The sequence below is a fragment of the Rhodnius prolixus genome, unplaced genomic scaffold (assembly GCF_049639745.1).
Source record: "Rhodnius prolixus isolate KJV_2025 unplaced genomic scaffold, Rpr scaffold_8, whole genome shotgun sequence".
Taxonomy (NCBI): domain Eukaryota; kingdom Metazoa; phylum Arthropoda; class Insecta; order Hemiptera; family Reduviidae; genus Rhodnius; species Rhodnius prolixus.
This window is the reverse complement of record NW_027411593.1, coordinates 34,167,282-34,311,460: the sequence shown is the minus strand read 5'-3', so window position 1 is coordinate 34,311,460 and position 144,179 is coordinate 34,167,282. Positions and strand designations below refer to the sequence as shown.

At 34.3% G+C, this 144,179-nt stretch overlaps 1 protein-coding gene and 1 long non-coding RNA gene across 2 annotated transcripts; both read left to right on the top strand.

The window, feature by feature from the left end:
• The first annotated feature begins 18,196 nt into the window (after nt 1–18,196).
• LOC141451279 (uncharacterized) lies at nt 18,197–20,000 on the top strand. Its single transcript, XR_012456657.1, has 2 exons — nt 18,197–18,349; nt 19,681–20,000. It is a non-coding gene; the product is annotated as an uncharacterized lncRNA (long non-coding RNA).
• A 34,811-nt stretch (nt 20,001–54,811) lies between these two features.
• Ptx1 (pituitary homeobox homolog Ptx1) lies at nt 54,812–139,967 on the top strand. The gene is made up of 5 exons (XM_074122542.1): nt 54,812–55,317; nt 63,393–63,712; nt 94,273–94,368; nt 105,170–105,423; nt 135,764–139,967. The coding sequence occupies exons 2-5, from the start codon at nt 63,505–63,507 to the stop codon at nt 136,229–136,231; spliced, it is 1,026 nt and encodes a 341-aa protein (XP_073978643.1). The 5' UTR covers nt 54,812–55,317; nt 63,393–63,504; the 3' UTR covers nt 136,232–139,967.
• Nucleotides 139,968–144,179: the final 4,212 nt, after the last annotated feature.

Below are 144,179 nucleotides of genomic sequence, written 5' to 3'. Positions count from 1 at the left end.
ATTACACTCATTCCGTTTAATTCATTAATTAAAGTTTTACTATCCTTTTTGCATTATATTTTGGTAATTAATAATTATTTTGATGTATCATTATACCTGAAAAGAGGGCCCTCTTGTAGAGATTGTAATGCTAAAGCTAGGCCCATTGAGCACCCAGCTTTCATTTTATACAACCATTGCATAAGTAATGTCAGGATTGTGACAGTTTTAGTTTTTTACGACCTTTAGCTCCTCTTCTTCTGGAAAGAAAATGATTAATAAATGATGAAAGTTTAGCCCGGAGGATAGCTTACCGAATTCCCATTTGTAAATCTTAGTTTCAAATCCAGCTGCCTTACATATCAAGTAAACGTTGAGGGTGTTGATTTCTGGTGAGCATCTACAAGAAGTTTTCCAGGAAATAGCTGCTTCTGTACTTTCAGCTAATCAAGAAGTATGAAGTGAGGGTGAAACAAGACCATTCCTTTTTATATTCAAAATAAAACGATTACTAGAATTCAAAGACTGTTGCAATTTTTAGATTCAGCTCTGCAGTTAATTCCAAGGAACAGTAGTCAAGGTGAGGAAATAACTAAAGCTGCGACCATCTTGTTTTGCTTAAGTGAAATGGCCAGAATGTTTTTATTATATTTTAGTTGTTACAAACGTTTTTGAAATGTTGTTAGAAATGTTACAAACATGGAAAATTATTTGTTATTGTTAATGAGAGGCTTATCACAGATTTTTTGTAAAATCTGTTAAAAATTTACAATATTATTTAAAATAAAAAATAAAAATAGTAAAAAATTATTTACTTTTTGAGAGAAATGAATGTTACCATATGGGATTAATGGGAGTTCTTGACTAATAACCCTAGTGCAGCGAGTGGTTAATATCACAAATGTGAAATTCCCTGGGGAATATCTAGTAATTATTATTTTTGAATGGTGATTGTTGTCAAGTTGTATTAGTGATCCAATATTTCTATCTTTCTCACTTTTCAGTTGCAGGAATTAAATCCACAAAGAGCAAATAATATTGCTAACTGCTCAGGTTACACACTATGCAACCTGATATGTGTAGTCTTTTTTGTAATTTACTGCAGAATACATTGCATTTAGAATGAAATTAGAAGGCCGCTTTTTTTCATCAATTATTGATTAAATAATTATTTTTTAAAATTTAAATAAATAAATGGAAATAAACAATTTTCTCTTTCAACATTAAGAAAGTCATTAAAAAATTTTCTTCAGTAATGTTTGTTAAAATTTGGACGTTTTCAAGCAAACTATACATTTAGGTGATGATAGATTTTATTTTTTCAAAGACCGTCTACAGTTCAATGTCCTCTTGAGTGTTATTCTCAGAGAACGAACACTATCTAGGATTCGGCAGTATACTGAAGGATGTTGATGTAATAGGAGTAATAAAATAATAGATTAGTTAAAGTTTATAGTTCTGTATACTCAATTAGAGATCTTGGTTTCGAATCCAGCTGCTGGTTCTTTGTTTTTCAATTCCTAGGATCTTCTTACAGTTCACATACCGCTGATGGGCAATGTAGTCTGAAACGACTGAACACTATCCAAAAGGACGGCAATGCACCAAAAAAAAAAAGGCTTTGCACGTTTAAAGATGTTTCAGGAACTTTCTCGGAAAATGGAGGTTTCCTCGCAGAAATTTAAGACCAAAAGATAAAGGCAAAATGCTATAAGGAAAGACCCTAATATCAAGAATGATGTGCGCAAAAACCACAAACATTTTAGCGCCATTGTTGTATTTTTGTACCAACAAAAAGTTTCCATCAACAAAACTTGGTTATTAAAGTGAAGATTAACTAAAGACGGTACACCTTATAGCAAATATCAATCGCTTCCAGTTCCTGATACGGTTGGATAAATCGATCATTTTGACGAATAGTTGTACCCTTGACAACCAACCTGACATAATAATTGCGCATTAGAGAAGAGATTAGAGCGATTCTCATAGATATAGCTCTTCCAGATACCACAATCTGTTCGCAAAGAAGCATTTAGGGAAGAACAGTTTTGAGAGTATGGCGATGATATTAAGGAAATGATCAAGACGAAGTCGATACCTAGCTCCTACTGTACCGTCAACCACTGAGGTGATAGGAAAGGTCTTCTAGCTTGAAAACACAATTGAAAAACAAAAATAAAGGCTGTTAGACCTTTTAGGCGAGTTATGAATGTGCTTGCTTTCAAAACCGAACCTCATTAGTTAAGCATAAAATTGTATTATTATAATTAAAGTTAAATTACTTAATGAAGAGCTGTTAGTTTGTAGATCAGTTCATAGATGGACTTTAAAAAAATTAGTGACACGTTATCTTAATCCCAAAGTTCTGACTGAAGAAATTTTCTCCTGACTCCGAACGTTTGTCTTATTTAATTTTTATCAACGTTAAGCAGTTTGAAACGTACATTACACTGAAATTAATCTTACCTTAACCCTTCTCCGAGAAACGACCTAAAACAATGATAGAACACAAAGTTTTTATGTGTTTTTGAGGAAGCTGGACGGAGGTCTCGTAAACGTTTATTTACGGTAGAAACTTGAATAATAAATCTACATTATTTTGCCATACTCTCTCGTGTGGTCGGTGAATGTAAAAAACAAAGATAAAAAAGGTCCCCTTGAGATATATTGAAATCTTTCAGGGATCAATATGTAAACAATAATTGTAAACTGATTTTCAAGTTGGTTAGAAAAATCGAGTTTCCAATTAAAGAAGAGGATTTATTTGCTGTAGAAAGGAGGACCAAACCGGAAACAAGTAATACATTTCGGTAGGAATGACGTCACCACAATAGGAAATGGACTGCTTCTTTCTTTGTTTTTCTCGTTCTGCATACTTACAAATCCTTCAGTAAATATTGCTCGCTCTTATATTCCTGTGTAATTGAAAACGATAGGAAATCAACAAAAAAAAAAGAAAGAAAGAAAAAAGTAAAGGAAGAAAGATACAAATGGGAAAAAGGTCTCCCAACAGGAAAACTTACCATCGAACCAGTGAGTCATTGGACAGTTCCCTCAGCAGGGTGAGAAAGCGGTAACCATGGAGATTAAGGTTTGTTTCTATTGTTTTAACACTTCCTCAAATAGAAAGAATTTTCAAAATGAGAGAGAACTCACAATCGTAATTGTGTAAATAAGTAGGATTTACACCAGAAGAGAAATCAATTTAAAATAGTAAATAAACTTTTTGTTTGCACTCGTTATATCCACTTTTTATTCTTGCCTCTCACCTCAAGCAAAAGAAAGTATTGTGGCGAAGTCAAATTTGATAAATTGAAAGTATTAATTTGTAAGTGGTAGGTGTAAAAAAACGACGGTTATGTTTGGTGCATTTCAGTGAACTGAAAAAAGCAGTCGTTTTATTAAAATTTACTACCCTTAAGTTCATATATTTATGTACGATTGCATAAGGCATCTTTTTGAGTTTAGTGCGCATAGGCTGGTGAGCACTCTTGGTGCACAACATTTTGAAGTCTGGAGGCCAACAGAAGTGTTGATAAAGGACCACTATGCCGCATCATCTAATGTCTTGTATAAGCCTATCCTCCGCTGTATTTTACATTTCTTATCCAAGAAGAAGGCGACCCTTTATGTATATTTTAGCTTTGGCCTCAAAACTAGTGCCAAAACAAGTAGAAATCTAGACGAACTGGAAGCCAATTCGGTATTTTTCCATTGCATTTTACCTTCCATTTTCCAAATGAAGGCGACCCTTTGTGTATATTTCAGCTTTGGCCTGTAAACTAGATAACAGAGACAAAACAAGTAGAAATCTAGACGAACTGGACCCCAATTCGGTGTTTTTCCATTGCATTTTACCTTCCATTTTCCAAATGAAGACGTCCCTTTATGTATATTTCAGCTTTGGCCTTTAAACTACATAACAGAGACAGAACAAATAGAAATCTAGACGAACTGGAAGCCAATTCGGTGTTTTTCCGTTGTATTTTACATTTCATTTCCTAAAAGAAGGCTACCCTTTATGTATATTTCAGCTTATGCCTGAAAACTAGATAACAGAGACAAAACAAGTGGAAATCTGGACGAACTGGACCCCAATTCGTTATTTTCCCGTTCTATTTTATATTTCAGTTTCATTTAGAGACGAATAATAGACTGAGCGAGGTCTGTGAAAGACTTCTTAACTATTTAAACAGTATTTTGATTGCAGAGATGTCTTGAGAAACCAAAATGGCTAGCAAGAAGTCTAATCACAAATCTGAGAAACAAAGAGGATATTTGATTGCGTGGATAACCAAACGAACCTAATAAAGATGAATGATACAGGCGACTACGTGTCATTTACCTTCGAAATTTCAATGATATTGTAACGTATGTTATTATAATATAATGCTTTGTAATGCGTAGATCGTCCGACTTAATCATTTATTTACCTAATCATTTCGTTTTAAGAATAAAAATGTAACCAAATATTTTGAAGTATGATTTAATACCATATCCTAGTTAGCGAATACTGGATTCTAACGCGGAGATCAAGTTTCGGTAATGAGAACTTTAATTCGAATCAATGATTGTTGCTTTTAATTGATATTTAATTTTTTTTTATTAAATACTTAATTAATTTGGGTTTTTATTGCAATCGAGTGTGACTAAAAAATATCGGAAACAAGCTTTTCTTTTAACAGTTTTACAGTTGTAATCCCTATTTTTATAAACAGCTTACAAATGCAAATGGGTAGCAATGCCCTCTAAATATCAATCTGACCCTTGTAACGTTCCCCAATAGCTTATATACTAAAGCTTCCTCAACAGTCTCACCCTAATAGTTAAGCAGCATTCGGTTGTGTTTAAATATGTGATTCAATGTTTAATTTTTTTATAAAAAAAAAAAGGGGGGGATACTTAATCAAAGATCTGCAGCTCAAAAGGGGGAATTCATGGTATCATTTCTGGAGTTGTTTCTAAAATTTATTCATTCCTTTTATATTGGGAATTTTGCAATCAAATCACTCAGTTTTAGAAAACAGTACCAATTAAGCATCGAAAAAAAGCTTAGGATTCTAACATTTAAAAACCCATTTACTGTCATCTGCGGTCCAAAAACATGCGCAATGGTTGAATACGGCGCTTCTAATATTTTCGGAATTTTTAGTTCTACAGGACAATTCCTTTTGTTGGAAAGAAATCGCGTTGCTGGCTTACAGATGGATTCGAGATACAGAAAATAATGCATAATTTCTGAAGATTAGTAACCAAGTTTTGAGCTATAAAAGTAAGGAACACACTGACTTTTGTCAAACTGGAATTAACTTTATTAAATTATAAATAATTTCTCTGAAAAGGATTTTTTAAAATTTAGTTTAAATCTAAAACTCAACAGTGAATCTAATAGCAAATTTAATATTGAATATTTGCGTTGAATTATATTTATACTGTAATGTTATTTCAAGCAATAGTTGTAAGGGTTAAAGAAATTTGCAATGCAATTAGTTTGTTGGGAGGCAGCCGCTGTGGCTAGGCAGAGTAGAGAAGAACCCCCCCGCACACAGAATTATATTAACAGATTACTGATAAGGCTTAGTGCTGGGCCCAGACGGATTAACATTGAGATGGAGAAGCAAAGCACAACTTCTATTCGCTCCGTCTCTGGACTCCTATCGCTCCTCCCCAAGCCCGAGGGTGATACCTTCTTCCAAAGCAGAGGGAGCTTCTATTATTGTTGTTGTTGTTTAGGAGACCATTTTAATTAGAGTTTGGACAGACTGTTCGCCAGCGCTTCTAATAATATGTGAAAGTGATGCCGTTATTTAAGGGAACTGGGAGCCGTTTAAAGAAAATCCTTTTCAAACGTTAGATTATATTCTGTTCCTTCAACTTTGCTAGATCATCCTTGTAAAAACTTACAAATAATTCTTTTTTGGATACCTTTGAGTGTTTTGAGATGATAACTAATAATTAAATAATTATTTTCCTATTTATTTATTTATTTCAAATTTACAGCTTCAAGAAAAACATGTTGCAACATGACTTAAAAGGATTATCAACCATTTCCATTCCCTAATTACATGTTTTGTTTATTAAAAATCGTCAAGGAAATGGCCAGGCCAGCGCCGTTTTAGTCGACGAATAGAGTTGTTTAAGGGATAAAAAAGAATGATGATGAAGAATTAGATGTTTTTGGTGACCAGAAAGGTGAGAATTATTTATATGTAGCGAATAGAGATAACACCATTGTTGAACGGTAATTTTAAGTAGTGGAGTTCTATTGAATGCAGTAGTCATACGCCGAAAAATATTTACTGTAAATATCAAATACTTATTTGTTAAAATGCATGGCTGATTCTCGTAGACGGAGTTCACAAGTCTACATCGTTAAAAGAGTGCGTAAATTTTGAAACTATTTCACTAACAAAAATTGAAATCTGCTTCACTAACTCATCCATTTCACCACGATTTTCTGTTGCACAAAACTAATATTTTGTTTGGAGAAAAAACCCAGGAAATACATGTTCTAACAGGAAATAATTATATGAGATGAACACAAATAAAAAGTATGTTTCCGAGTTGTGAAAAGCAAAATCTCGAAAAATAAATCGCAGTCAGTTGATTAAACTTGGTAATTCGTTTGATCCTATCACCGCTTCTGATAATTCTGGTATTGAATGTATGCGATTTCTTAGATATCTCAATTTTGAGTGGTTCTGCCCGTGATCAGAAGGGGTACAATAGATTTTTGTTGGTTGCAATGCATTAAAATTCCATGATCGAAGATTGTTGCAGAGGGAAACTTGTTTAGTTAAATGGGGAATATTCATTTGTGTTAAATGATCTTTACTTTATTGATTCTCAAGGTAATAATGGCAAGATATGGGTATGAGTAAAAACTTGACGATCTGTCACTAATTCGTATAATATACTTCTCTCCTGGTTCACTCCTACAACTAGTGCGTACACCCATATTGAACTGTCATCTTTTGACAAGGTGAAAGTTCTGTTCGGGCCATTAGAGCTTGAAATAAGTTTCAGTGTATCTGGACATAGCAGGCGAGAAATATTTCGTTCATTCAACCATGCACTCCCATAGGACATGGTGCAATCTCTCCCACACTCGTGCAGGACGCGTGCACACTCGTACCTACGCGACGTTCCCAATGTAGGCCAATATTCTAAAGTTTTTTTTTTTTATCTGTTGGAAACTCTACAGAGAAACTGAGTGTGTGCTCTCATAAGAAATAACTTTTTTGGCTTTCCGTTATCTGATAAAACTCGCAATAATTTATGTCAAACATAAATTAATTTAAAAAATAAATAAATAAACTGATATGAAACACACATGAAATTTTCTTAAAGCAATTCTCATAGTTTCATTAATAATTCCTTCAAAGTAATGGTTTCATGCCTTCAGAGGAGCTTTCATAGTTTCATGCCACCATTTATGTCAAAAATGTTCAGTTATCTGTCACCGTTTATGTCAAAAATATTCACTTGATAACCAGCAAAGCGCATTTCAAAATATTCAAAGAGAAAATTATTTGTCCACAAGAAACTAAAACTTCATTTTCTTTTATCAACTTCCAAAATTTAACTGTGAGTTATTTCTTCTTTCAACACTAAGTAGAAAAAAAGAGACTGGAAAGTAAAGCTATGGTTGACCTGTAAAATGCACTAAACGTTGATTTTTATTATTACTTTTTTAAATTCGCATTCCTTCACAGTGCGTACTACGTTCTCTTGTTATAGACACTGCCCACCAACGACGGGCAGAGAGCTGCAAAAATCTGTATGGCATCCCAGTTGAACAAGAGCCCTGAATTAGCGCATTATCCTTGAGCTCATCTCGCCCCTTGAAGTTCAGTTCCTCAATTACTGGTTCTGAGCAAATGACAATTTATATAGAGATAATTGAACGTACTAATTACGTTTAACAGGAATGAAATAGCCGATCAACTGACCAGGAATGAAGCTAACACTCCTTTCATCGGCCCAGAGCCTGTCCTGGGGATTTCCAAGGGTTCGGTTCGTGCGGCTGTCAGAGATTAGATCTAGAGGGAGCACGAACAGAACTGGGTGATGTGTCCTGGGGTTAAACAAATAGCAAGACTATTACGCCTCGGCTGTGTAAGCTTAAGAGTAAAAGAGACCCTGTGTTTGGGTAGAAATCATTGCAGGCCTATTCACGAGGCACGGTAGGTTCAGGAAGCATCTGTCCAAAGTTGGGGCTTATTAGCTCGGAACCTTTGTGCAGACTGTATCAGGATGTGGAGAGAACGGCTTCTCACTTGGTGTTCGATTGCAATAGAGTGGTTGCGTTATGAAACCTACCTTTGTATCTTTGAAACCAAAGGAGATGGTAGCGCAAAAAGAACTAGTAGGGAAAGTCCTCAACCTCTTCAGGAGAGGAGGGTTCGTATACTAGATCCAAAAAGGGGAAGGCACAATAAGCCTCTTGTGGCTGCGGTGCCGTGGGACGAAGGTCCCGTCCCGTTTTCTAATTCTAATTCTACTTATTCTACTAATTCTATTTCTGTGAAGACAATTGGGAATATCTGACTATTTAACCGGGATGTAGATTAGATTAGCTTGAAAAAGACCTAAATATAGCTGAATTTATCACCATAAGTTAAAAATCAGCTACCAATGAGTACAAAAACAGCTACACAATTTTCTCAGATTTCTTCTTGACTTTTAAAGTACTGTTTTACACCAGAAATCAGTAGAAAGAGTATCGAGTTGATTCACAGATAGATACTTTTTTTATAAAATGATGTTCTTACATTAGGACAGTAAGGTTAGAAGTTTACGAAACAAATCGTTAATTGTAAAGTAAAAAACGCTAAGTCTTTGTGAGATATTGTTTAAAACATTTTACAATCGCTTTGCGCAACAAAATGGGAGATGCCCAAATATGTCTGGTTGTTACAAACACACATATAGGCACAGATGCTAGTCAGCCATAATGTTATATCGTTTCATAAGTCAAAGGATGTACGAATTAATTAGTGATTTCATAGTCGAAGTAGTCGATAACAGTGGAGTAACTTTCGACAATAAATAATAAGTGATTAAGACGTAAAATGGTGCCAATTCATTGTAATAATTGGACTCAGAATGGCAATCGCCTTTGAATCAATCCCGATATTCTAGAGAAAAGCTGAATTTTATTCTGCAGAGTCTTTTGGACATTGAACTTATAGTCCTCATAGTGTCCTATGGATTTCTTTCTCAGGGGCGCATCTTTTTAGAAGTATGGATTTCCTACGCATAATAGAAAATTAAATATAAGAAAATTTTTGGATCGTAAGATAATTTTTCAACCGAATGTATGAGGTTTGCAGTGTTGCAGGTTTTTTTTTTATTTTTTACAAAGTAAATCCCACAAACCCTCCGGCACAGTCCGACGGTCCTCTCGAGAGACACCATTGCTTTAACACGGATGGTTAGGTTGTTGACAATTAAAAATTGGGAAAACCCCTTTCAAAGCTGGTGAGACTAAAAAAAAAAAGAAGATAAATAAAAAAGAGAAATTTATAGTCCTTTGCAGGGATGGACCAATTAAGTGATGTCAGTCTAAATTTAATCTTGAGGCTCAAGCTGTCCTGAAAGTAAAGTTGGCCAGCCAGTCAGATAAGTGGACACTTTCCATTCTATATACACATAATTGTAAAGCTTAGTGTCCACCTGCTATGATCTAGTAATAATAAAAAAAAACCCTCTCCTTTGTGCCGCCATATTGCCGATTAATCTCTTATATTTCTCTCTATTATGAAATACTGTCTGTATTCGAACATTTCGATATCACCTTCTCAACGAAGAACGAGAAGCAAGATTTAGCGTTCAACCATAAATGATGGACAAGTTAAATGGCTTTTTATGCCGGGCCCTTTAATTAATTTAGGAAATCTAATGGAAATTGACAAGGGTTGATTGAAGAAAGGTTTGGGTTTAGGGCGGTTAAAACCTTTTTACTAAATGGGACTCTAGATTAAATTGTTGGCACAGGATTATACTCGCATTAAAATCCTCATGATAATTTAAATTAATCCTATTAAATTCCCAATTATATATTTACAGATATAAACGTTTGGAAGAAATATAAAAAGGGCAAATAACTTGATTTTTTCTCTTTCTATTCTCAGGCGAATAGTTCTGAAAGACTAATTAAATCTATCAATCGATTTATAGATAATTTTGTCCTGGGTCAGCTGGGCTGCAAAGATCTATTCAAATCCTGCATGGAAGGTACTTTTTAACTAGATGAAAAATTGAAATTTTTATCATTTTCAGCTTAAATAGTAACAAGCGAAGTTATTTTATCTGGTTAGGCTGCAGCCGTGAGTGACTCTCCAAATGATAATCGACAAACAAATAACATTTTGCATTGGTCTCGTAAAAATACATTTTGGAATTTAGAAAATATTTTCCAAATTTTCCCGTCATGCTTCAAAGGATAGCTGTATTCGTAAATAGTTGAATATTTTTGATTTCCATGTTTTCCTCGTAAAGGGAAACTGAATGGAAAAAAAGGAGATTCTATTATTCAAAGTAATTCAATTAGAATGAATTGGAAATTCCGATTTGGCTGAAACCGTTAAACTTGTACCACAAAAATGTACAAACAAAAAATGTTACTCATTAAAAAAAACCAAAAGAATTCAAAAAATGAAATTAACAAAGCTGTTAGGTTCTTATTTCAAAAATGATTTGGTATCTTCTAAGACAGCTGGAGTACCCAAAAAAAGTTTAGAGAAACAAGTATTTGTGTGGCTAAAAAACTGAAAAGTAGCAGAATGTTCAAACTTAGAATTACGTTTTGTAAATTAGTTCAATGGAATTGCGATTTATTGATACGATTTTTCAGTTTTTCACAATTATTCAAAAAATGGCTTCAACAATTTTATTTTAATTATTTAATCACTAATGTTCTTAATTAACATATTTAATTGAACTATTGTCCCAAGAATTTGTGAGGTTTTCATTGACTTAAAAAACTATCTTACTTCTAATTGATTAACTATCTGATTAACCGCTGGTTACAATCAATATTCAAATTAACAATTTTTTAAAAAAAGGACCCATTTATGACGCCACGTCAGTAACATCTTTGGTTTCAACTCTGTGTATAAATTAAGTGACATTTAAGGCATTTCTAGAATTTCAAATATTAAGGGAATCGGAAAGCTTAAAAGTGCCATTTTCTGAATTTTGATTGCTCTAAAAATTTCATTAAATGTTTGTATTGCTTTTTTTGGTAGTTGGAGCAATAGTCTTCCTCATTACCATTTACAACTCTATTCTCAGAACTACTTACTACCCTATACTCTAGAAATTTTCTACAGTTCGAATGATACCTAAGCCCAACAAACCGACCCAACTACCTTCTTCTTATCGACCTATAAGCTTACTGCCTCTCTTGGGCAAAATATTCGAGAGACTTCTGTAACCACGCCTCCACGAAATTATAGAATCTCTCGGAATTATACCGGACCATCAGTTTGGGTTCAGAAGCTGTCACTCGACGATCCAGCAGGCCCATCGTGTTGTAGACACCATCGCTACTTTACTCGAGCGAAAACAATACTGCGCTGGAGTATTCCTCGATGTATCGCAATCCTTCGACCGAGTCTGGCACGAAGATCTACTATGGAAACTCAAACGCATCCTTCCTAGCACTTATTACCTCATACTCAGTTCTTATCTCTCTGACAGATTCTTTCAAGTTCTTCAAGGCACTACTCACTCTTCCATCTATCCTGTCCTTGCTGGTGTACCACAGAGAAGTGTCTTAGCTCCTCTACTTTACACAATCTAATACTGCCGACTTACCTTCTAACCTTAATACCTCTATTTACACCTTCGCTGACGACACTGCCATTCTCTCCACACACTCTGACCCTATCCTCGTAGTACGCTCACTACAGTCCCACCTTCACTCAATAGAACCTTGGTTAGAAAACTGACGTATAAAAATTCACCCAACTAAGTCTAAATACATAGTCTTCACACTCAAACGACAAACTCCACCACCTGTCTTCTTACATCATACAACTATCCCACCAGCCGACCATGTGCGGTACCTTGGAATGTACCTAGACAAGAGACTTACCTGGAACCCCCATACGAGACTTAAACGTACCGAACTAAACAAGCGATACAAACTTCTAGCCAGACTACTCGACAAACGCTCAAAACTCTCACTACAGAACAAACGGCGACTCTATACAGCTCTTCTCACACCAATATGGACTTACAGACTCGAACTTTACAGAACAGCTAAAAAAACAAACATCAATAGACTGCAAACACTCCAATTAAAAATACTCCGCCGCATAGTAGACGCTCCATTCTATGTTAGTAACCACACAATCCATACAGATCTCCAAATTCCATTCATCTCCGAACTTGCCAAAATTCGATATAAAAATTTTCATCAATAACTCTCATTTCATTCCAACCCTTTAGCTGCAAACTTGTCTTCAACTACGCTACCCTCCAATCCTCGAAGACGGCTGAGGCGCCGTTGGCCCCGTGACCAACTGGGTGACTAATGGCGGCCATCACTGGATGGCATTAAAGAGATAAAATAAAAATGTTTGTATTAAAAATCAACCAATTATATTTAAAACATTTTAGTGGAAGTAGATTTAATTTGAAAACACTGGTTTATCTCAAAAACTCAGAGAGCATCAACACTCAACACTTGCTTTTTTTTTATGAAAATTCTGTTTCCAAAAGTGGTTAAAAAGTCATTCATTCTCTTACTGGAATTAAGAGAAAGAAGCAATAATTAATGAAAAACACCGGCCATTAAAGAAATAAAAGGAAAAAAAAGAAGAAGTGCCTTTTAGAAGAACTTATAAATACAACAGTTAGAGGATTGGTGCAGGGCCATGAATAGTGGCGATCAAGGCTAATAAAATGTTCACAACCTAAATAACCGTGACAGGGTAATCCCCAGGGTGATAGTGCTAGCCAGTTTTACTTGGACGTTCCGCACGCCAAGCGAGAGGCGGCAACGACTATAGAGACGATAGTTTAATGTGCCGGCGGCCGCCAACGGGGGTGGCATTGAGGCAGACAGCCCTCTAGTTCTCCCCCCTTGGAACTGCAATACAACCTCTACCCACACCCACGCATATACCCACTAATCCGAATGTTATTAGAAGTCCTGGTGACTGGTGCTACAACAATACACGTCACTGCCCTAGATTGATCACAACCGCTCGCTCCCAGTCTACCTACATAAGTCCCTATAAGATGTAAATGGTTTTCTCCGGGCCTCCCTTTACCATTGTGTATACATTTCCATTCATAATATTACTACTAACTATGGTACTGCTAGTAAGACCAGTCACTGGTAATTAAATAAAATTTAATTCTAACTCCCCCATCTGTGTATGTATATTATTTCTAAATCATGCATCAAGTCAGAGAGAGCAGACGGCCACAATGGGCACCTGTTCGCCATCGGTTATCGCATTAAGGCGGCTTATTAAAATAATAAACGTCTATACAAGTCACATACCTCGACTTTTTAACCAAGAACTTTGTTTCAGTAAAGTCAAATTTGTGTGAAGTGAATTACCGGCATTTGTTGGCCAAATATTCTTCTAATATTATTAGGTTTAATCCAATTGGTGCAAGACGCTCATAAATTACGAGTTCTTCATTTTTAATTTGGATGCGCATTATTCGCCTCTCTGTTGGACACGAACATGGATAGTTCTGTTTAGGGATAAATGAGGCGGCTCATTTCCTTTGAATACAAAGCGTATTCACTTTGAATTCTTTTTTATTTTATTCATTTTGAGAGAAATTAGTAAGTATTCATTTTCCTAAGAGAATTTAATCCACTAAATTATGTTACTTAAGCGCAATGAATATATTTTAAGTTTTTTAAAAATTTGCAGGTAACTGATAGATAGAGGTAGATAGAAAACATACTTTATTATCATATTTACAAAAAATAAAAATTAAACTTTTGAAATGTATGAATACTGACATGAATAACAATCGTAGGTCAGGATATTGTGGCTAACATTTCAAAGGAAAAACATTTTCAAAGCTTATAATGCTACAAATAAATAGATAAATAAATACAAATCTTTTCAATTAAAGAAATAGGAATCGGGTTCTAAAGGAAAGAACTAGTTAATAATAATAATAATAATAATAATATAAGGAGGGAAGGGATTAGCTATGAGGTTAGCATACTGGACTCCCACGCGGAGGTCCCGGGTTCGAATCCAGCAGCTGACCCTTAGATTTTTTCTTCCTAGGAGCTTCTTACAGCTCACTGTCCGGTGATGGACAGTGTTGTCTGTAACGAGAGAACACTGTCCGGAGGCCGGCAGTGCACTGGAAAAAGCTCCGGGCGCTAATAACCTCAGCTGTTGATGCGCCAAAAAAAAAAAAAAAAAAAAAAAAAAAAAAAAATAATAATATAAGGGAAGGGATTAGCTATGAGGTTAGCATACTGGACTCCCACGCGGAGGTCCCGGGTTCGAATCCAGCAGCTGACCCTTAGATTTTCTCTTCCTAGGAGCTTCTTACAGCTCACTGTCCGGTGATGGACAGTGTTGTCTGTAACGAGAGAACACTGTCTGGAGGCCGGCAGTGCACTGGAAAAGCTCCGGGCGCTAATAACCTCAGCTGTTGATGCGCCAAAAAAATAATAATAATAATATTCAAAGCTATATCCAAGACACGGGTTGGTAATAATATTTAATAATTGAAATTTGCCTCTAAAAACATTCTATATGCCATAGATTCTTTAATATAGACAATTAATGCCAACCAATTAGAGTCATACAACAGCAGAATCATTTCACTTTCCTTTAGAATAGAATAGAATAGAAAAGAAATTTATTATTCTAGGACAATTGTCCCCTAAGGTACAAATAGAGGTACAAATAGAGGCTTTAATAGTTTGGCCTGTGATTAAACAGAAAATAAATAAATAAATAAGTATTTACAAAAAGTTAAAATAAAAATAACAGCAGAAATTAAGGAAATAAATTAAAACAATTAGAATTTCGGAGGAAGCTGAATAGAAAGGAGATAACTGAATAGACGGAATTTAAAGATAGATAGGGTAGGAGCATGGCGGACAGATGATTTCAAGGAGTTCCAGATTGCAAGGAGTATTAGGAAGGATTTGTCAAAGGATGAGGTACGGTGAGAGGGAATATAGAGATCGGATGAGCGAGATCTGGTATTACGGGAATATATTGAGGATTTAAACTTAAGGAGTTGAAAAATAAGTTTAAGGTCATCTCGTCAAAGAATTTCCTTCTTATAAAACTTAACATTCTACAATGACCGAGAAAATGAAATACATCTCCATTGAAGTACATTTACAGGAACTGTTTTCCGAGTAATCTCGAAAAATCTGTGTGAACTAGTACTTCCAGTTCAGTTTCATCGCTAAGTACCAGTTAGGTTCACCATAGAAATTACAAAATCTACTAGGAATTCCTAGGTTTCTATTGACAATCACAGCCACAGAAATTTTTATAGATTCTGGAGGCTTAAAAACTAATGCAAACTGGTTATATCGTGATAAGTTCGTAGTACTACTTTTATTAGATGTAAAGGAAATTATTAAAAATATAATTAAGTAATATTTCCTGCGTTTCATTAATTTTTTCTTCCTTTTATTTGTATATCCGTTACCAGAAATATAGATTAAACCTTACTAACGTTCTGAGTTTGTTCCAAACTAGCAAAGCTAGATGTTTCTAATACATAAGTCCCAACACGAACAAGCTGAGACGGCCCTCAAGGGTCCGTCCTTCTTTTCCATCTTGCTCCCACCTTACACATTTTCCACTTTTCCTTGTAGTTTCCTGTTTTATGTTATACCCACTATGTTTCCCTTTTATGTGTACCATTGTTTGTTTTTCCAAAGTATTTCTTTCTACATCTTCAAGAGACTTTTCCCATTCTTCTACTACCAACAACAACAACAAGCATCTTACCGTGTTAACATTTTCTCAATCATTGTCTCATACTTTTCTTCTTTTACTATCTGAGGAGTCGTATGCAAGTTTTACTATTCTAGTCTTCTTATTAAGGCTCGTAAATAAAACAGAGATCCAATATGTGCTATACATACTCTTGGGAGTTGACTTTTGTTTTGACAAAATTCCATCATTTGGGAATCTAGTTTTGTGTTTACATCGTAAAATATAAATTACTAACTCTGTACAAAAGCTCACTGTTTCTACCTAAAGGAAACTGAATTTAGTTTTCTATTTTTAATTAAAAAAAAAATTGTAATTTGACACTTATTTTGTGTTTTAGCACTGAACGAAACAAATTTAATGAAAGTTACTCTTTTATAAAAACAAGAAAAGATGATGGTTCAAACTAAGCGCACATTATTATTTTAATTTTGGCATTTCTTTCTAGGCTTACTTGGGTATTCACTTAAAGAAAATCTTTAGAATTGCTTCCACTATCTCGTGAAAAATGAAAAAACTATCTTACCAATAGAATACCAGTTTTGTGTTTCGATTTCCATTCACAAGAATTCTTTTATAATCCTCTACACTTTTAAATTTGACATTAGGTGGAAGTTTAAATTCTCTACACAAAACTGATACTGTTATCTATGATGAGGGATGAAATCCAAAATCTTCAGAAATTTTGGTAACAAGGTTGCTATGTAGGATAAAATCTTTGTATGTTTTACAACAGTAGGGAACTAGAACTTGATTTTTTTGCTGACAAATCTGCACAATCTCAGTACTCTGAAGATTGTTTTTACCACTGACTTTACCAAGTACCATGGTTTGGCAACAAGTTAATCAGAAGAAGATCGTGGTTAACACTATAGTTGGGTAAACAACTTTAACTTGATTTGGCCATAATTTGATGCGAACGCATTAAGGGCAATAGACAAAGATATAATTTAACTTAGTTCACAAAGAAAATGAACAAAAATTGGGTGTCCAAGGAAGCTGTAGTACGAGGGCGTAGAGAAGGCTGATCTTTTCAGAGGCATTTTAGAAGGAAAATGTAAGGTCAGAATGGCCCTTTAAGAGGAATGGCAGTGTGACTTGTGCTGAAAGGAAGTGTTATGAAATAACACCAGAAATATATAAAAGTAAAGTAATCGCCTATTTTTTCAGGCGGGGCTTAACGTCCAACTACCAATTAGGTGTCATGGACGGAGGCGACTAGCAAACATACTTTACTGTAAATTTCTTTTATTAACCATTAAATAAAATCCAAGGCCTAAAGACCGGGAATCGAACCCAGTACCACAATACATATTAGCTTCGCAGGTCTCGCCTCTAACCGCTCGGCTACCGTGGCGCCTACCAGAAATATATATGTTTTGAAGGATCCTCTGTAACTTGATCCCAGTAAGTTAGAATAATATCAAGTGGAATTCGGTATGTGGAAATTTTAAACTTTTAGATGAGATTTTTTTTTTTAGTTCCATGAGCTTTAAACCACAAGCTACTTTGTCTAGTTCCCTTCTAAAGCCGTTCGCTATTCACCCCCGCTTTAATTTTCCCTTTAAACAAACCTTTTATGTTTCAAGACTCATTATAGTAACAGTAATGGTAATCACAATATAAATGAATTAATCGATAGACAACCAGTTTGTCATCAGAGAAAGGAGTCAAATGTATATAATAGATACAATGCCAGCACCGAGAAAAGAGGGTTTGCTCCCTTCCCTGAATGGGAGATTCAGTGAACCAGAACATATGGGACAACAGATGCACTCCACGACAAATAACCATTCAATAAGGACCTTATGATACCCATAACGAAATAAATAACATTTCACCACTATTGCATTTTAATCAGACTTATATCCTTTTTGTTTGTTTCTCTTGGAGAAGTTAGGGCAGATTTTCTAGTGATTCACGGAAAATATATACGTATATCTAACTAACCTTCTTCCAGAGTATCTTTTTAAAGAAATCTAAGACTCAGATTAAACGAGCCCTCAGCGTAGGAAATTGAAAAAAAAAGAGTAAATTGAAAATGTCCACAGGAAATATTGCGTAATATTATAAAAAGAATGGATCAACAATTAAAGAGTGAACAATAATTGTTTTGCAATACCTGAATGTAAACTTTTAATGTTTTCCTCTAAAACAAAAGGAACTAAAACACCAAATTATTATTAAATTTAGCCGTTGAAGGTTATTAACCTAAATAATAATAATAAAAAAAAACTAAGACGACATTGAGACAACCACGTTTATGTTCCAGAAACGTGACTAGTCTCAGATTATCCTCACATTTTGTTTAAATAATAATTTTATATAAAAACTGTAAATCACCGGATTACTGGACATCATTCAACCGTTATTCAATGAGATACGAAGACATGAAGCGCACAATCGTAGTAAGTGTTTCTGCAATTTTTTCATTCATCATTAATTTTTATTGTTCATGTTTAAAGAAGGCACTGGGTATACACCGCTTTATATTTTGTAATTTAACGTAAGTTCAATAATATGCAGTGATCCAATAAAAACATTAACAAATTTTCATAGACAATGGGGTTAGTAAAACATTTAAAATCACGACGTCACTATCAAAAGAAAAACTAAATTCAATCTCGCACTAAATTTAGTTTAAAATTTTAGTCATCGGTAATAAATTTATAAGATAAGCAGTCACAGTTTTGGTTTTTTTATAACAAAGTCACAGGAAAGAAGTCACAATTTAATTGAAGTAACCGCTAGAAAAAGAAAACACAAAATGCAACAAAATTTTGGCTAAGTAACGATGACATTAGATGAAAAAGATTCCAAATGCGGGTACTCAAATTACTTTCTTTTATCCCAATTAGCGTAATACAATTTTTTTGAAATTTACACGAAAAAATAATCGCCTGAAAACACAAAATTTATACCGTAAAGTGACATTTCCATTCGTCCAATTTTAAATTTTTTTGTTCCCCATTAATGTTAAAAAGGTAATGTGGTCACACATTATACTTAAAAAAAAATATTTAAAACGTGCTAATTCCCACCTTTCGAGAGTATTTCTCTTATTTACTTACTTATTAGATTATTTTTGAGGACGCACATTGTAAAATAAAGCTAAAAAATTCTGGGTGAAAATATCAAGAAAGTAATAGGAATTCGAATAGTAGGAACAGAACAAAAAGTGAAAGAAAGGTCAGTGGAGAAACGCAGTGTTCTGTTCTATTGTTCTTGTTCTGTTCTTAATATTGTCCTGTTTCGTATCTTTTTTCCTGTTCAATTTTTTCTTTGACTATTTTTACCGTGACTTTTTAGTCAACTTCCCAAGCGTGGAAAGAGAAGCAATTGCCTTAAGCATTTGTTTAACGAATTTACGTGTGTAATTTTAGAAAATATTTATCACCTTTTCATTATTTAGCTGTAGTAAGATGTACTACAAACATATTTTGAAATTATAATTACTTCTTATGGAGTTCCTCTTGCGCACAATGTTTGAATGAATACTTCTTTTATTTAATTTTGTTATTTAGAAGATTAACATTTGAATGAATTTGATAGTAACAAAGTCTATTTATCGATATTTCTACAAACTTACAGCCATCTTTAATGTAAAATCGTCTTATTGAAGTTAAGTTGTAATATATGTATATTCTTATTGCGAAGACTTAGTACTCGTATAACAGTCTTGATGCATTAAGTAGTCTTGAATTGAATACATTATAACAGTTGACCCTTCTCATTTCAGGTTTTATTACTGACTGCAGTAGCTTTGAAGTCAATCTGCATCTTGGTAAACTGCATGTTTCCAGGTGTGCAAGCACAATATGGAAACCCGTATAGAAGTGTACCAAACAATCGCTATCTACCGGGACAAGCTCCTGTAACTCCAGCGCCATCATTCCGAGATGTTTTGAGACAATATATGTCGTATCCTGGAAACGCTAATGCCCCGCCCACTTTTTATTGAAAATTGTGAATAAATAAAATTCAGTGTAATTATAGTACAAGAAAAAGTTTTAATGATATGCTAAGTATTTTTAAATAAATTTAGTTTTTCATAAAAAAGTTTCTGTTCATTTACTTTTTCTTTTTTTTTGCTTTGAAAAAAGTTTAAAGACAAAATGATTTGTATCCAATGGGATAGATGGCTGTCCTGAAGGTTCTACTTTCTTGGGAGTTTCCATCAAAGTTGGTGCCAGAATGTTCCTGTAGTCTGAGAAAACCGCTGTTCCGGACTTGAGTAATCCCAAAACATATTTAATTTCTGAGAAAAATCAAACAGTTTTTAGTACCAAACCAAATTTTTTCTTGTATTCAGCCCCCAACAACGAAAATTATGTTTATGTTCTTTTATTTTCTCATACCTAATAGTTTGTACGACAATCACGTAGATTTCTAGAAAACCAAAAACATTTTAAATTCCTCTGAGTTACGAAATAGTTGTTTATTAAATTAGTCTTAGTTACTTTTCCCCCTTTTTTCAATACAAATTAAAAATAATAAGGAAAGGATGTTTATTAGGAAGGAAAAACATATTTATGGACATTATTCAATTAGATTAGGAGCATTAACGTTCTAAAAAGGAACAACCTCCTCATCATCTTATTATTTTTAAACTCAGTTTTCAGATATCAGTTGGTTCCTCGATTCCTAAAAGAAGTAAAATTGTGAGAATTGTGTAGAATTAAAAATTAGAAAAATACGTTGATGAGTACTCTGTCTATGTTGATTAATTTTAATTTAGAACAATGCAAATGGAATAAAATTAAACAGGTGATTAATAATCTGTAACAGTAAGGGCTGACTTATAACTATTGGATGAAAAAGTAAAATAATCGCTGTAAACTTTCTCCAATTAGCATTTGCTTTATTTTTTTTTTGTAGTATAATGAGAATTGTGCAGTAATTAAAGCATTTCGTAACAATGAATAGATTTACTTTAAAAAAAAAAGAATACTTGGGCCATTATTTTAGCAATTAATGGCCGAGATAATAATGTACTGCAATAAACGTCAACAAATAGCCTTCCCATTCGCTACTGTTTTGTAACTTGAATTGTATTATTTTCCGGCACATAGATTCTGACTTGGGAAACCCTACCAGCAAACCCGGTTTGTACCACCCACCCCTTGGGTCTAATAATCTAATGACTGTTACACCCATTTCTGAATACAGTGGGTGTACATATTTGAAAGCAGACTGGAAATTGCAAAGGAAAACAAGCAGAAGGGTAAACCTTCTTTCAGGGTAATTGTTCTTTTTTTTTTTTTATTTAAAGTAGCTTGTGCAAACTCAATTCCTGTAAAGTATGCTGACAAAATAGTTGAACTCTCCGTGAGTTAGCTGTCGATCCTTACAAGGTTTGCTTTTTCAACGGATCTAGAGTTTTGGAGGAAGACGTTGGGTCTAAAAAGTGAAATCTAGATTTTAAAACAAAACTATAATAAAATATGAAATTAGAAGATAAGTCACAGAATTAGAATCTTAGTTCTTGGTCTACGATTAGGTAATCATTTGTAAAGTCGCTCAGAGATTCATCAACGATATTTAGGAACTCAACAAACCTCTTTTGAACTCTGCCATTCAGAGCAGATTTAAAAACAACAGATGGAAATGCTGTTCCGATTAGAGTTCCAGTTCTTGAAATTTCTAATATTAACAAGTTGAAACTTTAGATTGTGTATCTCTCAGCAATCTAGAAGAATGCAAGAATGTTTAAAGGTCCTCCATACATCACATACTTGAAGAAAACTGATCAGGAGTTACTACGGTAATAAATTGTTGTTCATTATTTTTGGTGACTGATTCATAGTTTCAATGGGATTGAAAAAATAAATGCCATTTCAGTCTGTATAAAAATTTATTTTGCCGAGCTTTCGACCTAGGGACTAGGTCATCTTCAGGGCTAGTTTAGAAAGTAATACTATTACATTGCAGTAGTTGGTGTGTCTTCTGTCTTGTCATTTCATCAGTCCATGAACAGATATAAGCCCTGAGGATGACCTACTCCCTAGGTCGAAAGCTAAGCAAAATCCCTTTTAATATTTTTAATCTTTTCCCCTTTCATCCATCTTGTTTCTAATTTTATTCCTTCCAGACCAACCTGAGTTTTTATCGTGGCCTGCGATGATCGTTTTTCTTCTAAGAGTTAAAAGTTTGAGTTTCGCTTCGCGTTGCGATAGAGTTTAGAAAGGAAACTTTAAGTGATCAATTTTAACAGAGAATTGTTTTAAACAGAAATGATAAGAGACAGTTACATTTAGAAAACAAAAGAAGGAATTAGGAATCTTTGGCAATTAATCAGTTTTCAAAAGCCTTATCGATCTGCTATTCTTAAACAATCTTATTGGTTTGATGATATTTTCCTGAACGATTCCTAAGTAGTTATCAGTAAAAATAATAAATGAATATAATTTTTGATTATAAAAAATTGATTATATTATACGAATATAATAATTATTTAACTAAAAATAATATAGTACCAAATTATAGTTGTACAGTTTTGGTCCAAGGGAAACGGAATGTAAGAATTTTATCTTTAAGTGAAAACTGGTACTAAAGATTTTCTCGTTAACTAATTAAACGTTTAGAAGAACCATAGTTCAGGCCATTACCCCTTTTCTAGAAAGAGGGTTGAACCAACCTATATCTAGATAGTTTCTAGAAAGGGCTGTACTCAGTCTTGATAAAGGGTTCACTGGTATGGGGATAGAAACAGGACGTATTTTGGTAGAGTAAAAGGGGATGTTAGGATGTAGTAAGGATGTTTGTCTGGAATTTAAGGGAATGGTGAGGGAAGAATGGTTGAGTTAAAAACCGTTCCTTCCCTTTTGTCCATTAATGAAATTAATTGGGTGTAATTTATATAAGAGAACAGAAGGCGGCCGCCATATTGTAGCCTGCAGGATCTCCAGTAACTCTCTGAGGGAAAGGATGGCAAATGAAAAAGGGAGAGAGGGTAGCTGCAAGCAGCCGAAATTAATTAAAGACTTGTAATTTGTAGGCAACGTTAGAGTCCGGCACAGCTTCTAAAGGTCTTCTGTAGCATGAAATATGTAAATTAGAGATACCAAAATACCCGCAAAAGGTTAATTAATTGCCAGACGCATAGGTTAACCCATGAACCTAATATTCTAGGAAGATAGAGTGGTAAGAAATTCTGTAAGGCTTTAATAATAAAACATAGGCTAACTAATGAGAAAGATGGGCTAAAAAAAAGAGAGATAAACATTATTAAATCAAGATTGCTTAAAATAAACACATTTTCAAAGTTACAATCCATCGCAACATACCGTTTAAAACTGACAATCTTTTCAAGGATTTCCGTCTATCTAAAAGATACAATCATGAAAAGATCTTTACTTCCTCTTACTTCTGTACCGGAAGGATTAGGATTCTTAATTATTAGTAAAAAATATTACAATACAAAATTAATAATTCGCTACCTAAGGTTTATGGGATTCGGTTCCAAATCGTTTTCCATAGATTCCGGCGCTTCAAAAAGATGCGCGTTTCACACTTGGCTGTTTAAACAAGTATAAGTAGAACAAATATTAAGTGGTTGTTTTGGGAAGAATTGAAACATTGAACGTTTCGGATTCTCTGACCTTAGCTAATTGGAGATTTCACTTTGACCATCCTTTCCTGCACTTTTGACTATTTTTATCTTATGAAATGTACACATATTAACTATACTTTCGTGTAACAGTTCTAAAATTGACTTCAAAGAGATTTTTGGAACTGCCACGACGTTGCCTTGTAAAAAAAATATCACTTCTGTTCAATTTACAGTCCTTCTCCTAGGTTCTTTACTCTGCAAACTTCTTTTTCTTGATAGAAGCTACAGACCACTTTCTGTAAAACCTCGCAAGCTAACTGCGCAGCAAGACTACAACCGTCTTTCCAGAAAAACTTTGCTCACAAGGATCTTTAAGCTCAGTTTCAAATTGAATATTCAAATTTATTACGTTTGTAGTATTTACTGCTTGGAATCTGCAAGAGGTTGGAAATTCGCTACATTCAAAAAATAAAACAGCAGTATTGTTTTGGCTTCCCTCTTTCTCAAAATCCATGTAGAGCGAAAGCCTGTTATTTTTGGTTCATCAAATCTGGAAACAGTCATTCTTCTGACTTTGGACGTATGCCCACAAAGTATGGCAACTTTTCAGAAATGGATACTCCATTTATTATTTTATGGAATAAAGTATTCAATCAATGGTTGATTAGTATTTTATGGAAAAAATAATCTAGTAACTGAAGCACCTAGCTTTGCTCCCCTCCAAACATAAATGAGAGGCGGTACTTACCTGTTGATAAAAAATAAGGGATTATATTGCCGCCATTTATTACCTTTTTTTATCTTTTTTAAAATATCAATATTGCGTAACAACTTTCAGCCATATTGCTCTTATTAACTTTGTTGCCCTCTTATTTGTCGAAATAGACATCTTTTTTTTTTCTTTTTTGTTTCAATTTCTTGTTGTAGAGCCCTCCTAAAATGTTGATAACGTTGTACAAAATGAAGTACAAACTGAGATTTATCACAATAAAACTGGCGCAAGATTAAACCCAAAGTCGCTTGTATGAAGGATGTTTAGTTTTGGCTTCTTGCAGGTTTTTACTTAAATCATTTTTACAGATGAACAGTAATCTGATGAAGATAGACCTTATTTGACTAACTTGTAACAGTTTTCTAGCAAAAGGTCAAATACAAATTCGAAGCGGGTTTATTGCTTCTTAACCAAGTAAACTAACAAAGAAGTTGAAAACAATGTATTGTAATAGACAAACTGTTAAATTCCATAAAAGCTACGATCTGAATGCAAACAAGTACTTTTGTACTTATATTTCCTTAATTCAGTAAGAGATTCGATAATACAGTAGTCCATTCATATAGATATTGTATGCTTATAAAGTGAACAACTATTTCTCTTAGAAAGAAAGTACGCCAGCGATCGAAATCAATGGTAGTCGAATGGAACTAAGTCTAATACTTGAAGAACTAAGTTCAATGCCTGCATGTTCTACTTCTCTGTAGACTGAAAAGAAGGATATGGCCAAGCTTATTCTGCTATTGGCGGTTAGCCAAAGCTGTGAAACGTTTAGCTCTGGACCGTTTCTGGCAAAATTTCTTGATTAGGCATTGATGGAAAAGATCACAACTCACAAAAAAGTTTACCATCAAGAATTTTTTGATGGATTTCTTCTTCTTAATTGAATTTAGTGCAGTTCTTGTTTGTTTTTTTTCTCAACTTGCTGTCGCTTACTCCTCGGAAAAATAACCGTTCGAGAATAAAACAGCCATTGAGGAGCTATCTCTGGATTTTGGGAACCTGATAAGCAATCCACTTCCTATTCCATTTTGTTCTCATTCAGCATCAGTTAAACGCCATTCTTTAAACTCAGCCTGTGTTTTCTCCGCTCAACAGCTTTCCGTTTTTACTTCATCAAACTTGATGACCACCAGTCATTCTTTCTAAAGTTATCTCTGCATTCAAGTTTTGAAATCAACGCAGATCAACATCAAGGATTTCTTCCTTCTCAATTCCTCAAAAGCACGCAGGATATTTTCAGCAGGATATGTTCTTACTTCCTTATGAACTTCTTCATTTTTAAAACATTTAATTACGAGTATTTGGAACGTTTTCTACATCCTAAAACTGTTATTTACACTGAAGTGGCACCTTACAAGAAAGTTTGCCTCTTTTTTAACAAGTGCTATTGATCAAATTCCTGTAGATAAACAAGAAAAAAGTTTTCAAATAAGCGTTGTAGAAAACCAAGAGTACAATTTGTGGAAATATTTTCATCGTTAAGCCATTTTAGAGGCAAGGACCAATTTTCCACTCCAGGTATTCCATAACTCGGGAAATATAACTTTCACCTTAAGACTTTCAGATTTCAGGGAGGGACCACAGAGTCTGTGATTTAATTGCAACCATATTCCCAGTTTAAGACATTTAAGTTTGTATAAATTAAACAATAATTTAGATAATATAAAAAAACTGAATTGTACAGTTTAATCAATTTAATGTACTCTCTCTTCATGTACATACTTATGTATATATACTCGTACATATCAAACTATCTCCATAGTTTACCAATACAATTTGATACATTATAATAAGGTAATAATAATTATAGTTAATTGATTGCGTCACACATCTAATGGAGAACTAATCCAATTTAGATGGGATGCACTTTAGGGTTAATTACTATACTCAAGTAATATTAGTTATAGTAACACATGGTTACAAATGTATTAGTTATGTGCACGGCATACAGCTCAATGTTATTAGTTTATATAATTGTTATAATTCAATTAGTTATGTTATATCCAAATAGTAATTGTTCTTGATTTCAATTCTGTGATGGAAAAAGAATCTTTATTTTTTTACCATAATTTGAATTTTTTTGTAAACATAGAATATGTTCTTAAATATAGTTTGACTTCAAAATCGTAGTGAAACTCTATTTTGAAGGAAAATGTGACGTCTGAACTCCTCCAAAACTACAATACTCTCTATAAGAAAACATTTTGAAAAACTGATAACATTTTTTGTTTTAAAAATAGATCTACTCGTATTTGGTCATTGCCTAGAATATCACAGAAAACGTGAAAAGAATATCCGGTGTACTGATATTCTTCCACGATGGAATTCTGTATTAGAACCGACCAATATCAAGAATGATCCATCAGAGGAGAGCCTTACTTATCCTCTCGCTAAGAACTCCATATGAATAAAGTTGCCTGTATATATATTACAAAGAATGAAATAGTTCTAGATTTGTTTCTATACAAAGGTTAAGGTCAATTTTGGGGGAAAAACTGTAAATCTCTTCAGAAAACTTCCAGTCCAAATTTAGAATTACACTTCATATTTCAAAATATTTTGTACGAATTAATAATAATCATCCTACTCCTCTAAAAGCTCCCGTTTTATGAATTTATTGGCAAAAATTTGCATATAAAAGTTATAGATTCACATGTAAGGAATTAGTAAACCCAAGTTTAGAGACAATATTTGGAGCTCTTGAGAAAATTCAGGAAAATAAAGAAGATAGAATGACTGAATTTTAGTTTCGATCTTTCCACTTTCAGCATTTTTCTCATTAATTTGTGTAAGTTTATTAGGGCCATGTTAGTGGCCTGTGATTGATTAAATTCTACAAAATTCTACTATTATAACAATTATTATTAAAAATAATGGTAAAAAATAATAATAATAATTCACTTTGTTGATTATAGTATACATTCATTAATATTGGAAAAAAGCACATACAGCTTGGCAATCCGTCTGCAAGAAAATAAATGTTATTCAATTATAAAGTAAGAAGAAAAGTAGTAATGACTCTCTCAAAACTAATTCTACGGAAATAAGATTAGAATAATGTAAAAACCTTCAATAATGAGGAAGGAAGAAAGCAATTATTTTACAAAATTAATAAAGTAGAATGGCATCCTGTTGAACAGTCTTGTTTAAAGTTAAGGAAAAAAAAAATAAAGCCACAATAAAAATGACAAAATTACAGTGTACATGTTCATAAACTAAATCCCTAAATTCTTGGATCAATTGGTATCTGCACAACCAAAGAGAGTGCGCATAATTAATAAGATTTAGACAGCAGAGTTTAATAGTTCTCTTAGATTAAGTTAAAGTTCAAGAACGAGCGTCAAGGTGTCGCACACCAAATTCTGCCAAAAAATGAACAATGTCCTTTCTGGCCTCTAGATTTCATAGTAAACATTGCTGTCAACCCAAGGGGTTAAATTCAATTAAAACAGTTCACATCTAATCTTAAAGAGCCAACTTAATTCATTCAAATTAAGTACTGCGAACTGACTTGAAAACGAAATAAGACATGTAATAATAATATAAAGCTCTTATTATTGTCTTATGTACATTATTATCTTAATATTATTAAAATCCTTAACAAAAACTTACAGTTTAAAATGTTAAGTATAAGGGTTGATTAAACGCCAAAAGGTACACAAATCAGCAAGTACCCAACTTCATTAATTCATTAATATTTACGTAATTTTACTGCATTAATATTCATTAATATTTTTTAGAATTTATTAGATGTCACAGACCCATATGCTGGCCATTTTCGTCTACAAAATATATGTTCAAGTAGCACTGTAGATTGACTGTAATATCTAGTTATTTATAATAATCAAACTGTTAATTACAGGTTAAAAAGAAGAACGTTATAAAAAATTAAAAATAACTGTGTGTTATTTGTGCTCACGAATATTTCGGTAAGACGAATTCAAGACAGTAGCCGACTCTACCTTTGTATTTTTCTACTTTAACATGCATGTACGTATATATGATTTATCATAATTATAAGAAAAAAATATTATAAATGAAGTGGCCAGCATAAGGGTCTGTGACATTTAATAAATTCTAAAAAATATTAATGAATATTAATGCAGTAAAATTACGTAAATATTAATGAATTAATGAAGTTGGGTACTTGCTGATTTGTGTACCTTTTGGCGTTTAATCAACCCTTATACTTAACATTTTAAACTGTAAGTTTTTGTTAAGGAGATTTTTGTACCTTTTGGATAGATTTTCCTTTTTGTCTATTTTGCAAAGTTACATATCTGCTTTACAGATTTTTTTAAATTTGGAATAAGCAATTCTATCATTATAACCTGATAAGGTGTTAAGTCGGAACCGTAACTATCACTGGAGAGATCTTTTTAAAGAATGATTATAGTTGCGGTCCCCCAAACCATGCTCAATAACAATTTTTTTTGAAAAAGCGTTTTGAATAACATAGGAAGGTTTTTGTACGTAAATAGCAAAATTAAACTGCGTTTTCAGTACTTCCTTTTAAGAGAAGTAAGAAAAGTAAACTGCGATTGCTGTACTTCTAGGCAAAGAGGCAAAGATTTTTTAATCGAACGACAATTCATTGATTTAAATCGGTTCACTCATTATTAAACGATTGCAGTATTTCCTCTTAGTAGGTGCAAGAGCTTGATGGCACTTCACAGCCAAGTAGAGGAGCTTTAACAACTTATTCGAGCTGAATTTTATCAAAATCGGACTAAGCGTTATAGAAATATTGGTAATAATAGTTTTAGAAAGGGCCTTACTTGGGTGGGGCAAACTCCCCTCTTTATGAGGCACAGCGTTCAGACTTTTAAAGTGCAAATCTGTACAAAATTTCGATTCGAATGACACTTCATTCATGACAATCGCTTCTCGTGTTGATAATTTGAAATGATTGCTATACTTTCCCTTAAAAAGTGTAAGAGCTGATCGCCGCTTTAATGTTACTTAGAGAAGCCCTAACTCTATCTTCCTACCAAATTTATTCAAAATCGGGCCAAGATTTACAGAGTAATTAGTAATAATAATTTTGGAGGGGGCCTTACATAAAGGGGGCTAATTCCTCTCCCATACAGGGCCGAGACCCCCAAAAGGCACATCTACATAAAATTCCGAATCGAATGACACCTCATTTATGAAAATCGGTTCACGCGTTTAGGCGCTACGTTGTTTACAAAAAAGGTAACAACAACAACAACAACAACAACAACAACAACAAGAACAAGAACAAGAACAAGAACATTTTTTGAAAAAGCCGTTTTTGCTCATTTTCGGCAACTTTTTTCTCGAAACCTATAAGATCTGGGTTGTTGCAAAAAAATTACAGTTATAAAGGAGGATTTGCCCTTTATTTTAAAGAAAATTTGGGAATTTTATCTTTTATAGAAAAAGAAAAAAAAATTGTCAAAGTTGGGTGCTTTTCAACGTTCGCTTTTTCGTGCAGTTTTTGATCATCAACCCTTATACAACTGTCCTACCGGACAGTTTTAATTTATGCTGCGTTCGTCCACGATCACAGCATAGATAGAATTATGTTAAGTTCGTAGTTTGTAGTTTGCATGGTCGATTTATTTGAGTAAACTAATGTTTGAAATGTTCATTTCCTGCTTCCGCTCTCATTGGAAACAACTGTTTTCTCATTTAATTTCGTCAGTCTACGGCTTTAAGGAAGAAAAGATTCCGAAATAGGTGTAAGGTTGACGGGTTGTTGGACGAATGGTGGTAGTTGAAGATGGTTAACTTGGCTTGCGACCTGTTCAGTACTTTCATTCGGAACAGACTAGTCTGAGGCCGATTCGCTTGGACTAAAGTTTGGATTTATGACAAGTCTGTGTGAGAATTTTTGTCCCTCTCCCGGCTGTGGTAATTTTTTGGGGGGGTTTTCATACAAAGAGATTGCTCCCTTTCCTCTGACGCAAAATAATATTATTAGTACGCAATGGGTTGCACAGTTATACTCAATATTTAACCCTTTTTGTGTTTTTGTAATATTTCCATCCCATTCAAATTTCTGGCTAAAAAGAATGTAATCTTGACAGGAAGAATGCTGTAGTAATTATTATTGAAGCTAACAACCCGGTAGTTCTTAAAGAAGGATACATCGTAACTGAGGCAGCTGTTTTACTTCCCAGCAATGATCCCTGTTTATGAGACCCCCCCAAAAAAATAATAATAATAAAAATAATTTAGATAAAAATTCGATAATATCGTTAAACAAGTTTGCAGTTTGTTGTTTTAGTGTGTAAGGTAAGTCAACAATACGGGGCAGCAAGTTTCCATTGGCTATCAGGTGTTCCATTAAAACATCATCACTTTATGGCATAGGATAGGTTAAAAAAAAAACAGATTATATTTTTCTGTTTAAAGTGGTCTTATCTATTGTTTTTCCATTGATTACAAATTTAAATATAGATAAACAATGAGGACAATTATTGCGAGAGATTGGTGCAAAATTTAACCACCTGCTCCTTCTCGTTCAATCATTATGGAATGATTGATATGGTTTTCATTAAAAAATTGTATTGTTCAAATCAATGCATTTATTAAATCGATCATAAGATATTATAAAGTAATTTACAACCTGGATGATAAAAGTTTTATTAAGATTGCTGCAGGCACTGCTATCTGTAAAACAGATTAAATTGTACTCCTTGAATCGCAAATAAATACCAGATACTTTTTATACTTTTAATGTATAAATGAAAGAAAATGTACGCATATTTTTATATATTTTTTTCTTTTTAGTCTCTTAACACTGTTACACCTATTTCGGCTTTAGCACGTGTATTTTTTAGGACAGGAGTAAAAATACTGAAGGGTTGGCATCAATAACAATATACCGCAGGGTTGACAAAATCAGATTATCGCTAGAACTTTAAGGGATTCTATTACGAGTAATTGCAATGGATTACTCGTACATTTTGCTTTAACTCCAGTTAATCCAAAAATGTATTTATAAAATAATGTATTTAAAAAATGTATTTTTAAATATAAAAGGGAGCCTCTTTCTTAGCTTGTTCAGCGGTATCTGAGAAAACCCTATAGAAATTTAAATTTTTCTATTGTAACATTCTTTAGCGTGAAGCCGAAATAAAATATTTGTACGCCGACATTGACCAATTATATTAATAATTTAGATATTCCATTTTTTTCTTGGAAATAAAAATATAATTAATTCAACTATCTTTGATAAGAAGCTCCTCCCGCTTCATAACCAAGATGCTATGGTTCCCAAAAGGCAGAGATTAGTTTATGAAATCCCAATTATTTATTCTTCACTAATTTTTGTGCCTAATGATTCGACCTAACGATTATTCAACATAAATTATTTACTAAAACGTAAAATTAAATTGCCAGTAATATGGTACAATTTATTGAGGATAGACTGTCTTCGCGGTCCCAGAACTTTGTGAAAACTTAAATCAACCAGATTCTCTAATTAGAAGTTTAAAGTTAGTGTTAAACGGGGTTTAGAATAATTAATGCTCTAATTCTACCGAAATTAGAAGTTATCTTCAGTAAACTACTTAGTTGGTCTGGTTGAAGTCTTCGGTTCGAAAAGGATGGCCGAGAAACAGATGAAGAAGAGGATCTGAAAGGCTACAAAGTCCTTTGATAAGCCAAATTACTGTTCTGCTCTGAACTATTTTAATATAAAAAAAAAAGTCAATATGAATGAATAAAAAAAAAAATTACCAATGAATCTAATCATAAATATTTCAAATCAAATATTTATTTAATACTTTATCAGTAAAGAGGGACGGCAAGATTATAATTTGGCTGCACAATGACGCTCTTAAAAATAATAAATTTTAATCGTTTAGAATATATTTCATTTAAAGTATAATTAGAAACAATAGTTTGTAATCTGAATGTGATCTACTGGTCTCCAAAGATTCTATCTGAACTCTTGTCTTATTATATCTATAGGTTTTTAAGGCTTTCACGAAAGCTTGCGATTCACTATTCGAGTTAAAATCCACATTCAGACAGTAATAGCTATAAATTAACATCTGAGAGCAAGTTTTGCTCATTTCAAGGCAAATGACCTAGCTCGGATTGTCGAGTCCCAAGTCAAGAATCATTGAACGCAAGATTTTAAGCGCCCAGTAATCAGATTGACACCAAAATTGCAATTACTTAAAATGTGTTGTTTCGTTTAGGAATCACGAGTAAGGAACATTTAATAAAGTTTTGATGAAAGTATAGCCACCTGAAAACCTATTTCATTGAATAGATGTTTCTAGTTCTTGTGATTTACTCTTGAGTGATTAGATCTAGTGCAAACGTCCCTCTACAGCACAATTTAGGTACAATGTGGATCCTTCTCTGATCTAATTACAAGGAACTTTACCGAGTCACTGAAATTTCAACTTTGAAGCAAATAGCTACAGATTAATATACCTACATAAAGATTTATGTGTGTATCAAATTCCGTTAGAATCTGCTCAGATAAAGAACAATCGCATTGGTTTGTTATTAACTTTCTTGGAAATTGGTCAAATGGAGGGATTCAGAGATGACATGGTTTCCTTAAAAAATCCTTTTATTATGGCTTAACCAACTAAGCGTGTCTTAACCATGAATGTACTCGTATTTTTACAAAAAATGAAATCCAAAGCGATCTAAACCTAATCTTTCTTAATTCTAAACTTACAAAAATTTTCCCCCAAAACAGATTTCTATAGTGGAAGTTTTATGGTTTTGTTGTTAACAAAATTAACAAAGAATCAAACAATAAAAAATTATTCCATCTTATGAACAGAACAAGCTTTTACCAGAGTGGATTAGCGACTACCTCAGCGATCTTGGTAACCGTATGCGTTTTCCAGACTAACTCGTATATCGCTTATACAAACAACAACACTCACAGGACATCTGCGGAAGTAGCTAATGAGTGCCATCATAAGCGGTATCAATTAGCGCAGAATTATGACGTATTGGTTGAGTTTGATTTCTGGTTTATTGCAAAAAAAAATATATTCTCAATTCCGTCTGAGAGTCCTGATTGGACAAGCAAAAGACTTTACGCTACGAACTAACACTAGCACTAATAGCGGAAGTTTTACAGCTTCTTTTTCACTCTAATCATTTAATACAAAAATAAGTTGAAGATCCATTTTAGTGAATTTTCTTCCAACTCTGAACTTAAGCAGCTGTATTAATTCTCTTTATTACCATAAAAATGGCAAAATGAAGTAGATAAACTGAAGTCAAATAGGCTTTGAAAGATAATCACTTCTCTAATCAAAAAAGAACAAATTGTCAAATGAAAGTAGTAAAATATTAGTATTTAAAAAGGTTAACTTAATACAATATTTCATTCGCAAACTAAATAAAAAGAAATTCTAATCTAATACAAAACAATTTATTCAAAATACAAATTGTTGTCAAAAGAAAAAACTTTAAATCGGCACGGAAATCCGTGGTCATTCTGAAATTCAGTTTAAATTTTTTACAAATAATTATTTGGTAAAAGATTAGTGAACTTTAAAATAAAACGATATAACATTTTTGGTAGATACGGCAAAAAAAAAAAGAAATGAAATCTGAAAAAATGATAATCTGTTTGACTTATCAGCTTAAATGCCGTGGTGCAACTTAAATTAATTAAATATTTCTTTTGAATAACCCTCAGAATTCAAAGCATGCACTATTTTGTTCTATGTTAGCTCGTTATTTAATTTTTGGGTTATCAACTGCGTATTTTGGTTAGTAAGTTACAAGTGGTCACAAAATAAAATTTACTTATCTTAACAATATCCAATATTTAGGTAGCCTTTGTTCTAACACTACTATTTGCCAAATTACTACGTTACTCTGTCTTAAAAGTAACTACTTAAGCGAATGCTAAGTCAATATTGTTTTTAAATGATATTGTTGACAAATAAATAATCTTTTAAACAACTTCAAAAAATTTGACTCGCGTTTGACAAGTTATATCAATGTTCATGTAAAGAAGTTTACTAAACAAACGAACTTAGTTTCGGACGACTCTTGTCAGTTGTATATAAGCATATCAGTGTCAACAAAAAGCGGCTTGCTTCCTTATGGCTACAGATATCTTTGGTTACCTGATAAAAGTGTACAACTAATCCAGCATTTTATTTATTATACCTTCTATAGAAGTTTGCCGACATATAATCTGTGAAGAAACGTTATGTTCTCTTTCGTTTGTTTTGTTTTTTCTCCCTCTGTTCACAAACTGCGCTTTTATGTTTAAACTTCGAGGAAGTTTTCTCAAATGTGGGTAAACAAAACGTGGAAACAAATTTTGAATGAAAATTGTATCTTCTGTTCCTGACTGAAGAACTTAGTTCTGCTGTGAAATCAGGCTTTAAAAAGTAATTCTATTACCGCTCTTGTGAGTAACCTTCTCAGACTTGTTTGTCCGCCTTTTCATTATCCTGATGGCACCCAGGATAAAGAGAGCATATTGAAATCGTTTCCCTTACTGAAGCAAAGAATTATAATATATATAATTGCATTTATTGTGTGCATGATTATGTTGTCTCTTTTAAAATCTTCATCCTCTGAGAAGACTGGAATATTTGTCCAAGCCCACTCAAATGATCTTGGTCTATGGCGATAGTATCGGCTCTGACTTATCCCATAGATCTTAGAGAGAAAATTCTCGGCAAGGCCATCCTCGTAACCGATTCTATTGCTTATTTTAAGCAGGAAATCTGTCACTTATATTTTCTTATTTGGCTAGAGCACACAGTAAGAGAGAATTGTCTGATTGTGTATCACAATTTATGTTTTGGTGTGAAGCACTCAGTTATTATTCAACCATATTCGTGGTGGTTGCTTGTTTGAAGAGGATAAATAACTCGAAACAGTTTATAGAAATATATATATCTCTAATTGTTAGATATATATTTGATATCAGATATATTTTCAATGAGCAAATTCAAAGAGGTGAAGTTGAGGAATTTTGTAACCATGGACGTTAAAGAAGAATCTTGAAAGAATCTGAATCAATCAGAGCTTTCCGTTACGTTATATTATAGAATAATGTCTTAATAATGAATAAAAAAAATTATGTGAACAAAGAAGGGACTTCAAGCAATCGGCGCTTGTTCTCATTTAGAAAGCGCTATGTTTACATAAGACTACTAAGAAAAGCTAAGCATTTTATCTTTCTGTAATGGTCCTGTATGACCATACTGAAAGAAATTCAAGATATGTTTTAAATTATTCATCAATAAACTAACTAGAAATCAAAAAATAAAATAGCAAAATAATCAATGCCAAAATGTGGATATTCAAAAAGGTATATAAATCACTTATAACCAATATTCAGACATGTTACTGTTCATTTATTCTGACCGTGGAATACCATTATTCATTAGAAAAGCTAGGGAAAATACAGGACTATATTTGATACTGCAAACTTAGCAACACCGTAAATCCAAAAGTTAAGCTTTTACCGCGGCCAGCATCCGGCTTTGGATTTGATCTGGAAAATCAAATCCCTGTTTTGAATCAAATGTTTTCGCAGCTCTCTCTTTTACACACACACTTTCACAGTAAATATATACACATGTGTGCGCGTAGATGACCACGTATATCCTTGTGTGTATGTAGCACAAATCATCCCAGGAATACAATATAACAGAATACAAACATTTATCTGAGCATCGTTATGGACGGAAAAGCCAATTCTGTCACGTACGATGAGGGTACGGACAAAGTTAATTACGTTCCCTTCTCACACGTATCGCTCGATTCTAATATTTCCCGTTTCATTTTGCCACACATTTTCTAGCAAACGGGAAAAAGAGCGAGGGTTACCAACAACGTCAGAGATAATCATATTTTCTGTAGGTTTGTTTTGTAAACTGATACAGGATTTTATAAAACTCACCAAACATAGACTTGCAAACATACACATACATACATTCAAAGATACGACTTCATTTTCGTTTATTTATGTTAACAACAACTCATTATATGATCAGATCAAAAAGCGTAATGTACCCTTTTTTCCAGTAATTACCTAACTGGGTTAACTTATACAAATTTAATAAGGAGATCTCTATGCAAACGACAACGTTTTTATTATGTTATTCATTGCATTGTAACTGAATTTTTAGCCAATCTATTTCACATTCACAAAGCTTAAATTTGTCGCTACTTTTATTAGAGATAATCGCAAGTTAAATAAGATAAAATTGATTTTTATTTTGCGATTGCCTCTGCAAAATAATTAGGGGACACTGTAATTCGTGATGGTGTTCGTCCAAGCTCACATTTCTCAAAAACGGATTCAAATATAGAGTTGGGCTTTTCGGAATGTCATTTTAGGAGAAAACTTAAGATTATAGTTTGCAATGATACCGTAGAAAACAATTTTCCGTGCAAAAGTAAAAATAAAGTTTAAAGAAAATCGTATGGTCTTTCATAACATAGGTATGTGGAAACAGAAAAATCGCATCTCGGAAATTGTAAACGATTTACTAAGTTTGAGCTCCTGTTTAATTTTCATTTTTATGCATTTTCAGTTCAACTCAAATCCCCCTTAAAACAGGCATAACATGAAATCGTATTTCCAGGAAATTGATACTCCACGCCGTTTCTTCGTACTAAGTGGTTTTACTATATCTTTCGACGGAAATCTGATTTTCTCTTATGTTTTACAATAACGGGTCTAGCATATGTAACGACAAGCCCCATGTTGTTCACCGATGATCTAGTACCGGCGATTTCAACCTAGGCACGAGGTCATCATCTTCAGGGTTTATTGTCTATATAACATTTTTACATGGTATTGTTAAGTTGGTGTATCCTCTGTCTTGTCTGCTAAGGAAGTGACTGAAATTAGCATTTATTCTTTCATCCTAATGAAATAATGAATCAGCCACAAAAAAAATAATAATAATAATAATGAACAGTAATAAACATAATGTTTAATTAATTGGAACTATTTTAGAACAAAAAAAGTAAAAAACTGTTATGCAGTTTTTGTATAATATAGTTTTAATAATTAAAAACTAACTAAGAGCTATATAGCCAGCAAAATTTAACTAGCCGCCATGTTGCTCAAAAGAAGAGGGCGTGGTCTATCGGCTAGGTCACCATGAAAGTTCCAGTTTCTGATTGGCTAATCAAACCGCCCATAATTTGCATCATCATCTCTGCATTCCGATTCGCCAATAAGTTAACACAAATTATTTCGAATAAATATATAGTTATGATTTTTTTCTTACTCTTTTTTCTCCCATAGGTATTTGATAAATTATCAGATTATGCTATAAAAATATTTATCAAATGCAATTATATATTATTGGTTTATTTTATTTATGTTTAAGGAAATAAGAAAATTAGTTACATATTTATGGTTTTGTACGAAAAGAAGGAAAAATCTAATGGCTTAGATGTGGGTAGAATGTAGTGGCAGAAGAACCAAATCCGCCAAGTTGTGATGTTAATATGGTCTTTTACTAAAAATTGGCATTGCAAACATTACTGAATAAACATGTAGATAAACAGGTGATTGGTAGATGCTGATTAATATCTAATCCGAACTATTGGAACGATTCGGAGGGTAACTTTATGGGTCCTCTACTAAAATATGTGATGAACTCTATGTTTACCGAAACTAGACCGCTCCACAAGCAAACAATAGTAAACAAACAAATGAAGGCTACTCTTTATTATATTTTGGCCCTGGCCATAAGAGTAGATGACAACGTAAGAAAAAAAAGAAATCTAGACGAACTGGAAGCCAATTCAGTATTTTTCCGTTGTATTTTACCTTCCATTTTCTAAAAGAAGGCGACCCTTTATGTTTGTTTTAGCCTTGGCCTTAAAACTAGATAACAGAGACAAAACAAGTAGAAAACGAGACGAACTGAACCCCAATTCAGTATTTTTCCGTGGTATTTTACCTTACATTTTCCAAAAGAAGGCGACCCTTTATGTTTGTTTTAGCCTTGGCCTTAAAACTAGATAACAGAGACAAAACAAGTAGAAAACTAGACGAACTGGACCCCAATTCGGTATTTTTCCGTGGTATTTTACCTTACATTTTCCAAAAGAAGGCGACCCTTTATGTTTGTTTTAGCCTTGGCCTTAAAACTAGATAACAGAGACAAAACAAGTAGAAAACTAGACGAACTGGACCCCAATTCGGTATTTTTCCGTGGTATTTTACCTTACATTTTCCAAAAGAAGGCGACCCTTTATGTTTGTTTTAGCCTTGGCCTTAAAACTAGATAACAGAGACAAAACAAGTAGAAAACTAGACGAACTGGACCCCAATTCGGTATTTTTCCGTGGTATTTTACCTTACATTTTCCAAAAGAAGTCTACCCTTTATGTTTGTTTTAGCCTTGGCCTTAAAACTAGATAACAGAGACAAAACAAGTAGAAAACTAGACGAACTGGACCCCAATTCGGTATTTTTCCGTGGTATTTTACCTTACATTTTCCAAAAGAAGGCGACCTTTTATGTTTGTTTTAGCCTTGGCCTTAAAACTAGATAACAGAGACAAAACAAGTAGAAAACTAGACGAACTGGACCCCAATTCGGTATTTTTCCGTGGTATTTTACCTTTTCCAAAGAAGGCGACCCTTTATGTTTGTTTTAGCCTTGGCCTTAAAACTAGATAACAGAAACAAAACAAGTAGAAAACTAGACGAACTGGACCCCAATTCGGTATTTTTCCGTGGTATTTTACCTTACATTTTCCAAAAGAAGTCTACCCTTTATGTTTGTTTTAGCCTTGGCCTTAAAACTAGATAACAGAGACAAAACAAGTAGAAAACTAGACGAACTGGACCCCAATTCGGTATTTTTCCGTGGTATTTTACCTTACATTTTCCAAAAGAAGGCGACCCTTTATGTTTGTTTTAGCCTTGGCCTTAAAACTAGATAACAGAGACAAAACAAGTAGAAAACTAGACGAACTGGACCCCAATTCGGTATTTTTCCGTGGTATTTTACCTTTTCCAAAAGAAGGCGACCCTTTATGTTTGTTTTAGCCTTGGCCTTAAAACTAGATAACAGAGACAAAACAAGTAGAAAACTAGACGAACTGGACCCCAATTCGGTATTTTTCCGTGGTATTTTACCTTACATTTTCCAAAAGAAGTCTACCCTTTATGTTTGTTTTAGCCTTGGCCTTAAAACTAGATAACAGAGACAAAACAAGTAGAAAACTAGACGAACTGGACCCCAATTCGGTATTTTTCCGTGGTATTTTACCTTACATTTTCCAAAAGAAGGCGACCCTTTATGTTTGTTTTAGCCTTGGCCTTAAAACTAGATAACAGAGACAAAACAAGTAGAAAACTAGACGAACTGGACCCCAATTCGGTATTTTTCCGTGGTATTTTACCTTTTCCAAAAGAAGGCGACCCTTTATGTTTGTTTTAGCCTTGGCCTTAAAACTAGATAACAGAGACAAAACAAGTAGAAAACTAGACGAACTGGACCCCAATTCGGTATTTTTCCGTGGTATTTTACCTTACATTTTCCAAAAGAAGTCTACCCTTTATGTTTGTTTTAGCCTTGGCCTTAAAACTAGATAACAGAGACAAAACAAGTAGAAAACTAGACGAACTGGACCCCAATTCGGTATTTTTCCGTGGTATTTTACCTTACATTTTCCAAAAGAAGGCGACCCTTTATGTTTGTTTTAGCCTTGGCCTTAAAACTAGATAACAGAGACAAAACAAGTAGAAAACTAGACGAACTGGACCCCAATTCGGTATTTTTCCGTGGTATTTTACCTTACATTTTCCAAAAGAAGTCTACCCTTTATGTTTGTTTCAGCCTTGGCCTTAAAACTAGATAACAGAGACAAAACAAGTAGAAAACTAGACGAACTGGACCCCAATTCGGTATTTTTCCGTGGTATTTTACCTTACATTTTCCAAAAGAAGGCGACCCTTTATGTTTGTTTTAGCCTTGGCCTTAAAACTAGATAACAGAGACAAAACAAGTAGAAAACTAGACGAACTGGACCCCAATTCGGTATTTTTCCGTGGTATTTTACCTTTTCCAAAAGAAGGCGACCCTTTATGTTTGTTTTAGCCTTGGCCTTAAAACTAGATAACAGAAACAAAACAAGTAGAAAACTAGACGAACTGGACCCCAATTCGGTATTTTTCCGTGGTATTTTACCTTACATTTTCCAAAAGAAGGCGACCCTTTATGTTTGTTTTAGCCTTGGCCTTAAAACTACCTAACAGAGACAAAACAAGTAGAAAACGAGACGAACTGGACCCCAATTCGGTATTTTTCCGTGGTATTTTACATTTCATTTCCTAAAAGAAGGCAACTCTTTATGTATACTTAAGCTTTGGCCTTTAAACTAGATAACAGATTCAGAACAAGTAGAAATCTAGACGAACTTGAACCCAATTCGTTATTTTCCAGTTCTATTTTACATTTCAGTTTCATTTAGAGACGAATAATAGATTGAGCGAGGTCTGTGAAAGACTTCTTAACTATTTAAACAGTATTTTGATTGCAGAGATGTCTTGAGAAACCAAAATGGCTAGCTAGAAGTCTAATCACAAAACTGAGAAACAAAGAGGATATTTGATTGCGTCGGTAACCAAACGAACTTGATAAAGAAGAATGATACAGGCGACTACTTGCCATTTGCCAGCGAAATTACAATGATATTGGAACGTATAATAATATAATGCTTAGTAATTTGTAGATGTGTACTCGTCAGACTTAATCATATATTTACCTAATTATTTCGATTTATTAATTATATGTAACCAAATATTTTGAAGTATGATTTAATACCATATCCTAGTTAGCGTGTACTGGATTCCAACGCGGAGATCACGGGTTCGTATCCAGCTGCTGGCCTTTAGATTGTTTCTTCCATACATAAGACATGAGGAGGGACAGTCAAAAGTTTAAATATTGAAAAGCTAAATATTGTTATGCGGCCGGAAGATAGAGGTTAGTGCGTGAAAATGGTGCAAAGTTAATTTCGCTAATTGCACTCTGATTATTATCATTAATTTATTTCATTATTATTATTATTATTATTTATAATAAAGAGTGCAATTCTCCAAAAGATGTGTGAAAGCAATAAGTTATTGTCATGTTATTTTTCCAGTTAAAAAAAAGCCTTACTAACCCATTGTATATTGGCTAAGGTTGCTAAAACACCGGTGTGTGTGTGTGTGTTACTAGGTGACTTTTGTGCAAAGACATTTAAACCCATGGGTTAACCTTTGTAAGCTTTTGGGTTAACAGCTTTCTCAATGGCCCTACCAGTTCTTCCTAAGCTCAGATAAGCTCAATAGGTATTACCATTATGTTCCTATTCAAGCTGGAGTGATTTCTCGGCAAAAGAAACTATAATCCCTAAAAACATAGTACTTACAAGAAGAAGAAGAAGAAGAAGAAGAAGAAGCAGAAAGAAAAGTAGTTAAAAGATCATTTTGGCAAATTTTCGTGAACATATTCTTTAGAATGTGCTGTGATAATTGATATTTAGGCGGCGTTACTGTACGAACAGTTTTAGTCACCCAAAAAGGTAGTAATGGAAAATGCATTTTTTTTAAATGTGAAAAGGAAACACTTTACGAAGCCTGACGCACAGAAATCCTTACGAACCACCTATGAGGCCTATTTGACCTAAATAATACTTTCATAATGCTAAACAATCTTGCATTGTACAAAAAGCTAGATAAGATGGACTGATATGGATAAACGGGTGCGGAATTTCAAGCTCCACAGTCTTTCTTCCCAATCTTTCCAAATCAATCCTTGTTAGAAAGAAATTCTTTTAATCTATTTTTAAAGCGGAAGTTACTACAAAAATTGTAATATTGTTAAACAAATTCCTCTAATTTTAGGTTCAAATAGTTAATACAAATAGTAATATTGGTCAGATTGTTTACATAATTACACGAATAGTCCTCAATAATCACGGCCACTAATCTAGAATCAACACGCCATGTATAATGGCTAATATTGCGTTGTTTAACTATTATTAATAGGGAAGGGATTAGCTATGTGGTTAGCATACTGGACTCCCACGCGGAGGTCCCGGGTTCGAATCCAGCTGCTGACCCTTAGATTTTTTCTTCCTAGGAGCTTCTTACAGCTCACTGTCCGGTGATGGACAGTGTTGTCTGTAAAGAGAGAACACTGTCCGGAGGCCGGCAGTGCACTGGAAAAAGCTCCGGGCGCCAATAACCATAGATGTTGACGCGCCTTAAACCATAAAAAAAAAAAAAAAAAAAAACTATTATTAGTTATGCAATCTAAGTAAACAATAATCACCTTTATTTAGTGTTGTTTCAATTCTATCTACTGCTATTGCAATTATGCATTATTTCGATTATATGAAACTATAACAGGTTTTCATCTGTTCGGTATCAGAGCATTCCAAAGTTGTATTAATTAGATTTGAGAGAGTTTCATATTTACATTAATGTTTAACTAGATCAATAATTTGCTCCAATCTTTGGATTTTCATTAATAGTTTGATGGTTTTACTACTACAAAGGTCCACAAAAATAAAAATAGAATCTATTCTCAAGTTTCTAATCCATTATTTATCTCTGAAAATATAATTATCTCAAAAAAATATTTCAATTTCAATAAATCTACATAATGTGATTGGTGGACTTGTGAAGTTTAAAAATATTTGGCGGTGTTTCGAGAAATAGCAAATAAGTGGAAGATGGATTTATAAAAGGGCAATTTCGGTCTCTAACAATTTCTAAAAACTACTTTTCACCCTAAAGTGAATTCAAAACATCCATATCCTATTATTAATAACATGAAATGGAAAATCTAAACTAATTCAATACTTCTCGTTAGTGGTTATGAGATAGTAATAATTGAACTTTGGGACCCTCTACCATCTTGTACAGCACTTCCCAGATGTGAAACAGCTCATATAGACCCTCCAGAGAAGATCTATAGGGCGCAGTTAGTGTTAGCACTTGGGGATAACCACCTCCAGGTACCAACTTAACGCTTTCTTACAAAGCTCTCTATAGATATTCTGAAAAAGACTCTCGCAAGAGGATTATTCTGAATAGAGAATATTCTCCTCCGATTCCCGGGGTAACATCCGGACCCTTTAATGAAGTTGTAGGAAGCGGTGGAGACAGCATTAGGAAAAAATACCCTGGTGCAATTTAAGTCACCACCTAAAATGATTCCCATGTGTTCTCAAAAAAAGATTCGCCAAATGAATTGAACCCAACTCTTCAGAGAAGATCTAGAAAGTCAGTTTCCAGTTGACATATAAAGCTTCTTAAGGCTGGGATCATAAGTTAGCCCTCAGAGACGCCAAAATCCCTAAAGATCCACTACATTCCAGGTGAACATGTCGGATACTTTCCCAGTTAATTTCTAAGATGAATTTTCTCTGACTAGCGTTACAAATAAAAACTTTAGATCAATCTGTCCAATACAATACTTTTTTTAATGATCTATCTTGTGTGTGTAAAACATTTATAGAATACCGCAGAAACTAGAAATATATTAGTTCACTGAATTTGCACATCCGATTAATCGAATCGAGGGTGACCAAAACCTTATTTTCAGAGCTCCTAGAATCGCCAAAAAAGATCAATTTTTAAATTCTCAGGGTTACTTTTTAGTTTCATCAAGCTGAGACATATCCTCGGATTAAGTTACATCTTCTGTCTGGTATTTCTCATGTTTTGTTCTTTCTACATGAAGCAGAGCGCTCCTCAGATTAATGCGGAGGAATTAGTGCTCTTCAGGGTAATGAGGAGAAGGTTATTCCTCAGGTAACTTGTTCATTGAGCTTCAAAATCTCTCTATCAAGAAATCAGGTGGTGTTAGCGTGGGTACCTAACAGGAGTATCCATGCCAATTCAAGGAAAAGTCTGACAATAATTATACAGAGTGCTGTGGAGTTCTCTGATGACAATAAACAAAAATTATAATGTGATAAAGTACCCTGCGCATCATTGCTTGAGCGAAATGGTTACTTTACTTAAAGCAAATTGGGCGTTTTTACTTTACTTGAAAGGAAAAATAAATAAAGTCAAAAGTGTCCAGGAAAATCTGAATCTGGACAGACTGAATTAAATGTACATATTGCAATAAAACCCAATGAGAGGGGATAAAAAAAGAAATAAAAACCTAAGGAACCTTGAGCCTCGCGCGGAGAAATAAGTTAGTCGCATTGTAAACCTGTCTCTGAAGTTGATATTCCCTCATTTTAAACAAACTACCGATTACATACATAATATACGCTTGCGCGTTCAATAGTACGCCCAATATGGCGGGTAGATCGCGCCCCACCAACTATGGGAGAGTCACTCGTTCATCGTCCTCGCCAGCGTGCTCAACAGAGCGCTGTATGTACACTTTCGATACAAACTATAAACTTCATAGAGTTCGATCTCAAAATTTTGAAAGTCTTAATAATATTTCAAGCATTTATTTGATGCAGTTTAATTATATCTTGTAGTGATTAAAAAATATCGATAAGAAGTATGAACATTTTATTAAATAAAATGGGACTTAACTGAAAAAGAGTAGTTATTGCGCATTCTGTGAGCTACTCTCACAGTTGAAAACCAACTTAATGTAAGTTAAAGGCATGAAAATCAAAGGAAAGCCCTTAAAATATATTTTGATAACAAAATTAACGTGATTTGATTCAATTATTCGGAGTTCCAAGTTATTACCTGTAACGGATTCAACTAATTTTGTAAACACTTAAAAAAATGTATATTCTAGAGTGGCATTTGTGGTTAAACAAGGATGCTTTTAACCGGAAGGTGGCTTAATACAAGGGCCTTTATTCCCTATTCCTAATTGACCTCTGGTAGATACTAGTGAGATGGAGATGGTATCTACGTTGGTAATATTTCCTTCTCTGCTCATATAATATTTTGGATATTTCCGCATTTCTCTGTATGTCTAAGAGATGCTCAATAAATTTAAGGAGATATTTGGAAAGCAATCGGTAATACAGTCACAGGAAAAAGAGGTTCCTATTTTGGCTAGGAAAAATTTCTTACAGTTTGCATAATAAAAGCTTTTTAAAGATAAGAACTTGCCCGAAAATAATTCGCCAGAAACCTCAAAATTTATAAATTGTAGAAATATAAATTGTATAAATTCTATTCTTCATCTTTTTTTGGTGACTGATTCTGTAATCGAAAGGGGAAACAAGTTTATTGCCAATTTCTGAAATTATTTTATTTATTTATTTTTTTTGCCAAGCGTTCGACGATGATTTTAGCTCATCTTCAGGGCTGTGGAACCTTTTTGTTTTTAGAGAAACAGATAGCAATGTTCTAATATTCAAAAATAAATTACAAGAATTATTTACCTTATAATTGTTAGTTGTGGTCCAAAAATGGTAAAAATCGAAGGAAATTAAAATCAAATAGATGCCACCATAAGATCTGATAAGTTTTTGGTTAAAAAACAATCTACCGGAAGTGGAATAATATTTCAGTTTTTTCAAACTTTTTTACTAAAACAGCTCCAACTGTTTTCCTTTTTAACTTTGTATGCTCAGTGCAAAGATAAAAATCTAAAACTGTTTTATCCAAAAGATTTGCCCAGTAAAGCGCTTTCTAAGGCATACTGGTGGATTAAACTTGCCTGTCATTTAAGTGTTGAACAAAACCTCACCACCTGCTTTAGTATTAACAGGAATATTTCAGTAAAATTTCAAATTTTAAGGAAATTGGTGGTGCGGAAAGGGACAATTTAACAAATAAATTACTTGATTATTACCTATTTTTTCTTTTCCTACAAAATATTTTCAAGAGAATTTTGTTATGTAAATTGCAATAAGACAAAATCATGCGAGGGTTCCAAACAAGTTATCAATTTTTTATATTTATTTAACAGATATGAATATTTATAAGGAAAAAAAGAAGTTATTTGTTAAAGAATTGTTTGCTGTATAATAAATAATTTTGTAATAACCAAACATTATGTACCATATTATGTAACCAAATTAAAAGTATTTTTATAATCCATTGAGCTGCTTGAACTTTCAACTTTTAACAATTTAATTTCTGTTTGTAATGGTTATAATTATTATTAAAATAATGCAGATAATGTTGTTTGTTTTCAAGTTATTTATTGACTCAAATTTTATATTTATCTCTTTATTTGTGATAGCGCAAAAATTTTGATCAGGATTTAAAACAGAATTCGGATTGGATATCATTGATTTTTGTTTTTGTTTTGTTTTAATTCAAACCAGTCCCGGATTTCTCATCAACTTGATTAATTGTTCATCCTTAATTTGATAAAATCATCTACATTTGCGCTGAGAACTTGCAGTAGCCAATAGAATTAACTTCCTTCTACGACACTTTCTGTCACAGAATCTATCAAATCCTGTGGCGGGCGCAGAACATTCAAGTGGGAGTGATTCTAATAAGTAGTGGAGCGCTCGAGTTACAGGTGTTGTAAACGGATCTTATGTGGTCAATATAGTTAGCCTATTTACTTTGATATTGACGAAATTATTGAAGGAAAGTCAAAATTGGTATTGATGATTTAATGGCTGTGAACAATACCACCTATCGCATCAATAATATTTGTAGTAAAATTGATCATTTGAAGGGGAGATTAAAGGCAATAAACACTCACCAAATTAATGGCCTAATTAACGGCGTAAATAAATATTTGTTATTTTCAATATGTAGCATATGATTGGGCTAAAATTAGTTGGTCTTCTTTGAGTATACTGATCGACTTGAATATAGATTACAACGATTGGTTGAACAACTGCCAGTTTCACAAAAACAGCAAGAAACAAAAAAACTTATAAAGGTAAGTAAAATTTTCATCGTAACTAATTTTGAAAATAAATTTTTCTTATAAAGCATTTTACCGGAAAAAAGGAAAGCGTTTTAAAGGAAAGTGGTTTAAAGACCTGGAAAACGCTGTCTTTCAATTGTACCATTTCAGAGAATTCTCTAGTTTTGTTGCACTACTTGGAATACCCAATATTAGATGGGGATTAATGTTTCCAAAAGTTGAAGAAAATGCATTTTCAGAAGTGAAAATGTCCTGATTTTGTTTTATAGTATTCTTTAATTGCCTTGAAATCCATTCAAGTGAATTCTGAAACCAATTTTGCTTGAACCTTTTTCTCGTGAAACTAAATTTTAATTTCTAGAAATTGGTGCATTTTACCTCATTAATTTTGCTGTTGCGGATATAATATTATAATATTTATTTATTTGATCCTACATCCTACATCAGCTTCATAAAAATTACAGACACACTTACATAAAATAGAATCCTGGGCAAAGAAGTGGAGGATTAAAATGAATCCACAGAAATGCCAGCATGCAACGTTTACTCTCTGGCGGGGCTCCTGTCCACCTGTCCTCTTCAACAGCAATCCTCTCCCTTATACAGATCTGGTGCGCTACCTTGGACTCTACAAGACTCACGTGGAACCCACACACTAGACTTAAAAGACAAGCAATGACGTGCGAAACTACTGTACAGACTTCTTGGACGACGCTCCAAATTACCCATTGAACTCAAACGATTAATATACAGTACTATCCTCAAACCTTTGTGGACTTACAGTACTAGAGCTGTGGGGTTTAGCCAAACCTACAAACATGCGGACTGTACAGACATTTCAGTCAAAACTCCTCCGACAGATAGCTGACGCTCCTTTCTAACCTCACTCTTCACAACGACCTTAACATCCCCTTCATAGACCAACTAGCCAACACTAAGTATCAAAAATTCCATACTGCTCTCTCGACTAGCTCTAATCCTCTAGTACAGTCTCTCGCCTCCTCTGACATTCCTGACAATCCTCCTCGCCGACTGAATCGCCAGTGGCCCCTCGACTGCCTCGCAGTCTGAAGGCCTAAAAATCATATCCTGTAGAAAGTGCTACCGCTGGGCAGTCTCTTTCCTCCTGCCTTTCACGCCTCTATACTTCAATCTCCCTATTTACTTATTGTATAGTGTATTATACAGATTGTAAATAACAAAATAAATTCAAAATAAAAAATAATTGATTCATAGGACTCACGTACTGTATCAAATACAGATAAATTATGGAGCCGATGTAAAATAGAATCTGTTCACTTACAACTAGGTATAATGGAGTTGTAAAAAAGGGCTGTTGTGAGTTTCATAAAAACTTTTTTCTCTTTCGACGGATATCCGTTTCTTCCATTATGTACTTTTTATATGCTGCTTTAAACATTTAACAGGAAGTTAAAGAACGAAAAATATTCTACAATGATTAAGAAAGGAAATACAAGTAAAATCAGAAGCTTTATTGACGATCTTTATACAACAAAAACTTCTCTGTAAAGGAAGTAATTATGGATTTCCTTTCTTTATAGTTCTTAATTAACACACTTTTATTCCAAAGATGATCGAAAACACTTAGCATTTAGACATTTAATAATTAAATGAATGTTTATATTTAATTATTAGCTTTGGTGATAGTGGAGGACGATGCAGAAACAGAAATCAAAGCTAGAATAGCTACAACTAACTGATGCGATTTCGCCTCAGTGAGTAAGGTGAAGTGAGAGCTGGGCACTGAAAAGGAAGTGGAAAATGATGAACTGAGTGTTTGGGAAATGGAGAATCAACAATAATACGGAACTGTCCCAGTTATTTGTGGAACACAACTTGGAGGTCTTTAAAAAAAAAAAAGAAAAAAAAAGAAGACTGCGATGGTTAGGCCACGTGCACAGAATACCAGAATCTAGAATGAAGTTAGAGAGGCTAGGAACGGAAAACTAAGAAGAACATCGAGCCTAAGATGGAAGGATAACGTGGAGGGCGTTCTCCAGATGAACAGTATGAGAGTATGAAAGAGGGAAGTCGTAGATAGTCTGGGACAGATGTGGACCATTCTTTCTAAAAGAGGAGCAGCTCCAACTAGAGCTGTAGCACCGTCATGTAGCAGTTAAATAGACAACTCTTACAATAGTAAAATAAAAACTATCACATTTTACACAATATTTAGAGATTCAAGTTTGTTTTTCGCAAACACATAATGGCATGCTTAGTTACGTTTTTCGTAATAATAATACCTAAATAACACATTCACATACACGCATATCTGTTTTATTTCTAACGTTTTAGTACAATTATTATTTATGGGTAGATTAAGAACATATTGGAGCTCGGTTAGTTGGAGAATCTTTACAGATTGAAGAAAAGGCAACATTTGGCGCACTTCTTACCTGGCATCATACAGTCTGGTGCACTAAAGCGCAGCAATTTCGAGAATTGGACTCAATTTTCCGAGAAACGTTACAAATTTAAGTGATAGGTAGGTACTATGTAAATCATAGAACAGAAAGGATGTTATTACGGGTTTAGTGTATATAAAAATCCTTACAGTTTGATGATTAAAAATTATGTTAAATGCATTCTAGGCTTCCTGATATGATCATATAAATGTTAATATCATTATATACTTACATAAAAATGTTACCAGGTTAATTCAAGGCTGGTTTGGGACTGTCTGGGTGCCCTGAAGGAAATCAGTGACCACAATAAGGTCTTTCAAGTGTGGGTACCTGGTCATTCAGGATATAAAGGAAACGAAGTGGTAGATTTATTGACCCGGGAAGGCTCTGCGGGACACTTCGTTGGCCCGGAGCCCTATTTTGGGGTCTCCCAAGTGTCTTAAAAGCGCGGCCATTAAACTATGGGTGCAGAATAGGTCTCAGGAGTGGTGGCTTGCCACCACAGGGCAGAGACAGGCGAAGGAGTTTATTAAAGGCTATTTGCTGTTTATTAAAGGCTGACTGCAGATTTAATCCGCTAAGGCCGTGGGGCTATAAGGATAATTGTAGGCCTATTAACCGGCCACTGCACGCTCAGAAAACACATGCATCGCATGGGCCTGGCAGATGATAGCCTCTGTAGGTTCTGTCAGAAGGAAGAGGAGGAAACGGCACTGCACGTGTTGTGTCAATGTGAGGTGCTTATCTGGGCTAAGGATGTTACTTCTTGGGGAGGAAAAACCAAGGGACTGTAAGCTTTGCCCAAGAGTCGCTCTCCCAGCATTAAGAGTCTGATCAAAAGGAAGAGTCTGGAGGGTCAGCTTTAGAGTGAAGGGAGCCACAATAGATCCAAAGGGGTCGCAGGGGCGTAGGCCTTAAAGGCCGCCCTTTTAGAATCTTAGGTTACATAAAAATGTATTTTATTTTTAAAGTGGAAACCCAATTGACGTAAAAACTTTGATATTGAGAAATAAGTTTGCCATTTAATGGTATGAACTTTAGGCCAGATTTGGTAAAAATTTTGCCTCTCAACATTCTTTACAATTCCAGCGCTATATTTCATTGGAGGGGCATTATAAAACAAACAAAAAAATAATCTTTTATAAGGCAGCAAGTTTTGATTTATTTGTACTTCAGACAGGTTTGCTCTTTTTATGAAGAATAAACAGTAGGCGACTACAAAAACTTACTAAACCATGACCTGAGTTAGTAGAGTACTCAGCAATACCTGACCGGGTTACAAAAAAAGAAGAAGAGAGAGCTGGAGGGAGAGAGAAGTTGGTATCAAAAATTAAACAACTAAGGTTGTAAAAGATAGAACAATAAAGGTCGGAGGTGAATGGCCTTTTAACTTTTATAAAGAAATGTTTATCTACTGATTACAATCAGGATTTTTTTTTTTCGTTTTCCAACTTTTTCATGCCTCTCTTTTCCACTGACCTTACTTCAGGTTCAGCAGGCTAATCTTCTTAGGATTATGGTTGAAATCTGTAGACGTAGGGCTCTCTGCAAGTGTTCAACTTAAATTTTAACATATTTGTGTCCTTTTCTTTTTCACACAAATTTAATTTCATCTTGAAAAAAATTCCTCTACTATTGCACATTCCGTACTAATATTGTATTTTGGCTGTTTGATAAAATTCCAAAACAAAACAAGCTAATAATAATGTGGATTTTCAGTAATAATATAATTTAAGGCGTAGCCCGCAAAGCTAAGATTCTATTCCCTGACGACCAAGGTTTTTATTTAATTTGTTTCTTATGTACGATTGCTATCCGCCTCTGTCCACGTCATCTGTTTGGTAGAAGTTAAAGCCCGTTTAAAGAAGTCGTAATTCTTCTTTTTATTTATTTTCTTATGTCTTACTACTTTATTTTTGACTACACTCCATTTGACTTCAAAAGCTTTTTTTTTAATTATTATTATTTTCTTAATTCATTTTTAAGCACTATTCTTAAAATTCTCAACAATTAAAAGTTCCTCTCAGAGAAGTGGGAACTATCGTACTTTGTATGTCTGCAAAAGCCTAAAGAAATTCCACAGAAAAGTAGGTGAAATAGATACGTGTACATAAATGTCTACTTGCGGTTGGCGAATATTACAGTATGAGAACAAAAAATCTGACTTCAGGGGTGGGCAACGTGCGGCCCACAAAACAGCTACACAGAACAGCAAATAATAAAAATTTAAATAATAAAATATGTCAAATTTGATGTTATTAAAGTTCGGTAATTTTCGTTAATACAATTACTGTCTCAGCGTTACAATTAGTGTAATGACTTTTAGTACGCCACTTTTACATCTGACAAAGCGTGTTCTCGACGTGGGAGCTACGGATTTTCGCTTCTTCTCTAGTTGTTTATTTTATGGTGCAACAAACAGTTGATGTATAACTGTGAATTCCATCGAATTATTTTTATTTCGTCCGGCTTTTCAAGTTTTAATAGGAAAAATGATGAAGGAAGATATGAGGTAATTTCATAGAAGTCACTATTGCAGTTTTTATGTTGATTTGTTAATAAATTTCATTATAATTAATTAATAATTTGTATTGTGAATAAATAAAAACAATTAATAAAAAAGAACCAAGAAGAAATTAAAAAAAGAAATATGTATACTGCGGCCCTCGGTAATAAACCAAAAACCTTTTGCGGCCCTTTACAGAAAAAGATTGCCCACCCCTGCGGTTAGATAAACGTTCTGATTCGAACATACATAATGAAATCATACCATCTTGCTTCAGATAAGGTCTGAGTAGCGTCTTGTAGAGCACTATATAGTAGTGATGGGCTATTTGAGCGGACTCGTTCCATTGGAACGAGTCCGATGGTGGAACGAGTTGATTCAAATCCCTATTTTTAAAAAAGTGATTCCGCCCCGCCCCAAAAAATTTAGGCAAATAAAAATGAAAATGAGGCAGCAGAAGGTTTGGAACGATTAAACATAAGAACAAATGTCACGCAATTTATTATATTATTATATCATTAAATGTTAGCTTTCCCAGTTAATAACAAAACTATATTTCTTTAACACACATTGAGTACTATCCCTAATTTCCAATTGCTCTGATAAATATAAAATTAACAACGTAATACAAATATTAACACAAAAATAGGCTAGTCAAATATAAATTAAAGCAATGCAGTTTTGTCATTATCTAGCTTGACCACTAGAAGACTGGAGTTAACTTACTTCAAGAGTATTCAAGGTAGAGAAACGGAAATGGGTAGGAAATTATTCCATAAAAATTCTAACTCTTCAAAATTATAATTACTCATAATATTTATTTACTAAGAATTGAATATCAAGCTTTTAAAATATTATCTTATTGTTTTACAAAAAGAAAAAGCTGTGTGCTTAATCTTAAACTTAGCGCTGGACACTTACTCTCATCTTCATTGGTGTAAGTTTGAACGTGTACATGTCAGCTAGACGGTCAAAGTAAAACTGGGCCAAAATTTATTACCTAACTGGTTTACTTAGTGTAGTATCCCTCCCACTCTATCACCTATTTCACAAACATTCATCGATTAAAAATATTTTTTAGTTAAATATTCGTTTCATTGGAATACAAAAAACATTATAACGCTTTCTTAAGATGATTTGAATTTTTAAAATTTGTTTTTGTCCATTACTCTTATAAAATACGAAGAATTTCAAATAAAATATAATATACAAACACAGAATGATCTAGTGTGCAGGTGGAGTCAGTCGTAGTTACCATGACAACGGAACCGTTAAACGACTCCGGCCCAGCTCTAGCATTTTCATTGGTTAAATCCACTGGAGTTGGTGGAGTCGAATCCGGAGTGATTTAAATCCTTTTGAAACCGGACTCGTTCCATTTTTTCGTTCACTGAATCTAGCCAATAGAAATTGCTGGAGCTGGAACCGGAGTTGTTTAACGGTTCCATTGCTATGGTAACGAGGACTGACTCCACCTGCACACTAGATCATTGTGTTTGTATATTATATTTTATTTGAAATTCTTCGTATTTTATAAGAGTAATGGACAAAAACAAATTTTAAAAATTAAAATCATCTTAAGAAAGCGTTATAATGTTTTTTGTATTCAAATAAAACGAATATTTAACTAAAAATTATTTCCAATCGATGAATGTTTGTGAAATTGGTGATAGAGTGGGAGGGATACTGCAGTAAGTAAACCAATTAGGTAATACTAAATTTTGGCTCAGTGTTACTTTGACTGTCTCACGGTCATGTACACGGTTAAACTTACCCAATGAAGATAAGAATAAGAGTGTCCAGCGCTATGTTAAAGATTAAGCACACAGCTTTTTCTTTTCGTAAGATAATGAGATAATATTTTTAAAGCTTGATATACAAGTCCTAGTAAATAAATATTTCTTTATTTATGAGTAATTATCATTTTGCTTGAAGGGTTAGATTTTTTTTTATGGGAATAATTTCCTACCCATTTCCGTTTCTCTATCTTGGATCCTCTTGAAGCACATTAACTCCAGTCTTCCAGTGGTCAAGCTAGATAATGACTAAACAGCATTGCTTTAATTTTTATAATTGACTAGTCTATTTTTATGTTAATTTTTGTGTTACGTTGTTAATTTTATATTTATCAGTGCAATTGGAAATTAGGGATAGTACTCAATGTGTGTTAAAGAAATATAGTTTTGTTATTAACTGGGAAAGCTAACATTTAATGATATTTTTTAATAAATTGCGTGACAATGTTACTAATGCATAGGGTAAGTACAGAGACCGGAATCGGTGAACGAGTTGTTGGAATCGATTCCAACCCTGGAACTGATTCAAATCCAACGAGTCCAAAGACGGACTCGTTCTGCCCATCACTACTATATAGTCAGGTGAGTCCTACTTAAAGATAGGGGGCCTAACTGTACCAGTTGGGCTAAGCTTCTTGTAGCCTAGTGTTGATGTAGTCTCAGGGTAAGAAGATCTTTGTCAGGATTACGGCTGTGATTGTGCATAATCTCTAGCCTTTATATAGATCTTTTTTTAACGTCTAGTAATTTGTAGACAGGACGGTAATGTTTATTGTTACGCGAAAAAAAATGTGAGTAAACAGTTGTAATAAAAACATATTAAAAAGAAAAGTAGAAGCAGAAAAGGAAGTAAAAAAAATGATAGAAATAAATCTGTAAAAAGATTGAAGTGAAAAAGAATAAAATTGTGGAGTCGCAGAAATGAAGTATGTGGAGAATTGGGAGGGGGCCCAGATCACTTTGTTTACTATTTATCTAAATAAAGAAGAGTTCTCTCCGGGAGAATTTTTTTTGGGGGGGCGACTAGTACTAGTGTAAAAGCGGTGTATGTTATGAAGATGGCGACATTGGCTCCGCCCACCGAGGTGCGCCACCCTCTGGCATGCCAGGCGGCTAGTGGAGTGGGGGTGCACCCACAAATCCAGTCTTGGCCGAGACACCGCCGTTGAAACTACTTCCTGGCCTCCAAGGGGACAACTACGGCAACATACTATAGTTAGCCAGCCAGTATATCGTACACTAGCATCCGCAGAACATACCAGTCGAACAAATCAGTTTCAACTTGAACTCATATACAGATTACACCTGGACAAGAGACAGGAAGGAAGCTGTCCGAGTGAGGAGAGTAACAGACAGCTGTTCTATAAGCTAAGCCGTAAGATATAGTCAGGAGTAGTGAGTGGGAGAGAGAGAGCAAGTACTACCCCGCCGACGGACTAGATCCGGGGTAAGTCCTGCCGGATTAGAGTCAGGATTAGTGGAGGAGGCTCTGCAGGGATAAGGCGCCACTTGCATGCTGGGGGAGTGGCCTTTTCTATCAGGTAGGTTTTGATCTTCACCTGCACAATTGTAAATCTCTCAAGTAAAGTGCTCCTTTCTGTCTATTCGTAATACCTACTTCTACTTGTTTTTCCTTTCACAATGTTTAAGTGATTCCTTTAAACTCAAGTTAAGTCATCATCCATATATCTTTAAACATTAAGTACATCAAATTTCATTCTTCCCACATTTGGTTACAGTTTTCTAAATATTAACCCTCTCGCAGTTTGTTTTTTTTGCTCAAGAAGTGATTCCATAGATTTTATCAAAATACAAAAACAATGAAAATAATTGTTACTCTTATTGACCTCATTATTCCCTCAACTATATTCCACCTACCACAAACAATTAGCGACAATAAGCAAGCATATAATTAGCGAAAACCTAAATAATGGCCCTTAAAGATTTGTAACATCCGTCTTTTTAATGCTGCAACAAAAAATAGCTAACTTCATGTAAAGCTTAAATCATATTTCAGCTCCATAAATGCCTCTCCTCCCCAAACTAAAAATGTTCCATTATTTAAAGCTCTCACTACATTTTTAAAGTTTTCAGTTGTTATTAAATTTGTATTTTTTGTTAAAATACCTACAACTGTCTCTTACCGCATTTAAGAACATATTTTGAAGTCTAAAGAGATTTCTTAAAACTACATTTTTTTTTTTTTAAATTACACGTTTTAATTGTCGCCAATGTTATATTTAAGTGACAATGTTATTAAATTTAGAAATGGAAGTTTATTACTTTCTTTAAAGTAACAATTTGGACAATATTGCCTGAAAAAGTTATTCAAAATGTAATTACATTGTTAGGTATTGAACTTATTAAATTGATTTCTTTCCGAAGTAATATTTCTTTAAATTGTCTTTAGCAATCGTAAACGGAAATGGCAAAAGGTTTTTATAATTTTTCATTTACTCTGTTTAAGAGGAGGTATTCGTTCAGACAGATGTTACATTTTGAGTTTTGTGTTTAGGATAAACGTTTAGAGATAATGTGTGCTCAAAAAAATTTGGGTATTTTAAAAATAAGTTGTCTGTGCAGTTTGTCAGTGAGTGTACGTCAATCCGTAAGTGAGGTTCCATCATGCCCAAAAAAGTAAAATCTTCGTTAGTTCAAAATTTATATATCGATTAGTTTGTTCTATGATACGCGATTGTAAAGTTTTTGATTAACGGGGAAATTCCACTTTTTGGAGTCACTTTCATTTAAAACATCTTTTTCCAGAAAAATAGTTTTTGGTAGAGGTGGTTTGTTTATCTCGGGTAAATTGTACTGAACCATATCGCTGTAGTCCATTTACTTTATTACTTTACTTTAATTTTCTTGACTTCAACAAAACGAAAATTTTATTTCCAATAAAAAATCAAAATAGAATATCTGGATGATTGTAACACATCCTATCCGAGAGCTTAGAGGAAGTTAATAAAATAAGTTTAAGCACCTTATACGAAAAGCAACCAGTGCAAGCTTTAATTCATTGCTTTAGATTAAAACTAATTTCTCAGCTTAGATTTATGAGTTTAATTTTTAATAGACAAATTTACTTTTAAGTTTAAATTCGTTTCAAACTTATGTTATTTTGTAAGCTCTTTGTACATTCAGTCATTAATTAATTTTTACTTTTTTGATTCATGAATTGTATTTCATTATCTCAATTAATCGGCCCAGTTCTCTTCAAAAGTTAATCACTTAAGATAAAATTAATTTAAAAAAAAGAAAGATCAATTCTCAATTGATTGCCATGTTTGAGAGATTCCTGTTTAACTTTCTCTGACTGTAATAAGGAGAAGTATTGCGATCGGTTCAGAATTTTTTTCATCTCAATTTTGAGTATTCTTTTTTTTTTTACCTCTTGAAAAATCTACAAAAAGTTGATACCCACTTCTTAGTGATTAGATATAAAGTGTAGGAGGCATGATTTTTTTTTTTGCCTTTATTTATTTATTTTTATGTGGCAATATATATAAAGGTATTTATTTTTAGATTGATTTTTGTTTTATTATATGTTTTATTGTTTGTTTGAGGGTCAACAATAAATCTTGTTGTTCTAGAGATAACTCGACTCATCGGCTCCGGTGATTTCTTGTTCGCGTCAAAGTCGTTCAGTATTGTAGTCATTTATCTGTTTCAAATGTATAAGTACATGTGATTCAAAACATATACGATAAAGTTCCGTTTTTAATTAAGATTTAGTATCCATTCTTAAATTTGAATAGAGAATTTAGTTTTCAGAATAGTTCGAAATTGTACTTTAGAGAATTAGAGGCTCGGGTTTACAAGTTTTTAGAAGTAAGTAATCTTCCTGTAAAAGATAAAGGTACGCATTTAAATTGTATTTGGATCATTCTTTGCTTTCTCTTGCAACTCGAAAGAAAAAGTATTCTTGAGAAATTCTCCAAAAATGGGGCATAACAGGAACTTATTACTCCTTTTAAATCGAACTAATCGCATCTGGTGCAAAGGTTCTTGCTCATAACCCCCCCCCCCCCCAAAAAAAAACGGATATGAATATACTGAAAGGATTCTTCAATTTGTTCCTCAATTTTCTCGTTGATTGCTGCAGGAATTTTTCTTGAAAATTTGGTAAATTCTGTATACCTTCGTTCTTTGACACTTAAAATTTCCACAAAAATTAAAATGATTTTTTTTTTTTGCACCTCTTTATTACGTAGAATTAGAAAATGGGGAAAAAAATAAAAGAATTGAAATAAGATTCATATTTCCCAGTTTATATCCTGGAAAATCCAGTACCTCAAAATAAGGACAAAAATTTTCACTCGGTTCTAATATTTATTTTACATTTTCTCCAAGTTTTTGTTAAGTACTTGACAGTAAAACTTACAATCCCTTTGTATCCGGTTTCTGGAATAAGATGGTTTCGAGCAGTTTTTTCCCCATTATTTTCATCATTTAAGTTTTATAGTTGCTCAAAATCTTGCTATTATTTTTGGAAATTCTGAAGTAATTATTAAATTTTCCCAATCTTGTTTTAGCTTTTTTTTTTTCGTTTTACTTAATTCTAATAAAAAGGAAGTATCCTTTTGAGTTTTCAAGTAAAAAAACAGGTTTTTTAAAGGAAATTTGACATTTTGTTTTTGTTTAAAAAACATCATTTGAACTGTCAACCGATAAAAATAACAAAGATGAAAAAATCGGCTTATAAAGGAGCTACTCCTGCTGGTTATTTTGAGCATTGTCGGGTCCCCTGGTGGCACCTAAACGATAACTGTTCACATTCAGGTTTTGTGATTTTTCTGTTATGTTTCTCATGCTGACAGAGTACATAACAGACATTCATTGTGGGAGCATAACTCCGAATTGTTTTCCCGTTGAATGCAATGGATTAATATTACAAAAAAAAAAATCCACAAAAGAATAATGTTCTGTTGAAAGATAATTGGCTACTTATCTTTTGAGCTTTCCCTTAAAATTAGTCACATGGGAATATCGACTATTTTGGTTGATAAAGTATAAAATTCAATAACTTACAAAAAACGTTTTGAGAGTTTTGTTGGAAAAGAATGTACACATAAAACAAAATAAGATTTACAGTTTAAGAAAGTTATCAAGTCACTAATCTATCACGGCCATTATTAGCAATTCTCTTCGTCCTAAATTCCTTTAAAGAGTATCCAAACATTTACTGACCTTTACCAGTTCTTTGAACTCAAGTTATACAGCTTAGAAATCCAACCTGCAGCTTCCACTAGACCTTCTTGAAATTAGAAATTAAATGAAATGAGGTCGGAAGACTATTCAGTCGCATTTTTCTTTTGATAGTTTAAATTAGTCGTGACTATTTACGGTGCTCTACCTAGATCTAAAAGAACAACGTCATTAAGGGTTTAGTTTAGCCATTGTGAGTTTTCATTTTGGAGCATCATGCTACCCACCCTGAGACTTTTTTCCTGGATTCTTGGCCGTAATTCTTCTATGTTCCAAACAGATAACAGAAGTACTTCAAAATCTGACAAATTGTCCATACCACCACTACTTAGAACGGTAAAAGAAACTCGTTAGATGTTTTTAAATTGTGTTGAGATCGCGTTGAATGTTAGAACTACTTTGTTTTATTATTCAAGATACTTTTATATAATCCTTATTCCCCATTAATAATCGTCCCTTAAGACACATATTAATACTTCTCAATATTTTTAATGCGTTTTATTTATTAGGGATTATATTTAATATTCTTTTTCCCTCTGGTGCTAAGCGAATCAGCCAATATTTAGTGTCAATTATTTCCTTATTTGCTTATATAAAGAAACTCGCGCTGCTTGTATTCTATCTAATTTACTTCATTTCCTCTCGTTTTATATTTCTTTCAAATTGAATCATAACATCCTTCTTTTGTGTTATTCTTCTTAGTAAGATTATTCCTTTGTAATTTTACTTTGTTTCTAAGTTTCTTATTAAACATTTTATGAATTATTTTATTAATTTATTATTGACCAAAAGCTTTGTTCTTGTTTTAATTGGCTAAAATTCCATGGGTATATAATTCTTGACTTTGCGAATTGGTTTGTCTTGCCTATTTTAATGGTGAAGAGAAGTTTATTCAGATTATATTGAATTATTATAAATGCGAATAAGTTCTAATTCAGTATTTTGTTCATAAATCTAAGTATAATTGCTTCAAATAAATAGTAAATACTGCAGTCATCGCCTTCGCTAAAATTATGCTCAAAACCATTAATTATTTAAAGCAATTACTCAAAATATAATAGAAATATTGTTTATACGATCAAAAAGTAGTATTATGGTTGCAAAACAAAACAATTTTTTGGTGAGCTTAATAATCTGATTAGAACCACTCACATGACTTACCGCAATCATTACGCTAACTGTTTCATTTAAAAGTATAAATTTAATAAATATCGAAATTAGGATAGCAGCTAGATTCTGGAAAAAATCTCATTGCAATATCAGTGGATTCGTTTCAAGAAAAACAAAATATAAAAACTCAAAAAATAATCCTGTGAACCGCTCTTTCGGTTAATCTATTTTCTTCCAACTGGATAGTACTCGATGTTTGAAGAAATTTCTTTAAGGGAAATCACAATTGTGTTAGAAGGGTTTCTAATGATGCTTGAGTCAAACGCAGTTAAAATATACGCACATCAAATATGGAATACCAAGTTCAAGCTTTCTGCGTTTTTGTTTTTTTTAGGTTTTTGAGAAATTCGGTTCAATCACTTATAGACCATGTGCTAAAAACGTTTTTAAAAACTCGATTTGGGTTAATTTGAGTGAGAGAGAGTTCATACCGCGATTAACTACTCGAGCGTTCTTATTTTAGAAGAAGAATGTGAATTCACATTTCATTAGAAAATGAAAACAAGTACATCATCGTTTGTATAAGTTAATAAAGAAAGATTCGCTTATGTTATTAGGTGGGGTTACTCCTGACACTGCTAAAATACGTTTCCGCATTTTTTACGCTCTACGTCCAACTGTGATCTCATTAATCCTCGTCTTTTGCCTTGGCTAACCATCTCCTCATTGGCTGCTTTTTCCAAGTTCTGCAGCCTTCAACTTACTCGTCTACCATCTGGATGACCGTCGGTATTGCCGTCTTTCCTTTTCCTTCATTCATGCTGCGGCCCCAACCAATGCTATCTGCTTACTTTCACCACTGCGACTAGGCTCTTCAGGTCTGCGCTTGTTCTCCTTCTACAGGAGTAACACTGTTCACAGGCCCATACATATTCTTTCTCAGGCGCCACGGTAGCCGAGCGGTTAGAGGCGAGACCTGCGAAGCTAATATGTATTGTGGTACTGGGTTCGATTCCCCGGTCTTAGGCCTTGGATTTTATTTTTAATGGTTAATAAAAGAAGTTTACAGTAAAGTATGTTTGCTAGTCGCCTCCGTCCACGACACCTAATTGGTAGTTGGACGTTAAGCCCCGCCTGAAAAAATAGGCGTTTACTTTACTTACTTTTTTTATTCTTTCTCAGTACCATTATTTTTTTTCCCCTAGGTGCCCCTTCTCTACCACAAAGTGTTACCAAAGGCTTCCAAAAGATTTTCTAGATCTCTGCTTTGAAAAACTTCTAACAAAGATCCGACTATCCGTTGAAGGAAAAGTGTAGGTGTAGGCTTTCCTCTTTATTTATGGAAATTCCTTTTGATTAATCCACTTTTCCCCGTCATGTATCTTTTGCAAGAGTCGAACTGGGGTCCCTTAGTTAAACTTCATCATTCTGAACCATTCTATCAAAATCGCTAATAAATATGTTTTGTCAGTAAAGAGTGGCAATAGAAATTGATTGGCGATCGTAGCATTTAAAACAATATTACCAAACTTACGGTTCGTACCACTAGTTTCTATTGAAGTTTTAGCAAAATTCTTTCGTAGCTTTCCCTCGATAGCCTAGAGCAAAATTCGCAAAAGGAAGTTAGCAAGAAATTATACGAGTGGAGTCCTTGTTTTTTTAGCATCTTCGTACAGACAATTTTAATTTGTGCTTGCAGCGCAGTCTGAATAACCCCTCCGATTTTTCCTAATTATTACTGAATAATTCTCAAATTTGCTTAATCATTTTAAAAAGATCTTCGATTAGTTGAATTAAGTAAGAAATAAAAAAATAATAATAAAAAAACCAGTAAGTTTTTATCTGCTCGATCTGTAGTGCTAGCCAATAAGAAGTTGGTAAAGTAAGGTCGTTTGGACGTGAGGCCAAAGCCACTGGCGTCCAACCTGTCCGCATAAATCTCTTAGTATCTTAACTGCACTCCACATTTCTTATCATCCTACTAAAGGTTCAAGTATTAAACCATTTGAAGGTGGCATTTTCTCCTAAAGTGGACACCTTTATTTTTTCTCTCCTTCTAACGTTCCGTTCCAGATTTATTGTTTTACTGCAATCCATGGATTTATTTTTACAATTCCATGGATGTATTCACAATTAATTCAGTGAAATTACATTCTACTAAATTCCCTCGAATCATACATTACAAGAATGGTATCCCAAGAGTAATTATAACTGGCCACTTGATAGCCCAAATTAAAGAAAATAATGACATCAAATTTTTTGACGATCCATTTTTAAAACTGTTACTTAATGTATAAAAAATAGATAACGGGATGATAGCTTACACCTTCCTTAAAGCAATTTTGTTTAGAATATGTTACAATTAAAAATCGTGTTGTCACGAATCTAAATTTTTAAAGAAATCTTAACCGTAATTTTGAAATGATCGCAAAAAGTGAAATCCATGCAATTTTGTTTCATCGATTTTGACTAAAACTTAGATCGGGCCATGTTTGAGCTTTTCGGTTTTCCATATTTGAGAAATTATTATCACTCCAAAAAATTTAGAGAAAATTAAAAATCATTTATAACAATACTCAGACGATCTCTACCTTGTGAACTCCAGTGAACATCCAGTTTCAAAAAATTGGATCAAAGACAAAGGAGAAGGGAATAGTTTCTGGGAAATTTTACGTATAATAACCGCAAATGTCAGCTTTTACTTGTGATTGTCTCAAGAAAATTTAAGACATGATTCGTTCTTACTGAAAAGTGATTAACATTTCGCTCCATAGATTAAAATAAATTTCAGTGGGTTTAACAGACAGCCCATACCACCGCGAGCAAAAGGGTTCATTGTGGCCCCCCATCACAGGCCTAACTGTAAAATTGGACGTGGGGAACTCTGTGAAGAAAGTGCCAGAAAAGGATGAAAACATGAGTTATTCTTCTTAAGTCGGTTGCTCAGACGATCGAATCCTTCTCACTGGAGACAAAGCACTGTGCCGTATCCTTTTATTTTTCCCTCGGATTTTCACAAAGACTAACCGTTGGCAAGTCTGTGTACTGTGCGTGTGTTTCCTTCAGTGTGTAAGGATCTGTCAGGAAGTGTATACAACCATTCGAATGGCCATTCTGTCTTGTGGCAAAGCATCTTGAACTTAAGAGTTGTAAATAACGATTAACGTTTAGCCTGCCTGTAGCCTACAGGTTCTATATTCTTACATAATCTAATTATCTTAATTATTGATTGTTTCTTCCTTGTAGGCTTCTAATTACCATTACTAATTATTTCTTAAATTTTCTCTTCTTTGCGCAGGTGTGAGCGCGTGTCGAGGTTCCTTTCTGGAGTAATGTGGTGAGGAAAATATCCATAGAAGAACTAAAAATTAAAACTAATTACGAACTACTAAAAAAGGGAATAAAGTGCTATGGAACCTCTCTCTGACTCCAGCTTGTGTTTGCAAGATCTAGTGAGTAGTACCGGCGGAGGGGGTAATGCTGGAGGCAGTGCCGGCCCGCAGGGTGCCGATGCTCCCTCACACATGGACCAACCACTACTGTTGCATCACCATCATCATCATGAGCCACTACCACCGCCTCCTTTACATCATGAACCGCTGGAGAAGCTTAAAAGAGGTAAGAAGGGGGTTTGATTATTCAATATGATGTTTTGCCCGTGATGTTTAACTTGGAAAAAAATTCGTGGCCCTCTTATTTTATCTTTCTGGGTACAAGAAAAATATTGGAGTTAACAGTTGTATAGTGGTTATACTGGATTCGAGAACAGGATTGCCATAATGTTTAAGACTTAAGAGACTCCATAAAAATGTCTTTTGTTGATTTAAAAAGACAACAGCTTAAAAGTGACTCCTCCGAATCCTAATGGAATAATAATTACAATTATTGAGCCATTATAGTTATTATACAATCAAGACTTAACTCTTTTGGGCTAGGTGGGTTAAAAACTGTCCCACCTTCTGATTAGCTTTTTCTGCTTGGTGGGATATATTTTACCACCTCGAAAAGTTGAAGTTATTCATACTTACAGCTTAATAATGTTATTTAAAGTTTTTCATTCAGTTGGCAGTGCTATGCACAAATGGTAAATGCGTAAATAAGTGAAAAAATGTTTATATTTATTATAAACTTGACCGATAGTAAAAAATGGTAGCACCGCATGCTGTTCTATTATTTGGATGCAGCTGTTGTTAATTCATATATTGTTTATAAAAAATTGGGTCAAAACATGGGACTTGAACATTTCAAGGAACAGTGCGCTGAAGGACAGTGTGCTGTACTGTCTGCAAAGTTCCGCTTTGTTTTGGTAAAAAGTAGTGTTTGAATGAACATCATATAAAGCATTAGTTGCATAGTGGTATTATACAATACCAGTGTCCCACACTAAAAAAGGACTATTGAAATGTTATTAAGTTTTTCTTTTCTTTTTTCTTATTTCGAGAGTGATGATTATTTGAGAGGGATGATTACATATGTAAGATAATGGAAATGGATGTTTATTTCCATTTTATTTTATAATAGAAGAAATTTTGTGCAACTGGGGCTTTTATTTTCTTTAAAATCGGGTGCCTCAAAGAGTTAAAAAGCAAGACGGCCAGAGGTAGCCATTCTCGTCGTGCCATAAGTTTTTGCTTTGATTTTTCCTTTGGTGGAATCATGAAGGGCTATCTTGGACTACAGTCACCCCTCACTACTTCGTGGTTCATTTATCGCGGCCTCAGTACATTGTGGATTGTTCAAAAATTCAAAATTGAGGAATTATGGCGCGAAAGTTGTTATAAGAATAAAAGAGTTCTAAAAACATATTCACAGTATGTACACTTTAGTTACATCTACGTATGTTACACTCACTCGTATCATGTTAATATCATTTATACATTATTTTATGTATGTTATTTATACTATTAATATTTTATTTACATGTTTGAAACTATTCTTTAATGTTCTAATGATAATATATGCACTTATTATGGTTTCATATACACTTATTGATATTATACATATACTAAAAATGAGAGGGTGACATTACTTCGCGGTTTTTCACTTATCGCTGCCGGTTCCGGTCCCTATTAACCGCGATAACTGAGCGATGGACTGTAGTTTCTTTCTAATCAGCCACCAAAGTATGCGCTATTGCGAGCGTTTCTTGGGCAATCGTTCCGCTCCAACACTGCCTAATCTTCTGAAGATCCTGTAGTTCTAAAGTAGTAGAGGTACCGTTGAATAAACTCAATGAGTAGTTTTTCAAGTTTGAGCTTCATGAGACTTTTTATTTTTGACTGTTCATGGTGCAGACAATTTTCCTAAAAACCTTAACGAATTTAGGGTTCTGTAGGATAATTTAGGGATTCTATTTAGGGATGTTTATAAAACTACTACTACTACTACATAGCTCTACAGCCCGGGATGGGCCTTGGCTTCCTTAATAATGGCGACTCCAGACATCTCTATTGGCTGTTTTTGTCCTCCATCCTGACACTCCAAGGACTCTCAAGACCTTCTCAACATCATCAAGCCAACGTCTTCGCGGTTGGCCAACTCTCTTCTTCTTGCCTATGACGGTACCACGCAGCAGTCTGCTCGGCATCCTGTCTTCTGGCATTCTTGCAATGTGGCCCCTAACCATTCCAATCGTCGAGCCTTGATGAAACGGACCACATTCTCAGCCCCATATAGAGCATAAAGCTCACAGTTTTTTCTGGGTCTCCATGTGCGAGAAGTCGTGTCGAAAACTGGACCATAAATCCTCCTTAAGTTCTTAAGGTTTATAAAACTAAAAACACGATTGCAATACTTCTTAAGAGTAGCGACTGAATCGGTAGAAAATAAACCAACCGGAAATGCAGATTCTGTTCTCTCTTGTATTCTTATTTTATTTTTGTTCATGTAGAAGGCTTTTTTGTTATATGAAATGTTCACAGGGCTCTGGAGGTTAAATAATATTTATCAGTTCAATAATTTAAATTCTCTTTTTCATCTCTCTATTCTGCATTAAATGAAATTAAAATTGGGTTCGTTTTCTCTCTCCGTCGCTTCCTCACCTCCTCTCACCACAGTCACACACACAACAGAGGAGAACTGGAGTATGAGGAGAAAAGCGATAGCAGTTTGGTAGGGACGTGTGCTATTTTTTTTTTGTTTTAGGGTTGATTGCCCTATCGCTCTTGCTAACTTGCCCAAGTTGACAGACAGCGCGGCCAGCGTACCGGCAAATTGTGCAAGCTGATTGGTTGGTCTTGTCCGGGGGATTAGCTGGAATTAGTCCAGGCCAACAATCCGCGACAACTGAAACAAAAAACAAAAAAAAAATTACTGGTTTAGTATAGAGGCGTTGTGGTAATGTTCCATCAAATTTGTATTAACTTCTTTTTATACACACGATTGAAATTTTAAATTTTTAGAATATTTATTTTAATTTTAAAGACATTTGTGGAAATGAGGAATTTTTTTTAAATTAAACTAATGAGATGGACGCAAATGTTCAAAGCTTAAAGATGTACTTCGGCGTTGAATTCGTTTCTTAGTCTTGGTGTTGAATTTTATCACTAAACCTACCACTCAATTGACCGTTTTTTAAATTTGGTTTAAATTATTGTTTGCATGTGGTGCACATGAGGCAAAAACTTTACGATATTGCCCTTTTCTATGGAACAAAAAATGGGGACGAGCATTCTTCTCAAACACTGTGAGCAGAAAACTATGTGTAGACGGAAATTTTGAGGTTTATTCGAGTGGATTAAAGAAATAATCGTTTACAAACCGATAAATTTTCTTTGATTTCTAAATTTTGGAACAAATTCGTAGAGAACAGTCAAAACTGTTCTAACCAAGAGCATATATCTCTTTCAAGGACATTTGTTCCTAACAAAGTCAAGATGCTGATTTACTCAGTACATGCCAAATAAACCGGACAAATTTGGGTATCAAATCTTGGCTAGCGTTCGATGCAATAAAAGGCTTTCCATTTTTGTGGAAAACGAGAAAGCAGAGAACCTATAGTTCCGCTTGGGAAGTTGGTCGCTTTGAAATTAGCAGAAATGTATACAACTCGTGGAAGAAATATAACCGTGGAAAATCTCGGAGATGGCCTCAACTAATAGTTTTCAATATCCTAGACTTAGGCCCGGGATAAATCCATGGATTTTGTATAAAAAAAAAAAACTACGGGAAGTGAAATTTCAAGGCAAAATTTGTGTTACCATTGCAAAAGCATGACAAATATTAGTACACGAACAAATGGTCGGAAAATAGCCAAATAAGTTACTGCAAAGGCAGTAAGACTAAAAAATGCTGTCTAAACTGTAAATAATATGTATGCGGGAAATTTGCAATTGAGAAGCCTATAGTTCTAAAAATATGTTGCAAAAAAGAGTAAAATCTACGAGATTATTAAGAGATTTGCGGCACTTGATTGGTAGTTGGTCGTAAAGTCCACCTGAAAATAAGCATTACTTTAATTATTAATATAATTTTGTTTTTCTCAAGTTACTTTCTTTCTTGCCCACACACATTCTGCCAGCTTTTCTCTCTTCAATCTGGGAATCATTTAACTGCTTTTCCTCGTATTGAGTTGATTGAATTCCACACTGTGTTCTCTACATTCTAAAACAGCAATTATTCTGCATAAAATTTTCCTATTCTTTAAACTTCAAGTTGTTCGCAATCTATTTTTTTTGAAGTAAACTTTATTTATTCACTTATAATAGAATAAAGCAAATAACTTTCATTTCGGTTTCGTCAAATAATCTTGTACATATAAACAAACTGTAAACATTTATCTGAAACCAGAAAATTGAAATATTCTGCCTGTAAATAGGGCCCCATGTAAAGTAAAACATGAATTAATATAAAACTCCTTCATTTGGATCGCTTCTTAGTTGCTTTACAATTAATTTATCTTTTACAGCATTAATTTAAAAAAAAAACAAGGCCAAAATCAAGAATCGACTTTGTACCACCACAAAACCTCTTTGAGCTCCTTGCCTTTAAACGCTCGGCTATCGGTAATGGCTACGAATGGCCATCTATTTAAACAAATTGACTCCTTTTATATTAAAATTGAAGTATGAAATTCAATTCAAATAAGATAAAAAGTTTTAATAATCCGAAAAAAAAATGTAGTGTCTTTCAGTGCTTCGTTCAAGTTACAAGAGTATTTTTGTGACGGCTAACCTCTTTTCCAGTAGAAATTATTTTGTTTTTATAATGACGTCAAACACACCCATCCGCTCTCATCGCTTCTTTAGAGTAAGTTCTAAGCTTGCCGGTGTATATATATATATACTTTGTTTTCTAGGGCATATTCTCTTAACTAAGTACTCCAAAGATTCAAGTACCAATATCCTTCAACATATGTTCAGAAAAAAGAAATGAAGTTTGTTATAGACCACACAGGTTGACCGCCTTTAATGTAATTCTTAATATTTCTATCTTTGAAAAGCAATAAAAAAATAAAATAAAGTAATAACAGGGCTTTCATTATTTCTTGTATCCAATAAAGAAATAAAAATATCTTGGAAGACGTAGAAGGTAATCGATTCGTTTGAAATTAATGCAGATTACCGGCTCTGTAAGACACGTTACAAAATTATATACTGTTCAAAAATCTATTAATAAACCTAGAAAAAGTGGTTTAGAAGTAAACTAAGAAGAGAAAAGGAAGCATTTTGTTGTGGGTACAAAAGGAAATGGTATTATAAGGGTCAATTTGCCATTGAATTGGATTCTGTGAAAAGGATATAAGCCAGACAATTTGCAAAAACAGATCTTGAAGCTGCGCAAGCATAAGATAAACGAGAAGGTTTTACTAAAAAAAAAAAAGGCTTCGGCTTCGCGAAGAGATGGTCCATTGTGGGTCAAGGCAAGAGGAATGACATTGGATGGACTTCAACGTAGTTGCAAAAAAAAAAAAAAATTAAAGCATCAGATAGTCTGAAACGGTGATATTCGGGCCCTACTTTGTGCTAAAAAGGTATTGAGGTTGAGAATTGACCGAAAAATGGGCTAGAATAGATCAGTAGGAAAAAGTAGAACGAGGAGACCAAGAGCATCCAAGTGCGGTTCACGTAGATGATGAGGAAACACCACCTGGAGGAGCCACAGAAACAAGAGCCTTGGCGGCCATCATGGGTGTTTTAGATAACAAAAAAATGTTACGATGATATCTGAGTATGTCGATTATTAGTTGGCCTATAGACTTGAAACTTCCATCATATTAAAAATTAACCAATAAATAGTTCTGAATGTGGTTAACATAATTTAATTAATTCTTGATGATAACATGAGAAGAGATGATTGGATACATGATGTTACCTACCGATGATATAACAGTGAGATGCGAGATAGGGCTGGATTAGAGATAGTCATCCGACAGTGGGGGCAGTAGTTGTGACGTTCACCACCTGTTGGATCTAATATGGTCGCCTAATGTTCTTCAGTTCACCTATTTTTCTAAGTTAAAAATCCACCCGCTTATTTCCATTAAAATTTTATTACTGTTTATAAATTCAATATGTTGCTCTTGGCGGAAGCGATAGCGTAAAAAAAAAAAAGATGAAAAGAAAATACATAAAAAGAACCAGATGGCTGAATCACACGACTTTCATAATTTTCACAGTTGTAAATGAAAAAAACTTACTTCGGATTTTCAGGAAACTCACGAGTTTTGGTGAGAAATAAGCATTAGCTTTATGCAGCTTGTAATTCCGTGGAATGAGCCAGAAAGTAAGCACTGTACAAAGTATTGTAAAAATATACAGTAAACCCAAAAGTATAACATATATCAGTAGTAACAAAAAACAAAATAGTGATTTTAGTCCAAAACGAAATATAAACTTTAAACTTACTGCGAGTTTTGACTTTTTTAGTCACATTGGGGCAGTTTAATGTAGTGCTAATGGACTTGGTGTTGTAAGTTGGAAATCCCCAGTTCGTATCTCGGGTATAGCTACTTTTTATTATTATTATTATTATTTATTTATTTATTGTTTATAAAGGACTATGTCCTTATAGCAAGGGTTTGGTTACAAAAAATACAAAAATTTCGATATAAATTATACAAAAAAGAAAAATTTTCATCTCTTTAACAAGTCAATTTACACAAAGTATAATACTGGCTCTTAGCTCTTGAAAAATAAAGAAGAAATAATAACAAAAAACTGAAAATACACTTTAATAGGTTGTAATATCAATAACAGTAGGAACTGTAACTTAGATTTAATTATTTTTACTGACATACCAAAATGTTAAATGTGAATATGTTTAAAACGAGATTGTCAAGTGAGAATGAAGCTTCTTAAAAACAGTACTGATGAGATGTAATTATAATATAATGTGATTTGCTATTTTAATATCGGCCACCTGCTATCCCATATTGTGAACTTTAAATTGATGGCTAACTGACTGATAGAAGGGGCATTCAACTAGAATGTGGTCGATGTCTTCTAATACATTTAGCGGACAGAGTTTGGCAATTCAATTGAGGATTAATTTTGTGTTGACACGCAAATTTTATTACAGTTTATTAATTGTAGTAGTCCTGACTTGAGCAAACAATCTGGTGAAATGAAAAGGTATGTCACATGATAAAGAGAACGGTACAGTAACAGAAGTAATACAAAAAAAAAATGTTAAAATACGTATATAGTATGGTAATGTAATGCACTTAAGTTAGTAAAATTTGGTAGTTGAATATTAAGCCCAGCCAGAAAACAAAATATGTAGGAGATTACTTTACTCAAACACCATTTTATGAATATCATTGTTTTTGAGACTCAGTGAATCCCAAAACATAATATCCTTTAATACAAAATTTGATTCTTTCGTAATATTTCCGCTTATTAAGAAAAAATGTAATGGAAGAACTGTACATTATTTTGAAAGTGTACAATAATTGCTGTATTCTTCGAGCCATCATTTCTTTAAAATTTCGCTAAATTTAAAGAAATTAGCTTTGTTCATTTTCCAGATAAAGGGCAAGAAAAGATCGAAGTCTTTGTCGATACAAAATGTTATGTTTCAAGATTGGCTATGTCCTAAGAGTTGTATTGTGCACCATATTCAGCAGCAAAACTTTAAAGAACAATCAATGATTAATAATTTATTTTCAAACATGAGTTGGATCTAGAAATATGAATATCTGGTCCAACTGAATCAGAAAATTTTAAGTGAACTCGAACACTTCCTGTAATCGTAGCTAGAGAAACTAAAAATATTTATGCGTTACGAATTTTTCATGAATCAAAAAATAAAATAAAGAATTTATGTTTAATAAAACCAAAATTTGGCAAATAAAATGTTTGATGTAGTGCACAAAGAATCATTAGCTATTCTCGAATGTGTGAGAGGAAACAGGACAGTTTGTTGCGTGTTATGTTTGTAACAAATAGGGTAACAAGTATGTTTTATAGCTTGAGTAATATCCTCACCACCAGTGTATTTTGATGGACAGCGACGGCTGTTTTTCTCCGGTTTAGGACTAAGGATATTATGTAAAATGTAGGAGAACTGGTTGTAATATATTACACAGAAGTCTAGAAATAGAGAATTCTAGACAAGGGCGTGTTGTCACTTCAACTTGTAAAGCGATATTTTTCCACTTTGGACGATGTGAATCTCTGGTTCTACTTGGGGAAAGAGAAAAGAAATTTAGAATGTAAAAAATTCACCATTTAACTCAAACTGAACTCTACAATGAAAAATTTACTATTGCCGAAGTTAAAACTGAATGTTTTTGCTTCTAAAGCAGAGATTCCCAATCTTTTTTTCCGTCCCGTAACTCTAAAGAAATTTCACTTGAACCTCACACTTCCTGTATATATTTTGCTCAAGAATAAAATAAAACACATGGAGTATATAACAAAGAAAGTGTACTTTCCAAAAAAATAATAATTTCTTTGAAATATGTGCAAGATAATAATATAATAATGAAAAATATTTGAATAATAATAATGGACTTTTCTCGCACTCCCTGGAATCCTCTGTTCTAAAGGTACTCGAAGCTCCTGGTATTATCGGAAAGGCACCGAATTGTTGCTTCATAGAAGCGTAAAAGTTTTACTTAAAGATGGCCTACACACAACGAGTAAACTTTATAGAAGAATAAACCATTTTAGAAATACAAAAAAAAAAATCTCAGATTTTGATTTTACATAGGGGTGTTACCTGCTTCCTACACTAGGATGGTACAGGTGTTAGCCTATGTTGATGATGTGGCTTTAATGGCAAGATCTCAAGCAGAGCTACAGGCGACATTCTTGGAAATGGGAGCAGCGGCTAATGAGTTTGGATTGGAGGTTAACTGTCAGAAAACCAAAAATTTGGTGATGACAAGAAAGAGAAAGATATTTCGGAACCTACGGTTGGGGACATATACCTTTGAAGGAGTAAGGAATTTCAAATATTTGGGTTCAGTGTTAACCTCTAAAAACGATTTAACAGAAGATATTGGCTGGACGAATGGCTGCTGGAAATAGTTGCTTATGGGCTCTTCAAATGGTGTTTAGAAGTAAAAATGTGTCAAGAGCAGTAAAAATAAGGCTTCATAAGGCAGTGCTGAGGCCGATTGCCACCTACTGCACCAGAAACGTGGGTTTTGACCCGAACAGATGAGCAAAGGATACGGTAGGTGGGAAAGGAAAATATTAAGGAGAATATTTGGACCTGCGAGGACAGAGGAAGGCTTCAGAATCAGGACGAACCAGGAGAAGTGGCTGAACTGTTTGGTGAGCCTGATATTGTGTCTTGCATAAAAGCAGGAAGACTGCGATGGTTGGAGCGGAACATACACCGAATGGAGGATATAAGGGCTCCAAAGAGAGCATTGTGCGGACATCCTGGCGGGAGAAGGTCCTGAGGCAGACCAAGGTTGAGATGGCTGAGGGACGTGGAGGGTGATTTGGAGGAGGTCGGCCTGCACAGTTGGAGAACGTTGGAAAGCTGTTGTGGCTGAGGTCCAGGACCTTCATGGGCTGTGATGGCCAGTGAATAGTAGTAGTAGTTACCTGCTTCCAAATCTCCTGAGGAATGGTGGCTTAAAAATTTATAGATCTCTGACTGCAGGAAGAAGCGAGTTAAAGAAGAAGACACGTTAAGGAGATACTATTACATTAATAGTAAAATAATTTCTTATTTATAATTACTGAAGAAAAAGTCAAAATTTTCCACATCATCCATCCTCTTAGACCAGCGGTTCTCAACCTGTGGGTCGCGACCCCGGCGGGGGTCGAACGACCAAAACACAGGGGTCCCCAAAAGCCATCGGAAAATACATATTTCCGATGGCTTTAGCCGCTGAGAAGCCGCGCTACCTTCTGGAACGCACGCCGTTATGGCCGTTAATGTTATTTACTGGAATTAGTAATAAATATTTCTCAATATGTAATTAAATATTGTTTTTGTGATTAATCACTATGTTTAAATTATGTTTGATTTGTAGCAATGAGAATACATAATGCATATCAGGTATCTACATTCCGAATCATAATTGTAGCAAAATTACAGTTATGAAGTAGTCTCCAAAATTATTTTTTGGTTTGGGGTCACCGCAACATGAGGAACCGTATTGCGAGGTCACGGCAGTAGAAAGGTTGAGAACCACTGTCTTAGACGATTAAAACGCAGTGGCCACGCGGTTATCTTCTTTCAATAAAGGGAGTCTTTAATCCTAAAGATTACTTAGGAAGTTATCCTGTAAGGTAATGTAGCGTCAGAATTGCCTGTGTGACTCACCGTGAAACTAAGAGTAATTTTCAAAATAAATAATAATAATCAATATTTTAAAAGAATGGAAGTTCAGTTTCTCCATTATTGTTATTCCTTAACAGAATTTGGTTACGTAATATTTTTAGTAAATTGAAAATAAAGACTTTCTGAAAGTCGTATTTCCTATTGAAGTATTTTAAACCTATTTAATTATGATTTATGCTTAATTAGAAAAAAAATAGGCAAAAAAGTAAAAAAAGAAGGTGAGTAGGGGATAGATTGGCCCGAGAGAAATGGAGAGGTGATATATAGTAGGCGGTGTACACAGTCTGCGGCTGGAACAGGGTGATATAGAGTGTCTACCAGGGTATGGGTCTAGCCGACTGGGCCCTAGGGTCTCGGGTTCATCCTTTAAGCCTTCTCCGGCTTTACCATCCTTCCAACGGCACTAGATCTTTTTCCTTCCTCAACCAAATCCCCTCGTCCAAACCACAGGGCCAAATTAATACAAAACCGTTCTTCTATCTACCCAGTCTTGGCCTCAACTACTTCTTTTATATTTTTACACGGAACTCTACGAAAGCAACTTTTTGCTCTGTCTTTTATTCATATTTTACAACCATTATTTTTTATTCCTGCTGTTAAATAGAAATGTTAGGAAAATACACTTTAGTAGGTAAAAATGGTAAAATATTATTCTACCTATAATTTTAACGATTTCTTTTTTATTTTATTTTATGTTTTTAACCAAACAAGAACTTCCTTAAGGAAGTTTAAATTTGATATTTCTCTTGTTCCCAAAAATTTGTATTATAGTAAGTTATTCAAATTAATTTTTTTTTTTTTTTTTGTTATTTGAAAGGTGCACAACATCTAAGGTCTTTCGCACCTGTTTTCTTATTTCTGATGGACACTATACTGATTATGTTAAACTACTAGTTACCTAACGAAGAAAACCTAACGACAACTGTCCTAACATATAAATAAATCGCACCTATATTGTTTCTATATCTACTTGGGGTGGAGTACTTGATATTCCTCGCACCCCTCACGGATCATAGCCTAAGTAAAACTAATATGTACATTTACTCTGGTTTACACTTACGATTTCGCATTCATACAGACAAACATACCAATAAATACTTACATACTTAAATGCGCTCATACTAATAAATATTCCCAAGCAAATAAATACATACACGCATTAAAAATGGACAATCATATTACACATATACGCACTAAACTAAAATTCGGGTGGAGTACTCAATATTCCTCTCACCCTAAACAGAAACTAAACCTAAACTAACATATTTATACTATTTACACTACATTTTTTCGTACCATTCATACCTTGCCGGGGTGCCAAACCCGACACAGACCCACCCCTCCAGAAGACAGTGGCTCCCAATTATGTACATTTAAAGTACAGGAAAGGCGTCCTGTAGAGAAGAAGTTTGCCACCCCTATCCCGACATTGGCCCCCCGCACTCATCAAATTAATTAATTTGTTCTTTATATATTTCTACACCATCGTTTCTATTTTGACCAAATTTGGCAGATATTTCTCTAAAGACTTGTTGGGCTATCAACAAAATTTCCTTCCCTTAATTGAGAAAAATAGATTATCTTTATTTCGCGTTAATATATACTAATTGCGCATTGGTCGGATGTTTTGCGGTTTATAATACAGTTAATAAACAAAGTAATTGTACGAGATGTTTGAAAAACATCAAGATCCTAGCACACTTAGAACTAATTTGATGCTAATTTTATTGTGTGTAAGTGGGTGATGACCAGACTGTTGTTGGTGTTAGGCTGATATGTCTGTAGGGTGCCAAAATCTCCGATAAGAGAGTACTGATAGTTTTTCATGACGACTTCCAACAAAATGGTATCCAATGATACCAAAATTTACATCCCAGATGAGGATTATGCTTATGCCTATTTCTCTTCCACTTAACTCCTTGTTACTTCATTTCAGGGGCATTTTTCACTTCAAAATTTGAGTAACATGCTACAATATTATGAGTAATTAGGACCTTTTTTTCTCTTGCATTGAACCCTCTAGGTGCCTTCTTATTGTTGAAAGTCAGGAATCTACAAAAGATTGTACTAACAATCATTATAATATCATGTTACAAATGAATTATTTACACTGATAAAAAACATTATTTCGTTATTGTAGAGTCGTATATTCGCGTTTAGATCGTTAAAATTCCCCTGCAAATCTTAAGGAAACAGTAAATTTTAAATCAAAGTATTTAAATAATTTGATAAAGTCAGGAAATTATACCTCGCTGAAATTTGATTCCTTCTTAGTTGGGAACAATTATAAAATTGTTATTAATATGAAACTACTGCCTACCCTGAAATTTTCTGTTTGTAGGATTCTTTAAGAAAGCACTGGACCGGTGATGGCCTGTGTTTGTCTTGTCTTTAACAAAAGAACAATATCTGGAGTCTGGCAGTAAAAAAATTAAATAAATAAATAAAAATAAATTAAATGGGACTTTTGACGCGTCTTGAAAAAAGAGTGTGACTTCCAAGGCAGGAAGATGATGGACGGGGACCATCTTGAAGATTACTCTGCGCTGGAAGACATCCGCAGAGCACCCTTTATTTCGTTTGAACCACATTTTACAGCCATGCTGTATTGGAATGATGCAACATCTTTTTCGGACGGCCAAAAAAAGGCTTGTGACTAGCGTTAAGTTAAAAAGAAAAGGTTCAGTAACCCGAATGCTGAATACGTGGACGGTTCATGAAGGGCCTTAGCTGTTGGAAATAGTGTGACGTGATATAGAGAATCTGGCAAGACATCAACTATGCCAGCTAATTAGAGAGGAAAAAATAATAAAAAAATGAAATCACTGCCTTAAATATGAAGACTTAGAAAGAGAAAGAACATGATTTCAGAAATTTGTTTGAACTTCGCTTTTGGAAGCAGGAGAAATGACAAAGAATAGTTTTGAAAATAAGTCTATTTGAGTTAATCTAAATGCAAGCAGGCTTTAAGAAAGTTGATGAAGTATAATTGCAATTGTAAGTGAAGCTGGGCGCAACAAAAGTGCATTCACTTGAGCAATTATCTGATCTGTAACTGCAGTATCCGGAAGTGACAGTAGACTAGCACTCAGCTACACAGAAGTGTGACATCAGTCTAACTGGACCATGTGATTGTTGGGTAAAACGACGGCACCCACCCAATCGCTTCTCCGGACAGGGTAAAGTCAATAACCCTGGCTCTAGTAATAATAGCAACTTACTGCCCCGCTCTGCCAAACTGTAATGTGGCTGTTATGTGGTAGAATTAGATATTAGATCCCACCCGTGTTCCTATTTCCAAACAAAGATCTATGTTCATTCAGTGTACTGGCCCTTCTTTGTTAAATGTTCACTGGGATTCATTCGATGATGAATAGATAGTTTTTTGTATACTTTTGCTCCTCTGTTATTTTTACTTCAATCTGAAGAAACAAGAAAAACTAGATTTGTTGAAATAAATCAATTTCCTTTTTCTTTCACTTGTTAGTGTTGGCGATGAAATTTGAGTTTTCATCAAGAATTAAGTTGTGAGATCCCTGGAAAAGAAAAGTATCTGACGAGTACACTCGCATGACTTTACCTAAATTCTTGAGATTCTAACTTACGTATTTTCCAACTTTGCATCTTTAACTACAGCTTTAATTCTAATTAATGAATATATAGTTTTCGTGACCGCAAATTGTTAAACTTAGGATGGAAGATTTGCGAGGAATCGGTCAAATAAAACAACTCGTCTTTTTGCCAACGTTTCGACAAATACGAGGGTCGTTTGAAAAGTTCGTGCAAAAATAAAAACTACTTAATTTTTTGGGGTAAACCATTTTCATTTTTCAACATAGTCTCCTTTTAGGCTTATACACTTCGTCCAACGCTGCTCTAGTTTGTTGATCCCTTCCGAATAATAGGATTTGTCCAAGTCTGAAAAATAGCCATTCGTTTCTGCAATCACCTCCTCGTTTGAATAAAATCTTTTTCCCGCCAGCCATTTCTTCATATTAGGGAACAAATAGTAGTCCGAGGGAGCCAAGTCTGGAGAATAGGGGGGATGTGAAACGAGTTGGAACCCTATTTCCATTAATTTTGCGACCACATCTGCTGAGGTGTGAGCTGGTGCGTTGTCGTGATGGAAAAGGACTTTTTTGTGGGCCAATCGTGGGCGTTTTTCCTGCAGCTCGGTTTAAAAACGGTCCAATAACGATGAATAATATGCACCTGTAATAGTTTTACCCTTTTCCAGATAGTCGATGAGGATTATTCCTTGCGAATCCCAAAAGACAGTCGCCATAATCTTTCTGGCCGAAGGAACGGTCTTCGCCTTTTTTGGCGCAGATTCCCCCTTGGTAACCCATTGTTTAGATTGTTCTTTGGTCTCAGGAGTGTAGTGATGTATCCATGTTTCATCCACAGTGACGAAACGACGCTTAAAGTCATGCGGATTCTTCTGGAACAGCTGCAAACCGTCCTTGCAACACTTCACACGATTTCGTTTTTGGTCAAGCGTGAGCAATCGCGGCACCCATCTTGCGGATAGCTTTGTCATGTTTAAATGTTGATGCAAAATATTATGTACCCGTTCACTCGAGATGCCCACAGCACTAGCAATCTCACGCACCTTCACTCTTCTGTCATCCATCACCACATCATGGATTTTATCAATGATTTCTGGAGTAGTAACCTCAACAGGGCGTCCAGAACGTTCAGCGTCACTTGTGCCCATATGGCCACTCCGAAAATTTTGAAACCACTTATAAACTGTTCTAATCGAAGGTGCAGAGTCACCATAATGTTTATCAAGCTTCTCTTTAGTCTCCTGAGGCGTTTTGCCTTTCATAAAGTAGTGTTTAATCAACACACGAAATTCTTTTTCATCCATTTTTTGAAAATCACTCGACTTCCTCGATTCAAACGAATGCCAAACACAAAGAAATAGACCGATCTGGCTGAAACTTGGTGTGTGCTCTTCCAAGAGATGCTACTAACTAAACATAACCTCGATACGCGCCAGTGCTGCTATCTCTATGACTTTGCACGGACTTTTCAAACGACCCTCGTATATTTTCCTCTTCAAGGCCTGGATATTGCAAATACAAAATATTGTATTTTGAAACGTTGGCAAAAAGATGAGTTGTTTTATTTGACCGATTCCTCGCAAATCTTCCATCCTAAATTCTAATTAATATTAATCAGATTATTTATTTATTTATTATTTGCAATCTGGGCCTTGCCCCATACAAAGAAGTTTGGATACAATAGTACAAAAAAGTATACAATAATAATAGCATTAAAATAGTATAACAAAATATGAAATTTGGGACTGTTCTTATTAGATTAGTAAATATTACAAAAAGAAAAAGCTGCTAGTTCGGTAAGGAGAAAAAATTTTATTAATAAAATAAATTGTTTAAATTACTACAGTTAACTGGGATTAATATTTGAAAATGCCAAAGGGAGCACACAAGATAGAGGAAGATTTTGGTACCTTCCGAAAGTTTTTTAAGGATTTAAAGTTTTTTTTTAAGCATTGTGTAGTACATTACTTAAGATTAGATGAGCTTAATACATAACATAAGCTTAATTATATGATTTCTGATTGATGAAGTGATTTAAGAAAGATTCTAACAGGATCTTCTGAAGGATATATCTTTTATCTTCTAAAAAACTTTAAAGCGTTGCCCATATTCAATAGTCAAGACTTAACCAGTTGTAAACAATCATTTCTTCGTGTTATTGTGTATTATTGTATAAAAGTAAGCCAATCAAACAATTAGATTCAATTAAATAATCACATAATTCAATTAACAACATGTAAATCTAAAAATAAACTGAATTAACCCTTTTTAATCCTCAAAAGCTAAAAGGAAAATATGTAAAAAAAAAAAATCTGTTTAAAGTTGGATTTCATTCAAAACTTTAATGTTCCCCGTATGGAGGCGTGTTCGTGTTGAAAGAGCCCAGAAAATACTAACCCAATAAGCCCGGAGCATTACAAATAATACCCGGCAATTATTACAGCTCAAAATGTTTACAACATTTTAGGGCTTAACTTGGATTTCATTTTAATCTATCTTAAACTTTATTAAGGCGATCATATTTATCTTTTTACTGTCTATTATAAATAAATCTTACCGTAAAACGTGTTCACCCAGTTTGTCGTAAAAAATATGTAACTCATTCATAAAAAAGCAAAAAGCTACCGGAGTTTTATATATTTCCATTGGCAAATTATTGCTCGATTGGATTTAATTATTAATTCTGATTTTTCACTCATTTGTTGGTAAAAAGAAAGGCATTACATGAAATTAAGACTTCATTAAGATGTTTGTGTAAACATTAATTTATCTGTTAGTCTGCTTTATCTCTTTTTATGGCACCTCAAGGAATTTTCCGAGCTCACAATAAAAGATTTTTTTAATTTTGCCAAAAATTTATTCAACTTTTCTTCTTTCTATAAATTGCTTAAGAAAGTGAAGTTAATAATTAAAATTTTATGTTTCCTTACTTCTCTTTGAAAGAGAGCATTGATTGCAGATTTTCGCTTTTGATTTTTCCTAGATAGTAGACGTTTTGCAGGTCCTATATGCACTTTTTTCGCATGGCTGCTGGCTTCATTAGCGCCTTTTAATGCACTTGAAACATAAATATATTGATTGTGTTTCATTGAAAAACATTTCATAAATTTACTCTGCCGATTGTCCTTTGCATTCTAGAACAGTTTTTTTTTTAGAACGGCCTTTGCTGATGATGTTGCTATTCTTTTTTCTCATTCAGAACCTATTTCGGCCTCTAAATACCTTCCAGAACACTTGCCCTTAATATAAGAGTGGTACAAAGAAATGGGAGATTAGAGTGAATGAACAAAATGTATTTAAACTTCTTTTACGCTTCACTACTTTTCTTATTCCGGTGTTAAATTACAATATTACATTGCTTGCCAGCTTCTGATGAGACAGAGAACGATATCTTTGGTTTAAATTTGGAGAAACGACTAACTTGGAATTATCACACTAGACTGGAAAGGATGCAGACAGACTAACAGACGATTTTGCTCGCTAACAAGACTACTGGACAAACGATTTAAACTTAAAAAATTCAAACTTACTGTGTAAAAAAACTTTGATGAAACTAATTGGACTGGACTTATGGATCAGAGGTGTGAAATGCCACTTAGCATTTCAATCTTTTTCGAATTCCAATCAATCCTTAGAAAAATCACCATAGCCCATTTACTAGGTCTCCAATAAAACCTTACATTAACCTTCGTGTACCATCTGATAAAATTCCGATGTTATAGATTCCACAACTTCGTAATTTACCTTCAAAATTCTGTTGTACGAGTAGGGGCTTCTTCTTCTTCTTCTTCTTCTTCACCGATTCCAACGCCATGAAGCGATAACAATGGATATCTTTCAAATGCCATTCATTCCATTTTATACTAAGTACGCATTTGCTTATTATAAATTTTACAGTTACAAATCTAAATGGAGAATATTTTTATATTGGGGGAGCTCTGACGTCGTGCTTTCTTGTACAACTCAATGAAGGAGAATACTATTGATGAAGACTGTTTTAACAGAAATGAAAATAACATTCATTGAAACAAGATTTTCTTTTTCCCCTAACTGGACGACAAGAAAAGTTGATGACTGAATATATTTTAAACGCCCCAGACAAAAAAAATGGAAGACAACTCCTTTCAGCTGATGTCAGATCTTCACCAATAAGCGCCGAAATTGGGTGGGTATTTTTGTTTTTACCAATGAAAAATTTCCCTCTGTACACACATTTATCAATTAAGCTTCTCTCTCTTTTTTTTTCTGATTGGTTGTTTTGTGTTGGTGTCGAGTTGTGGTGAGTTATGACGAAGAGTGTTGGTTCTACACTCTGTAGTTATGGGAAACAGTGTTGGACACAGTGGTGGGCCCATATATCGGCTCTGTTCTCCTGATCGCAACTGATGCTGGGAAAAAACTGTGTTGCAACAGGACACATATGGACTTTGAATTACATTTATCATCTCCATGACAATCAATAAGCCAATCTGATATCTGTAACAAAAATCTGCATACATGGTGGGACGTGAAAGGTAGAGTCTGATTGGACAATCAAGTTTTAGCATCCTAATCGGTTTCTCTTTAAATCTCTTCCATAAATAAATATCTATGTAAACAATTATTTATTTCTTTATAATTTTATCAAATTGTGGCATTTTTGAACAAGTAAATTTATTTTCATTTGCTGGACTGTTTTTTTGTGTATGTTCAATTAATGCATCTTGCTTTCTAAAAGTGCGACCAACAAATGCCCTTAGCAGAATTTGGTTTCAAGTTTTCCTTGATTTTCTCCTGCCCATCGAACTATGATCTAAGGGAAAGTACTACCATCATGCAGATCTTAAGTTTCCGCACATATCAAATCAAAATCTAAAACAAAACGAATATTAAAAAAAAAAGTATTAATTTGAAGAGACATTAAATATCGAGGTGCTATTTCAGCCGTGATGGACTAGGTCTTTGTATCCGAGAGGGTTAAAGGAGCCCTGCTAGGTCAAGCTTATCTTATTTGCCTTAAAGTTCTGAGGCCATAAATTTAGTCACACTGTTATCGAACCTTCTGCTAAGGCCGACGAACATTCTAACCTAAGATGACATGTCTCCTCCACCAGTTGGCCCGTCTCCCATTTGTTCGCATCACTACATCCTTATTTATGTTCATTTAATCTCCTGTTTTTTTTACTGAAATCCTCGATTTTAGAATTCTTTTTATTTACTTATTATAACTGACTATAATTTATCGCAATGATAATTCTTTTATTTTATTAATCATAAATTAGGGGCCAGTTTTGTCTGAAATATTATTTTATTAGTTTGTTCAAGCTTTAGGTCCATCATCTGTAGCAGTTTACGTTCAGTGCTTTTTAAAGAGCACTGCTTTGGAGCCGAAGTTACTGTCTAGCAATAAAAATTTCTAAAACCATTCTGCTGTGATCATCATTGGAGAATTTGTTTTCACATTTAGAATTTTTGAACAAAAAAAAAAAAAACAGATTTAGAATCACGTAATTTAATTGTAAGTTCTTGAGGCACACCAACCACTTGAATATGTCTGTAGTGTTAGACTTCCGGAAGAACTAATTCAGTTAATAGACGTTTCACCTTTCTAGATCTTTTTCGGAAGTGGCTTTTACGATTTACTGTTTACTATACCGGGTGTATACGGAGGAGTGGTCGAAACTTCGGGAGGTGATTCAGCAGCTCAAATGCAACAAAAAATATTCTCTTCACTTTGGCCCGATTCTCAATAGTGTCCAAGATATTTGCATTTTTAACTTTTCCGTCGATATTCGCGTTTTTCGCCATAAAAACGGCCGTAACTTTTCTATCCTTAATTTACTCAAATATCAATTTTTACCATTTTAGTAACCATTTTAGTTTAGAACAATTATTATTTTTAAAACGGAAGTAAAAAATAAAGTAGCAATAAAACACAGAAGTGAAAAAGTACAATAGGCAGGTGCCCAGTTAAAATTGCTACAAAAATCGTTCGAACTATTCAAACAAGGAAGTGGGAAAGAATTTTAGCAAAGTTTTAGTTTCTTGACTACAATTGTTTGAGCAACATATTTGAACGACATAATGGAGGTTTTTTTTCATCAAAGTTAATTAATGATAATTCAAAACTAATCAATTTTTGGAGAAGGAACAAAAAGAATATAACCATTTTATTTTTGAATTATTGTTAATTAACTTTGATAAAAAAAACGTCCATTATGTCATTAAAATAAGTTGCAGAAACAATTGTAGTCAACTACTGCGTTTTATTGCTACTTTATTTTTTACTTCCGTTTTATTAAATAATAATTGTGAAAAACTAAAATGGTTACTTTTCTTTTTGTTCCTTCTCCAAAAATTGACATTTGAGTAAATTAGTCAGTTTGCAAAATCCCAGTTTTCTGCATTTACACCCCTCTGTTCGGGGTAGGGTTTTATTAAAAACCAAAAAAATCCATATGATATTGAAGGTCAATAAATGCGCAACTTTTTCTGAAATTATGTGACTCCTTGATTCATTAACCATTGAGAAAATGCAGTTGAAAATTTTAACAAAAATCATCGAGAACGAAATTTTTAGACATTAAAGTAAAAATTTCATTGTTATAAGAATCGTTTTGAGGTTCTGTATTAAGCATATTTATAGGAAATTTAATGCTATTTCGTTTGGAATAAGCAGATTTGTTGTAGGACAAAGGATAGAAATCCTTCCAAATGCATGTGCACCCGGAGACATGAATGTAGTGATGAACGTCGACCATCCATTGATGGAAGCCTGTTAGTTCGCCACGATGGCAGATTTACGCAGCAACCATCCAAGGAGGTCGGCGTTATGTGTTGAGATGGTTGCTACCGTTAGGCGCCACGGTAGCCGAGCGGTTAGAGGCGAGACCTGCAAAGCTAATATGCATTGTGGTACTGGGTTCGATTCCCCGGTCTTAGGCCTTGGATTTTATTTATTGGTTAAAAAAAGAAATTTACAGTAAAGTATGTTTGCTCCGTCCACGACACCTAATTTGGTAGTTGCACGTTAAGCCCCGCCTGAAAAATTAGGCGATTACTTTACTTTTTACTTTTGATCGCTACCGCCGCTTTACTCTGCGCTGTGGATTTGAAGGAAGTGTTGTAGTAGACATGTTGTGGATCCAGAGGGTTGTAATGAAAGGTGTAGATTTGAGTGGAGTTTTGTGTATCGAGATTGGGCTATTTCAGTAACGCGAGGAATGTTGAGATCAGAGTGTATAGTATGATTGGAGAAGTAGAAGGGAGCGTTAACTATTGTTCTCAGGATTTTAGACTGCAAGGTTTGAAGTCGGTTGATGTTCGATTTTTTGCCATTTCCGTAGAGTTGTATCCCGTACGTCTATATTGAGGCAATTAGGGCTGTATATAGTTTTCTTTTGTTCGTCAGGGTCAATTTAGAACGTTTGTTGAATAGTCTTCGTAACATTTTGTTTCTGAGATTGAGGTCAATTCGTTTGAGACGCTTGTAGAGGTTCCATGTTAGTCGTTTGTCAGGGTGTAGTCCGTGATGTAAAATGTGGTAGTTGGATATAAAGCCAACCAGAAAATAAAAAATAGGTATTACATTACTTTTTAACATTGCGCTGCTAGTTTTTATTTTAAAAATAAGTATTTCACAAAAAACTAACATTATTTTGCATCCCTTAAAGATTGCTGAGTCACTCGCAGACAGTTATATCGGCTAAATGATGAAATAATGCTTATTAACCCACCAATATAAACGAATTATTTTATTACCTAACCGACATGGAATCTATGTAGCAGAAAATAGAGTGCGGACAGACGAGAATGAGGCCCATGGGTATAGGAGATTTCTATGGCCAATATTTTTGGGTTTATATCGAGGCACAATTCCTCTCCGCTCTATCCTAAAAAAAGAACCCCTCTCTACGTTATTCAGCAACTATTTCCTGGGGGCCAATCTCAACCTAACTTTACTGCAACGCGTCTAAAAAAAAAAAGAAAAAATGCTTTAAAAAAAATAAAAACGCTAACATTATCATCTGGTTTATATAACTGGGGAACACAAACTTTTTTATTATTATTATTAATATCACGTTGGCAGAAAGTAGCTGTGTTTGGGTTTTGGTGTAGGGAAGGCTGTGGTGTTTTGGGACGGTTTTACAGATGGGTCTTTCCCATGGTAACAAAACAGATGATGCTAATAACCGCGTGATGATGATGCATCGTGTTGCGCGCTGGTGTACACCCACAATGGCACCCACCAAGTTTAGTAGGCTCGACATCCATAGTGTACAAGTGACAAATTACATTGCACCACCAAGGGTGACAGATATTTTACATATACTGCCTCATTTAACCACCTCCGGCCATTCTGTCTCTGTCTCTCTACATATTTATGTATAACACCCCTTCTTCTGTCTTCTATCTTCCTTTTTGTGTCTTTTTTCTTTTCTTTATTCTCTATGTTAAGTGCATCCACTTTCCTACACGATCTACTAAACAAGTGACAAATTATACATACTACGTTTACCTTTTAACAGTGCATTATATTTCTCAATAATGTTTTCTCTTTCTCACATTATTTGCTCAAGAAAAAACATATCCATCAAATCTTCTAGCCTTTGTTAACTATTTTCAGTAAAAACAAGTGCAGAAATCTCACATCTTTTATGCAACTTATTTTACCACATATTTCCACGCATGTATTTTTAAATTGGGCAAGAAAATCGCATAATAACAACACCTAGGAGAAATATTTAATAAGGTACCTTCTCCTTTCAACCTAGGCGCCACGGAAGCCGAGCAGTTAGAGGCGAGACCTGTAAAGCTAATATGTACGTATTGTGTGGAACTGGGTTCAATTCCCGGTCTTAGGCCTTTGATTTTATTTAATGATTAATAAAAAAAATTTACAGTAAATTTTGTTTGCTGGTCGCCTCCATCCACGACACCTAATTGTTAAGTTGGACGTAAAGCTCGCCTGAAAAAATAGGCAATTACTTTACTTTACTTTTTCCCCTTTCAATCGATTTTTTTAATTTTCATTAACTTGGATTTTTTTAAACATACTTAATTAGTACGAATTTTGTGCAACTTCACAGAGAAGTGCTTAACCTAACCAGAACTTCTCTACGAAGCAATATCCTGGAAACTAGAAGAACCTGAAGCTTATTGTGGGATATCAACGAGAAATATGAAGTTTTAAGTTTTGCGATTCTTCTTTTTTCAGTTAAGATGACTACATACGAGGCGTGGCTATTAAATAACGAGACTGATGATGCTACAGAAGAACTATGCATGCGCCAAAACTTAACGACCTACAGCTGTACAGCGTAGAGCCTTCTCTTTTGATTGCAGCGTCTCACGTGCTTGTAGAGAAATCTGTCTGACCGGAACCGTCGTTTGTGTAAGAGGTGTTCGTTTCGTTTTGCTGAAAACATGATACTACACATGTAGTAGAGCAACGAATTGCCGTGAAATTTTACATGAAACTTGGTTAAACCGCTACTGAAACTTATCTTTTATTAAAAGAAGTTTATGGCGATGAGTGTTAATCACGTGCGCGAGTTTTTGAGTAGTTTAAGCGTTTCCAAGATGGTCGAGAAGACGTCAGAGATAATGAACGCCCAGGTAGCCCTTCCACGTACAAAACGGATGAAAATATCGATTATAATTGAATCAACATTACTATCGTGAGGTGCTTGTTCTACTCCTTGAAAGAGTAAGGAAAAAACGACCCGATTTGTGGAAGAACAAGTCACGGGGTTCTCCATCAAGACAACCGGCGCCGGCTCACACTGCATTATCTGTCAAGACGTTTCTAAGTAAGTGCCAAGTACAACATCCCAGTTTTAGGCCATCCGCCTTATTTGCCCCCATGTGACTTTTATCTATTCCCCCAAAGTCAAATCTGCATCAAAAGGATCACGATTTCAGTCCGTTGAAGCTGTGAAAGAAAAAGCGGCACGCGTCATGCAGGAGCATGACAGAAAAAGACTTCCAGCACTGTTTCGAACAATGGTAAATCCGCATGGAGCGTTGTAGGGATAGGGGAGGGGTGTATATTGAAGGTGATAATAACTAAATATGTATAAATTTAAAATAAAATGTTTTATATCAATAGCCTCGTTATTTAATAGCCACACCTCGTACATATGCACTTGTAGATCAATTTGTAAAAACTACAAAACAAATATTGAAGGTCGAAAACTCCGAATAGAAAATCAACAGGATAGCGGATTGCAGAACATTCTCCTACTGGGATAAACTGTGTGATACTAGAGGCTAGAAGAAACGGGAACTACCAAAAAAGTCCATGAAAGAAACAAGCAGAACAAATCCGGCAAAAACAAAGAAGATGTTAGGAGAGGATAGAAGACAAAATGGTGGTTAAACCAGTGAATTGAATAAAGGTGAGTGAGTTAATGGCGGCCCGCATCAACTGGAAACCATAGAAACGCTACCGTCTCATTGACTAGCTCTAACTTTCTTGTTATAACAACCATAATCTCTCGTTTAGGATGCTTTTTTTTCATTCAGCTGCAGTCTTTTTTACACTCTCATTCATTCATACGGCAAACTTGATTCTTTTACGATTATTAATAACTCTTTATTCCATTTAAAAACGTGAAAAAGTGAAAACGAAAGCTGTTTGGATTTTGCTGGTAGGATATCCAACAAACACCGATCGTAAAATTGCTGTTTTATAACAATCAATAAGTTTTTTATTGTTTTTGACATTAAACAGGTTGTTGATGGCGAAGATGGCATTGTTGGCAGATAAATTGGAATGGATCAACTATAACAAAAATAACTACGATAGGAATTCATACTAAGGCTTCCGTGTATGTTAAAGAATATGATCTGCTTATAATTGTACAAGGGGTTATGAAATATTCTGATCCTTGTTGAAATCATTAGCTTTGAAAGTTTCGCTGCTTAAATTGTTAGGAATAAGAACCTGAAATACAAATTTGGGTTTCAATATGCTATTGGATTGAAGAGTAATCTCGTATTTGCCAGTTTACTGTCAAACCTTCTAAATCACATAGATTTCTCAACCTTAGTTTACCTTAAGAAGAATTCCTTTCTTTGTCCGCACTTAACTCGCCAGATACTTGAAACTTGAAGATTTCACATCACAAGACGGAGATTTTTTTTGGTTTATAGAGGTTCGCCACATTATTTGGGCAGGTTTGTTATTGGTTTTGTTTTTTAATTCTTAAGATGAAGTGAGTTTCTCAAGCCAAAATTAACCTCCTTAAACAGTGTTATGTTTGAAAATAGAGGGAACAATGAGCCTCTATTATTATTTATTCATCTATGAGTTGTAATAAGTACGCTATGCGAACCTCTAAAAGTATTTAGATTGTGATTGATTGTGAATGTGTTGGTCAACTAGAGTTAGTCCAGTACGTCAACTATCTCTGTAAGCAAAGGTTTACTGAGTTTTATAGCTGATTGGCTCGCTAGACTGGCATCCTCGCAGAGGTACTTGAGATACGTAAAGAAGTTACTAAATAACCACTTCACTCCTCGAAAAGAGTTATTTTCTGTAAAAATATGTAACTTATGGATGAGATTTTGTGAATTTTCGTCTCTCTCTTTTATAAATTCAACAGCTAGGAAAAAACCTTCATTTTAGATATATCAGATGTATTTACTCGACTTTCTCTGATACTTTTAATTTACTTAAAATTCAATACTTTCAAACTCTAAATTGTTTACTAAAAATTAACATTATATTTAGTAACAGGAATGTTGACTGCAACAAACTGCAATGCTTCTCACTCACAAATATTGGACAAAAAAGAAAGGCCCCATTTACACAGAAAGTTTTATTAGAATCTCTACCTTTAGAGATAAGGTATATTCGAATAATAAGTTAGATGTGTACAACTTAAAATACGAACATTTATTGAGCGAATTAAGTGTTAACACTTCCTTCGACTTGATAAAGGTACCGGAAAAGATGAGAACTGCGGCCTTCGAAGATTACATTTCTTCCCATTATCCGGGCTCATATCGTTTATTTACAGATGGGTCCAAAATCAATAATAAAGTCGGAAGTGCTGTGTATGATCCGGTTCGGAACTATTTTACGATAATTAAATTAGAAGATGAGGCGTCCATCTATACAGCGGAGCTAATTGCTATTTTGACGGCTTTAAAATATATTTATTCGTTGTCGGAGAAAAAATATACCATTATTAGTGACAGCCAGAGTGCGTTGTGTAAATTATCACATATACACAACCAGTCTGCAGGAATGAATCACATTATCGCAGAGATTGTAGAAACTATTGCCATTTTTAAAGAGAAGGGAGTCTGCATTAATTTTTTGTGGGTAAGGGGTCATTGTGGTATAAAAGAGAATGAAATTGTTGATACACTTGCAAAGGAAGCCACCAATAGTGGGGAAATGGCTAATTATAAATTACCACACACCGATATCAAGGGTATAATTGCAAAAGCAGCACTACAAAAATGGCAGACAGATTACAATAATGGTGATAAAGGTAGATTCTATAAAACTATGGCAGATCAGTTACCTAGACAACCATGGTTTAAGGGAACCGTCACTAATAAATGGGTTGTTACGACAATAAGCAGGCTGAGAGCGAACCACGCGGTGTGCGGATCGTATCTACACAGGATCAACAAAAGGTCCTCTCCTCTTTGCGTAGATTGCAATGAGGAGGAAGATTTCAAACATGTAATAATGATATGTCCACGTTATGTGGTAGAAAGGAAACGAATGTTTGACGATATATACAGGTATTTAGATGCACCATTTCGCTACGAAGACATTATATTCTCCACCAACAGTTATGTGCTTAAGTCGATAGCAGAGCTAGCAATGAAATATGAATGTATTTAGAAGCTATAGCCGAATTAGAATGAATGGAACAAAATGCTTAGAGAAGGATTACGTGATTTTAATTTTGGTTAAGCGAGAAGGATGGCAGGAGCACAGAGTGCTGCTCCATCCATTAGCAGTAGTTTATGTAAATAGCGGTATATAGTAGAATGATGAATGTGTGAAGCGAATGTATTTGTAGGTAAGAATGGAGAGTGAGTGATATTCTAGTGATAAGCACCTAGACGATGCTGGCTGTATGGCGGAAGCCAATGCCAAAAAAAGAAAACAAAAAAAAAAACTGCAATGCTTGAAAGTGCAGTGCGATTCTAATTTCTGCACAATGTTCAATCAGAATCATACATGTTACTGGTGAACTTTATTAGATGTCTTCAGACTAGAAGTACAAATTTACAGAATAGTTATTTTTACAATTTTGTCAGAGACTTTTTTTTTTTTTGAAAAAAATGTTTGACTCCTACTTGTTAGAAGTTTGTAATCGTGTCAAATTTCAATATCGTGTTTTCAAAGACAAAAAAAAAACGCTAAATCGGATCCAGAGGATTTTAAAACACTTATTACAGGTTAAAACTCCGTTTTGAAAATTTGGCAAGATGATATTTTTCTTAGTAAGAGTAATTAAACAATAAAAAAATTAAAAATCAGGATCTTGGCAACATCGAGGAGTGTTCAGTTTTCGTTTTGCGTTTCAAAACCGGAAATTAGAGTCAAATATACCATTAGCTACTTCTATATTATTGAAAGTCAGGTCCTTGCTTTGTGTGTGTGGTTCAGCAAGTGCGCGTGTCCTGCAGGAACTTGTAAGAGAATTCTTCCAGCTTAATATATGACTTTCAGATTGTACGTCTCCTGTTACTTCATTCTCTCACAAATTTGTTAAAATAATTTATACTTTGTGAACAGGCTAATATAGGAGAGGAAGTGGGCCATACTTAGTCGGCACATTTAACAAAGTAAACTTGGGTAGTAGCAAAAAGATTGACAAATCACTTGACATATGACTTGTTTTTGTGTGTGAATAAGTGTATAAGTGGCGGTGTTTGCGAGTAAAGTGTATAGTAACAACATGGAGTGGCCAGCAAGCAGGTCACCTACTGTTCTGCCAAGTATCGAAGGGTGTTTAGAACATGGGCCCCTCTCTATGACTTGGTGTCGACAAAGTATCAGGTGACCCGGGTCACACAACTGTTGTGTTTGGTCCCCTGTCGTTTCTCTTTCTTTCATCTCCAATACGCACGTGGGCATACACTAGGAAGGGAAAAAAAATGTAATTTTTATTGAAATGTAATTGTTTTATTTTATATAGGAAAGTTATACTAATATTCCAATAGGATGAAAAAATAATTGCCATTTCAGTCGTGTTACATTTATTCTGCCGAGCTTTCGACCTAGGGTTGGTGTATCTTTTGAAAACAGACACGAACAATTTAAACAACATATACGCAAAACTACAAAATACTTGACAATTGGCAACACTGACTTTCACACAACCTAACACATATCACACACAGACCGATCACACTCAGTCTATGAACAGACAAGACAGAAGACACACCAATCCTGTAATGTAAAAATATTACTTTGTAAACTAGGTAAATAATTTTTGTAAATCTCGTTACATTATACATATTCATTTTAACAGAATCATTGTTAACAATCTGTAAAAATATGTTCCACAGTCCTGAAGATGACCTTAGTCCTTAAGTCGAAAGCTCGGCAGAATAAATGTATCACGACTGAAATGGCAATTATTTTTTCATCCTATTGAAAGTATGAATCAGTCACCAAAAATAATGAACAACTAATATTCTAAGTATGTACTGCGCAATTTTTTGTACTGTAGCTGTCCACGTCAATATCACATCTTAATAAGCGAAGATTTCTTGAAGTGCAGATGTGAGATCCTTTAAATTGATACATGGCCGGCTTCGAAAAGTGATCTGATGCGGCTAGATTGTGGCTTTATGCAAAGGGAGGCATCAGCTCTACTGTCGGCCATCGATCAATATTCTTATAAACAACATGTCTGAGCTGTAAATCCTTCCATATAGAAACAATCCAATTACCTCTGGACTTGAACCGATATCCACCGGTTTGCAAGTCTTCGCGCTACCGAATTTGATAATAATACCTTTCCTTTACTGGAGCAAACCTTTAACGAACTTAAAAATTGAAAGAACTTTCTGCTTATATTTAGCTTGTGTATACTAAGTTTAATCTTCGAAACGACTTCTGAAGGAGAGTCTACCTAGAAGATCTTACTATAATGATAAAGATATTTTCTTATTTTGTGTACCTGAAGTCGCTTTCTAACGAAGAAAAACATTTAGACTTCACTAATAAACAAGCCAGAAATAAAGAAATGGACAAGATCTCATGGTGAAAGAATCCTGTAATCGATATTTAATTGCTAAGCAAAGTCACTATTACTTTTCACGTCAAAAATAAGCTAAACATTTTAATAAACTTTCCGTTGGACATCTAAGAGATTTTGCTTTTACTACTGAAGATTGTCATTTACATTTTGAAAACCTTTATTATACCTACGAATGTTGTAAACTCATTGCGCCTATAATTAAGTTTGATTGGAATAAAACTGTTAAAAATAAGTACAACTATGCCCATTTTCAGGCTAGCTTTATTACCAACTACCGAACAGATGACGTGGATGGAGGCTGATCGCTGCACACTATTGTTTACACGTATAGTGATCTTAAATAAAATTCAAGACCAAGACTGTTAATCGAACCTAGTTCTTAGCCTGGGTCTCTAACTACTCAGCTACTGACGGCACCTGATTTGAATGATACTAATCAGAAAAAAATAAATTATCATGGCAGTGTTTTCTAACACGCGTTTGAGGTAAAACACCCGCCGCTTCTACTTGTCATGAAGTCTACCTTTCAAAAATTATATATGGTAAATTTTGAGGATACAGTTACAGTAAATATTCAAACTATAATCAGTACTTTGCGAATCAGCTGATGAGCTAGGGTTGCACATGGCTTTATTTGGTTCGTAAACAAGATGTTATCAAGACTCTGCATTGACAAACACTTTTAACAATCTTGCGCTGTAGTATTATTTAGTATAACAGTGTTCAAGAATGAGAGAAAAAAGAGATAGTGAACACATTAAAGAGACCGCCAGAGCCATTGTTATCAGATTATTGTGATATCTAAACAAGAACCAAGAAGTAGTTAGGGTAGGACAGCCACAACAGTTTCAGAGTGTGTGGAACATGCGATGTAAATATTGGAGGTACACATGTACATAGTAGTGGAGGACATGAAGATCTCGTGTCTATTTACATTGTGATAGCTCTGCAGCCCACTTTCTTATTTACCATTCCTCTGGTTCGGACCTTTTAACATTTGAAACTACAAGCAGTCTAGCATTGAATTACATAAAAACTAGATATTCTAACTTAAAGACATTCTATTGTAAACATTTAAATAATTCTTCCAATTTCAATTGTTTTAATGAATATTAAAAAATCAATTAATTAATTTTTTAAGTGGTTTTCTTCGCCTATCATACAATAAGCAAAGTGGTTCACACCAAATGGAGAATCGACGAGGCTAATTTGTTGCTAATCTAAGCCATCTTTCGGAGATTCATGCATCGATTGTTTTAAGATAAAACACCGTACTATCGTGTCTTCTGTTAGCACATTAGAGCAATATCAAAAACACATGCCACCCACACATTACCCAGCGAGAGAAGGGAGGTAGGAGAAAGGAGATGGAGAAAACAATGGGTAAAGTAACACTTTTTTTGGATCTGAAGGGACCTCAAAAAGTGAATTTTTGTAGATAACTCAAAATAGAAAATCACGATTACTGTACTCCTTGTGAAGGTTAAGGGAAGGTAAAAACTAAAATTGCAATTTAGGGCATAATTTCGCTGGACTCCATTTCGCTAACCATTGGCTTTACAAACTAAGTATCTATCAAAATTAGTTTATTCATTATTTAAATTTAAAATGCATAATTTATTTTTTTATTTGTTCACAGTGTGGGCGGAACCTACCGACTACAGAGATACGAACATGGATCAGACACAACTTAGCTTTCAACCGCCTAGAAATAGAAATAGGGATAGAAAAACAGGTAATAACATCAAATGGTTTTGATTAATATAAATAGATTGGGCAGATTCGATAGGTGAAGATTCATTTTAATAATTTAAACTTATTTATGGAAGTACAATACTAATTATGTTAGATTGATAATCACATTGAAACAGTTAGTTGATCGGAGCAGGGGAGAAATGTTAACAAAAACCTCTCCACTTTGATCCGTTAGTGAGGAGAATAATTTAATGAATAGCGTACTGCAATGGATTCGCCAAGAGATTTTAGATTTGCTCTTGTTTACTGGCAAGAAATTCAATATCTCAGTTTAATCAGAAATAGTCCGTTGTTGTACGTAATACCATGAAGATGGAAAATTAGTTGTTAGCGAGTAAGTTTGTGCCAAAGCGAAGGTTATTTTAGGTTATTTGAAGTTTGGAGAGGTTAGGATTTTGAAGTGTAACTCCAAGGCTTGGTTAGGCTGGATAAGTGATTTATATGTTTGGATAGATTATAGTCATATAATCTCTCTTCAATCTTTCATGTGTAAGTAGAGCTCTTAATTTATAGTACTTCGAATTTTATGGTATTTCACTGGTAAGTAGGTGATAGAACAGAATGTTCTTCTTTAGTGTGCTACTTTTAAGGGAAACTTCGACGTTGTTGTCATTCCCTCCCTCGAGAACTTCTCAAAAATCAACGTACATGAGAATCATAAAAAGCGATAAGCAGTTTTGAGTGTAACAGGTACAACTAAACGAAATTTAAAGTAAATAGTTTTTTCCCCCTTATCCCGCGACAAAGGCGTTAAGCCATTTTCTGTCTTGCAGCCCCAATATCTTTCATATGGCGTATTCATGCCCTGTAGTGCCAGGCACTCGTTCAAATGGTCAAAAATCATTGAACCGTCATTGCACAATGGGCAAATCGGCGAGTCCCTAATACCTAATTTTGTGGAGGTAATCGTCCCCTATAGTTCCTCGGAAGAGCACGAAAGACTCTTATCTTGGGGATGCCGACAGATATCTTGTCCTCTAGCAGTGTTGCCCACTGCTTTCCAGCGGCCATGCTCCTGTATTCCTCGTGTAATTTCCCCTTTTATGTGGTTACCTGTAACTCTTCTAGCCGATGCGTAACACATTGCGTGGTCGGGCTGATCACATTGACTTCCCTGTTTCGCAAGGTTATCGGCTTCTGCTCGTTCCCTGGTAATCCACAATGTGCCGGAATCCACTGGAAAGCTAGGTGCTTCCCTTCTATAAGTATTTTTTCAATCATTTCCTGGCACGCTCTTACATCAGCGGAAACTCCACTCTGAGCTCTGTTACGGCTATTACCGCTGCTTGAGAGTCACTAAGAAAGACTACTTGGTCCAATTTCCTTTCAACCACGTATCTTAGACCTATCAGGATAGCCCGAATCTCCCCTTTCGAAATTTGATGCCCACGTTCCAACAGGTTCTGAGAACTGGAAATAGTTCGCTCGTCTAAAATGGAGAAAAAACTTTTTTTTGAATTAAATGTAGAATGCAACTTAATTATCACATTTTGCAGTAAAATTAATAATTTAACTTGAGCTAAATGAGAATGGCTGCTATTTGGATTGTAAGAGTAGTAAAGAGGGTTTAGTGTATGTCATGTGCGGCCTGGCTGTGGTATAGACCAGGTGTGTTGACAGTAACTCAGCCTGGACACAAATAGAGCTGCCAGCCGTCCTTAAGCCCTCGGATTACCGGCCACCTCCAGGACCATCTCATTTTCTTCTCCTCCTCCTTCCTCGTTTCCTTTACTGTCCCACACACCACAGACTTCTCACTCTTTGGCACCTAATATATATATATATATATATATATATATATACACTTTTTTGCTTCTTTCTGGTGACGGATTTATTATAGTTGCACCGAGTGTGTGGCAACCCTGCTGTCTGGGATCTACTTCCTCTTGCTTCCAGCCTACTCTTCCCGTTGCTCTTAATACCACAGCTTTCAACATTTCCTAAACACCTCTTATCTTGATTATCTAATTATTCATTCTAATTTTACTTTCCCTTTCAACTATTTTGATTGTCACTTTAAAAAAAAAAAAAAAAAAAATTAAGTTTGAGGTCACCTGTGTCCAAAAATACTTGGTCTGTAAATTAAATAATGAGACTGATTCTTTAAAATGAATTTTTACAATTCTATATTGTCACCTTCAAAATAACTTCCTTCTGAAGCCACTCAGCGCTGGAGACGTTTCTTCCACTCCTCGAACTCCGATACTGGAATAGCCTTCAGCTGGTCGGTTACAGCCGTTTAAATGTTTTCTACTATCCCAAAATGAGTTCCCTTAGAGGTGATTTTTCAACTTCGGGAAGAGAAAAAAAGTCACAAGGACTCAAGTCAGGCGAATAAGAGGGCTGAGGAGCCACAGGAATGTTTTTACTGGCCAAAAACTCTGGTTTATTGAAATTGCTGTGTGACAAGGAGCATTATATCGTGATGCAACACCCACTTGTTCTTGATGTTTGGTCTCACACGAATGACCCTTTTTCGAAGTTTTTCCAAGAACCTCTCGGTAAAAGTGTTGATTGACCGTTTGACCTTGAGGTAGAAACTCTTTGTGGTTCTTACACACATTTTACAGACCTCGTAACTTCAATTTGTAATTATTTTGGTAGCCCATAACTTTTACATTTCCGACAGAAAATTGAGTTCTCGCTCTAGTGCTTATTTTTCTACTAAGGCTTCTTTAGTTCATAGTTATTTCTTTTTTCCAATGTATCTATTCTAACCCTGCGATTGTAGAAGGCTTCAACCACTTTCCTGCCGCAAATTTCTTTAGACGTGACAATAGTTGGTAGTCGATGCTAGGGGGACTGATTGGTGAAATGGGTATTCTGTGCCAATAATTCGTTATACAGGTCCCATAGGTTCCCTTATGCCAAAGCCCATTTGGGTCAGGTTCATTCTCTTGTTAAAAGATTTTTTTATTTTGAAATCTACTCTCATTACGAATTATTTTCATCTTGTCCAAAAGACTTGCGTAGTGTTCGCAAGAATGTTATTGTTTTACTTTTAGCAAAGTAATTGTAATTATTTCATGTATTTAATTTAAAGTGGTTTGACAATATGCAAATAATGCCAAATAAGTAATACATGAAGAATTGGAGCAATATAAATCCTGTCTGAACAAAATTAAAATTATAAAAATAAAGCAAAACAGCTTCTTAAAAGAATGTAGGGAATTAGAAGCTGGTAAATGGAACCTTTAATTACAAAATAATAATAATAATAATAATAGTAATAATAATAATAATAAAAATATCTATAAATGAAACTTTTTGTTTAATCATTTATTTAGTTACAATCAACGCATTTTGCGTCATAAGCAACAAGGGTAACAATAAATAACATTCACACATATCAGAGTGGAGAAGTTACCCAGCGGTAACACTCCAATAACATTCTAAATTCTACTGACTCTCTTCATCAGGGAGGAGATCGCGAGGCCACTGCCTTTTAAGACGTCTGGGGAAGTGTTGTCTGGAAATGTTCTTGAAGATAGATGTTGTACCAGTGGATTGTGATGTTTTTGAACGTTGAGATAGAATTTCCTGTATCCTGTTTTTGCAACTTGTGTGACGAAAGAAATGTTCAAGTCTGTGTGAATGATTTGATTGGTGACGTAGAAAGGAGCGTTTACTATAGAGCGAAGAATTTTAGACAGCTAGAACTGGATCCTTGGCAGATTTGAGCGTTTGGTTGAACCACCACAGTTCGATGCCATAAGCCCAGACTGGCTTTAATATACTTACATATATATATATATCTTTTGTTGTCCAGAGTGAGTTTTGATCTGTTGTCGAGTAGTCTTTTCTATTGTCAGAAGCGTCTGTTGAGTTCTGTTCTCTTAAGTCGAGTATGAGGGTAAAAATGAAAATCTAAATATGAAAAGAGATTAATCCCTCTTTTATCATAAATTTGAGCGTTGTAACTAATAAAACAAAATCTCTTTTGTATCTCAGAAAAAGTTGCAAGACATATCCGACAGGTGAAACCAATTTCGTCATTTTTGAAGCAGAGCCACAAGTTTCTTTGGATTGCTGTTGGTTTCATCCACAGTAGTTATAAAAAGCTGAAAGAAAAGAAAAATATTCCATAGACCGAGTTGCCCATTGACGTATGTAATTGCAATTTTATAATCAACTTAACAAAGTGAAGGACTTTTTCAAACTGTCCAAACTTCTAACTAAATCCAGAAATAGAAGGAAAACACTTTTCTAAAAGTGTGCTTCCTACATCTTCCAGACAGAAACTTGAAGGTTTTTTCGAAATTCTGTCTATGAAAATTGATTTTATGGAGGGCTCCTGTTGCGTTCCACTTTGTCCAAAACTCCTCCTGTTGTAGTGCACTTATAGTAAAGCTAAATATCTTTTCTATTCTTATGAAATTGGAGGCAAATCTTGGAAATTGTAATAAGTAAAAGTAAAAGACATGTTATAGTCAATGGTTAACATCCTTTTTCGAGTTCAGAAACCTCAAAACATAAAAATATTCTCTTTTCGGCAGCAGAGAACAGAGAAGTTCTCTAACAGTCATCTGTGGAAGAATATAGAGAAGTGGAAAAAGCAACACTAGTTTGTTAACCTGTTGTCACTCGTATCTCGTTATCTGTTCGTTATTTGTTATATAATTCTTATTGACAAAGTGTCGTAAAGTTATGCAATTATCATGTTGTATTCTTTAATATTTGAGCAATGTTGCCAGAATTACTGGAATCAAATTAAATATAATTATGCAAATCTCTAAGAAACATTGGAAATGCACTCATTTTTTCTTTTTAATTTTTCTCACAATTTTTTTGAATTTAAAGTAAAGTAATCGCCTATTTTTTCATACGGGGCTTAACGTCCAACTAGGTGTCGTGGACGGAGGCGACTAGAAAACGTACTTTACTATTTCTCATTTAACCATTAAATAAAATCCAAGGCCAAGACCGGGAATTGAACCCAGCACCACAATGCATATTAGCTTTGCAGGTCTCTTTTGTTTGAATTTATTTATTTAAGAAGTTTTAACTGGTTTTGTTTGGTCTTTAAAAATGCAGATTTGTCGATAAGTAGGCTACTAAGATTATGTAATTTTTTAACCCTGATGTTCCCGCTTCGACAAATATGTTTTCATCAAGTAATGTAAGACAAAAAACTACTCTTTCTCCAATTCTCAAGATTTACTAAGGAATTTGAGGGAATTAAAAGTATTAGGAAATCTTTTCTTAAATCTTCTCAAGCCAATGAGATTAGATCTTTTTCTAGTGTACAAAATAAATTTCCTATTAACTAGTCTACTAAAGTATTATTTCCATTAATTTCAAATCAGATGTTGAAAACCTTTCTACATTTACAGCAATCGTATTTCTCTTTAAAGTGAACTTAAATATTATCCTTAACTGTACATAATAACTGTTACATTACTTTTTATTTTTAATGTATGAAATTAACCGCAGATAAATCTGTTCAAAGAATCTGCACCGGTTACATAGTTCAATATTCTCCACCTTACAGCAATAATCGGTACCCGAAACATAAAGATATTATGAACAAATTGTCCCAAAATTGCTTCTTGTGGCCGTTGTCTATAAAAATCTACTTATCATAATTTAAGGCCTGCCGATTCACTGACCAGTTGAATGCCTTTTACTTAGGTCAGCTTTGCGTCTAACTAAAGATTAGGGGGAAATGTACTTTATTATAAATTAACTTTCGTACCGTTTAATTAAGTCGTAAGAATTTGAATTCAGTACACAAACCAGAATAAACGCAGTAAAAGAAGATTTTTTGAATATTCACGCTAGGTTTCACTGTGAATACAAAATATAAAGTGCAATACACGATAAAACATGTATTTGAGCTTAATTAGTAAATGTACTGAGCTTGACTGATACACGGTACTTAGTTTGAAAGTAGGAGAAAGCAGAATAAAACTACTTAGTAGTGAGGGAGAGATTCAGTCAAAGTAAGCCGGTCATATCTGTCAATGTCATTGGCGGTTCTCTTACTACAGAGATATCTCTGTAACAGATGCACCCGAGATACTGCCAGTTGCCACGAAATATCCTAACTATTATATCTTCCTACATTATGTCTTCTTTATCATTGAATATGTATCTTACATTTTATATTTTAAGAATTAAGGGAATAAAAATTTTTGCGTTAAATCTCTTTTCTTCACTTGCTTCTTGCTTAGTTTAATGAAAATCTTGAAATTTTATTTTTTGTTGCAAGAGTTCAAGGTTTTGCCAAGGATATTCTTCTAGCCTAGTGCCGACCGGGTATTTTAGGAAATAAGGAGATGGTTAGGTTGGCGTAATTATGCTCTTCTTGTCTCTAATAACTTGTGCTCTACCTGCAGTTTGCTTTTCTGTCTAGCTTCCAAGAATGGACCAGTTTATAGCATTCATCGTGTAGTATATTCTTGATGAGTTATCGGTAATGCTAAATGCTGATTGGGTTACCGGGCACAGGCTGGCAGTATGTTCATTTCGTTTTTTTCATGGAGACCTGGATGAATCGCATATTGTTTATTAAAGACATCTTTACAAACTAGACATAGTTTGGACTACTTACATATTTTTATTAAAAAGTGTTTAATTAATTTTTATTGCTTTTTAAAAAAGGAGTACATTTGCTATTAATACCTGAATTATTCTAATTTAACGTTTAATATACAGGGTGTTCATTTTAAGACGGCTCAAATGCATTTCATGCTTAAACGGTTGTTCTGAGCAAAAAATGGTAGAGGAAAAATTTGTTGCTCGTCACTTCTAATTTCAGAATATGTGACTTGATTTTAGATTCCTGCCCGCATACGCGGCTGACGCGCGACCAAAAGTGAGGGTTTGCAGTTGACCCCCATTTTCATTTACACAGTTTTAAAGAGTATAAAACGTTATGAAAGAAACCGGAAATCGCTATTCGATATCTTTAAAATTAAAGGTGCTAGGCCATTTCAAAATCTGGTATTTTTAATCATATTTCAATTATTTTAACTTGTTATCAAAGAGAAAGAAGAGCACGCGATAGGTCATTTTTATGTATTTTTTCATCCCCTTTCTACTAAAAATATTGCCAAGGCCGTAAAGATAGTATTTTTCTGAATATCGTGAAATAAGTCGTTTTCCGAGTGATTTTTCTAAGAAAAATCAAATGTTAAGAGCTTTAGATGTTCTTAAGCATACATAAAATGGCTAAAAATTAATTTTACGTCTGTTACAAACAAGAAGGTTTAATAATTATTTAGTAATTTTGGGGGAGTTGCGTTTAATTACCAAAAAAATTGGAAACCTCCTGCCACATATTTAAGTGATCAATATCTTTCATGTAAAGGATCAAACTTATTCCTTAATTTATCAAATAATGCACTTTACTCAACTTGTGAAGCATGTAGTGTGTCTTCAATGGTGCCTCCTCAGATACAGAGAGCAGTTGATAACCTCCTGGCTAACCTATCTTGCGAGCCAGATTCAAGATTTCAATGCCAACTCCTTAAAATATTGATGTTAATGGTAATCTCTTGCTGAGAGATGGATAAAGGGAATCATCCCTAAAACATCTGAGGGAAGGATGCATTTGGCGCTAGAAAGAAAAATATCTGAAACTACTGTTCCCATAACTTCACACCACTTCCTGAGCCCTCTCCAAGGCGTGGAACGATCCAAGTCGAAGTATAGAAGCAGTGACTGTATTGTAAAGAAGACTCCGAAGCACTGGGCACGACTCTCAGTGTTATAGCCTTTCCTAGTTGACGAAAAAATATAAAATAAAATATTAATAACCCGTTTCCTCAGCCTCTTTTCCTAGAAAGAACAAAGGACTCCTCAAATCGTGAAGGAACGTCTATTAGTACTATGCAAGCTAGAATTGTTCTGTACTACGAGGGTCGTTTGAAAAGTCCGTGCAAAGTCAGAGAGATAGCACCACTGGCGCGTATCGAGGTTATGTTTAGTTAGTAGCATCTATTGGAAGAACACACACCAAGTTTCAGCCAGATCGGTCTATTTCTTTGTGTTTGGCATTCGTTTGAATCGAGGAAGTCGAGTGATTTTCAAACAATGGACAAAAAAGAATTTCGTGTGTTGATTAAACACTACTTTATGAAAGGCAAAACGCCTCAGGAGACTAAAGAGAAGCTTGATAAACATTATGGTGACTCTGCACCTTCGATTAGAACAGTTTATAAGTGGTTTCAAAATTTTCGGAGTGGCCATATGGGCACAAGTGACGCTGAACGTTCTGGACGCCCTGTTGAGGTTACTACTCCAGAAATCATTGATAAAATCCATGATATGGTGATGGATGACAGAAGAGTGAAGGTGCGTGAGATTGCTAGTGCTGTGGGTATCTCGAATGAACGGGTACATAATATTTTGCATCAACATTTGGACATGACAAAGCTATCCGCAAGATGGGTGCCGCGATTGCTCACGCTTGACCAAAAACGAAATCGTGTGAAGTGTTGCAAGGACGGTTTGCAGCTGTTCCAGAAGAATCCGCAGGACTTTAAGCGTCGTTTCGTCACTGTGGATGAAACATGGATACATCACTACACTCCTGAGACCAAAGAACAATCTAAACAATGGGTTACCAAGGGGGAATCTGCGCCAAAAAAGGCGAAGACCGTTCCTTCGGCCGGAAAGATTATGGCGACTGTCTTTTGGGATTCGCAAGGAATAATCCTCATCGACTATCTGGAAAAGTGTAAAACTATTACAGGTGCATATTATTCATCGTTATTGGACCGTTTGAAAACCGAGCTGCAAGAAAAACGCCCACGATTGGCCCACAAAAAAGTCCTTTTCCATCACGACAACGCACCAGCTCACACCTCAGCAGTTGTGGTCGCAAAATTAATGGAAATAGGGTTCCAACTCGTTTCACATCCCCCCTATTCTCCAGACTTGGCTCCCTCGGACTACTATTTGTTCCCCAATATGAAGAAATGGCTGGCGGGAAAAAGATTTTATTCAAACGAGGAGGTGATTGCAGAAACGAATGGCTATTTTTCAGACTTGGACAAATCCTATTATTCGGAAGGGATCAACAAACTAGAGCAGCGTTGGACGAAGTGTATAAGCCTAAATGGAGACTATGTTGAAAAATAAAAAAGGTTTACCCCAAAAAATTAAGTAGTTTTTATTTTTGCACGGACTTTTCAAACGACCCTCGTATATAGTATTATCATCTGTATTATCTTTTTACAAATTTAGAATTAGCCCCATTTAGGTTAATTGAAGGCAAATATATACAATTTCAGAGGGTTAGGCCAATTTCTTCAAAACTACGATTTATTTTTAATTTTTTTATAATAATTGGAAGCAAAAAGTGATTATTTTCCATAAAATTCCTTTGTAAGAATTGATTCATACCCTTAACCTCAAATTATCAATTACATTTTCTTTCATTCCATCATTATATGAATCAAACCCAGTTTCGGAAATCGATCACGCGATCAAAAACAATCGGATAGCAATAATATACAAAAAAGAATGTGACTAATATGTGTATATTTGTGGCCAAATAGTAACGGAGACAAGTTGAGTTTTTTACTAACATATTAACACTACACAATGAGCTGATAAGATATCATGTAAATATTTGCTATCTATTATCGAACTTAGTTATAAGCCGCACCTTTTATTCTTATATATATATGCCTTTATAATAATTATGTTTAATTATTTATTCGTATTAGTCAGCCCTTAAGGACATGAATTAAGGACAATGAATGATTTGTTCGGAAGAGATTGACTGGTATTCAGCCTTTTAAATTATATTATTTGGTTTGAAGTAGACATAAAAGCCAAAATTAGAACTGATTATGATGCATAAAACAAATTAAGTTAGAAGGAAAGACGAACTGCTAAATCTATCTGCTTTAGCAAGAGTTTGAATTAGACAGATGGTTTTATTACATCTGTTGTAAACAGCGCCTTAAATTTACTGCACTTTTTACATTATTAATATCGTTAACCATTACAATTTAGATCAAACCCTTACCAAAACTTTTCTAGCCACTGAAATTAATGAATAAGGTACCTAAGCAAAGAGATTACGTCGCGGAATAGCAAACTAGAGATCCCAGCTTCAAATCAAGGCGTGCTGTCCCTCAGATTTCCTAGATGCTTCTTCTACAGGTAACTTCACGGTAATGGAACTAGCAGCGACAGAACAATATCTGAAAGTGTTTACTTCAGTTGGTCAAAAAGACTGCGAAAGGAGTTTTTTTTCTTGGTCTGGTAGCTGTGTTGAATCGTGAATAGATCGCTCTCTGCTAAACTTAAAATTTCAGTGGTTTATTGTTGTGATTAGTGTGCTGTGAAATTTTACTAAGTTGATTATATTTGTGACATTGTCATTTGTGGAGTCCTTGAAGAGAAATAAAGTAAGATAGAAGTTCATGTAAAGAGTTGCTGTGAGTAGTTATTGTGACGTGTAAAGGGTACAGCTGAGAAAGATAAGACTAGAGTTCAAGAGTTATTGTTATTGTTTTTGTACTTCCGTAAACGTTTTAAGTATAATTCTTATTATTAATATATAATAATACTTAAAATATTATAAATAATATCACTATTCACTTTAAATTATTTATCGTCTCCTAAATTTTTTAAATAAATTATCTTCATGAGGTCTTTATGATCGAAATTAGCTGTCACTTAACCATTCTTTACGTAATTTCAAAATAAAATCAAAATAGTTTAGTAAACTTTGTTTAATTTATTTAATGACTTTGTTTTTTATTGATAATAAATACTACGCGAAGCCTAATTGTAACAGCTTATTGAATTTTATGTTACAGTATGGGGAGTGACCGGAGGACGAGTAGACGTAGGAGGTATAAAAACGGAAGATGGTGAAAGTGAAGGTAAAGAAGGAGGTTCAGGAATGGGTGGTAAAAATAAAGGGGGTAAACGGCAACGAAGACAGAGAACACATTTTACCTCGCAACAACTCCAAGAGTTGGAGGCGACCTTCTCTAGGAATAGGTATCCAGACATGAGCACCCGAGAGGAAATCGCCATGTGGACCAATCTAACTGAAGCTAGAGTTAGGGTAAGTCATAATTTTACTTTTTAAAATCGTAAATGTGCTGCGTTATTCATATTTAGAAAAACTTTGTAAATTCTCGATTGGGCAGGTCAAGTTTCTGCCCAAATTTTGTTGGAATGGCCTCTGGAGTTTCTGCAAATCATAATTCGAGGTCTTTCCGTACGTGCTTTTTCATTTCATGGTTGACTTTATTGGGGAAAGTTGAGGCAGTAACAAGACGAAAAACAATGAAAAATAAAATAATCATAATGTACTAAGTAATATGTTTATTTACAATTGGGACTTACGCTGGTTCTATTCTGTGCACAAAACTTATCTTTTTACTGAAAGAAACAGTGCTGGAACTTTGTTAAGTGCTATTAAATTCACACCTATGATATATTTATACGACGACACATCTTTGCACTTATACTTGCTAAAAACATTACTTACAAGGCGAAGTAAAGTCACAGACATAAAACATTCCTAGTTTTGTAAATATACTTTATATACGCTATTTTTAAATGATACTTATCAACTTATCCTTGTCGTTGAGCACATTGTCGATGTTATCAAAATGTTGTTTTGATAGTTACAAGGTTTTTGTGATTTTTACGAGCAACTCTCAGTTTACTGAACATCTGGTAGGATATTGTGGTTTTACAAGATATCTTTACACCATAGAGCTTATACGAGGGTCGTTTGAAAAGTCCGTGCAAAGTCAGAGAGATAGCACTACTGGCGCGTATCGAGGTTATGTTTAGTTAGTAGCATCTCTTGGAAGAACACACACCAAGTTTCAGCCAGATCGGTCTATTTCTTTGTGTTTGGCATTCGTTTGAATCGAGGAAGTGGAGTGATTTTCAAAAAATGGACGAAAAAGAATTTCGTGTGTTGATTAAACACTACTTTATGAAAGGCAAAACGCCTCAGGAGACTAAAGAGAAGCTTGATAAACATTATGGTGACTCTGCACCTTCGATTAGAACAGTTTATAAGTGGTTGCAAGATGGGTGCCGCGATTGCTCACGCTTGACCAAAAACGAAATCGTGTGAAGTGTTGCAAGGACGGTTTGCAGCTGTTCCAGAAGAATCCGCAGGACTTTAAGCGTCGTTTCGTCACTGTGGATGAAACATGGATACATCACTATACTCCTGAGACCAAAGAACAATCTAAACAATGGGTTACCAAGGGGGAATCTGCGCCAAAAAAGGCGAAGACCGTTCCTTCGGCCGGAAAGATTATGGCGACTGTCTTTTGGGATACGCAAGGAATAATCCTCATCGACTATCTGGAAAAGTGTAAAACTGTTACAGGTGCATATTATTCATCGTTATTGGACCGTTTGAAAACCGAGCTGCAAGAAAAACGCCCACGATTGGCCCACAAAAAAGTCCTTTTCCATCACGACAACGCACCAGCTCACACCTCAGCAGTTGTGGTCGCAAAATTAATGGAAATAGGGTTCCAACTCGTTTCACATCCCCCCTATTCTCCAGACTTGGCTCCCTCGGACTACTATTTGTTCCTTAATATGAAGAAATGGCTGGCGGGAAAAAGATTTTATTCAAACGAGGAGGTGATTGCAGAAACGAATGGCTATTTTTCAGACTTGGACAAATCCTATTATTCGGAAGGGATCAACAAACTAGAGCAGCGTTGGACGAAGTGTATAAGCCTAAAAGGAGACTATGTTGAAAAATAAAAAAGGTTTACCCCAAAAAATTAAGTAGTTTTTATTTTTGCACGGACTTTTCAAACGACCCTCGTACTAGGTCTGTTTTGTAGAATTAGTGGGATGAAAAGGCTCATCTAGTGATTTCTGACTGGCAGAAGTTCAGGATCTTGGGAAAGTTTAACCAAATGGCGTTGTAAATGTGCCCTAGAATGTAGGTTTCGGAAATTGGATCATTCATTGTAAATAACCCTGTCCAAAATGGAATCGAAGTTGGAGATCACTTCCGTTTTTCATTGGCTAGGTTTCAGCTGTAGAAGAAGCTCAAATAAATCTGCCAACTCACTTTCTATTTCGTACTTCAATTTCTCTTCTCAATAAATATTACATAAATTTACTAAGCCAATCCATAAATGACAGGCGGTCTCAGGAATGGCCTGTTCTCTGTACCGAGTTCGCTGACGACAGTCCTTACCGAACTTTAAAAGTACTCTATCCGTCCTTATGATACAGTTACCCTGGCCTCACAAAAAGTATCTTCAACTGCCTCAAATAAAAGCCTTCAAATTAGTTTTAAGATTTGCACAACTAAACTGTATAAACATCACCTTTACTCAGTGGAAATAACCTATTCTTATTCTTCTTTCACTTAGTTACTTCTTGAGCTGTTCGCGTGACAGGAATTTTTAACTATAATGGAACGCAAAATACTGGACAACCGCTACAGACGGTCCCAAAGGTTTTTGACTACAAACTAAATGCTGTGCCTTTATCTATGACTCCCTCAAGCAATGGCGATTTTTATAAACTACAGTTGCTTCCCATTCGTGTAAGACATTCCTTAAAATAAATTCCTGAGCTAGAAATTTGTATTCTTAAAACCATCCGGACAATCATTTACGTAGCTCCGAGCGTCACTTATCTCATGATCTACTTTCAATGAGTGATAGTGATTGATTAGGTTGCTATCACTGGAAACTTCCTTTACACTTTTAGTGAGTTTTTTTTATTGTTTTATTTATATCTTTTGTTTTTCTTTGTGTGATTTATTTTTTATTATTCGATCAGATTGATTTATACTTTATAGGGCTTAAATTGTGCAATAAAGTTTAAACGAGGACGATTACAACACTACTTTTACTAGAGTTCAAGCTAAGAATTTTATATAAATTAACAATTAATATTAAAATAATGATACTCTAGAACAACAGTAATGGAATAAGAGTGAGCAAGTGAGATGGCTTTCCGTACGAATACCTTAGTTACTGTTATCTAATGTATACAAAAGCCCCTCTTTTAACGTCTTATCTACCTCTACGATAAACAGACCAATATTTTTGAACAAAATTCTAATTCTGTTTGAAGTAAAATTCTGTATATTTTTAGCCTACTTAATTGTTATTATTCAGCAGTGGAGAGAGAGGTTAATCATATGCTGCATAGCTCCTTTAGGCCAAAATGGCGGCTACCTTAAAAACAAAACAAAAAACAGATCGTGTCTATAACAAAAATCAAGACTTAGATATTCAACCAGCATTGGATTTGGTTATAATATTAAGGGGGGAACAACCTAAGCTTCTATATACCATCAACTCCGTTCAAATATTCTAAATCTTTACTTCCTCAACAATCCTCTCTATAAAGATGTATGGGTTCTTCTTTTTATCGCCTCTACAGAGAAAGACAGGGGAGAACCCTATTTTGTTGAGTGCCACCATAAACCACAATTTCCATTGAGGGAGGCAACCAAAGAAGAGAGACCCTTATAGCACCTCATAGGCCTCGAAAGATCATTTTAGTTATGTCGCACTCTTTCTGCGAAGTCAACCTTGCCTGGAAGTCACAGACATAATGTCCGAACACTCGCCTACAGTTGGTTCAAGATCGATAACAAAAAAAGATCTGGCTCTTCCTCGTTACCCGAAATCCTTATATCCCCCAGCACCAATTATTAGTCTATTTAATACCACATTTTAATTATAAATAAATAAAATAAGAATAATATCAATAAATTTTTATTTGAAGTTAGTTTCGAATTATTGTTTACTAATTTATAAAGGAAAAAGTCTAAATAAGAGGTTTTATAAGCAGGTCAACATATTTGCACATTTAGTACATTAAATTTGCTAAAGATAAAAGCATCAAAGATAACGAAGTTATTTTAATAATCCAACCGTATTAAATTCTGAGAAGTAATTCAAGAAATATGCGGGTTCATAGTCCAGCATGTGTTTTTATTAGTTTATTTTTTCTTTATTAATTTGATATTGTTTTTATTAATCATTTAGATTATTACTTTCCAAGTACATAAATTTCTTAGCCTTATTATCTGATTGTCTTTTGAGAATATATTACTTTAGAAAAGTCTCCATGACCTAATGTGTTTTAACAGTAAAAGAAAAGCCACAATGTTGATCAAATCATTGCAATCACGGCTATTCTGAAAGCGGATATTGAAAACATAGATTCTCATTCGTAGGTTTATATATAATTCTTCTTTTAGAGGTATTATTCACTAACTTTTCCTTTCTTTTATCGTTTCTATTTACTATTCCTAGAGTGTCAGCACAACTTGACCTAAATTAGAACAATAGACTAACCCAAAGTTGTCTGTTGTAGGATTGTTTTGCAAGTTTATTCCTGTATGTATGCCTGCTTAAACTGGTGTAAATTCTCGCAATACTTATTCTCAACTTAATGCTTTTCAATTTATTCACTAAAAATTGATTTACTTCGATTCTAGATGTGCAGGTCGACCGAAATAAAATAAATTAAATAAAAAGTACATGTTCTTCCTTTCTTTTATTGCTAATAAGGGAAGTGTTGTTATCACGCCGAACTATGTGGGGGGTTTCTCTTAATTTTGAGCACACATTGATCTACAACTTAATTTGGTTGATTTTTACAGAAAAAACAAATCATTTTAGGGAATTGTAAGGAGTAAGGTGGGTAGGCATCGTTTTAATGTGTTCACTTTAGTGACGAATTCTATGATTCTACTTACTGTACAAGAAGAAGTCCTATATTGTTAGATGTAGAAATGCGTGTTCAGGATTTTTTTTTTTTTTCTTTCTAGTTTAAGTCGTTAAGACTTGTTCATTTTGGTCATTGCTTATCGCGTAGAACAGGGGTCGGCAAACCCGCGGCTCTTTTATCCAAATTTTGTGGCTCTTCAGCCTGTCCAAAATATATATTTTATATTTTAATTTTATTGAAACAAATGAAAATTTCATTTATTAAAGTAAAGATATTTTTACAAAAAGAATTTTAAATGTGATAAGTTAGAAATTGAATAGAATTATATTAAAATACAGTACAGTAATATATAGGACTACCGCCATTTTCATTCAAACACAGGTTTAGTTATTATTTATTTGTTTATTTACTTTGCAATATGTGAAAATAAATATACTCGTACAGGGTGATCCACTTAAAACGCACCAATCGCTAATAACTTTTTAGGGAAGCGGAATTTCGAAAAAACCCACGAAGTAAACTATATGTTTTTTTCGATCTAGTTTTCAAATTTTCCACCCCCGATGCTGAATCTTCATTTTTGGCGGAGTTACGGCTAAAAACCCGATTGGAGTTTCATAAGGACCACTGGTTTTGACAATGATTATCCAGTGGTTTTGAGCGAGGCTTTATAAGTGGGAGATCCCCAGTTCGAATCCCGTGAATGCAGTCATTCTTATTACTTAAATAATCATAATACTTTTTTAAATATAGTCTAGTCATACGCGGGATTCGAACTGGGGATCTTCCACTTACAAAGCCACGCTCTTGACCACTAGACCAACATCTTGGCAAGATATTCTTACCGTAATCATAGGTCAAAAAGTCTTGCATACTGGGTGCATTAAAATGATGTGATGATTGCTTTTATTTGATGATAAAACAAATTTATCCTGATTCACCCACAACCATTAGATTACACTACTTGTTTTAACATCTTCAATTATTATTATTTTTTTACTCTTCGTCACCAATAACATTTTTTGCTGTCAGAGGAGCTCCCAAAACTTGTATTTCTGGTGGAAAATTAATATTGAAAACCGTTCGCGAATAGAAAAAATTGTAACTTTGAGCTTAAATATCTCAACAAATATTAGGGATATCAAAACGGGATTAACGTCATTTTTCACAGTTTTTTATGTAGTTTTTATAATCATTGTCAAAACCAGTGGTCCTTATGAAACTCCAAACCGGTTTTTAGCCGTAACTCCGCCAAAAATAAAGATACAGCATCATAGGTGGAAAATTTGAAAACTAGACCGAAAAAAACATATAGTTTACTTCGTGGGTTTTTTCGAAATTCCGCTTTCCTAAAAAGTTATTAGCGATTGGTGCGTTTTAAATGGATCACCCTGTATAAAACATTTAAATGTTATTGAATATCATAAAATAATAATTTGCGAATACAAATTATCTACAGAGTTTTTACTCTAGCATCCTTGCGGCTCTTGGTAAGATTTATTAAAATTATTTAAGAAGAAATGGCTCTCTACTTAAAATAGGTTGCCGACCCCTGGCGTAGAACACGAATGCTTACGACGTGGAAGATATAAGGGGGACTAAGCTGTAAAGGTTAAAATCTCACTTTTGCAGAACAAACAGGAAGAAAGTTGAATGCATTCTTATTGCCTGCGTTTACTAAAAAATACACAAGGTGTTTCTATTCACATCAATCTCTGGATTTAATTACAACTGCATATCATCTGCCCGACATTAACTTGAAATTAATTTATGGACGAGATTTAGTGATATTAACTCATTTGAGTAAATTCCTGGAATAAATATTGTTACAAGTGAATATAATAATCAGCCATACATCCCCTCTAAATGCATGACTTAAAGAGGGTGGAGAGAATTAGATGGGGGCAAAACATGAAGTAGAACTGGATTTAGTTTGAATCAAAATCACGTTAAATCCTAATTAAACATACGTTTAGTTTATAATGCATAGTTTTGTAGCGCATGGTTGTAATATATTATTCAAGTTTCCATGTTTGTGGTGGGTTGAAGGAGGGTGCACTGTGTGGGGTATTAAGTACAATACTTGGGCATAAATACCAGGGTAAGCGAAAAGGATAGATACAGTTTGTTGCTGAATGATATAGGCAGGGTAACTGTGGATAAGTCGCATCCTCTTCCCACGGCTATATGAATCATCATCTAGTGCCAACCTGATACAGGATATACAGGTAGGTGTTGAAACTAATCTACAGTAGGCTCAGCTCTAATTCCCCCTGGTTAATCCAGTATCTCTGCATCGTATTGTACACCTCCACAAACACTGTAAATATAGCCAGGGGATAGTATTCACTGGTTGTAGCCCCGTTCTGGGGCAACGCCCCTTTCCACTACAATACAACAAAAACCAGTTTCCACTACTGGGGCATCTCAACCCCTCTTCTATACCCTATCGTTTCGTGTTAGCCTCATTCATTTCCCGCCCGGAAGATATTTTACACATTACGTGTCGATTCAGAACTAGGATTACAGTTTCCTATAATTCAGGATTATTTTAAATTTAAACTCGTCAATCGATACTAATTTTCTGTGAGGATAGTTCGCGTTTTATTATAGGATAATGCCTATTTCTTCGGCTGTTCGGCTAATTTGATGTCGTCATGGCCGGAGGATGATAACAAACAGATTCCCAAAATTTGTTATGCAACATTAATTTAAAGTCCAAGGCTAATAACGGAAAACGAACCTGATACCTCAATGCATCTTACTATCGATCTTAACTTCTCAAAGTCTCTCGACTATAACTACGTTGCGGCCCATATTACTTGTATGAACAAGTTTGTCTTTTATGTTCTAAATCAGCGCTGGTCATTTCTTTATAATATTTAAAACATAGGTTAGATTGTGTTCAGCAAAGCTGCAATGAATATTTTGTTACTTATGGTAATGCATCAAAAATTTTAAGCACGAAGTGTTAAAGTGAAAAATAAATACATAACTCAGAAGTTGCACTGAACTTTGGTTTCTGTAAGCATTAGAGTTCGCTGAATGTATCGGCCATAGCACGCTTGTTTTTAGTACACCCTTACCGTTTACGAACTCTAATCTAACATCAGAGATTGATCTATAAGTTCGGTGTAGAGACCTGACCAAATTTTCATCATTAAACATTGCATCTGAGTTGCTAACGCGAATCGTAGACGGTTCAGTGAATGCGCTGATAAATTGTTCCACATGCCAAGCTCAGTTATGTCACCGACCGCTGAGGTAGATTATTCTAATTATGTAAATTTTTGAAGCAGATTATGGATACAAGCGATAAGGGAATATGCATTTTATTGTTGGGAGATAGATTTACGTGAAAAGTACAAATAGAAACTGCATTTTAAGATGTAATACAGTGCTCGTTTTGTTACATTGCAGGGTGATGTAACGTAGATATTGAAGACACAGTATACTTGAATGAGTTAAAGACAATTGAAATGAGATAGATAGAACCGCCGTATGCAGAACATTTATGCATTTCAGCAGAATTTATTTCATTATATTCTCGGTAACTGTTATTCTCGGGAAATGAGCAAATAATTAAAGAGAGGAAAACTATACACAGATTTATCTGTGCCATATGATGGAAAATAGAAGATTTCTTCAGATCATTGTGATATATAACAAAACCCTAGAAAAAGAAGTGTAGGTGAGGAGAGGACATCTTTTTTGTCAAATATTAGAACTTGGTCTCGGAATGCGGGTTGCAAAATCTAAATTTTATTATGGCCAATTTTCGCTAACGGAATGAACATACAGAATAGAAAGAAGATGTTATGGTATGGCTGGATTCTCATTTGGAACGCTTAGCAGGACCCTAAAATTGCAATGTACAGGATTATTTTAGGTTACAATACGTTGTAAATAGAACAGCCTATAACTGGTGACTAAAAAACACGTTGGTAAATTGTGCAATTAACATGTTGATATTGAAAAAGACCATTACAGAGTGGTTAACGATAAAACGACCTCAGTGAGTTCAAAATTGTATGAATAAATATCGACTTTATTAAGCTCTGGGCCTTAAAAAAAAAAAAAAGAAGAGAATACGTCAGTAAACAATAATTGATTTGATTGGTTCTACAGGCATGCAGACATATTTTAGACCTGAAGTGCGGTATGTTTGTAGGCTGTTATTGGCTGAGGGTGTATTGGGCATCACCTCTCCAGCTAATGACAAGATGGCAATCGCCACTCTATTGGCTGGTAACTCAATTAACTTTTTATGCTTTCAACAATACTTTTATGCTTTAAAATTAATTTACATTTTTTTTCCTGGGGTCATTAGATGTTTATTTTCCGCTCTGTATTGTTTTTTATTGATGGCGTAATCAGATTTTTTTATAACCACCTATTATAACGGCCTTTTCAATTTGAAATTTATTTTTACTAAGGGTTCAAGATTGGCGAGGAATCGGTCAAATAAAAAAAACAACTCGTCTTTTTGCCAACGTTTCGACAAATATATTGTCTTCTTCAGGGCCTGGATATTACAAATACAAAAATACAAACAATTTAGAGAATCAGTAACATAGAAAATCAGTAAAAAATCAGTAATATAAGAATAAATAAAATACAATAATTTTTTTATAATTATTGAAATTATTAACGTGGCTATGCGGGTTGGTTGAGTTACAAAAACTAAGAGCCAGAAATGGAGAACAGGTATATACAGGGTGTCCCAAGCTATATGGATAACGCCTTTTTCTCGGAAACTAAGATAGCTAGAAAAAAACTAAAAAATACGTGTTCCCTTAGTTTTTTGTTTTTTCGGTGCTTCCAGAAGCGAGATATAGGCACCAACTTCATTTTTTCAAATGGGAAGGTGCGGTTTTTATTTAAGAAATAGATTCCTCTATTTTTTTAAAGAAAAATTTACTTGAACGGTTTTTTTCTGTGAGCGATATTTTAGAAGTTATGAATGAAAACATGATTCTTATAAGAAATGTCAAAATGATAATATTATAATGGTTTTTTGATAGAATAAGAAGAAAAGTACTATTTTATTATAAATTTTATTCCTAATTAATATTACAGATCATGCTCGAAATGGCCTCCATTAGAGATGCATAGACATGCTCTTTCCTGCCAATTGCCCCTTACTGCCAAAGAAATAGATTCGGCTTTAACCGAGTTACAGGCATCTATTATTCTCTCCTTTAGTTCATCTACAGATGCAATCCCGGCTTGATTCTGATACACCCAGATTTAGAAATGCTTTTAGATAAGCAGAAATAAGGAAAGAAAGAAAAAAGTTATGAATAATCAGCTTGTTTTTCAGGTATCCCCAAAGGAAATAGTCCATAGGTGTCAAGTCCGGTGAACGAGGTGGCCACTGAACTCCCCCCGTGTCCGATATAACGCGCCCATCAAATTGCCTATCGAGATATCTCTTTACATGCCTGATGGTGCTATATCGACACGGGCGGCGATTCAGTGGCCGGCCACCTTGTTGTTGTTTTTTTTATTTGACCGATTCCTCGCCAATCTTGAATCCTTAGTTCAATAATTTACGGTCACGAAACCTAGATATTCATATTAGTTTTTACTTTATTTGGCAAATTATTTATTTCGAGGTCAAATAATCTCACCCTTTATTGTTTCTCACTGAAGAAATACGACTTTCTTTTTACTGCAGTTTACATATTTAAATTTTCTTGAAACTTAACGTTATAATTCTGAAATTTTCCCCTATACAAAGAAAATTACTTTCCATTAACTTGTTCTCTAATCAGTACTTGCTAAAACACAATCTATTCCCATCAATTCGAGCGCGCTGAGAAATGGGTTATCTTTCCATCGATTTTTGTTCCCATTTACCGGTCGTTCTGGGAACTTTCGCTCACACCGTCTGGTCTCCTTTCACAAGAAGTGGACCTCCATACACCTGCTAAGAAGCTCCCTAAAATGCTGACTCCAGTTACCCTGTTAAAGGACCGATTGGGATTGCATAACCAGTACGCTGGGTGCTGCTCTTTTAGGGAAGCTACGCTAAGCAATTCATTTTTATACTTCAGATCTTCTCCATCTGCAACTATCGGAATGGTTTTTTTAACCTCGGCACTCTGTATCCTTCTTCAATTACATCCAGTTAAGATTGAAATTAGCGCAAGGCAGTTGCTAACTTGTCCCGTGCCAATATTTTATTCAAGTAGTAGCCACTACGTTTTGAAATCAAAGCCAGTTTCAGTACAACTAGTTCTGATTATATTCAGACACAAATCCTTTCAGCAATAAGTGGTTCGTAGGGACCCTCCCCCCTACAAGGAGACTTTCGTTTTAATCCTGCCGCACCCGGGCTAGATTTATGCAAGGCCATGTTCTTCTCTCCTTAACCAACTCCAGCAGCTCCACTCTTGTCTCTGCAAGACCTCTCCAACAGAACGTCACACAAACCCGCCCACTTCCTAAAGTCTCTTTTTTTTTTTTTTTTTTTTGCTTCTCTGCTCCACACTCTCACCCCTCAGATACAGTTGTGTATTTGTATTCAGCAGATGATGCGCCAACCATACATTATATTCCCCCGATCCATGCTACATATTACCCAAAGCCGTTCTCTCCTACAACTTTATCAAGTATGTTTACTACGTTTTTTATTTAGATGGCTGTGCAATACAATGTACTTAGAATATCCATCTTGTGAAATTCTCTCACGACTTTTTTGTTTGTAATTCTAAAAGTTCTAAAAGACTAATTTGCTACATAAAATATAAGTGCTCACAAAATTAGTGCTTGTTTTCAATACCAGACTTCTGCAACAACCGTCCATGTTGTTTACAAAACATTAATTTAATACCAGACACTAGACATCGTATTATTATGGCGCCTTCAAATAACCGATTCATACGTGTTATTTTTTGTTTATTTTCTTTTTTTAAAAACATGAGTGTGTCCCACGATAAACGAGGTCTGACGTAAAAAAATGATTGATCGTGCTCCTAGAGTTGTTTCTTCGGAAATTGTGAGCTCATTATTTCCGCCCTTGAACTATTTTATTAATCTGATACAAGTTTCAACTAGATAGAACTTGATTAATACGATAAATGTCAGATTTGAAATAGTGAAATGTCAGATTTCTTGTAAAAAAAATGGAGAATTCTGGATTTTGTTTTATTACTACTAATGGGATAGTAGTCACTTACTTTAGACGACTTGAGAGATTTTCAGAAGGAAGAAACACCGCAGTAGTTGATGGCCGCTCAGGCTCAGAGACGAAGAACATCGATTAAGTGATTTCACGTTTGCTGGATTATTGCATCTGCACTGAGAAAGTGTTACAATGAACTTCACAGCTGATAATATGTGATGATCATATTTGTGATCGAGAAATCATGCAACAATCTACGCGTTGAAATTACTATTTTGCCCATGTAGCGCATTCATTCGTTCAAATATCCCTGCAGGAATGTAACTCATGGTGATAGATAAATCTAGCATCTTTGGCCAGTAAAAAGATTATACTCCTTGAAAATGCTTTAAATTCCACTCATTATTTTCTAGAAGTGAAACAGAACTGTGTGAAGTTCCTGTATACGAAGCCGAAAACATGATACTACACATGTAGTAGAGCAACGAATTGTCGTGAAATTTCGCATGAAACTTGGTGAAACCGCTTCTGAAACTTATCTTTTATTAAAAGAAGTTTATGGCGACGAATGTTTATCACGTGCGCAAGTTTTTTGAGTGGTTCAAGCGTTTCCAAGATGGTTGAGAAGACGTCGGAGATGATGACCGCCCAGGTCGCCCTTCCACGTCCAAAATGGATGAAAATATCGTTTATAATTAATCAACAGTACTTCCGCGAGGTGCTTCCTTACATAGTTCTCGAATAAATATACAGTCAATTAGACGCAAACCTTGGTTTGAATTTTGCTGTTTTCGAGAAAGAGGGAAAGTATTTAATTTGTTAAATTTATATCGTAAAACTAACTCCACTCTTGCTAAGGAAGCGTACTGTAAGGCGAAAGCGAACTTTAAGTTGTTGTGTAAGGAAAAGAAAAATGAATTTTATGCTTCTATAAATTATCAATTGAAATCAGTCAAAGATACTAAGCAGTTATGGCATTTGATTAATCACATTAGGGGTGCAAATTTTAAAGTTAATAATGATATCGCGCTGAGTGAGTGGGCTGCCCATTTCCGATCGTTACTGAATCCTGTCCCTCATCCTTCACCAACCTTGTATGCTGAGCCTTGTTTAAGCAACTTAATTTTGGATGCACCTTTTTCTAATGAAGAGTTGGACATGGTCTTAGCTAACCTAAAGGACAATAAGGCCCCAGGATATGACAGGATCAGCTATGAATTTTATAAAAATGCTCCTTCCTCCTTTCATCAAAAATTGCTGTCGCTGTACAACTATATATTCGAGACTGGGTCAGTTCCTCCTTCTTTTGCTAGGTCCCTTATTTTGCCGTTGTATAAACATGGAGATATCAACGATGTGTCTAACTATAGAGGAATATCGTTTCTGGATTCTATATCCAAAATTTTTTCTGGACTGTTGTTAAGGCGGTTTGAATCGTTCATTACCAGTTACAATTTATTAACTGAATGTCAAGCTGGATTTAGGCGTGGTTACTCCACAATAGACAACCTTTTTATCTTAGTTAATCTTATTAAACTAACGTTTTCACAACCCAAGAAAAAGCTATATTGCTTTTTTGTGGACTTCAAAGCCGCCTTTGACTGTGTACACCAACCGTCTTTATTTTATAAACTTTATAATTTAGGTGTGTCCACTAAGTTTATTAAAATACTGCAAAATTTGTATCTAGCCTCTCAGTCTGCAGTAATAGGAAGAGATGGAGTATCAGAATTTTTCCCTGTAAGTAGTGGAGTCAGGCAGGGTTGCTTGCTTAGCCCTATTATGTTTTCGGTATTTATAGACGATTTACCTCTGTTCCTTGAGGGTGGAGTTCGAGTTGGTGATGCCAAAATAAATGTTTTAATGTATGCTGACGACATTGTCCTGATAGCAGACACCCCCCTCCTCCTACAGAGAAATATAAATATATTAGAGAGCTACTGTGATCAATGGAATTTATCCCTTAATCTCAGTAAGTCCAAAGTTTTAGTGTTTCGAAAGGGAGGTCGTTTGGCGGCACGGGAACGTTGGCAGTATAAAGGTAAGGTAATTGAAAGGGTAAAAAGATACAAATATTTGGGAGTTACTTTATCTAGTCAGCTCTCTTTTCAAGAACATCTTAAAGAAAAAATCTCTACCGCTAAACTTGGTATTAATACAGTTTGGACTAAGTTAATTTCGCAAAATGAAGTTCCAATTCATGTTAAGTTTCAGGTTTTCAAGTCTGTATCCCGTTCTATTGCCTGTTTTGGCGCCCAAGTTTGGGGTCATGAAAGGTTCGAATTGCTGGAAAAATTTCAGCGTTATTTTATCAAAAAAATATTTCTTCTTCCAGCCTTTACTCCCAACTTCATGCTCCATATTGAGACCTCTCTAGATCCAGTGTTTTTGCATACTCTGAGGCTTCATATAAATTATTGCCTTCGTACTTTGGATCTCCCTTCTCATCGTTTGCCCAAGGTGGTGGCTCAGGAGGTGGTACGACAGAGGGTTTCGTGGTTCTCGTCTTGGATCTTATTGTGCCAAAGGTATGCGGTCAACTTTGACTCTCAACTGACGAATAAGCTATTATGGCGTGGGCAGCTCGATGATCTGCTTTCAGCAATAAAATCGTCTTACATCGCAGATTCTCTTAGTCGTGCAAAGAGTTCTGAACAGTTTCTATTGTATAGAGCTCTTATGGAGGTTGAGGAGGAGCCCAGAAGATTTTGCGCGCCTCACTCTGATGTCAATATGAATTTGTCCGATTTGAGTCTATTGCTGAAAATTAAGGGTGAACTTTTGAAGCTAAATTCGGTTCCTTGTATAGAGAGGGATTATCAGGAGGAATTATGTAATATGTGTTTTTTCAGTAAAGAAAATCTTCATCACTTTTTAGTAGAATGTCCCGCTCTAAGTGATTTGAGAAAACGGTTCCTTGGTAGTGCCACTCTTCAAGGGAGTGACATAGTGCAGATGTTATCCTCCAAGTCGTGTAAACCTTTGCTTGAATATACTCGTAGGGCTATGGTTTTGAGGAAAAACTTGACCTCCTAATACTTCTCATGTTTATAACTTAAGTTATAAAGTTCATTTATTTACTAATATTTTCACTTCCTTATTTATATTTTAAGCACTTCATATAACTTCAAATTATTTCTATCTTTCTTGTATTTAATCTCTTATTTAAATTATTTACCTCCCAGTAAAGATCACATATGTATCTGATAATTATTTACACTATTCTTTATTTAAAATCCAGTATTTAATTTTAGTTAATTTTATTGAGCAGAGTAATAATTTTTTATTGTGAAACAATTAATTTTTTCTTTTACTTTGACATTAATTGAGTTAATCTTGTTGAGATAATTTGTTATTTCAATGTCTAGCAAACTCTGGCAGACGGCGTTAGCCATGCCTATTAATACTGTTATAATTTTCTTTATTTTTGTATTTTTTGTACTTTTGTATTTTGTAAATAAAAAAAACATGTAGTAGAGCAACGAATTGTCGTGAAATTTCGCATGAAACTTGGTGAAACCGCTTCTGAAACTTATCTTTTATTAAAAGAAGTTTATGGCGACGAATGTTTATCACGTGCGCAAGTTTTTTGAGTGGTTCAAGCGTTTCCAAGATGGTTGAGAAGACGTCGGAGATGATGACCGCCCAGGTCGCCCTTCCACGTCCAAAATGGATGAAAATATCGTTTATAATTAATCAACAGTACTTCCGCGAGGTGCTTGCTCAAACTCCGTGAAAGAGTAAGGAAAAAAACGACCCGATTTGTGGAAGAACAAGTCACGGGATTCTCCATCAACGCGCCGGCTCACACTGCATTATCTGTCAAGACGCTTCTAGCCAATTAGTTTTAGGTCATCCGTTTTATTCGCCTGTCCTGGCCCCAAGTGACTTTTATCTGTTCCCCAAAGTCAAAGTTTGCATTAAAAAATGAACACGATTTCAGTTCGTTGAAGGCTGTGAATGAAAAAGCGGCACGCGTCATGCTGGAGCATGACAGAAAAAGACTTCCAGCACTGTTTGGAGCAATGGTAAATTCGCATGGAGCGTTGTAGGGATAGGGGAGAGGTGTATATTGAAGGTGATAATAACTAAATATGTATAAATTTAAAATAAAATGTTTTACAGCAATAGTCTCGATATTTAATAGCCACACCTCTTATTTTGCTGGTGAAGAATAAGTAGCAAAATTTTGAGCAGTGAAGTTTTGAAAGTGAAGATTCAAATGGGTATTTCTTTGAGGTGACTACCAGTAATTGTACATATTTGCGAATTAAATCAAGTTATGAGTCATGAACTAGTTTTTGCTGTTGTACCTCGTATTTTTTATTTTTATGCCAACCAGCAAAAGAAGTACTGTTTATTAGGGCAAAGAACAAAGTCGTTCGCGATGATTGGTTATCGTCCTGGTTAACAAGTTAACTGAGGGATTGTTTTATGTATAAAATGTTTGAAATTTATTAGCTACTTCCGGAAGTAAGCTGACTATAAAATGTAAATGACGCTATAAATTTTTGCTGCAAATACTTCAATCGCCATTGTGCGCGTGTTGATTTTATGAGGGGAACTACCATTTGATTTTCATTGTAACATAATCCTGTCTAATCTTTGATAATGTACGAGTTGTTTTGTTTAAGAAAAAAAATAAAGTACTATTTTGTACAGATTAAAATTGTACATAGTTTAAAGTATTTAAATAAAATGGAAATAAAAGTATAATAACAAACAATAATCAAAGTCAAAACTTATCTTCGGCCCCCACTTGGGGTAACTGACGCCACGTTCTACTTAGCTGACATGCCCATTGTGTGTATGCGGCCACTAGCAAACGATCAGCGGAATAATCTCTAAATCCAATGTAATCCAGTCAGGCTTCAAGTGGGGATCTACTGGTACAAAGAGGGCCGACTCTATCTCATCCCCCCTCTCACTTACACAAACACACAGATACTTTGAAATGTAGTTTGAGTAGAAGAGGACGGACATGTGAGTGGTGCAGAGAGGTTTCAGAGTCGACTTTCTGTATGTGTATACTAAGAGTGGAGGAATTGGAGTCTCTTTGGAGGAGATGGTAGGAGGTGGTGGTGGTGACTAGGGGGTGCCGGGGAATAGTATTTCATTCAGGACACGAGTGGTGGGGAGACGCACTCTCCAAGAGAGAATAGATAATACTGTTAGAGTGTAAGCCAGCATAGATATTATATATATAGGATTGTGAGAGTATAAGAGAGACAAGAGGAGTTGGGAAGCTGTAGAGTTCTTAAGATCAATAGTGTAGTCTGTAGTACAGTCAAGTTGGAAAGTTTGTATCCAGCAAGCATCCATCCCCCACCATACTTATTCCTTGTCTGTACTTTATATTTACTGTGCACTACCCGCTTTAATCTGGGTACATCCATTCCAGTTGGGAGGATTCGTAATGCTAAAGTTTCTCATTAGAGAATTTTATCTAGAATACTTGGATAATTTTTGTGAAAATTGTTAGTAATTTCTGGGCTAACGAAGAAAGACTGATATCCCCTCATTCCCCTCGCTGCATAATCTTGCCGCACAGCAATAACCTTCCCTGAGACATAAGATTAAGAGTGGAAAGGTGGCTCATCCTTCTATCCCCATTTTGTAGAATAGTTAGTGGAATTAACAAACTAGATTCTAATGTTCTCTGGTATATTTAGATGAATGGAAAATTTTAATTCTAACAATATGTTTATTAATAGTAGGTATGACAGTGCATTCGTGTTGGTATCCAATTCGGGTGTTGTAAAGCGAAGTGGCTAGCAAAACATAGTAATTATTTTTCTAAATAATTTAAAGTTTAGAAATATTTTCTCCTACAAGTAAAACTCCAAGCAGAACTTGCATAGCTAAGTATTGCACTATTGAATTACTTTATAGAGAATTAATTTTACTTTTTAGAGGAATTTTTGAAAATGCCTTGACGATCTGAAATACGTAGAAGTTGTTGCCTTCCTTGGCTATCTGTCTTAGAAACGAGCAATGAAGTTTAATCTGTAGTCCATTTTCATTTCAGTAAATCTGTTAGTTCAAAGTATTCTGGGATTGGTAACTTCAATATCATGGTCGATAAGAATTCTTCATTTTGTTATTAGTGACATGCTTAATAAGTAGCTTCCATTTTGAGAGTTATGGCAAGCCGTTGTACAATATTTTAATTATTGTTTCGATTCTCAAAATAATATTTTAAATTTTGTTATTGAGAGCTCTTCCATCAACTTATTACTTAATTATACTATCATTTCTAAAGGCCGCTTCTTTAAGATAAGTTGTGGATCTGCCTCTTCCGACTACTCTCAGGCTGGTGTACCTCAAGGTAGTATTCGACAAAATATTAACGTGGAATCCGCACATTAAACTGAAAAGACTTGAACTCAACCGACGAAACAAATGTTACTGTTACGACTAATTGGCAGACGATAATCTAAGCTGTCACTAGAACATAAATGACTAATATACAACAGCGTACTTAAACCGATCTGGACTTAGGGACTTGAACTGTGGGGTTCAGCCAAACTTTCCAATTTACAAAAAATACAGTCCTTTCAATCAAAAATTCTCCGTCAGATTACGAATTCTCCATTTTATGTCTCTAACTGCACCCTCCATAACGACCTCAAAATCTCATACGTTACTGACGAATCTAAATCTAAATATAGAAAATTCTTTGACTCTCTTCCACTCTGTACCAATCCTCTTGTTCAAAAATCTCGCCTCCACAACGATTCCAGATCGTCCTCCACGACGATTGAAACGCTGTTGGCCTCGCGACCAGCTTCAGTAAACTCAGCGAGAGTGTTGCCGGTGGGCAACTTCTCTCCTCAAGTTGATCCAGTCATGAAGTCTTCTTCTACCATATTCACTGATTACATTATTCTTTTGTAGATTGTGAATAGCAAATAAATTAAAAAAAAAAAAATTATTATTTAAGTGTATTTTTACTTTTTTGGAATGTTTTATATTTTTACTTTATAACAAATTATATTCGTTTGAGTAAATACTTATCCAATCATTAGTCTTTTTAACTTGAACATCAAGTTGAACGTAAAATCTGCCTGAAAAACTATACATTACTTTGCTGAATACCTACTTTAAATGTTACGGTATTTTATGACAAATATAATTTACGCCTAAACGAAACATTCCACAATGATCTGAATATTCATTTCATTCCGAAAATGAGTAAACTCAAATATAGGAAGTTCCTCGTTGGTCTCCCTGCATATTCTTCTAATATCCCGCTAAAGAGAAGACAAACACTTAGTGACTTCCTCTCTCTCGCAAGATTATTGTCACCATTGGTATCATCTTTCCAGATTTCTGGTTTCCCTAAAAATTTGCTTGTAACCCTAAAATTATACCACACTTTATATAAATATACCTCCAGTACTTTTGCACAAAACTAAAATAAAATAAAGGAACAGGATATGCAGAAGAATATATTCTCGGCTAATGTTTGGGATATTGTTTGATTATGTGGCTCACGTACTCTTGGAGTGCTCTGTGAAGTATGTATGCGACATGAGGCCGGTATGTTGTCCCTTTAAAGCCGCCGGGTAACTCTGGAGAACGATGCTAATGTAGCTAGCTCACGTAGTACGCCCTCTCTCTTCCGTCGCTAACATCTAGTACCACCCTTCTTTGAATATACTTATGTCCTTCCTACTTCCAGGTATCACTTCATCTCTTTCTTAACTGGTACCTACTCTTCCTTTTAAACTGGGTGTTCAAATTCTCTTCATTTTTTCAGCGGAATATTTAATCTCACTCTTAAATGACAGTTCAATCACTTCAAGCAGTGAATTAAAGACTCTTTTATAAAAGGAAAAAATAATTGTCCACATGATATTGCTGTTAGTTTTGCTACCACTCCATCTGTGGACAAATTTCTAGTAAGTGAGTTAAACGATGCGTTCATAAATATTCAGCACATCTATATAAAGCTATACCAACACTTTCAACATCAGCTACCCAACAATTATGGGTAACGAAGACAAAAAAACAATTTTAAAAATCTTTCTTGGCATTAACGGTCAGCGCCTCTAACCGCTCGGCTATCTTGGCGCCCTTCTAGCCAGACTACTCGACAAACGCTCAAAACTCTCACTACAGAACAAACGACGACTCTACACAACTCTTCTCACCGCCAATATGGACTTACGGACTCGAACTTTACGGAACAGCAAAAAAAATCAAACATCAATAGACTGCAAACACTCCAATCCAAAAAAATACTCCGCCGCATAGTAGACGCTCCATTCTATGTTAGCAACTACACACAATACATACAGATCTCCAAATTCCACTCGATCTCCGAACTTGCCAAAATTCGATAAAAAAATTTTCACCAAAAACTCTCATTTCATCCCAACCCTTTAGCTGCAAACTTATCTTCAACTACACTACCCTCCAATCCTCGGAAGACGGCTGAGGCGCCGTTGGCCCCGTGACCAACTAGGTGACTAATGGCGGCCATCACTGAATGTCCGTCATTCACGTCTGCCACGCTCTTTATTTATACACTTATCACATTTACTTATTGTATCTTTTAGGTACAGGCGTAAATTTCAATAAAAGGATAAATAAAAAATAATCTTTCAGACACTTTACGCACTGAGAATGTTTCCTGAGAATAAACATATTCATCATAAAAGCGTTAAAAAAAAAAAATCACGTCCACAGCTCAACTTTGAAGGTACCTAAATAAATTTCAAAATAGAATTAATTAAACCAAATAACAAACTGAACGCACCAACCCCCAATTTGTTCTAAATTGAAATTTCATTTAAAAGAGGTAACATGGTTAAGTATAAAGAAGAAGTTAAGGAAAAAAAAAAAATGTTTGGGATTTGGGATTAATCTCTTTCAGATATTAATAAAGCCAATGTGTAAATAATGTATTACTTATCCAGTTTTTGACTTTGTTTAAGGGTTTTTTCGATTTATTTTTAGACAGTTATTTTAATTCGTTATTTTGTTTCCCACATGTCTTTATTATTTATTTACATTTTTTGTCAGTTTCTTTTTCTTACTTGAAGATAAGATCATTTTTTTACTTTATTGCTCCTCCTAATTCATTTGCTCAAAGAACTGAAGTGTTGTGTATTGTTTGTATGTCATTCAGTGGTGCATTCTTATTTTATTTTAAAAACAACTCTATATGGGTAGTTAATGGAATTTTATACCAAATTTCATATCAGAACGCTGAGAATTTTAAACAAATTGAAAATAATTAAAAATTGTATGTTATAAACTTAAGTTTGAAGGAGTTCCCAGATGCGGTTGGCACTTAATTGAGGTTGAAGAACTTTAAACTTTATTTTATGAGCAAATACTAGGTAAATACACACGTTTCCGGGTCCTCGTCAGTCGTCAAAAAAATACTACGTTCTACCGTTGTCTATTTTGCTACCCTTTAGTTTATCTAGTTCTTTATTTTATATTTTTAAGTCGCTGACTTGGACTACACTTAAAATAGTTTTTTAAATCTATTTATTTAAGGCGTAAACTGAGGCATTTGGCGCACAGAGCTTTTTTCAGTGTACTGCTTTTAAAGGTAGTTATTTCTGTGTATTTTTAACATCAAAATTTTGTAAGTTCTCAGTTTCTTATTCTAATTAATAATTTAAATTATCCACTCGTACCAAAAACTAAGTGGCTGCTTCGTTACAGTAATTTGCCCACAGATAATTAAAACCTAGTTCATGGGATTTTTTTTTTGATGTTTACAATAACAAAATCTTTTGTTCAATTACGCCACTATTGCAGTTCCCATTATTTAAGCAGCCAATAAAGAATACTGTAAATAAAACTGATAATAAATCATAAGGTAATTTTAAAAAATATCCTGTATGACATTCTTAATATTTAAACGGCCTTCAAATGTTTTGTTAGAAAAGGGGGTAGTGAGTTCTATTGAATACTTTGGATTCACATTGAATATCGGCCTACAATAACAGCAATACAGCTGGTAAAATTGTAAACAGTGGTATAACAAAAAAAAAAAAAATTATTATGAGCATACGCGTGTTTATGTATAATACAGTGGGACATTGTATTTGTTATTATAGAGGGTGTGATCAATGTATTAACCGCAAACAGCAACAGCTTGTACATAACACATACGTACCTTCTCACAGCCATCTACATAGTATTTTATTCAATAAATACGAGAGTTTAAAGAGGGCCGGTTGGACACATATAGCCAAGGCCAGGGGAGCCAAGTAATCCTCCTTTATTGATACCTACATACATTCAGAAGACTGAGAGGGGAGTCCGGTGATGACCCATCACCATCTCCATAATATAAGTTCATCCCTTCGCTTATGTTCTGTTTTACTTCATTCCCTTTATACCACCAATAATCCACTCTATTCCTTTATAAAAAAAAACACGTTCTATATTTAAATATTTATTTAAGAAATTACCATTAACACTAAGAAGATATGTATAGATCGGAAGAACCTAGTTCATGCCGATGATGACATAATCAGAAGTCCTTTCATATTGTCGAAGTAGCATGCATGCTGGCACTCAAATGTAAAGTAAAGTAATCGCCTATTTTTTCAGGCGGGGCTTAACGTCCAACTACCAATTAGGTCTCCTGGACGGAGGCGACTAGCAAACATACTTTACTATTTCTTATTTAACCATTAAATAAAATCCAAGGCCAAGACCGGGAATCGAACCCAGTACCACAATGCATATTAGCTTTGCAGGTCTCGCCTCTTAACCCGCTCGGCTACCGTGGCGCCTAGAAAGCAAAGTTTAACTAAACAAACAATTTGGCTCATTCAATAAACAATGGAGCTTCAATAAGCTACTGGACTTAGAAAGAATATTTAAAGGTTCAATTCCCTCTGACGTAGAATGGAGAAGGACGAATCAAAATTTAGTCATTCAAAGAACCCATCAAAATTCTTCTCATAAATTTTGACTTAGATGGGCAAGGGCGAATAAATTGAATGAACGAGATTGCGGCACCTAAAAACGTGGAGATTATCTTAACTATATAGAGCGCGGCTAGTAGACCTCTTCCAGGTGATGGTCGCTTGGTAGTATACAGATGATATTAGGTCCTTCGGGGAGTACAACATGGGATAATGGCCGCACAAGATAGGGTTAACTGGAAGAGATTGATTGAGAAGGGGCTAGGATGCTGCAATAAGTTATCGAAACACTGAAGAAGTAGTACACAATACTAATTTATATTTCCTAACTATGTTTGATTGTTCTTCAATTAATTGTGGAAGATCTTCGCTTATTTAGTAGAAATGAAAGGAAACTGCTCCAACATTTTTTTAGATTCTCCAGGCTTGGAAACAATATTTCTCTTAAAAAACCATTTTGTAATATGCCCGAATAATCAGCATAGCTTTAAATTCGCAAAATAAAAACGAATCATTCACTTATTTGTTCGAATATTTAGAGGAGGTCAATTATAACCTGATTTATATAACAAAGATCTGTTATCTAAAATGAAAACAAACAGTTATTACACTTATTTTGTTTTACTGTAAATATTGTGTAACTGTATAAATATCTTATTTGTGGAACTGTCTATTTTTACAAATTAAGCATTTCATGATGATAATGGCTATTTTTTCTTTTGTTCATTTATAATTTATCTACCCTGACAACATTTTGTCGAATATCAATACGTATATTCGAGCCACTGTTTGTGAAGGATGAAGACAGTGAAGAATCATTAGAATAAAAATTAGGAAAAACCCTGGTTAGATCTTAAAATTGTCCATTAACTTATTTTCTTCCTTAAGCAGGAACCGCACGAACTATGATGGCACGTATTCCATTTTTATGTCATGCTAAAAATAGTGTAGCTTAAGGTACAATTCAATATTATACTGCCATTCTCTCAAAAATATAATTTACCTCACCGCCATTAATATCATTAACTTATATACCTCTCAGAATCTCAATCTTCACTCGAAACCGTACAATTCTCTCCGGCTGAAATAGCCTTCCCTTCTCTGTCATTTAGTTCCTTTACCCTTGTTGAATTATAAGAAATTCAACCCTCAATAAAACATTGTTCACTATAATTAATAGATTAATTATACAAACAGAAAATAAAAAATTGTTGTAAACCTACATTAACATCAACATAAGATGAAACAATAAGCATCCTGTAGCTCTCGGACTTAGATTGGCCGGATATTCAAATATTCTGACTTCGTCCCTAAATCCTTTTTTTCTATAATCCATAAAGTGCAAAGTAATTACTTGTCTGATACTGACTACCTTTTCTTTCTTTTTAGCAGGATGATCTCTATCTAAGAATTTCCTCATAATTTTTCTCGTTTCTTCCTCATTCTTAATGTTTTCATCGCTAAAGATTTTGGACTTTAGCCCTAACATCTTTTTTACTGGTCATTAGTGATCAGGATTAGGGTAGTGAAAAATTTAAAATGTGAGTTTATTTTAAATAGTTTTGTTGGACCTTTTCAGGTCTTCCATCCAGAGAAAGAAAGCAATTTTAGAATTTTCATCCGAGCAAATTGCTTTCCATCTGTTCTGTGAAACATTATTTATCAACCATTTCTACTTTGAAGATGATTCATTTTGAGTGCTTGCAGTAAGAAAGAGCCGTGTTTCAATCATTTTGTTTAATTCTATCCTCGCGTCTTTATAGTGTTCCAAATAGACTCAACAAATTATTTATTTGGGAAGGCATTCACTCAACAAAACACAAAGCAAATCTTATCGATATGTTCCTTTTCAAGAAAGAAAAAGTCCTAACTTTAAGTTCCTGATTCATCAAACTTCCTTTTGCTTCTTTAAGGTGGTAAATTCCTTTGCTAAGTAATCTATTATTCCGAAATATTCCTACGCTTGTAACCGAAAAATAGTCATAGATGGCAGGAGCTGCTGCATAATATAAATTGGACCTTTGAACTGCAAGACCGATGTGCTAACATATTTACAGTTAACATTCCAAAAAAAAAATAATAATAATAAGAAATTCATTCTCTACCGTACGTTCGGCCTGGCCAGTGCCTGCATATGTTATCGAATGTGAGTCTTATATTTTCCTTATTATTATTTTGTATTTAGTGTAATTTTCCTTTCTGTATCAATCTTTTCTTAAGTAAAGGTATTCTGTTGTTTGTTCAGTAAGCACCAGAGAGAATTTTATTTTTGCTCCCTGTCGCCCCGGGTGATTGTCTCCAGGATCCTCCCTCATCTCACCAGTGAGCTATCCCGCCAGAGGCACCCTTAAGGGTATTTTTCTGATAGAGGCGGGTTAGGGATCTCGTATCTGATAGCTTCGGCTATCTGGCGCCCGCAAGGATACCGTCCCTGTTCGGGCGCCATAATTTTTCCTTGTGACCGGCTAGGGGAGGGAGGGATCCCTTAAGAGAGAGGGATCTCTCTCTCCCCTAGCCGGTCACAAGGAAAAATTATGGCACCCGAACAGGGACGGTATCCTTGCGGGCGCCAGATAGCCCTGATTTAGTAGTAGTAAATAGTCTTTATTGAATATTAATACTTTGATTATTACATATTTTACTTATCTACAAATATAAACAAGACAATGACCATGGTCACAGACCATCGGTAAAGTCGTTTTAAGAAATAATGCAAAATTCTGTGATCTACCAAAGAGTATAAAGTATTTGTAAAATTCGACTGGATCTTAATTATCCTTGGAGGAAGTAAAAAAGAACAATAATAATTGTTTAAAAGAAGCCAGTTACAAATAGCGATGAAGTAGCTTGGAGAGAAACTGATATATTCCCCTTATGTCTATTGTTAAATGGTAATTTAACCGCCCTTATCCGTTCAGCTTTATTAGAAGCACATTAAGCGTGATATTGAAGTTCAGGCGAGATGAACTTAGTTATTATTCTACCCCTTCTTCATTTGACCGCATTAATCACTAGAATAATTTCAGTTTATTGGAAGTCAGAAATGAGATCTACCAGGGAAGGAAGTAATGGCCTTCACTGGTGACAACATTTTACTTTTGATTATTTTTACTTATTGATCTATTGTGTGAGTCAGATACGTAGATGGAAGGGGATCGCAAGCATATCTTAACATCTGATGATCATGTAAAAAAATATGTGTGTTTTATAAAACTAAAATAATTATTGCAGTATAATAATTGTATTTAGTCTCCACAAAATTATTTTATGCTGGTTTTACGAAAAGATGATGAAACAAAAGAGATTTTTGGGATATAAAGTGTGTTTGTTTCACGACCAAACTGTTGGTTTCAGCGACGCATTTCTAAGAGCAAACAGATTACAAGATTTGACCGAAAAAGTTAAGTTTTTTCCCTTTTTTACTTAATCTTTACTCTCACTTTTTTTTTTAATTCGCTCTAAACAGATTTTATTTATTCATATGAATTCACTCGATTGACTGCCAGAATTAAAGATCGTCAGATCTCAGCAGTTTAACCCGCCAAGTGTTCCTCCAGCCATCTCTGGATGGTCTCTTTTCCTTCCTTTTTGAAGTAAATCTCTTTAGTTCCCTCTTTAACCATCTATCGTGCGGCATCCGCACGAGATGACCTGGACAAGGTTAGTTCTCTTTTCTCAGTTTTGTTTTCCAGCAGTATCACGAGAGAAAGTAGCTTCTCTGTTGACGCATTTATTTCTCATCTTTTTTTAGCCTTGAATGGCGGATGCTCCCTTCCTTAACTTTTCAGCCGCTGCTTTGATTAGCGACCATGCATCCCGCAAAATATATATCTGTACCTCGGAGGGAAAAGGCACCATGTCCATTTTTTCGATTTTCAGATTTTGGCATCATTTTACAAATTTTTTGTTGCTCTTTCTACAGGTGTAAAGCACTATGTCCTATGTTTACTATTAAGCGATTTATGTATTTTTAAAAAGCACCATGATACTTCATTGCTTAAGGGTAAAAGGCACTACATGGGCATACATTTTTTCACAATGGAGATGAAAGTAAAATATTTTAAAATATGGGAGTTAAAGTGGCCGTACCTAATGTAATAATTACGGTGAGAAATACAGGAAAGAGTATAACCGGAAAAGTGGAACAAAAAATGAATTTGGAAAAATATCTTTATTTGGCTCCCCTGTAAAATTTACTTTTTGTGACATGGTGCCTTTTCCCTCCGAGGTACAGATATATTCTCCGGAATACTTACCTCACTTTTGTTAGTCCCGGATTCCACAACCATTTCATTCAACAGGCAGATCGCACTCTCTGTCTTTTTCCATTCTGTCATCTTTAACATGACTTCCCTTCCTGTTTTATTAAATGCAGATTACAGTCATCCTTAGATTGTTATCTGTTACTAGTCGTCAAGCATCTATGTACAGTCCGCACACACCAGATTTCCCGTCTTGTTGCAGTTAATCATCTGGCATTGCCATTGAACATTAGCCTTCCTTAGATTATGTGCAAAGGTTGTAAGAGATGCTCTAAACTAGGCCTGAATATCCTTTAAGCCGAAAGTCCATTTACACATTTTTTGAAATGTTGCTAATCTTTAAATAGTTGAACCTTCGTTCTCCTTAGGCAACTCTTTCTTTATCATCTTGTGGGTTCCGTTGGACATAGTCTAGACTACCTTAACCAGATTCCCAGATAACACTAATCCAACACTTTGACGTTGTAGGAGATAAGGCATTCACTAGAATGATGTTAGCAAAATTATTCTGGATTGTGAGACGCAATTAAAAGAAATTTCGATAACATTGTGTTAATTTATCATGTTGTGTCAAAAAACACAAAATATTTTGATACCTAAAAAGGTGAATAAAAGCGGAATTAAAAGCAAAAAATTTGTAGGCTATTAATGCCAAAGTTAGGCCAACAGCGATACTCAGTTTTATTGAGGAGACAGCATATAAGTTCTTTTTCCTATAATTTATTTACTACCAATATGTCGTATATTCTACATTATTAATAGAATTGTACAAACAATTGTAAAACGTTTCTAATGTTTGCTATAGCAATGTTTTCCTGCTTCTATCTCCTACCGATCAAATTAACTTTAATTGAAGATAATCCCAAATTGCCTAACTGTACTAATCTTTATGGGTTTAATACTGTGCCACTAAAAGGCACCGACCCAAAACAGATAACAAAACTTATAGAAGTTATTTAGTTCTTAATCATTTGGAATGTGTGTTTAATCTTCATTTTCAAACATTCGTTTATGATTCTCAGTTGTAATTTGTACTTAATTTTATGCCGTCAAATATTTGATAGAACTGTTTTATGTGAAAAGGAATTCCATTGTTTGTTTATTTGTTATTATTATGGAACTCGCGGAGTGCCGTAGCAGCCTCCGCGCTGAATGAGCCAAGATGGCTTGTGTAAAGTCTTGAAAAAGTGTTAATCCAGATAGCATTTCTGGATATTGATAGTAATTTAGAGGCATAAAGTGAAGGCAGGTTTGGAAATACAACTATTACAATAAATATTGAATTTAAATTTAATTATTAAGATATTCCTGACCTCAAACAGAATTACTAGGTGTTAAAAATGCAATTACAATTAACCAAAATAAACTAGAATTAATGATATTCAAATATGATTTTAGCGAAGCGGGATTTTTGAAGGTAATTGTAAATGGATTTTGATTGGTTATTACGCAAGACTGTCAAAGGAAGAGCAAGAAGAACTCTATTTTAGCCTACAATACCTTGCTACATGTGCTGTCTTTACCACTCTTGCGACTGTAGAGGACTTGTTGAACAGTTTTCGGCTTTCTTTCGTTGACTTAACTTCCTCTGTCCATTTTTCTGCCAGAAAATCTTTTCGCAAAGTGCTAAGTGCTTAATAGGCAGCATTAGTGAATTTCGAAGTGTTTTACCAGATTGAAGAGTGTCTTCTAAGCTCAGTTTTGGAAAAAAAAAAAAATATTTATGAGCTCTGTCAGGGATCTACGCATGGATAAAGTACAATGCACTCTAAAATGCATGTAATGTTCTTTAAAACAATTAATCCTCATTTTGCTAACAATTACTAATGAAATTCAATCTAATAATAAGTTTTAATTAGGTTTCATAGAGTTTGTCGGAATCATATACTGGTCACAGGTTCTTTTGGAACAAAATTCTTGTAATACTTTTCTTGCAAAACAGTTCCGTTCATGGGTTATAGTCTCTTACACTAAATTCGGTCACCAGCCAGCATGGAAATCTACAAATATGGCACAGAATGCTATCTTTCGGAATGTTCAGGAAATAAAACAGTATAACCTCACCCTAGGCAAGCAAATTACAGATTGTATCGCAAAAACGATTTGGTTCTGGTCCTTTTGGTCAGCAGCTCATTACATTGCCAAATATCAACAGCATAAAGATTAGCTCTTTACTTAATCTGTTTAAGGTCGGTTCGCTGAGGTCGACAGCTTCCAACTCTCCCGTCCTCACTTGTCTTGTACGCTAGGTTCGTCGTCTAACTCCTTTCGTTCATCCTCTCTATATGTCCAATCCATCTCAACATATCTCTCTCAATCCTCGACACTACATCTCCTTCATTCCCCAACGCTCCCTAAAATTAACTTAATAAGCTTTACTTAAAAGTTTTAAGTCTTGGTTAGACTAAAGTCACGTTAAATAAAACTTGATATAATACTGAATTTATCGATAAAATTAAATTGAAAGGAAGGAATTTGGTGGAAGTGCCACGCACAAGGTGCCAAATTGTTGCGGTTTGCCGACCACTGCTCTGGTCCATTCTAAGTGAATGCATCCATTAAAAAAAAAAATAAATAAAATAAAACAGGCAAAATAGGTTAAAAATCTTGAAAAACAAATCAGGTAGGGATAATAATTTGGTAACCAATAAAAAATGGTGACGGCCATTATAACGTCAGCCATCAAAAAGACGTGAAGTTCGTTCTGATAAGTGATATCTTCATATGCATCAGTAACACATCACGATTTCAAAACATGCACCTCCTATTTTATTTTTGATATCTCCCCACCATAAACAGAGCCTTATCAGCTCGTATATATATTTATATTTAAATTTTCTTACATAATGTAGTTACTTTTTATAACTAGATTACTTAAATATAAAAATAAAATTCTCAAGGTTTCAACTTATCCATTAATTTTAATACATTTAAATCAAAACAACTGCCCTTTATAAGAAATAGAACACATCAGTAATATTTCATAAACTGTTGTGAATTTATGTATTTCTTGAATTGTTCTTAAAAAGGGCTGAATAGAAATTCAGTCCTAAAAACTAATTCTTCCTTTTGCTCTTATTAGAAGGAGATGATTGGGCGAGGGTAAACGCCTATATTAATCTTTATGAATTCCATGTATTATGCTGTAATAGTATTCCAGTAGAAGAGGGTTGTTTTGTAGAAAGATCTTTCTTAAACTTCAGGCATTAACTGCCGGCACGACTGGGCTCGAATCCAGATCTATCCGTAAGAGATTTGATGCTATGGTATCTAACACTTTTTCTGAATCTTAGGAATCTCCGAATCGAAAGTTACAAGCAGATGAAAGGGAGATTAAGAGGGCTTAAAAGTCCCCCCCAAAAAAGCACTTTATTTAAAATATTAACAATTTTAATATACATGAAATGAATTTTGTTACAGGTATGGTTCAAGAATCGTCGTGCGAAATGGCGTAAACGTGAGCGTAACGCAATGAATGCAGCCGCAGCGGCAGCAGCTGACTTCAAATCTAGTTTTGGACACGGCCTAATGCAACCGTTTACCGAAACAGATTCCTTATATACATCGTATTCATATAATAATTGGGCGGCCAAAGTACCTTCACCTTTGGGTAGTAAAGCATTTCCATGGACGGTAAATCCACTTGGTTCAATAAATCATCATCAAACAACTGGCTGTTTTAATCCATCGTCTGCGGCCAGCCAGGGTATGCCTAGTCCGCCAGTAACGTCTCCATGTTATGGTGCATCGCCCGGCTATATGTACCATCCTCGTCCACCAGAGCCATGCATGTCAACGTCATTAGCATCGCTTAGATTAAAAGCTAAACAACATTGCCCCGGCACACCGCAACCATTATCAGCCTGTCAGTACGCACCTCCGCTCTGACCATATTCTGTAGAACAGCTTATTACTCAGGAGAAACGACAACAATCGGATAATGAGTTTTGCACCTAGAATTTTGATATTTGCGGTTCAAAAGGAACTCTTGAAACATTTGCAGAGAACTCTGATATTTTTGAAAATAATTTTTGAAAAGCACACACAAAAAATAGCTATTTAAAAATAATTAATTCTATAATAAATGATATCTGTTCCTAGTAAAACCATATCATTTGACCTCTGTCTCGCCCAAGAAGAAGTTATTGATCGTAAACTTGTTTTCATTAATGAACCTCTTTTATGAAATGGCTTTTTAAGTTCCAAAACCTTTTGTTTCAATCCGCTCTGAGATAAATTCAGTAATTGCAATCCCGGTTGTCTGTTTTCACTTAGGAAATAGCTTTCTGTCTTCTTATCTCCCAACAATTGCTGCTGACCTTCCGACCAAGCCTAGCTCTTTCAAACAAAGATTCACTCTCTCAGTCTAATATTATACAGTAATTGAACCTTCATGGAGAAGTCCTGCTTATCTCCTCCCCAGTAAAATAACCCACTCTATAGTGGGTCTATACCTTCCATTCAAAAAATACCAGAACAGAGGCGATAGTGAAAAGATAATCTTCTGCTCGGAATTGCGTCAAATGATCTGGAATACGGTTCACCCAGTTACAACAATTAGTTATATGGTTTAACGAAGCATCCTGAATAGGAGAAACAAATTTTATAAGATAGTCATGCTAGCCTTTTCTTGTTGATAGTCCAGCTTCAAAAACGGTTGAACTAAGCGACAAGTTACTTAAAAAAAAAAAAAAATCACAAGTGAGCTTTTGAACCACAAGTATCAAATAAATATTTATACAAATTTTAATTTATATCCAAAAATTTTCTTTACTAAAAAGAAATTGAAATATATAACATATTAAACACTGTCAATAACTATAAAATAGTTCACAAACCTTAAAATTATAGCAATAATAGTTGAGCTAATTGCCTCTTTATAATTTCTAATAATTATAAATGTACAGAATTATTGAGTAAGATATTGAATTGAAATATTTAGTTATTATTAAATTGTATAACTATAGGCCCAGTTTTATCCTCTCGCTTAAATTGAAGGCGGGATTTTGTTAAAAAAATATACTTTTTGTATATATAAATTAATGCAAAAAATCGTAAACCTCTAAAGATTTTGCCCTTCTTAATTTTTAAGTGTAAAATTAAAATATAAAGAAGTTTGTGTATATAAGAGAATACATTAACCGTATACCGAAGTGTATATAATGTAAAACGAATGGACTTTTGTATACAAAATTGTATATAATCAAAGAAGAAATCGATTTTTTTGTCGTTCATAGCGTCGAAATTGGGGGGGCATATACATATATACATTCATTATGTATAAATAAATAATGTACATAAATTTCCCCTCTAAAAATGAAGATGTTAATAGGTGAAAGGTCAATATAATATATTTAGAAATAAATATAAACTATACAATGAGTTTCATAATGTTCTTCGGAGTTTCAGAAGTTGAAAGAGGTAGATATACTGAGTTTAAAACTGGACGAAGAAGGAATTCAGTCTTGTTTTCTTTTTTATTTTGCCTGATTACCTGTAGCTCCTATTTTTTCCCCACCAAAACGTGCATTATGGATACCATTAGCTGGGTTGTTCCAATACTCCTGTTACAATAATGTATCGATATGTTTAGGTTGAATTTGGTGGTTGGACGTAAAGACCGCCTACAAAATAGATATTACTTCATCTTACTTATATTTGGATTAGCCTATTGTGACATTTATGGATAAATTGTGCTGGATAAATAGTAGGTAGGCTTGACATCACGCGTGATGCCGAAGAATTAGAATTCGAAATGCTTACAATTGTGGTGCATTCAAAGTTGCACAGATACTCCAGAAACTTCACAGTCCGGAAAACTGTTCACGAGTTTAGTTTATTTTTATTTTTTGCAACTTTGAAGAACATTAGGAAACACACGGTATGTGTGTATAGTGCAATACCGATTTACTAGTCGTCTAAATATATTAAGTATAAAACAAATTTGTAATAAGTATTAAGTATTTAAATGCAGCCCTTACTTCTTCTATCTAGAAAATTTTTATTTTTCACTCAAGAATTAAATACAGAACTCTCCCGCATCCCAAATAAATTCAAATAATTAAAAAATATATATAAAATCATATGTGATTTGTAGACTGAATGAATGGATACATGTAGTCTGTTTTACTCTACTTTTTATTGTTAAAAATTTGGTTTTATATTAATATTTTTTTAATACAGTAATTTTATGGAAAAGTATTTTGTTTTTTAATTATTGCTTTTTTAGTTTACAACTTGATCTTCATACAACGAAATTATATTTTTCAATTAAATTAATAAACGAAAATGAATTAATCAATTTTTATTTACTTTGATAAACAATAGAATGCGTTGCAGTATCTACCCTCCTAAGAACATACAATCATTTTGCCAGCTTGTACTCTTTTTTAAGATTACTATGAAGGATAATGAATATTATTATATCATTTTTAAACTGGATCATAGACTGTTGATGCCATTAGCGGCTTCATTCAATCTAAAGATACAAAAGCAAGTGGTCTCTCAAGCTATCAGAATTTGAGAACTATACCCTACAAACCAGAAACCACATCAAAGAAAGATATCTACATATCTTCCACTTCAAAATTTTAGTGTTAAATTTGACTATTTATGCCATGTTAAAGAGAAAGATACATTGAATTTTAGTAAAAATGTTTCCTTCCAACGGAGCTTTAAGGTTTTTTCCAGCTCATTTTCATTCTTTTAAGGAATGACAACAATTTTGCAATAATCAGCTAATTCTTCACAAACTTGAACTTACTTTTCTTCGGAAGTAAAAAAAAATGAAATAGAAGTTTATAGTTTGTGAGATTATAGAAGTTTATAGTTTGTGAGATTACCTGTTTGTAGACACCAGTAAAAACGTGAAATCGCAGAGTTTAAATTTGGTATTTCGTTCAGGTAATATTTAGGACAGGAGATTTGACAAAAAGTATTTGGTCGACTTTGATCAATTGTATCACTTTACTGAATAGATTATACAGATTTTTTTTGATGTATTTCCTGTTTGTTTGTTTTACGTACAATGGTGCCTACGAGGGTACAGTGGTCAATTTGCAACCATTTTCTGAAACATTTGAAAACAAATAGTCATTGTGGGTGAGGTTATGGAGGATAAGAAGTGATACGGTTTATTCTAAAAGTGGTAGTTTTGATAATTGTGCTATTATAAATCCTACATTAATATTAATGAGCAAACAATAACTATCGGTTGACTTAGTTTTTTTATTTAAATCTCTTCATAGATTTATCATTTTCTTTAAACCATGTGTTCACAAAATACTACTCGACCTCTCAATTTTATTAAATCTGTTGTACATTTCCCAATGAAATCGAAAACTAAGTTGGAATTAGTGTTCCTTTGAAGAAATACTGGGACTTTCTGACCTCATCTCGAGTGTGCGATGATAGTGAATGGCCTTAGGATGATAGATGATGCACCGCACTATAGAGTTCAACTTTTATTCATTTTTTAATAAAACAAAAAAGAAGTCAAACATAAAGAATATAACTAACGATATCGTATAAGTTGAAAATTAAATTGTACACCTATTATAACTAAATGTAAATGTAATAAAAGAGAAATATAACTTGAAAAAAAATAAAGGTATTTAAAAATATACATTTTTCTACTTCTTATTTGTAAGTCACAATCAGTTCCCTTGCTTTATTTTCTAGCAAAAAATGAACCTGCATGTAGCGCTCAAGACACCGTTATCCAATAGAAGCCACGAAGTAGTGGAGAAAAAAATATTAGTCTATTGAGGCATTAAAAGCAAACAGTAGCTGTGAGATACCAATCTTTGCCAGATTCTGTAAACAAAACATGGTTAATGCATAAACAAGTCCAAAAATACAATAAATAAATATTTAATCCTAATATCTGTTTACTTTTTTGGATAAGTTCTTATGCATTCTAATTATGCACAAATCTTTGATGACGTTTCGCTTATCTAACTTGTCAGACTACACAGTTAGTGTACAAATAATTTTGTTTACTTGTTTCTTTCAAAAAACAAGTGTCCAAGAATCTTGGAAAGAAAGTGTTTAATAACTAAAAGAAGCGTCTAATGAAATACAGCTAAAAAAAATAATGAAAGATATGACTGAAATATTTTACAATTTAAAAAATTAAACAATCAAAGATAAAAACGTTACTTTTGTAATAGAAGCATAAGTCAATACAAAAAATAAAGGGTTCGAGGTATAAACGGGTAAAGGAAATGAAAGATACAAGATTGGTGAAGTAGAAATTCTTCCATATAACGAGAAATGGTGTCGATTACAAAATATTGTTTTTATGGCAGAATATTCCAGGATAAGTGTGGGAGGTATTAGCTCAATTGAAAGCGCGTTGAACTAGTAAGCTGTTTTTAAGTCTTGGATACAAATCCAGGAGCACAAACCTTAGATTTTCTCGAACAGTGAGCCTAAACAGCTCAAGAGCTTTTGATAGACAGCGTTGTCCTCCAACAGGGAGGCTACTCGTCCGAAGGCTGGCAGAGCTCTAAGAAGACTCCGAGCTCCAATACCCTTCCATTACATGCACCTTAAATTATACTAAAATACCTTAACAAAAACATAAAGTTTAAAATGTTCAGTATAAGGGTTGATTAAACTACCTTTTGGCATTTTACAGAACTCGATCGAACAGGAAACGAGATATTTAGAGTTAAATTTTTGTTACGTTTAAAACCGTGAAATTTTAAACTTCAAATACCTCGTAAACCACGCGATAGATTTTATTTATATTTTACCTGTATATGTAGACTACTATTGTCTATAGTTGTGTAAAATTTAGTAAAAATCTATAGAGCAGGATACGAGATATTTAGGGTTAAAGTTTGTTTCCGTTCTATAAAGTGAAAACTTTAACATCATATATCTCGTAAACTACTCCATAGATTTTGTTTATATTTTACCCGTATATGGAAACTACTATTGTCTGCAGTTGTGTAAAATTTAGTAAAAATCTATAGAGCAGGAATCGAGATATTTAGAGTTAAAGTTTGTTTCCGTTCTATAAAGTGAAAATTTTAACATCATATATCTCGTAAACTACTCCATAGATTTTGTTTATATTTTACCTGTATATGGAGACTACTATTGTCTATGGTTGAGTAAAATTTAGTAAAAATCTATAGAGCAGGAAACGAGATATTTAGGGTTAAAGTTTGTTTCCGATCTATAAAGTGGAAACATTAACATCATATATCTCGTAAACTAGTTGATAGATTTTGTTTATTTTTTACTTGTATATGGAGACTACTATTGTCTATAGTTGAGTAAAATTTAGTAAAAATCTATAGAGCAGGAAACGAGATATTTAGGGTTAAAGTTTGTTTCCGTTCTATAAAGTGAAAACTTTAACATCATATATCTCGTAAACTACTCTATAGATTTTGTTTATATTTTACCTGTATGTGGAGACTACTATTGTCTATGGTTGAGTAAAATTTAGTAAAAATCTATAGAGCAGGAAACGAGATATTTAGGGTTAAAGTTTGTTTCCGTTCTATAAAGTGAAAACTTTAACATCATATATCTCGTAAACTACTCTATAGATTTTGTTTATATTTTACCAGTATATGTAGACTACTATTGTCTATAGTTGTGTAAAATTTAGTAAAAATCTATTGAGCAGGATACGAGATATTTAGGGTTAAAGTTTGTTTCCGTTCTATAAAGTGAAAACTTTAACATCATATATCTCGTAAACTACTCTATAGATTTTGTTTATATTTTACCAGTATATGTAGACTACTATTGTCTATAGTTGTGTAAAATTTAGTAAAAATCTATTGAGCAGGAAACGAGATATTTAGGGTTAAAGTTTGTTTCCGTTCTATAAAGTGAAAACTTTAACATCATATATCTCGTAAACTACTCTATAGATTTTGTTTATATTTTACCAGTATATGTAGACTACTATTGTCTATAGTTGTGTAAAATTTAGTAAAAATCTATTGAGCAGGATACGAGATATTTAGGGTTAAAGTTTGTTTCCGTTCTATAAAGTGAAAACTTTAACATCATATATCTCGTAAACTACTCTATAGATTTTGTTTATATTTTACCAGTATATGTAGACTACTATTGTCTATAGTTGTGTAAAATTTAGTAAAAATCTATTGAGCAGGATACGAGATATTTAGGGTTAAAGTTTGTTTCCGTTCTATAAAGTGAAAACTTTAACATCATATATCTCGTAAACTACTCTATAGATTTTGTTTATATTTTACCTGTATGTGGAGACTACTATTGTCTATGGTTGAGTAAAATTTAGTAAAAATCTATAGAGCAGGAAACGAGATATTTAGGGTTAAAGTTTGTTTCCGTTCTATAAAGTGGAAACATTAACATCATATATCTCGTAAACTAGTTGATAGATTTTGTTTATTTTTTACTTGTATATGGAGACTACTATTGTCTATAGTTGAGTAAAATTTAGTAAAAATCTATAGAGCAGGAAACGAGATATTTAGGGTTAAAGTTTGTTTCCGTTCTATAAAGTGAAAACTTTAACATCATATATCTCGTAAACTACTCTATAGATTTTGTTTATATTTTACCTGTATGTGGAGACTACTATTGTCTATGGTTGAGTAAAATTTAGTAAAAATCTATAGAGCAGGAAACGAGATATTTAGGGTTAAAGTTTGTTTCCGTTCTATAAAGTGAAAACTTTAACATCATATATCTCGTAAACTACTCTATAGATTTTGTTTATATTTTACCAGTATATGTAGACTACTATTGTCTATAGTTGTGTAAAATTTAGTAAAAATCTATTGAGCAGGATACGAGATATTTAGGGTTAAAGTTTGTTTCCGTTCTATAAAGTGAAAACTTTAACATCATATATCTCGTAAACTACTCTATAGATTTTGTTTATATTTTACCTGTATATGTAGACTACTATTGTCTATAGTTGTGTAAAATTTAGTAAAAATCTATAGAGCAGGAAACGAGATATTTAGAGTTAAAGTTTGTTTCCGTTCTATAAAGTGAAAACTTTAATTTCAAATCTCCTTAACAAAAACTTACATTTTAAAATGTTAAGTATAACGGTTGATTGAACGCCATAAGGTACACAAAACATCTTAAAGCGTACAGCAAATAGATCAGGGTTCAGAGAGAAATTAAGTAAATTTAGGGAAGCCTTCACTGGCACCTTGGATTGTCACCTTTCCCAGAGAGAATACATAATTTAAAAAGTAGCAAATAACTGCATAAGACTCACAAACTCTTACAGATAATACCAAGTAATTTTAATAATAAGGAAAAATCACATTCTATTGTTATTTATTTTCTTCTAAAGATTGCTAATATTCTATTAATGTTGAAACTAGTGCAGCTTCTTGCTTTTCTACTTTTGTTTTAAACAAAGTATACTAGTATATTTTTAAAAATTTAAAATGAATTGAAATTAATTTTTACTTTATAACAGTTTCAATGTAATTATGATTGTTGATTTTAAAAAGATCAATAAATAAAATTATGTCAACAGCTATACACCTATTTTAGAACTCTTCGGATCTTCCACATGTACAAATAAATCTTAAATTAAACACTAGATTGTAGAAGAATTGGTTACTGGCGTAAACTGTGTACAAACAGATGCACATGTAAGATAAATTAAACGTTAGTATCCTGAGAAAAAGGGGATTAGTGCTCCCAACAACTAATCCCTATAGTAGATTAGATTTCCTACCAACCCAACGTTTTCTTCTCTTTAAATCATTCTATTTTCTCTTCAAATTATTATTTCTCTTTCGTTTATTTCCTTCTTTTTTTTCTAATTTAGTTTAAATTTTTGTTTTAAAAATGAATG

Excerpts from the sequence above, each read along its gene's own strand:
- Ptx1 (XM_074122542.1), top strand. The coding sequence starts at position 63,505 with ATGGAACCTCTCTCTGACTCCAGCTTGTGTTTGCAAGATCTAGTGAGT. Across the intron at positions 94,369-105,169 it reads AAATAGGGATAGAAAAACAG|TATGGGGAGTGACCGGAGGA; the intron begins GTAATAACATCA and ends TTTATGTTACAG. Across the intron at positions 105,424-135,763 it reads TAACTGAAGCTAGAGTTAGG|GTATGGTTCAAGAATCGTCG; the intron begins GTAAGTCATAAT and ends ATTTTGTTACAG.